The sequence below is a fragment of the Ochotona curzoniae genome, unplaced genomic scaffold, assembly GCF_017591425.1.
Source record: "Ochotona curzoniae isolate NIBS_2020 unplaced genomic scaffold, NIBS_Ocur_1.0 contig_2723, whole genome shotgun sequence".
Classification (NCBI taxonomy): domain Eukaryota; kingdom Metazoa; phylum Chordata; class Mammalia; order Lagomorpha; family Ochotonidae; genus Ochotona; species Ochotona curzoniae.
In genome coordinates this window covers 24,470,179-24,610,148 of record NW_024465573.1, presented here as the reverse complement: position 1 = coordinate 24,610,148, position 139,970 = coordinate 24,470,179, and the positions used below count along the sequence as shown (strand labels likewise).

At 48.5% G+C, this 139,970-nt stretch overlaps 5 protein-coding genes across 10 annotated transcripts; all 5 read left to right on the top strand.

Moving 5' to 3' along the window:
• Window positions 1–18,052: 18,052 nt before the first annotated feature.
• On the top strand, window positions 18,053–27,024 carry MPZL2 (myelin protein zero like 2). Its single transcript, XM_040977038.1, has 6 exons — window positions 18,053–18,196; window positions 19,129–19,298; window positions 19,950–20,160; window positions 23,434–23,581; window positions 24,553–24,628; window positions 26,629–27,024. Exons 1-5 carry the CDS (start codon window positions 18,139–18,141, stop codon window positions 24,614–24,616), a joined length of 651 nt encoding a protein of 216 aa, XP_040832972.1. The 5' UTR covers window positions 18,053–18,138; the 3' UTR covers window positions 24,617–24,628; window positions 26,629–27,024.
• A 2,157-nt stretch (window positions 27,025–29,181) lies between these two features.
• On the top strand, window positions 29,182–56,292 carry MPZL3 (myelin protein zero like 3). Of its 2 annotated transcripts, none has more exons than XM_040977031.1 (6): window positions 29,182–29,282; window positions 41,750–41,880; window positions 45,560–45,770; window positions 47,000–47,165; window positions 49,049–49,112; window positions 53,702–56,292. In XM_040977031.1, exons 1-6 carry the CDS (start codon window positions 29,213–29,215, stop codon window positions 53,726–53,728), a joined length of 669 nt encoding a protein of 222 aa, XP_040832965.1. In that variant the 5' UTR covers window positions 29,182–29,212; the 3' UTR covers window positions 53,729–56,292. The 2 variants fall into 2 exon arrangements, with proteins under 2 accessions (XP_040832965.1, XP_040832964.1); XM_040977030.1 differs by having other exon boundaries at window positions 41,714–41,880.
• A 115-nt stretch (window positions 56,293–56,407) lies between these two features.
• JAML (junction adhesion molecule like) lies at window positions 56,408–83,637 on the top strand. 4 transcript variants are annotated; one of them, XM_040977028.1, is made up of 12 exons: window positions 57,191–57,344; window positions 63,149–63,211; window positions 65,532–65,594; window positions 65,797–65,865; window positions 66,585–66,636; window positions 67,062–67,287; window positions 71,278–71,390; window positions 74,225–74,462; window positions 77,611–77,749; window positions 79,657–79,717; window positions 80,343–80,426; window positions 83,133–83,637. In XM_040977028.1, exons 5-12 carry the CDS (start codon window positions 66,634–66,636, stop codon window positions 83,223–83,225), a joined length of 957 nt encoding a protein of 318 aa, XP_040832962.1. In that variant the 5' UTR covers window positions 57,191–57,344; window positions 63,149–63,211; window positions 65,532–65,594; window positions 65,797–65,865; window positions 66,585–66,633; the 3' UTR covers window positions 83,226–83,637. The 4 variants fall into 4 exon arrangements, with proteins under 4 accessions (XP_040832961.1, XP_040832962.1, XP_040832963.1 ...); XM_040977029.1 differs by lacking the exon at window positions 65,797–65,865; XM_040977027.1 differs by lacking the exons at window positions 57,191–57,344; window positions 65,797–65,865; window positions 66,585–66,636 and adding an exon at window positions 56,408–56,688 and having other exon boundaries at window positions 65,440–65,594.
• A 10,129-nt stretch (window positions 83,638–93,766) lies between these two features.
• SCN2B (sodium voltage-gated channel beta subunit 2) lies at window positions 93,767–102,764 on the top strand. The gene is made up of 4 exons (XM_040977032.1): window positions 93,767–95,005; window positions 100,825–100,991; window positions 101,255–101,465; window positions 102,042–102,764. Exons 1-4 carry the CDS (start codon window positions 94,936–94,938, stop codon window positions 102,239–102,241), a joined length of 648 nt encoding a protein of 215 aa, XP_040832966.1. The 5' UTR covers window positions 93,767–94,935; the 3' UTR covers window positions 102,242–102,764.
• Window positions 102,765–114,779: 12,015 nt separating this feature from the next.
• On the top strand, window positions 114,780–131,751 carry SCN4B (sodium voltage-gated channel beta subunit 4). Of its 2 annotated transcripts, XM_040977033.1 has the most exons (5): window positions 114,780–114,870; window positions 122,872–123,044; window positions 123,856–124,084; window positions 129,678–129,807; window positions 131,658–131,751. In XM_040977033.1, exons 1-5 carry the CDS (start codon window positions 114,810–114,812, stop codon window positions 131,749–131,751), a joined length of 687 nt encoding a protein of 228 aa, XP_040832967.1. In that variant the 5' UTR covers window positions 114,780–114,809. The 2 variants fall into 2 exon arrangements, with proteins under 2 accessions (XP_040832967.1, XP_040832969.1); XM_040977035.1 differs by lacking the exons at window positions 122,872–123,044; window positions 123,856–124,084.
• The last annotated feature ends 8,219 nt before the right edge of the window (window positions 131,752–139,970 follow it).

Here is a 139,970-nt window from a genome sequence, read left to right as displayed (position 1 = left end):
CTGGCTTCGGATTGGCTGAGCACTGGCCGTTGTGCTCACTTGGGGAGTGAATCATCAGATGGAAGATCTTTCTTTCTGTCTCTCCTCCTTTCTGTATATCTGTCTTTACAATAAAAATAAATAAATCTTTTAAAACAACAACAAATTTTTTTTTTAATTTAAAGAGCAGATTTGCAAGAGAGAAGGACAATCAGAGAGAAAGATCTTCCATGCACTAGTTTACTCCCCAAATGACCACAATAGCCAGGAGCTAGGAGCATCCTCGGGCGCTTTCAGGCCTAGGATTAGCCAGTTGAGCCATTGTGCTATCCAATCCCACCAGCTCTCTGACTGTGGCCTTGTCAAGTGCTAATATCTTCCAAGGCTTACTTTCAGATTTTGTGTTTCTTTGAGAGGCACTGATGATCTCTCTTTTCTTCTTGCTCTGTAACTCTTTCAAGTCAAAATAGGCAAATAATAATAATAAAAAAGAAGTTTGACACTTTCAAGAAAACTAATCAGAGTAAAGAAGGAGAGTCGGAGTAATAGTCAATGAAGGAACTGGACAGAAGGATGCTGAAGCCCAGGGCAGGGAAACAGCTTCGCTGAATGAGACTTTCGAGTCAGGTCTTGCCGTGAACCTGTTGGGTAAGCAGTAAGCTCCCCCAAGGCAGGCTGTCTGACAAGCTCAGCTGTCTTCTCCCAGCACATGTGTGCATTCTGAGACAAGTGCCCATCTTAGCTGGGCTTGGGGTCAGTTGGGCAGGCAGCAATGGGAAAGCCGAGGCCCTCTTCACTCAGCGCTTGTAGTTACTCTGTCTGCCCACTAATGACCACCTGCTCCTCACCCGTCTTTACTGGCCCGATCCAGGGAGTGCTTCACACAGCCACTTCTGCTTACCTGTGCTTAAATCCTAACCTGTGTGTTACATTCCTTAAGGATGCCTGTTAGGTTTATTTATTTAAAGACTAGCCTTTTTAGCATCACTGACAAATCTCTGTGGCCTTTGGTTTCATGTTCATTTTAGAATTTCCAGGGGCTGGGCATTGGGTTGCCAGTTAGGATGCTGGCTAAATGCCCACAGAGTGTCTAGGTTTGAGTCCTGACTCTGGCTTCTGACTTCAGCTTTCTGCTAATGCAGACCCTGGGGTGCAGTGGGGATGGCTCAAGTGGAATAATTCCACCATGCGGAAGACCTGGATTAAATTCCTGGCTCTTGGCTTTGGTCCCTAGCTGGTATGAGCATTTGGGAGAAACAAGCAATACTTGAAAGTGCTCTCGCTCTCTCAAATAAATAAGCTTTAACAAATCAAAATAAAGGGAATTTCCATTATATGTTAGAATTTTCCTGACATCATTAGAATTAAGGAAACATCCTTGAACCTAATGGAGACAAAAGACTCTCACCATTATTAATTCCTTTCTGCTGTTTTTGCCTCTTTTTAAAAAAGCAGAGCAGGGATTGGCACCATGGCTTAGTAGGCTAAACCTCTGTTTGCAGTGTTACCATTCCATATGGGCACTGGTTCATGTCTTAGCTGCTCTACTTCTGATCCAGCTCCTTGCTTGTGGCCTGGGAAAGCAGAGGAGAATGGTTCAAGTCCTTGGGCCCCTGCACCCATGTGAGGAACCTGGAAGAAGTTCCTGGCTTTGACCTGGCTCATCTCCAGGTCGTTGCAGCCATTTGGGGAGTGAATCAACAGATGGAAGAGCTCTCTCTCTCTGTCTCTCTTTCCCTCCTGGTTTGCTTCCCAAATGGATGCAGTAGCTAAGACTAGACCAGGCAGAAGCCAACAGCCAGAAATTTCACTTTAGTTTTTCAGGCACAGTGACAGGGAGTTGGATGGGAAAACAAAGCAACCAGGATACAAGCCTTGGCTTCTGCTAAGGAATGCCAACATTGCAAATGCTGGCCTAACTTGCTGTGCTACAGCACCAGGCTGTGTCTCTTACATCTTAAGCCCTGATGCGCCTGGCCAGAGTGTCTCCACCTGCCTGGGCTATCCCTTGTAGGTGGTAGGCACCTGATTATTGGGCAACACCCTGCATGACGACTTACTTTTTGCCTTTGGCTCTTTGAGGAATGAGATCTTTTCATTGTTGATCTTATCATTTTTCATAGTTGGATTTCTCAGGTCAGTGCCTGACACTTGCTCAAAACCATTAAAAGGAAAAAGGAGGAGGAGGAGAAGAATGGGAAGCAAGAGGAAAACAGTGATGAAATTAACTCATGACTTGTCTGAGTTAGACACAGTTTCCACATGTTTCTGCACCAGCCTTTTTTCTTTGGGGAGAGATTTTGAGATGGGGGAGCTTAATGCTGGTTTCATTGATTTTGCTTCCAAAGTTCCAGAAAGGTTACGGCAGTGTTGGGAGAAGTCAAGGCATCCCAGTGAAACAGTGACCTGTGGGTGCGGCTGAGGTTTGACTTCATATGCATCCCTAGAATAGCTAAAACATGAGTCAAGTCCAGTGAGGCTGGCGTTGTGGAATGGTTTGAGACTGGCTCTGGGTTGACCTGTCCATCGATCGGGCCTGCCTTTGAAACTGACTGGTCAGCAGCTAGGGGGCCTGGGTCATACTGCTTCATCTCTGCATCTCAGACTTGGACCCTTTGCGTCTCTCATTTGTGTCTACCACTGGGGCAGACCTTCTCACTCTGCGACACTTGTCTCTCCTTCCTTCATTCTGGGAGGATCCATTCCCTTTGTAACACATACAAGATAGGAGCCATTCCTAGGGAACACACATACACAATGAAGACTTCACCTTTCTGTGTCAACCTTTTCACCTTCAACGTTATCCTTGCCTGTGCTATCCCAGGATTTTTATCTGTCTACATTGGCCACACTGTTAGCACTGGCCTGTGAGAGTGCACAGTGGGTTAGAAGGTAGCACCTGAAACCATTGTAAATAGCTGAATACTCTCCTCCCGTGGCTGACACTGACAGAGGCACTTCTTCCTCTAGGCATACAACACACGAGTGCTTTTCCATCCTCAAGCCAGCAAATAAACCAAAAGCAAAAACCCTTCCTTTCCTGCTCCGCTTTATTTTTATTTTTCTATTTTATAAAAATATATTTATTTTTATTGGAAAGGTAGATTTACAGAGAGAAAAACAGAGAAAGATCTTCTATCTGCAGGCTCGTTCCTCAGACTGCTGCAATGATCAGAGCTGAGTCGATCCAAAGCCAGGACCCAGGGCCTTGAGCCATCATCTGCTGCTTTCTCAGGCCACAAGCAGGGAGCTGGATGGGAAGTGGAGCTGCTACGACATGATCTATGGGACGCTGGTGTTGCAGGTAGAGAATTAGCTTGCTATGCCACCACATCAGCCCCTGTTCCCTATTAGTAAGTTCTTCAAGGAGCTGAATCCCCTAGCTCCCAGCTACCTACTTTACTCCCTGCAAAACAGTTTCAGTGAGACCATTCACTTGACTTTCGGCAATATTTGGTAATTTGCATACGTGTTCATTTTTGAAGTCTTCCAAGACAGCATTTTCTGTGGATGATTTTCCTTTCTCCTTCCCTTTAAGTGGTCACACTTTTTAAAAAATATTTATTTATTGTTATTGCAAAGTCAGATATACAGAGAGGAGGAGAGACAGAGAGGAAGATCTTCTGTCCGATGACTCACTCCCCAAGTGACCACAATGGCAGTACTGAGCCGATCCAAAGCCAGGAGTCAGGAGCTTCTTCTGTGTCTCTCAAGTGAGTATAGGGTCCCGAGGCACTGTGCCATTCTTGGCTGCTTTCCCAGGCCACAAGCAGGGAGCTGGATGGGAAGCGGAGCAGCTGCCAGGATTAGAACCGGCACCCACTGGACCCGGCATGATGGCGTAGTGGTTAAGGTCCTCGCCTTGCACGTGCCGGGATCCCATACGGGTGCTGATTTATGTCCTGACTGCCCTGCTTCCCATCCAGTTCCCTGCCTGTGGCCTGGGAAAGCAGGTGAGTACGGCCTAAAGTCTTGGAACTCTGCACCCACATGGGAGAACTGGAAGAAGCTGCTGGTACCTGGCTTCAAATTGGCTCAGTTCCGGCCATTGTGGCCACTTGGAGAATGAATCAGGGGATGGAAGATCTTCTTCTCTGTATCTCCTTCTCTCTGTATAGATAGGTACACTTTCCAATTTAAAAAAAGTCATAAAGAAAGGATTTATTTGAAAGTCAGTATTACAGAGGGTAGAGAGAGAGAAAGAAAAGAGAGAGAGAAAGAGAGAGAGAGAAAGAGAGAGAGAGAGAGAGAGAGAGAGAGAGAGAGAGAGAAAGAGATCTCCATCTGCTAATTCACTCCCTAAAATAGCCACAATAGCCAGGGATGAGCCAGTCTGAGGCCAGGAGCCAGGAGTTTATTTTTCTTTTCTTTTCTTTTCTTTTCTTTTTGATGTTTACATTGTTGATCAGGGTGGGAAGGGTAGTGGATTAGGGGAAAGTGAGTGAGATCATTATTTCTAAGGGGAGAAACCACACTCATCTCCCAACCACCCCAGTGCCCAGTGATGGGGAACAGCCACCCAATGTCATCCCAGGGTCCCTGAAGTACAGCATGTTCTGAGGGTTCTTCTATTCAAGTGGTTTCAAAGTTCTTACATGCTGTCGATCTTGCGGATCCAAGGATGAGGAAATCCTTCCAAGGTCCATTGGCTGACATAGTCCACCCTAGAGTCCCCATTTGCCCAGAAATTTGCTGTCAAGCTTGACTGGAGTAGTTGACCAACTTGTTCTGTTCTGCACCCTCTGCGATGGTACCAGATGTCCTCTCTAGGTTCCAATGGACTATCAAATCCTCCATGTACATCTGGGTATGCTGTCCACTGCTCTGTCTACTGAGGAGGCCCCGTTCAGTCACACTGGTAGTTGCAATTTGTAGGTCAGATCTACCTCCAGCCTGTCTCTTATAGAAACCAATTGATGCTATAGTCCAACCAACCCAACCCACTGCACCCTGGGTTCTCACATACACCATCATGAGCTTCATCCCAGTCAGAGTGACCTCCAGTAATTCCCACTGGGCAGATCCCGAGCCCTGGTTCCTGTGCCTGCCAGCATGTGCAGTGGACTGGTCTGGTCTGGTCTGTCCCACATCTCGTTCAGCTCTCATGTACATCATAGAGCATTGAAACATGGCTCAACCCCACTGACTCCACCCTCCAGCTCACACTCATGCCGGCGGGTACCACCACCTGCCTAGCCAGGCCTGCCCCCAGTCTTAGTTTGTGCTCACCACTGGGAACTGTAATCAGAGAGGTGCCCACAGTTTCCCTACTGGGCCTACTCCTTACCTGAGATCTTGCACTTTCTAGTGATTCTGCAGTCCAGATCAACAGGACTTGTCCCTAGTTTTAGCACTTGCCAGCCAATGCTGCGGCAAAGCCCGACTAGCCTGCTCTTATTCTGGCTCATGCCTATACCAATAGATACAGTCAGCCAGCCCAGCCTGCCTCTCCCCCAACCCAGTTCACATTCAGGCCTACAGGTGTAGCCCTGCGTGGCCTGGTCTGCCCCCAGTCCCAGTTCTCAAAGCTTACCAGCAGGAGCAGTGATCCAGTAGTGGAGTCGCCATAGATCCTCCTCTGGTCTCGCACCCCCAACCCATGCCCAGGTCTCTTGTATGCTGGGGCTGCTGTGGCCCAGTCTAGTATGGCCCATCTCACTTCAGCATTTGCCAGCAAGTGCTGTAGCCTGGCTCTGCCTGGTCTTCCCCCAGTTTCAGCTCATACTGGCAGGTTTTGCTGCTCAACCTGGCCCAGCCAACCCACAGTCCTGGCTCTAATGTAAACTGCCTGCTGCTGTGGTCCTACCTGGCCTGTCATATACCCTGTCCTATTTATCAGATCTGCCAGTGGGTGTTATGAACTGGCCCAGCCTGGCCTTACCCCCAAGACCTGATCCTCACATATACTGGTGGATACTGTAATCTGGCCTGGCTGCTCGTAGCCTTGGTTTTTGCGCTCACCTGCAGCGTTGCATCCTGACAGAGGAGTTCCCTGAGCTCCTCTATCAAATCTCCTTCCAGGGGCAGATCTTGTGCACACTGGTGGGTCCTTAGCCCAGGGTGACTTAGTCTGCCTCCTGTCCTGGCAGGAACAGTGGCCTTGCCCAACAGGCCCACACCCATTCTTGTTCTTACTGTTGGGTGCTGCAGCCCAGCCACACCTGGTCGACACCCTGACATAGCTATCACGTAGTTCAGTGGGAGTGGAGACCTAGCCCAGCCCATTGTATACAAACCCCAGGAGACTGGGATTTCTTCTGGTTCTCCCACCTGGTTCTAGAAGCCCAATCACTTGGACCATCTACTACTGCCAGGGACAGTAGCAGAGAGTAGGGAGCTGGATCAGAAGTGGAGCAGCCAGAACCCAAACTGACACTCATATGGAATCCTGGCACAACAGATGGTGGCTTAACTTACTGTAACACAGCTCTGGCACCCTGACAAATTCAGGCTAAAGATATAATTGAGGGCCCAGCGCGGTGACTTAGCGGCTAAAGTCCTCGCCTTGAATGCGCCTAGGATCCCATATGGGTACCGATTCTAATCCCGGCAGCTCCATTTCCCATCCAGCTCCTTGCTTGTGACCTAGGAAAGCAGTCAAGGGTGGCCCAAAGCCTTGGGACCCTGCACCCACATGGGAGACCCGGAGGAGGTTCCTGGCTCCTGGCTTTGGATTGGCGCAGCACTGGCCATTGTGGTCACTTGGGGAGTGAATCATCAGATGGAAGATTTTCCTCTCTGTCTCTCCTCCTCTCTGTGTATGTGACTTTCCAATTTAAAAATATATATAATTGATATTTGTGATTCTTGCCATTCTATAAAATAGGAGTGTTACCATGAGCTTAGCAGAGAGGATGGATTCATAAGCAAAGGACTGGAACAAACAGAATTAGGGGACCAAGGTGAGTTGGTCCTTTCTTTACTTTCTTGAATAGGACAGAGAAAGATTGAGGAATGTTTTTTCGTTTCTACAGTCAGAGAGAACAGAGGGGAGTGACTTCCTTATCACACCAGGTGGGTGAATTGGTCCTTTTTGAATGATTGCTACTAATTCACTATTGTTTTGTTTTTTGGAGTCTGGCCCATTACAGAGTTCAGAGTCATTAGGAAGAAGCCAGCATGAAACAGTCCCTTCTGGTTTGGTCTGGTCTATGAACCCAAAACAGTGTCTTGCTTGCCAGGAACTTTGAACAGTACGTTTACAGCTTTTTTTGGAGAGGAGGAGAGACACGTCCCCTCCCCCCCAGATCAGGTCACAAAAGCCAATAACGAAGCCAAAGCTGAACATCACCCACACAAATGACTGGGTGAGGGAGAAGCAGAATCAGGATCAGATCAGCTGCTCAGCAGAGTCAGGCACGGGGCTGCAGGAATGACAAGAAAGAAGGAATGTCTAACAAGTAGGAAGAAAATTCTCGGGTTTCCTGGAAAAGGGGGCGGATGATTCTGATGCAGGGAGCTGCCTTCTTTGTTTTCTTTTGTGTTCTGTTCAGTTGATTGTCATTGATGAGTGTCATCATGTCATCATGGTGCCAGTGGGCATGATTTTCCCCATGGAGATGAAATTACAGTGAGGCTGGAGGTCATGTTGGAAGTCATCTTGCACCTCACCCATTTAAACCAGTTGGCCTGGGAGGAGACCTCTGGCCTTGATCTCTCCTGCTGCTGGAGGGTCAGCCTCCAGGGAACAGTATTGAGTGTCTCTGTACGGTTATCTTATGGGAAGATGTCACAACAACTCAACTTCTGCCCTGTCACCTATGCTAGGACTCTGAAAATTACTCTTCACACCTGCTCTCCTTTACCTCCACTTCCGGTCATGCTCCCGCCCCCGTGTTGTACTGCCCCAGAGCCCTCAATTCCTAAGTTACATTCCCTCTGTTTGCTTTCAGGTGGATTCTTGTCCTAGCTGGGCTGGGAGTAGTGTCTTGCTTCCCCACATTCCTCTGGCCACCTTTCTCCAAACTGCAGCTGAGTGATCCATTTCTTCTTTACTGGGCGTGGCACCTACTCCACTCTATTTCTGGGATCATCTCTCAAATGTCCGCCCCCTCCTGCCTACCTTGTACCTGTCTTCAAAGCTTGACATAATGATAATAACAGCTAAGAATCCGGTATTCACTGAGTGCTTTACATGTGGAGTGAGTTGCTGTCATTGTCTTCTTTGGTCCTCAAAGCCACCCCAGAATAATGCCTTTGTTATCCTGTCTGGGACTCAAAGACCCATAAGACAACCAGAGTCATCATTTCAAACACAAGTCAAATAATTCCACTTCCTGTTTCATAATCACATAGCAAATGTATAATATCACATTTTAACATTGAAATGCATAGTTCAGGGCCTGGTGAGATGGTTCAGTGGCTAAATCCTCCTCTTGCAAACACCAGGATCCCATATGGATGCCCGTTTGTGTCTCGGCTGCTCCACTTCCCATCCAGTTCCCTGCTTGTGGCCTGGGAAAGCAGTTGAGGACAGCTCAAAACCTTGGGACCCTGCACCTGTGTGGGAGACCTGCAAGAAGCTCCTGGCTTCTGGCTTCAGATTGGATCAGCTCCGGTCATTGTAGCTACGTGGGAGTGAATCAGTAGGTGGATGATATTTCTCTCCATCTTGCTCTCTCTTCATAAATTTGATTTGCCTTTCCAGTAAAAATAAATACACAAATCTTAGAGAGAAAGAGAATACTCAGTTTAATGCCATCCACCTCCAGGATTTTTCATCTTCCCAAACTGAAACTTGGCCACTTATCTGAAACCTGCTAACTCAATGGTCTCTGTTTTTCCTCTTTCCAGAACAAGCAACTGCCTTTCCATTTTCTATGGATTGCTCTCTTCTCTGTGGCCCTTATCAGGGGAAACAAATAGCAATTGTCTTTCTGTGTACAGTGTTTTTTTCCTTTTTTTTTTTTTTTAAGGATTTATATATTGAAAAGTTAGAGTTAAACAGAGATAGAAGGGAAGGCAATAAAAGAGCTTTCATCTGCTGATTAGCTCCCCAAATTACTGCAAAGGCCAGGGCTGGGCTTTTGTGGGGTATGAGCGAGATCACGCTCAAGCCTATGGTTTATTAAGGAGTCTTTATTAACCAAGCTTGATGATACAGAGCCCACTAGAAATGAGCAAACGACAAATCCGTGTGGCAATCCAGTCTGAATACAGACTCTGAGACAAACAAGTAGTCATTACCCTGAAATCCATCCGTTAAGCTGAAGACCTATGTCCCAGCTTCCCCAGCAATATAAGTTATCCTAAGAGACATACTGCGAACAACCTGGACACATTTCACTGGCTTTTCTGCCCACATTCCATTATTGTTAGGCCTCACCTCTCCTGGAACTCTTGAAAGTACACAAATTAGAAATACAAAGCATCTTAGCATTGCTATCTTCACTGTCCACCCAAGCAGTGAACAGAGGGTGAGGAATACAGACAGACAGGGGACCTGCTCAGGGACTACCTGCCCTCAGAGAATGTCTGTGGGAGTCCAGAGAACAGATACCAGGAAAGGCCAAGAGTCAGAGTGCCAGAGGAATGGAAGCCTGCGACTAAGAAAGTGAGCCCCTCTTCATCATGGGCATTTATGGGGGCTTGCGAGGGGAGTGGTTATACAGCAATGTAATCCTGCCTCCTCTCAGGTCCCAGGTGGTAATAGGTGGGCAGAAGGGAACACCTAAGTGGTGGTGGGGGAGTGGCTTCCAAGCTCCTGTCCCTGACTGAACTGCCTGCCCACCCTACAACAGGGCAGGATGAAATCAGAAGCTAGGAGCTTTTTCAGAGTCTCTCATGTGTGTGGAGGGACTCAGGTGCCTAGACTATCTTTCTCTGCTTTCCCAGATATATGAGCAGGGAGTTGGATCATAAGTGGAACAGCTGGGACTTGAACTTGTGTCAATATAGGATGCCAGCACTGAAGGTGGAAGCACCATTTGCTATGCCTCAGTGCCAGCCCCAATAGCTTTTTCCGTTTTAGCACAATGTTGTCAAGATTTATCCACATTGCAGTACAGATCAAAGCCTGGAAATAGCATATTGAATATGCATATCCATTTCTATTTTGATGTTTTTCTCATTGTTTGGCTATTGTGAACCAATTGATGGAAGGTCTTTCTCTGCCTCTCCTTTTCTTTGTAAAGCTGCCTTTCAGATACGAATAGTGGCTAAAGTCCTCATCTTGCACAAGCTGCAATCTCAAATGGGTGCCAGTTCTAGTCCCAGAGTCCCCGCTTCCCATCCAGCTCCCTGCTTGTGGCCTGGAAAAGCAGTCGAGGACAGCCCAAAGCTTTGGGACCCTGCACCCGCGTGGGAGACCTGGAGGCGGTTCCTGGCTCCTGGCTCCGGCCGTTGTGGCCACTTGGGGAGTGAATCATCGGATGGAAGATCTTCCTCTCTGTCTCTCCTCCTCTCTATATATCTGACTTGCAATAAAAATAAATACATCTTATATATATATGAAAAAGAAACACAGAATTTCCAGGACTTTAGCCGCTAGGCCACCATGCCGGGTCCGGAAGGTTTTTTTCTTGACTTTGTGTTTTTAATAATATATCCAAATAATCATCTTTGACAGCAGTTTCTTATGGAGGGTATCTTATGGTTACCTGATAACCTAAGAATTTTAAAAATGTTTTAAACTCAGATGCACTAAGTACTTCAAATTTATTCTTACCTTCTGCAGAACAGCTTAGTTTCTTTTTTTATTTTAAAAAAAAAAAACCACTTTGTTATTGCTGGAAAGGCAGATCTACAGAGAGAAGGAAAGACAGAAATGTTGTCCATCTGATGGTTCACCCCCAAAGTGGGCGCAAAAGCTATAACTGACCTGAAGCCAGGAGCTTCTGCCAGGTCTCCCACGTGGTGTCAGAGTCCCACAGCTTTGGGTCATCTTCTGCGGTTTTCCCAGACCACAAGCGGGGAGCCGGATGGGAAGGGAGGCAGTCCATATGGGATCCTGGCACTTGAAAGGGAAGGAGCTGCCAATTGGGCCACTGTACCGGACCCAGCATAGTTTCTTTAACATTATTATATATTTTGGAGGTTAAAATTTCTTGAAAAATCTCTACTGGGTTGGAACACTCCAACAAATCTTTCATTTTCCTCATGCATTCAGCATAAGAGTTTTCTCTAATTTAGTGTTTGGAGTGTTCGGGACCTGTTGGCTGCAAACAGGCACTGGGCCACGTGAGTACTCCCTTCTCCCCTAGTGATGTCTGCCCTGAGAACAGACAGATGCACCAATAAGGTAACATCCACGTGTTCACTCTGATCAGTGCTTTCTGTCTCTGCAGCTAGGTCACATGGCTCAGGATGCGATTCAAGGGGACCTGGGACACTTCTCCCTGCTGGCTCACACCTTTCTTCATCATCAGCATTATCCTTCTATAGTACATATATATATTCACTAGTTTCCAGAAAATTCACTCAACAGTTCTTCAACTTAAAAAAAAAAAAGATTTTTTACTGTATTGTTATTGAAAAGTCAGATATACAAAGAAGAGGAGAGGCAGAGAGATCTGTCTGTTGATTCACTCCCCGAGTGGCTGTGCCAAACTGAAACAAGGAGCCAGGAGCCTCTTCCGGGTCTCCCACACGGGTGCAGGGTCCCAAGGCCTCAGGCTGCCCTTAATTGCTTTCCCAGGGCACAAGTGGATGGGAAGTGGGCTAACTGGGATTAGAACTGGTCCCCATACAAGACCCTGGCACATGCAAGGTGAGGACTTTAGCAGCCAGGCCACTGCGCCAGACCCCAATTTCGTCCTTTCTTTTTAAAAAATATTTATTTATTTTTATTGGAAAGGCAGATATACAGAGAGGAAGAGCGACAGAGAAAGATCTTTCCTGCATTGATTCACTACACAAGTGGACACAATGGCTGGAGCCGAGCTGATCAAAAGCCAGGAGCCTCTTCCAGGTCTCCCATGTAGGTACAGGGTCCCACAGCTTTGGGCCTTGTAAGCAGTCTTGGACTGCTTTCCCAGGCCATAAGCAGGGAGCTGGATGGGAAATGGGACCTCCACAATTAGAATCACCGCCCATATGGGATCCCTGTGCATGCAAGACAAGAACTTTGGCCACTAGGGTACCACACCAGGCCCCCTCATTTTCTTCTACTGTTAGTGCTTAACATTTACAACAAACAACACAATAATTGACAGAATATTAAAATACATTCATTAGTACATTCCTGTTTATTTCTATAATAAATAAACACTATCTATTATGGCCATAACTGTTTCTATAAAACACCTCATTACTGCCTCCATGGTCTTCTTCACAGGCTCGACTGCTCTTGCTGAGCGCTGATGTCCTAGTAATTAGTGCAAGCTTTGTTCGGGGAAAGTATGAGAACACAGACCGCAGCTTGTCAGCCCCACAGGTTGCAGCATGTGAGAGCTGATGAGGCAGCAGTGTAGTGCACCACGCATCGCTATGCGGCAGACCATCATCCCAGTGTCCTCTGTATGGAACAGCTATTTTCCATCATTGTGAATTCAAAGTATAGTGTATTCCTTTAAAGTAAAATGTTCTGGAAAATATGTTCATAAATCCATTTTTTTAAAAAAAGATTCATCCATTTTTATTTGAAAGGCAGAATTACAACAGAAGAGGAGAGAAAAAGAGAGAGAGAGATCTTCCACCCTCTGGTTTAGTCCCCCAAATGGCTACAACATCCAGAGCTGTGCTTGCACGAAGCCAGGAGCTAGAAGCCTCCTCCATGTTTCCCATGTGAGACACAAGCAGAGGTGGGCCGTCTTCCATTGCTTTCTCAGACGCATTAGCAGGGAGCTGGCTGGGTTGACAATGGAGCAGCCAGGACTCAAATTGGCAACCATAAGGGATATTGGTGCTGCAGCTGGAGGCTTAACTGCCTATGCCATAGCATCGCCCTAATGAATTTCTTATATTTCATATCAATTCTATGCTTGATCTTTTGTTCAGCTGAATGTTCAGTAAAAATGACTTTACAGTAAAGTTCATGCCATTTGCTTTTCTCAAAAGAATAGAACTCAAACAACAGAATTTTTATTTTAGAGCTACTGTAAGTGGTATGTTTGCTGCTTAATTTAAGTTTTTTAAGTATTCCTGATATAGGTTGCTGGGATATCATGGGTTAATCAATTAACACTCTATTGGTGTAAATCCCTCTGCCTGCATCCCCCAGATGTGGTACATATGGTTGACGGGGACTTATGGATCCAGGTGCCCTCACTTTTGTGAGAGTCTTCTACGTCCCATCTCTGGACCCCTGTGCGACCCAGCTTCCCTTGACAGTAAAAGGGTTAAGTGTGGAGTCCCTTCCTTAGCAGGTACCTCTCTTCCCTAATTAGGAGAGGAGACCTGCGGCTTTACTGAGAGGCGTGTGAGCTCTGCAGTGACTAGGGAGGGAGGGGAGTACCCCTCCAGTGGTTTTGCTAACTGCTGAGAGCTCAGTCTCAGGCCAAACCTGCTGTGGAGCATCATTTGGAAACAGGAGGCAAGCAGGGGACCAGAGGGAACACACCTACTCTTTTGGCTGGAAGCCCACCTCTCTGTGGGTTCTTTGAAAAGCCCACATGGAACCAGCATATTTCAGAAGGGGCTACTGCAGACTGGAGTTGGTCAGGGCAGACTCCAAGTCCCTTTGTCCTCTGAAGTAGGTATTAAGCCTGGACTTTCAGCCTGGCTTCTGGGTAGGTGCCTGTGAAAAAGCCTGCAGAGTAAGCGGTTTTTATCTCCAGGCTTCCACTCTTTTTTCTCTGTAATGATTCTGGGAAACTCCAAAGTAATTCCATTCTAGGGAGGCTCTTCCAGCACACACACACACGCACACGCACACACAAACTGCTTATCTGTGTATGATAGAGGTACTTGGAACATCCATGCCTTCTCTAACTGTGCCACTGGGTCACTGGTTAGACACCCTCCACTTCACATTTGTCAAGGTCACGTTCTTTAGATGGTGAATGAGGGCACTGGCCATGTGCAGCCAGCCTCTCTTAGGGTCCACCCCTAGTGCCTGTGCCCTAGGTTGGGAGGGAAATGCTGCTGGTTCCTGTGGATACAGCATTCCCATCCCATTGGCTCCAATGGGAAGGCCTCTCTTTCCAGAATTCCTGTCTGTTCTGTGCAACTGAATGTGAAAGTTCCAGCTATGACGGTTTATACACATACTCCTTCTTAACCCCTTTCTCAGACAGAAATATCTTATTCTTCTCCTTTGCCTTTCTAGCCTAGCACATGCAAACATTTATCAGTTATTTAAAAATTGTGTTTATTAGTTTAATTTTATTCGAAAGCAGAGAGAGACAGAGAAACAGACAAGGATCTTCCATCTGCTGGTTCACTCCCCAACTGCTCAAAGCAGCTGGGGCTGGGCCAGGAGCCCCATCCAGTGCTCTCATGTGGACGGCAGGAGCCGAGGCCTTGGCCATCATCTGCTGCCCTTCAGGGGCATTAATAGGGAGCTGGTTTGAAAATGGAGGAGCCTGGACTCGAATCAGGCACTCTAGTGTGGTATGTGGATGTCCCAAGAAACAACTCTAATCAACTGTGCCAAGTACCTGTCCCTTATTACTATTTTTTAGATTTCTGTTTATTTATTTGAAAGGGGTGCGGGGGGGGGGGAGGGAGAGATGGAGATCCCATGCACTGGTTTATTCCCAAAATGCTTGTGATGGTTAGGACTGGGCTGATGCTGGGAGCTGGGAACTCAATCCAGGTCTCTTGTGTGGGTGACAAGGACCCAGCTGTTTGAGCCGTCTCTGCTGCCTTTGAGGGTCTGCATCAGCAGGAAGCTGGAACTGGAGTGGGAATCAAATCCAAGCACTCTAATAAGGTACGTGGGTATCTCAGCTGGCATTTTTTCTTTTTAAAAAAGATTTATTTTATTTTTATTGTAAAGGCAGATATACAGAGAGGAGGAGAGACAGAGAAGAAGATCTTCTGTCCGATGATTCACTCCCCAAGTGGCCGCAACGGCTGGTACTGTGCCGATCTGAAGCCAGGAGCCAGGAACCTCTTCCAGGTCTCCCACATGGGCAGAGTTCCAGGGCTTTGGGCCATCCTCTCCTGTTTTCCCTGGCCACAATCAGGGAGCTGGATGGGAAGTGGAGCTGCCGGGATTAGAACTGGCGCCCATTTGGGATTTTGGCATGTTCAAGACGAGGACTTCAGCTGCTAGGCCACCGCCCCAGCCTCTCAGGTGGCATCTTAAAATAGCAGACCAAATGCTAACCCCCTAAACAAACTTTTAGTAACGTTTTTCTTAGCAGGACATGTAGAATGCTTTTGCCAAGGAGGTTGGGACAGGCAGTTTTTGTACCCTGTGATCAGATGAACTGTCTCTTTCGTCTTTTAAGCTCCCTGTATGTTTTCTCCTGGCCAAGGCCTAGCTTTCCACTAGAAATATTTTAGGGAAATGAGTAGAGGGTTGGGACAGGTAAAACGTTTTAAAAATGATGTAAGTGGTCTGGAGCATTGCCCATTCCTTCCTTGAATCTCTAACTGCAAGTTAGGCTGTGTGCAGGCGCCTCCAGGTTTGATCAAAGTCCGGCTGCTGCCTAATCTCTGGGGGAATTCAGCGGGCAAACACCTCTTTGTAGCGTTTGCCTCCAGGTGCAGGAGTCCCAGCCCCTAACCTCTTTCCTGGCCTCTTTCTTCAGCCAGGGAGGGAAGCTGGGTGAGTAGGAGCCTCTCAGGCTAACTGGAAGGAATTGGGCGTTGCCGGGCGCTGAGCCAGGGATCTGAACCCTGCTGAGCAGGGCAGCTGCGGGCCCCCAGGAGCAGGGCTGGCCGCCAGCTCGCGGGGTTGCTGGCTACCTGGGGAGAGGTTCTCCGGAGGCCCGCGACAACGGGCGGCTTGTTCACTTCGGCTGCCCTCATTCTTCTCCCTCTCTTCATTGTACTCCTCAACTCCCTGTAACTTGACCTCTCACCACGTTCTGCCGTTTGCAGTTTGCTGTCGGCTTCCAATCCCCAGGCTCTCCCTCCTCCTCCTCTGAAACTGCACGAGGTTGAAAGCCAACCGAAAAGGTCAAGTTTGCTGTATTTTTTCCCTCCCTTTCTTTCTCAGGCTCCTGGGGCTGAACTCTAGTGACCTACACAGGAAAGGCCGTCTCCTCGCCCCACAGCCATTTGAAAGGTCTCCAGCCCCTCTGAGTCCAGGTTGCTTGCTGTCCTCTAGAATGAAGCTGTCCACTGCACTGTGTCCCGACGTGCTTGTTCCAAGGCATTCTTGGTGGCACGCACGGGACTCATTTCCATCCCGGGTGGCCTCTGGGGTTCTCTACTCCAACAATGACTTTCTGTTCGTCGCCACCTGTTTTTTGTTTTTTGTTTTTTTTTTTTTTTTTTTTGCTCCATGCCTGTGTCATCTGCCCAATGTGCTTCTGTTTTCCTCCTTTTTCTTCTGTAATCTGCTTCTCTTGGGGGGTGATATTTTTCTTGATGTTTTGTTTTTCACTCCGCCTGTTCCCTGCTTCTCCTCTTGGCAACTTCTGGGTCTCAGGGTTCAGTTAGGAGAGTTCATGAATCAAAGTATCTAATGGCTAATCGGGGAGAAGGGCAAAGCTTTCTCAGCTCGGAGTCACACTGCTGGTCTAACCCCTTCTTAACAGCAAGCGTAGTCCCCGCCCTGCTCCTCCCTTCATTGGCAACAAGTACCCACCCTCTTCGCAGATTCCTGGGAGGCAGCTTTTCTCATTTGAATTTTCATGAGTAATGGCAGACAAAACCCGGTGCACAGTTAATAAAAAAAAAAAAAAATCTTTTCCTGGAGTTTCCTCTACAGGTGTTACTTTGACTTGCACAAAGTCAGGGTTTACTCTTAAGAGCCAGGAAAGTTCTAGTTTTGCCACCTATTGGCTGCTTGCCCCTGGAGGCGGGGCAAGATGGGAAAGGAGGGTTTTTTGCCTTCCCTAGGACACTTTCTCAACATCCAAGCTGATAAAACGGGAACACTTCACTTGAATGCTGTGGAAGTGAAGTCGTCGTCAGGAAGGCAGGTTGTCACGTAGTGGGTAAAGCAGCGGATGCTGGCTTAAGTACTTGGGCTCCTGCCACACGCACAAGAGATCTGGCTGGAGTTCTTGGTTTTGTCCTGGCTCAGCCCTGTCCATTGTGGCCATTTGAGGGTGAACGAAAGCTCTATCTCTGCTCCTCCTCCCTTCTGTGTGACTAATTTTCCAGCAAACAAATAAATATTTACTCCAAGAAATGAAAGAAAGGCATGTTAGACTTTGCACTGAAATGGAGGATGAATGAGTGGGATTCTGTTTTTAAAATTTATTTTTATTTTTTCTATTAATTTTTTTATTAGAAAGATATATAAAGAGGAGAGACAGAGAGGAAGATCTTTCGTCCATTGATTCACTCCCCAAGCAGCTGCAACAGCCAGAGCTGCACCGAATCGAAGCCAGGAGCCAGGAGCTTCCTCCAGGTCTCCCAAGCGGGTGCAGGGTCCCAAGGCTTTGGGCGAGGACTTCAGTCGCTAGGCTACTTTGCCGGGCCACAGGGGATTCTTTATATCCTGCAGAAGTAAGGATTGTGACATGATGAGATTTGACTTGCAAAGTTTGTGTTCAGCTCAGTCTCAGGGAAAGCTACAGTTTAGTCAAGGGGCAGAAATCCTAGCATTACATTCAAGTAAAATCGAGTGTAGCAGGGCTGGGAATTCTGATTGCAAAGGAATTCTGACTCTGAGCTGTCTTGGGTTAGTTTGCCCCCCCCCCCGCCCCCCGGGGGCTATAACCTGGGGCGTGCTAGGTGGTTTCACTTCCCAAGATGCGTAAAGCGTCCTTTAAGAAGGGCGTGTGTGAGCCAAACTCAAAGCAGCCTGGGACATTTCCATCAGGCACCACCTCTTCTGGCTGTTTCCCGAGGCCGTCCAGGGGCCAGAGCACAGTCTGATGAGCTAAAGGCAGAGGTAGGAACTGCTGACTGCTGGATAGAGGGTGAGGGGGAGGGAGGCGCAGGACGCCTGGAGCTCGAGCCCCACCTTTCATTCCTGCACTGAGCCCCGGGCCAGCGGCATGACTCAACGGGCGCTCAGATTCCCATAGGTGAGGGACTCGGCTCTTTCCCCCGCGAGAACGCCGTCCGTGCTTGCTCCCAGAGTGGCCCTGAGTGTGTCGGCGCGCCCCGTCTGCCCGGTCTGGTCTCTGGAGGCCAGCCTGGGTTTCCCTCATGTATGGCAAGAACCCCACGCGCGTGTTTTTGCTACTCCTTGGCTTACAGCTCACAGGTAAGAGCCGCGGGGCTTCGCTCAGCGTTTCTTCCTTCCACCCTGCCTTGTAAAGTGAACGCAAGGTAGGAGTTTGGGAGCTTGAGCCGCAGGTGCAGTTAGTTGGTTTTGGTGGACTCCAGAAGCCCAGGGCGGTGGGGTTTTTTTTGGGGGGGGGGGTAGGGGACAGGGAAGTGAGTGGGAGGCGGAAAGCTTTGGGACAAACAGGTTTAGGTGAGCTCAGGCACTGAGCAGGCTTTCTGATCTCAGGTTACACACTTTTTTTTTTTTTGTGGCCACTCAACTTTCTGCTGCTGGCAGGACTCCGTATGATTTTGGATTTCAGGCTGCGGGTCTTGTCTGGGACTCTTGAGGCATTGGGAAAACCGATCGTTAAAAGCAGAGAGAGAGAGAGAGACTTGCTGTGGTTGTTTCTGAACTGCTCCAACCACACACATTTTAATGTAAATATTACGGCAAAAATGCCTCGTGGCATGGCAGTTCCAGGGGTGCAGGCAGGCATAGGCTGTCTGGAGCTGATCAATTCCATTTCGATAGGAGTCCAGTTACAGCAGGAAATCCACATGACAAGGACCACTTCTGGAAAGCAACCTCCTGAAAGCCATTTTATGCATTATACTTAATGCTTAATCTTAATGCAGAACAACATGGCTAATCAGTGTTTTATTTTTTTTTGCCGGTGTTGGCAGTTTGTTGTACCAGCTTGAAGGTGGTACGGTGATGGTCAGGGCTGGGTGTGGTATTTGTAGTCATGGGATGGAATGGGAGGGTTGAGGCTGAGAATGCGAACTGAGAAGTTGGCCTAAGTTATGGGCAGCGACTCTGGGTGAAGTCAGAATGAGAACCGGCCCACAGTCCACCCTTCCCTGACATGTCGTTTCAAAGCATCTGTGCGAGCTATTCCCAATAACCCTGCTTTCCCTTCACTGCAGCTCACTGGCCTACGGCGGCGGCTGTGGAAATTTACACCTCCCGGGTGCTGGAGGCTGTTAACGGGACTGATGCACGCTTAAAATGCACTTTCTCCAGCTTTGCTCCTGTGGGCGATGCGCTCACGGTGACCTGGAATTTTCGTCCTCAGGATGGAGGACCAGAGCAGTTTGTGAGTAGATGGGAATGTCACTTTCCTGGGGACCCTTGGTTAAGAAAATGCTAAGCCAGTCCATCTCTCTGGCCCTCCCTGTGTTTTCTGTAGCTGTAGGCACAGGGTTCAGCTGGGAAACAATTGTGGATGCAGAGAAAGAGAAGAGAGAGAGAGAGAAAGAGGGAGAGAGAGGGAGAGAGAGACAGAGACTGACAGAGACAGAAATGCCAGGAAGGAGCAGTGGGACTGAAGCCAGGACAGTTGGGTATGTTTTTTCCTTTGCTTTCCCCATCTTATTTATTTTTTAATTATTTTTATTGGAAAGGCAGATCAGATTTTCAGAGAGAAGGAGAGATGGAAAGATCTTCAACAGCTGGAGCTGAGCTGATCTGAACCAGGAGCCAAGAGCTTCCTCCGGGGTCTCCCATGTGGGTGCAGAGTTCCAAGGCTTTTGGCCATCCTCTAGTGCTTTCCCAGCTCACAGGCAGGGAGCTGGGAAGTAGAGCAGCTGGGACAGGAACCAGCACTCAGATGGGATCCTGGGCGCTCTGAGGTTGTGGATTTAGCCATCGAACCATCATACCAGGCCCTGTTCCCCATCCCCCCCCCATCTTAGCCTTCTCACTGCAGGCAGGATAAGCAAGATCTTTTGGCATCTCTCCCTTCTAGGTATTCTACTACCATGTGGATCCTTTCAAGCCCATGAGCGGGCGGTTCAAGGACCGGGTGGCCTGGGACGGGAACCTTGAGCGCTATGATGTTTCCATCTTGCTCTGGAAGCTGCAGTTCGATGATAATGGGACATACACCTGCCAGGTGAAGAACCCACCTGATGTGGATGGGCTGATTGGGGAGATCCGGCTGAGCGTTGTGCACACTGGTAAGTTACATGAGGGGGAAGATGGCTCTGGGAAGTGGTGAGAAGTGACAGATAAAGAGGGACAGTCTTCTGTGATGGTTGGATTGGTAGCAAGGAGGGGCTGGTACTTCAGAGCTGAACTGAAGAGCTTTGGGGGTAAAAAGAGAAAGGCTTTGTTTACTCGAGGAAAAAAAACAGAAAGGCACAAAGGGGTCCAGGGAATCTTTGACAAAAATGCCATTGAAGTTGTGAAAGGCAGAGGAAGTGACATGCTGATAAAAGATGCACAATGGATCTGTTCATTCTCTCAGTTGTTTAAGAAGGCTTATGGAGTACTCGTGGCCAGGAACTGCCCCAACTGCTACACAAGGACTATCTGACTTACTGCTTATACCACTCCAGGAGGCAGATCCCCGAGATGGTAGCCAGTGTGCACTGAGTACCTTCCATGGTTCAGGGGCTGTACATGACACAGTTCATTTCCACTGATAGTGTACGTAGTGCCTTCTGTTTCATCAGGGAGGAAACTGGAACTCATACCCAATCGTTTTTACTCTGAAATTGTGCACTAGCACGTGGCAGTTCCTGCAACCTAGGTCATGAGGCATAAACTGGAACCCTTCTGAAAAACAGATCTCTGAGTCATTGCTACCACTTCACAGCTAGATGTAAAGCTAATGTCCATCCTCTGTGATGTGAGAGCGACATAGCCAGGAGCCTAGTGAGCCTAAAACATAAACATTTCCCAAGTTCTGAATTGTAATGAAAATGATCATAGCACAGCATGGACCCATTTGGATGAACTATTAAATTTTTATAAGAACCCAAGAAATGGATATTGCTATATTCATAACTGAAGATACTGAGACCAAAATTAGTTAGTTACTCTGAATCACACACCTGGTAAATGGGAGAGCTGGTATTTGAAACTACACGTTAACCAGCACATGATGTTATTACCTTCAATATATAAGTCTGTAAAGTGATAAGAGGTCCATGTCCTCTAATTCCTATCGGCAACTTATGGCTTTACATCTACTGTTTCGCTCCTCAAAAGCCCCAGTTAGCCAGGGCTGGGAGCAGGGCCAGAGCAGGAATTGGAGCTGGGAGCCAGGAACACAATCCAGGTTTTCCACATGGGTGGTAGAGCTACAGTCACTTGAATCATCATGGCTGCCTCCTCTCAGGGCCTGCATTATCAGGATACTAGTCAGGACCCAGAGCTGCAGAGTGAACCCAGCTACTCCAGTGTGGGATGTGGAATCTTGTCTGGTTGGCCAAATGCTCTCCCTTCTAGTGCAGTTTAAAACCATCCCCCAAGGCTCTATCAATAAAGAACCGTGTGGCCTTGGAGAAAGGAAGTCATTTGAATACTGCCAGAAGTAATAATGCCCTTGAACCTCAGCATCTTCAATTACAAAATGAACAAGTTGGACAAGAAATACTTAACCACATCAGGGTCACTACTCTTTGAGAATCTAATCAAAGCCCTGAGCCAATTCCCACAAAATGGAGATCAATCAAATTTCTTTTTCTTTCTTTTTAAGAAAAAAGATTGATTTATTTTTTATTTGAAAGGTAGATTTTACAGAAAGGGAGAGGAGAGACAGAGAAAATCTTCGATCCTCTGATCCACCCCCCAAATGGCCACCAAGGCTATAACTGAGCTGTTCCAAATCTGGGAGCTAGGAGCTCTGGGTCTCCCATGTGGGTGCAGGGTCCCCATGGGTTTGGGCCATCTTCTGCTGCTTTTCCAGGCCATAACTAGAGAGACAGATCAGAAGTGGAGCAGCAAGAACACTAGCTGGCACTCAAATGGGATGCTGGCACCATGGGATGGATTAGCTTGATGGCCTAACTCATAAGCCCGATAATATAGAGTTGTGGGCTTGTAGATAACTCTCCTCCCTCACTCTCCGTTAACTCCAGGCCGAAAACCTCTGGGCTAGACATTTATTTTTTATTTATTTTTAAAAAAGATTTATTTATTTTTATTGCAAAGTAAGATATACAGAGGGGAGGAGAGACAGAGAGGAAGATCTTCCATCCGATGGCTCACTCCCCAAGTGACTGCAGTGGCCAGTGCTGTGCTGATCCAAAGTCAGGAGCCAGGAACTTCCTCCAGGTCTCCCACGCGGGTGCAGGGTCCCAAAGCTTTGGGCCATCCTTGACTGCTTTCTCAGGCCACAACACAAGCAAGGAGCTGGATGGGAAGTGGAGTTGCCGGGATTAGAACCGGCGCCCATATGGGATCCCGGGGCATGTTCAAGGTGAGGACTTTAGCCACTAGGCCACCGCGCTGTGCCCTAGACATTCATTTTTTAAAGAAAATATTTATTTTTGATATCAAAGGCGGATTTTACAGAGAGAAAGAGAGACAGAAAAAAAGATCTTATATTTGCTGGTTTTCTCTGCTCTCCAGATGGTTGCACTGGCCAGAGCAGAGCTGTTTTGAAGCCAGGAACTTCTGGGTTTCCTATGAGATTGCAGGGCCCCAAGGCTTTGGGCTGTTCTATGCTGCTTTTCCTAGGCCAGGAAAAGCAGGTTGCTGAATGGGGAGTGGAGCAGCTGGGACATGAACCGGAGCCCATATGGGATACTGGTGTTTGAAGGTGGAGGACTAGCTTGTTGAGCTACAATGCCAGTCCCTGGATTGGTCATTCTTTAAGGTTCTTTCTCGCTCTGAGCACTTACTGAAATTTTAATTAGAAATCAAGATAAAGGACAAGATCAGCATTCCTCAGAGTGTTGTATACAGGAATTCCTGGGTTACTGGATTTAGTTACGGATTCACCACAATGCCTGGAATACAGTAGGTCCTTAATACATCTAAACACATGGCTGACTGCATGACAGAGGTGAGACAGAGTCAGAGAGAAATGGGTTGGTCGGTAGATTTGACTAGGTTAGCAATAAACTTACCCCTTCAGGTAGTCCAACCAGTACTCAGAACTGCAGGTCATCCTAATTCCCTGAGGGACAAGCTCAAACACATCCTGGGTGCCCCTCCCCCTGCCCCAGTGTTTCTCACTCCTGAAGTGTGAGGTGGGCCCTGAGAATTTGTATCCAGTTTTTTTAGGTGAGGCTACAGCTGTCACTCCAAGAACCACACTTGGAAAATCACTCAAATGGGCAATGAGACTTCCCTAATGCTCCTAAGGTTGACAAGGGAGGGTGGTATTTTATCCCTAAAGGAGACAGAAAGGAGGAGCCCACTTCATGACATCTTTAGCTTTCGTCACAGTCAGCTGCACTTTGGAGCCAGACTTGATCCCTGCATGTTTCTCTTCACAGCACGCTTCTCTGAGATGTACTTCCTGGCTCTGGCCATTGGCTCGGCCTGCGGACTGATGATCATCATTGTGATCGGGGTGGTCCTCTTCCAGCATTTCCGGAAAAAACGATGGGCCGAAGAAGCTAATAAAGTGGTGGAGATACACTCGTAAGGCGGGGCAGTTCCGGGAAAAATGTTCTAACACTTTCCTACCATGACTGTTGATACTGGCATTCTGCAAGGGGGCTAAAGAATTGTTGCAAACAGATGTTTTTCCCCTTGAGTAAATCCTGAATTGGAGAATTCCAGATCAGAAGCAGGGTAAATTAGGTTGCGAATAGTGACCCTAGGAAAGGTCTCTTCGTTTCACAAAAGACTTCATCGTAGGATTTTTTTTCCCCCATGTGAGATGTGGTGTTATAAAAACCTGCTTATGTGAAGCTTTTCTAAAATAATCCCTTACTTTTCCAGTGAATCATATGTTTGTAAGAACTACTGGGCTAGACAGGTAACTGTGAATCAGTGTTTAGGAAACTGCTGTGTTGACAGTAGGTGTTCATACTGTCAAATTCAGATAAATTCACATACCGTGGAATTTACCCTCTTAGTATTCCCAAAGTGTGCAACAACTGTTAATTCTGGAGATTTTTAAACCTTCTCTCCACAGGAAGTTCCATATCCTTTAATCCTTACTTTCCTATAAGGATTTACCTATTGTAGACATATCATATTAATGGTAGCATAAAATTTGTGGCCTTTTTCCCCCTTAAAAACTCACTTACTTCTTTAAAATTCATAGTGACACAGAGAGAGAGAGAGAGAGAGAGAAAGAGAGAGAGAGAGAGAGAGAGAGATCTTTTGTGAGCTGGTTCATTCTCCAAAAGCCATAACCACCAGGTCTGAGCCAGGAACTCCACTGGGGTCTCCCGTGAGAAAAATTGAGAAGTCCAAACCCCTGGGTAACGAGAAGTACCACTAATCAGATGGCACTAGGGGTTTAGCTCATAAGAAGCTGGGCTTTGAGCCCAGTTGCATGTAATTCTTTGCAAAATATTGGGCCGGAAGTGCCTTCCATGTAGCATTGGCCACCTTTTTCTTTCTTGTTGAGCAGACAATTGCTTTCTGCTTCTTTGTTACAGAAAAGAAGAGGAAAGGCTCAACCAAGCAAAAAAGGTGTCAGTGTATTTGGAAGATATAGATTAACATTCCTAGAAGGTAAGGTCCACAGACAGCTCCCGATCCAGCTGGGCCAGCTCTCATGTGACTTTCCCAGGTCACTTTGTAAGGTTTACCAGACTGCGCTTGTCCCTATGAAAGCAGAGAAGTTAGGTCAGCAGAGAAAAGTCTTACATTAGTCAATGGGTGCTCTTCCTTGAGAGTTTTTTGTGTAAAGCATTAGGAAGCTAGACTCAACTACCATTAAAATTGAGAGAACTGTTAAAAAATGTTAAAAAAAATGTTAAAAAATTTGAGAGAATTGTAAAGTTACTTGGGTGTTTGGGGTTATATTTACTATCATCATCAATAATTGTTTTTTAATGGAAAGATTAGTACTTAAAAAAGATTTATGTATTTTTATTTAAATAAAATAAGTTACAGGTAGAGAGGGAGAGACAGAAAGTCAGAGAGGTTTTCATCTGCTGTTGCATTCCCCACATGGCCACACTGGTGGAAGCTGGGAGTTAGGAGCTTCTTTTGAGTCTTCCACAGGGGTACAGGAGGCCCAAGGACTTGGGTCATCTACTGCTTTCTGAGGTGCATTAGGGAGCTGTATGGGAAGTAGAGCACCAGGGCTCAAATTGATGCCATATGGGATGCCAGCGCCACGGTAGAGGCTTATGTTGCTATGCATGGTGCTGGCCCTTGGTTTTTAAAATTTATAAGCCAATCCTAACATTAATAGAGTGATTTAGTAGATATGCCTGACAGTCTGAAAGAATATTTGTATGATTTGGAATTGATTTCACTGCCTCCTCTCATTTAGAAATTGAAACTATGAATCTGTGCCCAGTGTGATGGCTCATTGCCTAATCCTTCCCTTGCAAGTGCTGGGATCCCATATGGGTGCTGGTTCATGTCCCAGATGTTCCACTTCTCATCCAACTCCCTGCTTATGGTTTGGGAAAGCAGTAGAGGATGGCCCAAAGCTGTGGGAGACCCAGAAGAAGCGCCTGGCTCCTGGCTTCGGATTAGCTCAATTCTGGCCATTGCAGCTACTTGGGGGAGTGAGCCAGTGGGTGGAAAATATTTCTGTCTTTCCTTCTCTGTAAATCTGACTTTCCAATGGAAAAAAAAAATCTTAAAAAAAAGAAAAATTGCATTCACAGTCTCAGCTCTTCTGTATCTTTGATTTTGCTTAATTTTGTTTAATGGGGGAGGATATGAAATGTTTGTGTGTGAGCCATCATCCAGGTGAACATGCAGGGTACTTAGAAGCAATGGGCCTTATGGCACAGAGGTTTAGTTGTTGCTTGGGACATGCACATCCCATATCCAACTGTAAGTTTTGGTTAGTTTGCTTCTGATTCAATTTCACCAGCACCTGCCAATGATTCCCTGCTTCCCACATAGGAGACTCAGATGTGGAGTTCCGGTTCCAGGCCTCCATCTGGCCCAGATCTTACAGTTGCAGGTATTGGCAGAGTGAACCGGTGAAAGGATTTCTGTGTGACTTTGCCCTTGATATAAATAAGCAAACAAAGTAAAAAAAAAAAATTTGTTGGAGAGGCAGGTTTACACAGAGAGGGAGTGACAGAAAGATTTTTATTCAATGCTTCACTACTCAAATAGCTGCAATATGAGAGCTTAGGTGATCCTAAACCAGGAGCCACGATCTTCTTTCAGGTCTCCCCCATGAGGGCAGGGTCCCAAGGCGGTGGCCTATCTTTCACTGCTTTCCCAGGCCACAAGCAGGAAGCTGGATGAGAAGTGGAGCAGCAGGGACAGGAAGTGAAACCCATGTAGGATGCCAGCACTTGGAGGAGATGGAGGATTACCCAGTTGTGCCAACACACTGGCCCTTTAAGCAAATAAAACTTAAAAACGAACAAATAAGCAAAACAAAAACTTTAGGGAGAACACAAGAAAATTTTTCTTCACAATGGACAACAGATTTAATTATATATGTGTGTGTGTGTATGTGTGTATTCACCATACTAGAGACTACACTCTTCTTAAATAAACTACCCATTTAAAATTTTTGCTTTACATTTTAGGAAGCTGAAGGTTTCCAAGAACAAGATCCCTGGTAGTCCTTAAAGTTAATGGAAACACGGCTTTGGCTTTTCCCTTGTGACATGTTTTCTAACCAGTCCTGCAGCAGAGAACCACCTAGATAAGCAACAGGCGCCTGGAGACGCTCCAGGACTCTTCCTGAACAAACACCACCAGATTCACAAGCCTCACGGAGGAGGTTTTATTTGACTGCAGAGTACACATATTGCTCAAATGCTCAGTAGCTTTTGAAAACTGAGAAGCCACTTTTTTGTTCCTAATCCTGATCCTTCAGGATTATGACTTATGTATCCATTTATTAACAGTCAATCCTAAACTCAAATTGTCAAAACAGCAGCTGGATTTTTATGGTTCACCTTTAATAGGGAACACAACTTTCACTGGATTTCTTTCAACGTCTCAGAACACAACTTTCACTGGATTTCTTTCAACGTCTCAGGCGACAGGTTTTGTTTTTGTTGGTCACTCCAAGGCTTCCAATAGCACGAAGTCCAAGTTACGTAACAATCACACAGAGTTCCGGACAGGATTGTAGCCGGGCAGTGCCACTTGAGGATGACTCATTTGTCTGTCACCTTTTGTCTGTGTTATGGCAAGTAATCAAGAGCAGAGATTCTTTTGTTGACAGAGGTTCACTATGCTTCCCTGCCTTGACTGAGTGATCTACAACAACAGATCCAAGTCTGTGTTCATTCGCACTCTGGAATCATTCGGGAGTCGCACAGAAGGCTTCTGAAGTACTTTATTATGTGCTCAAAAAACTGAGGGTATAAGCTGGTGGTGAAAAAAACCCAACTCCTAAGTGATCATCTTGCACAGTTGTTCACGAAGCTCTAACTGGAAGAGATGACTTACATTCCTTTTTTTTTTTTTTTCTGTATCGAAACTACTTTAATGGAATGAATTTTATTCTTTGTCCCTTTAAATTCTTAGGTAAAGCAGCCTGTCAGTGGGCTAACAAACACTACCATTTACAAAGTGCCTAGTTTCTTTCTAAACTTAAATTACAGCAGCATTTATTTAAAAGATAGAAAATATCTGAAAATTTAAGGGCTTGATCCAGTCTTACAGCTTGGTATTTTCAGTTTTTACTTTTCTTTTTTACTGGCTGGACTGCAGCTGTTATTTCTTATTAATGAACTAGAATTTTCAAATAGATTATCTGTAGTTAAAGGTGCTGGGTCTTGATTTGTCTTCCAATAGTATGCTTTTAAAAAAAAAAATTACATTTTCTAAAATGTGTTACAGATCTGTCTCATTGTCTTTTACCCTGTTTGAAACACTAAAATTTCAATACCCAGCTTTGAAATAGAAGATTAGATTGGAAGTTTGTACTACCTTTGACCTACATTTATTTTTCTTTGCAATTCAACCTTTGAAAATATAACTGGATATTTCTTCAAGCAGGCGGCGTGGATGGTGTTCTGTAAGTGTAATGAAGAAGCACAAACTCATGGAGAGTTTTGCCAGCAACAGATGATACATATCAAGGGATAACATGGCCCTTGTTGTTTAGTGTCTCTTTAAAAGTGTACTTTCATATTGTAATTTATTTTTATTATGCCTTAAACATATGTAAATAAACCTTTAACATAAAGAATTATCAATGACCTATTTGCTTATATACAAACCTTTAAAAATTTATACAGCTGATAACAGCAAACAGATGGTTATATATTTTAGCTTCATTAAAAGTATTGTTACTAGAAACAACCTGGAAGTTAATAAGGGATGGAATTTCACTGAACAAATGAAAGCTAGGGATAGCTGGGAATGCAGTGTAGCACTGTGGCGTAATTTGAGTCTTCTGAAACAAAACAACACAATTTACTCTGTCATTTCTTTATGGAGAAAACTACCAACTTTTAAGTCTACTGAAAGGGAGGGAGATGAAAGCTGACAAGTTATTAAATCTCCCCCACAAAACTGATGCATGCTTTCATTTCCCATCTGGTTTGACTAAACGTAGGGACAATTCCAGAGAACAGATTAATTCAGTACTGAGCAGGGCTCTGTGCCACCCGTACCTCTCTGCAGAGGGATGCTCCACCACCACCACTGAACCCTGGGTGACTTGGCAATGGTAGCTTTAATAAACTCCCAATTCAGGAGGTTCTAATAGATACAGTTTAAAAGGACAGGAGCCAAAGGAATTTCATGTCCATACTGACCACAGGCCTGAAATATGTTTATTGACTGATCTGGTATGATCTTGGTTTGTCTGAACTCTTAAACTGAAGGCAATGTAGTCTGAGTTTCACTAACTCTCAAGAGGCAAACACAAAACACCCAAAGCTCCACACTAGAACCCAAAGAATCAAGATTATTTCGTCCTGCAGAGTTGAATAAACATCAAATTAGATTTTGCAGTCTTAGCTCCCACCTAAAAGGTAATGCCTCGTAGGTGGGGGAAACCAGGTGTGGTCTTGGAGCGACGCCACGTTCCCATGGCAACTACCGGGCGCCATCTTAAGTAGTCCCTTGGCTTCCCGTCACTTCCGGTGTCACCTGGCTGGCTCCCGGGAGCCGTAAACAAGGTGTGCAAACACCTGGCGAGCAGTCGGGATGCAGCAGAGAGGAGCCGCTGGAGCCCGTGGCTGCGCGCTCTGGCCACTGCTGTGCGCGCTGTTCCAGAGTGAGTGCCTCGGCTGGCAATATTCCACTTCCGGTCGGGGGGGCAGTTAAGGGAAGATGGTCGCTTTTCCGGTTCCGGGTAGGGGTGGTCTCAGGCAAGCCCCTGCTTGACGTTGGGGTGCGGGTGGATGGGAGAGGATGGCTGGGCTGTGCTGGCTTCCTCCGCCGCGCTGAGGCGTCGGCGCCCGGAGCCCGACCGCCTCGCGTGCTTTGGCTTGGGGTTGTGGCCACGGCCGAGAGCTCGGGGCGACCACAGCGGGCGCTGCCTTGCGGGGGCGTGTGGCCTCTGGTTTTGGGGTGGAAGCAGCAGCAGGCTCTGCAGGGGTTCGCTGCGCTCTGTGATAAGGGCGATGCTTGTAGTCGATATTAAACTGCAGTTATTGTAGGAGCGGAAATCATGGCTGTTGATAATTTTGATTTTTTGTAAGTGATTTTCAGAGGCTTTGAAAGAAAATGTTCATGGATCAAGAAAAGAATGTGATGTGATTTCATTGTGATAAACATGCTGTTAAGGGAAAAAGTAACCTGTTTAGCATTTTAATGACAAGTAAACAAAATCCGGGAGAAAGGACGTATGAATTCTGTTCAGTTTTCAGTTTTTAAACTAGTACCAGAAATACAGTATTTTCCTGATGACATAATCTTTGACGATTGAATAGGTTTTGCCTTCATGCGATTTTCAAATTGCATACATTTCAATCCAACCTAATTATGTTCATATTTAGGATGCGATCCCCACCCCATCCCCCGGATTTTGCTGGTGCTGTGTCTTCCTGGGAAATCAGATATTAATATAGCATTAAAGTGAATTGTGAGCTTCATGCTATTTCCCTGTTGTGTAATGGGGATTTCTGAAAGGGATCTTAAATATTACACACACAGACTTCAGATGTCCTAAATCTCAACAGGTAGGACTGGGAAATTTCATTTATTTGGTGACTAATATTCATACTCCCAATACACTCCCTGCTCCCTCCCAGCTACTTGCGTTGCAGTATCCAGTTTTTCAGCTTGTTCTTTTTTGCAATATAGTATTTACTCTGGCCTATGTGTCATTCCAAAGGAGAGTTCTCTATCTCACGTACACAACCATGGGAGATGCTGAAATATTGTCCTGTTGAGAAAAAAAAATTCTGAAAGTGGTTTTTTCCCCCTCATTTCCCATTGACGATAATTTTTCCAATCTGGCAGACTGAGTAATTCTATCAAATATTAAAGTTAATTTTATAATGTCTATGTAATTATTGAACAGGTTAATCTTTTGCCTTTTAAAAACTTAGAGAAATATATTTCATATGCCATAATATTTACCCTTCGTATACCATTGTATGCAATCCACCAACTTTAATATTCATAGCTATGAAAGCATTACCACAATACATTCTAGAACATTTTCTTTCATCACCTATAAGAGAAGCCATATAGCCATTCTTGCCTTCCCCAAGTAACTGGGAACTACCAGTGCTCTTCCCATGTCTATTGTTTTTGCTATTCTCTACTTTTCATATAAATGGAATCATATAGTATGTATGTGTTTTTACTAAATTTTACTTAATATGCTTTCAAGTTTCATCCTTTTATTTTTTGGTCTTTGTAAAAATTACCTGGAAGGCAGAGAGGTAGAGATTTTCCATTCCCCAGTTGTCTGTAACAGCTAAGGCTGCACAATCAAAACCCAGAACCAATGCAGGACTCCTTTGTGGGTGACAGGGACCTGCGTTTGGAGCCCTCATCTGCATCCTCCCAGGCTGCACATTATCAGGGAACCTCAGTTGGAAGAAGAGTGGCAGGGGCCTGGACCAGGCAGGGTATGAGAGCATCCTGAGCGGCACCTTAACCACACTGCCCAATATCTGCCCCTGGTATTGCTTCTGAATTTGCTAGGTAATAAACTTTGATTTCATACTAGTATTTACATGTCTTCTTCCGAAAGGACTTTGAAAATTACTAGCTTGTCTGAATTCTCCTTGAGTTATATGTCTCTTCTTGCTATATCAGATGCCTAATTATGTTGAAATGATAGAGTAGGAGTCTTGGATTCTTCACTTTTTAAGATTTTTTATTTAAGTGTGTAATTATGTGAATCAAAGATGGGCAGATTTTTTTAAAAAAAGCTGATTTTTCTATTTTAAAGGATTTATTTATTTGAAAGCCAGAGAGGGGACGACAGAGATTTTCGTTCAGAGATTTTCATTAACTTACCATATGCCTCCCATGGCCGAGACTGGCAATGTGATGCCAGAAGCCAGAAATTTCTTTAGGATCTCTTGCCTGGGTGGCAGGAACTTAGCAGCTTAACTACTTGGACCATCCTCTGCTGCCTTTCCAGGCAAATTAGCAGGAAACTAGATCAAAAGCAGAGAAGCCAGGACTCCAATGTGAATACAGGCATTCCCACTGGGAGCTTAACCTACTGCAGCACAACGTGTGTTCCTGGCAGTTTATATTTTGGAAAATGGAGTATATAACATTTGGAGTATAAAATGAATAATGGAGAAAATGGAGTATAAAACATTTGTTTTGACATGTTCATCTAATTTTTTAAATGTGTAAAATTACTTGTGTTAAATTGTAATTTTGTCTTAGGTTAAATTGTTAATTATGGCTATCTCAGTAGTTTTCACTTGGCAACAGTGTTTTTTGGTTTTGTTCTGTTTTCTACTCGGGTGAAAAGCTAAATAGCTGCAAGGACCTTAGGCCTTGGGTGCAAATTTCTGAATGGATTTCATGTTAGAAAATTGTTTTTCTTGTTCCATCCTTATGAGTGGAAGAGACAAACTAGCATTCATTGATATTTAAAACCTTTTCGTTTCAATATCACCTATCTACGGGAAGGAACACATGTAAAATGTAGAACTCAAATGAATTTTTAGAAATTAAGCAAAACTGAATAACTGACAGCTGAATCGGGTTCTAGAATATTCTTGACATCCTAGAAGCCTTCCTTGCTCTTCCTTCCAGCGTTATCCCACTCCCTCCAGAGGAACCAAACTCCGGATTCAGAGTGTAAATCAGCTTAGTTCACCACAGATCTTCATTGTCTATAACTGCTTTTTAAACTTTTTTTTTTTTTTGGTAAAAATTTAAAAAGCTTTTGCATTAAAAAAATTTATGTGGGGGCAGATGGAAATAGAGATTGTGATAGAAAGAGGCAGAAAAAAGAAAGATAGGGAGAGAATCTATCTGGTGGGCTTCTCTCCAAATGCCCGTGGCAGCTGGGACAGGGTCTGGAGTGCAGTTCAGATCTTACATATTGTGGCAGGAGATGTGGCTTCCATCTCTCAAAGTCAGCTTAGTGGGCAGCTGGTGTCAGGGGCCAGACCTGGTTATAGAACATAGGTTTTCTTACAAGCTAAATGCTTACCCCTTTCACTATGTATTTTTTTTAAAAGATGCATTATTATTTAAAAAATTTCAAATAAATGCACAGAGGGAAAAGGAGAGATAGAGTGAGAAAGATCTTTCATCTGCCAGTTTACTCCTCAAATGGCTGCAATGAGCAGAATTGAGCTGGTATGAAGGCAGAAGCCAGGAGCTTGTTCTGGTCTCTCAAGTACTTAGGCCATCCTCTATTGCCTTCCCAGGTTGTTAGAAGGGAGTTGCCTTAGAAGTGGAGTTACTGGGATTCCAACTGCTGCCCTTATGGGATGCTGGCATCACAGGCTCCTGCCGATATTAATTGTTTAAAAAAAAGATTTATTTATTTTTATTACAAAGTCAGATATACAGAGAGGAGGAGAGACAGAGGAAGATCTTCCATCCGATGATTCACTCCCCAAGTGGTTGCAACAGCCGGTGCTGCGCCAATCTGAAGCCAGGAACCAGGAACCTCCTCCAGGTCTCCCACATGGGTTCAGGGTCCCAAGACTTTGGGCCATCCTCCACTGCTTTCCCAGGACACAAGCAGGGAGCTGGATGGGAAGTGGGGCTGCTGGGATTAGAACCGGCGCCCATATGGGATCCTGGTGCATTCAAGGTGAGGACTTTAGCCGGTAGGCCATCATGCCAGGTCCCAATATTCATTTTTTAAAGACTAGTTTTATTTGTTTGAAAGCCATAGTGACACAGAGAGGGAGAAAGGGATGAAAGTAGGAAGTGGAGAGAACAGGGGGAAAAAGAAAAGGAGGCAGTAGGAATGCGGAAGTTGGGGGGGAAGAGAGAGAGAGACAGAAAGAGAGATACCAGTTATTCATCTGCTCCATCCAGGTCTCCTGCATGTGCGGCTGGGGTCCAAGTACTGGAGCCATCCTCCACTGCTTTCCCAGAAACAGCAGGCAGTGGATCAGAACTGGGGCATCCAGGACTGGAACTGACTCTGGTGTAGGATACTGACGTCACAGGTGGTAGCTTACCCTAATGTGCCTTGTAAGTCTACATTTATGACCTACTTATTTAAATTTTTGGATATCAGTAAAGTGATTTAAAATTTAATATCTTTATGATAAAAAATCTTGCTTATGAATATTGAGGTCAGATATACTGACAAGAGAAGGATTGACACGTAGCTATTATTGTTGATATACTTACTATATTTCAGAAACCAAAAATTCTCAGAACTTATCATTTTGTATTTGATAGTAATTTTGACTTAATTGGATAACGATCACTAAACATCCACATTGTGCTAAGTAAGCTTTGTTTTGTTGAGCGCATGATGTGTTGGAGAAGATGAACAAGTCCAATAATTTGAAAATCGGGTAGTATGAGGGGGACAATAAGATTGGCTCTGTGACATAATGAGTTAAGCCTCTGCCTGCAACACTGGCATCCATTGTGTGTGCTAGTTTGAGTCTCAGATGTCCCATTTTCTGAGCAGTGGTCGTTTGGCAAGTGATCAGTGGATGGGAAATCTCTTTCTTTCACTGTAACTCTGCCTTTCAAACAAATAAATAAATCTTTAAAAAAGAAACAAGTCCAGTAGAAACCAGACATGTAGAGGAGCTGTCCCTGATCTGAGGATTAAGAGAAGACTTCCTCAAGATGTCACTAAAGTTCAATCTTGGACTAAGAGTTAGAGGAAGGGAGTGAGGAAAGGTCTAGACATAGAATGGAGGCAAGACATAACTTTTTTTTGGTAAGATTTAATTTTTATTGGAAAGGCAGATATGCAGACAGGAGGAGAGACAGAAAGATCTTCCATCTATCTAATGGTTCACTCCCTAAGCAGCCATAATGGCTGGAGCTGAGGCAATCCAAAGTCAGGAGCCAGGAGCTTCTTTCAGGTCTCCTACACGGGTGCAGTGTCCCAAAGCTTTGGGCCATCTTCAACTGCTTTCTCAGGCCGCAAGCAGGGAGCTGGGATTAGAACTGGTGCCCATGTGGGATGCTTACGCATTCAAGATAAGGACTTTAGCCGCTATGCTATCCTGCCATGCCCAAGACATAACTTTCCAAGCATACTTTCTGAAAGTCACTTTTATTATGTTAGTTTAAATCATGTGTTGACTCCAAACCTGTCAAGAGGATGGTGTGTATGCAAGAAGTAGTAGTTAACTACATCACTCCCTAATGCAGCATTCAAGTGCTTTCTTTCTGTAGCTTGACATTAGGCGTGGTAGGAGTTGTTTACCACAGAGATTGTAAAACCCAACTTATAAATATGTATCTGGGTTGTTCTGGAGAGAGTGTAAGGAAAATTCTTTGTTTATGAGCAGAACACTGGCTGTAATGATTGATTTGGATACAGAACTGAGCGGAGGATTATTCTTTTTTTTTTTAATATTTATTTTCTATTGGAAAGGCAGATTTACAGAGAGAAGGAGAGAGAGAGAGAGAGAAAAATCTTCTGTCTTCTGGTTCACTCCCCAAGTGGTTGCAATGACTGAAGCTGAGCTGATCTGAAGCCAGGAGCTAGGAGCTTCTTCTGGGTCTTCCACACGGATGCAGGGTCCCAAGGCTTTGGGTCATCCTTGACTGCTTTCCCAAGCCATAAATAGGTAGCAGAATGGGAAGTGGAGCATCCAGGATGCACACTGAAACCCATATAGTAAGGCTAGGGTTTAGCCATTAGGCTACCGTACTGGGCCCACTATACTAGAATTTTTGGTGATTGGTCTCTCACTCTGTGCTTGGTGCCTTCCCCTGAAGGTGCTTGCCTTGAGTAGAGGGAGTAGACGTATAAATTAGGTACATGACCCATGCATTTTGTACTAACCATTATGAGAATATTGAAGACAGAACAGTGGGGCCCGGCGGCGTGGCCTAGCAGCTTAAGTCCTCACCTTGAACGCGCAGGGATCCCACATGGGCGCCAGTTCTAATCCCGGCAGCTCCACTTCCCATCCAGCTTCCTGATTGTGGCCTGGGAAAGCAGTCGAGGATGGCCCAAAGCTTTGGGACCCTGCACCCATGTGGGAGACCCGGAAGAGGTTCCTGGTTCCCGGCTTCGGATCGGCATAGCATTGGCCGTTGCGCTCACTTGGGGAGTGAATCATCAGATGGAAGATCTTCTCTCTCCTCCTCTCTGTATATCTGACTTTCCAACAAATAAATAAATCTTAAAAAAAAAAAAAAAGACAGAACAGTGGTCTGTGTCAGGGAATATAACCCAGCCCAGGAGGCTGATGATTTTAGCTGGGTGTCGAAGTTCTTGGGAATGTGGTATGGGATGGGAGGGCAACCCAGGCACACTGGTAGAGAAATGGCAAAGACATATTCAAAGAGAGGCATGGGGATATGAAAGAACACGGGGCACTTGAGAAACGTCAGGACTCTCTAGGTATAGTGATGGGATGTGCAGGTGGTTGAGTGACAGAACTTTGGAGCCAGATTGTTATACTGGAATTTTATTCCATGGTCTAATAGGGACTTATGGAAGGTTTTTGAATGCAAATGGTACTCATTTTGACAATCATAACTAACATTTCTGGCAAGTTTTTATCTCAGGTGAATATACTAAGCATTTCAGATATATTTTTTTAGTTATGGTGAGTTTTCATAGTGATCCAGTGAGGTAGGTCTTTGTGTTCCCAGTTACCAGATGAAGAAATTGAAACTTAAAGAAGTCAGGAAAATTTGATGCAAGTTCTCACAGCCAGAAAGTGGCTGCATTAAGACTCAAGGCTGAGCCTGGCACGGTAGCTTAGTGGTTAAGGTCCTAGCCTTGAACTGCCAGAATCCCATATGGGCACCAGTTCTAATCCCAGCAGCCCCTCCCCCCATCCAGCTCCCTGATTGTGCCCTGAGAAAGCAATAGAGGATGGCCCAAAGCTTTGGGATCCTGCATCCGTGTGAGAGACTCAGAAGAAATTCCTGGCTCCTGGCTTTGGATCAGCACAGCACTGGCCACTGCGGTCACTTGGGGAGTGAACCATCAGATAGAAGATCTTCCTCTCTGTCTCTCCTCCTCTCTGTATATCTGACTTTGCAATAAAAATAAATAAATCTTAAAAAAAAAGACTCAAACCTAAGGCTAATTCTCAGTCCACATTTTGAATCTTCATGCTATACTTATGTCACAGCATGAAGAAATGAAATGTGGAAGATGGTAGAATGCCATTGTTTTTTTTTTAAGATTTATTTTTATTATTTTTTTTTATTGGAAAGGCGGATATATAGAGAGGAAGATCTTCTGTCCGATGATTCACTCCCCAAGTGAGCGCAACGGCCAATACTATGCTATGCCGATCCGAAGCCAGGAGCCTCTTCCGGGTCTCCCACATGGGTTGCAGGGTCCCAAAGCTTTGGGCTGTTCTCTACTGCTTTCCCGGGCCACAAGCAGGGAGCTGGAAGGGAAGTGGGGCTGCCGGGATAGAACTGGTGCCCATATGGGATCCTGGGCGTGCAAGGCGAGGACCTTAACCACTGTGCCACCGCGCCGGGCCCAATACCATTGGTTTTGACCTTGCAGGTTGTAGGCCTGGCTGTTTCGTGATGACTGAGGACTTTTTTTTTTTTTTTTTTTCCATTTGGGCAGATCAGGATAGATGGGGACTGATGGATGAGGGCTTTCCAGTTAGGGGAGCAGCAGTGCGAAGGCATGGAAGGAATGGTGTGTTTAGCATCGCAGATGCAGAAGGATCTGTGAACAGGCCAGGAGGAGCCCTCACGGTGTAGGATGGCGCAGATGCTTATTACAGTCCTGGTTAATGAGCCCTGTCTTGGCCTTCTCCTCTTGAGAGGAATGTGAGCAAACTGGATGGTTTAGAGGGGAGCAAGATAAATGAATCAGGGCAGGCAGAGGTAAAGGATGTGGAATTGATGACTCACAAGTGTGCCAGGAAAGGCTGAGCGTGTGGGCAGAGCTGAAGAGGTGGCACTGACGTGGCGACGCCATCTCACGTGCACTGAGCATTGATACTGGGTAGGGTAGCATTCAGAGCTGTCTGTGTTCTCATTTACTCCTCACTGTGACCTTCTCAGATAAATACTAGTAGAGATGGAATCACCAGGAGTGCTTCAGGTTTTGGATTTTTTAAAAAATTTTTTTTTACTTTGAAAAATTTGCTTATATATACATACTTTGCTTATGTAAGAGTGGTGGAGAGAGAGGAAGAGAGAGAGATATCTGAAAGGGAGAGAGAGAGAGGTATCTTCCATTTCTGGTTTGGAAGATTGTGAGGCGCAGCAGGGATGGGCAGGTTGCAGCCTAGGAGGAGGCTGAGAAGGGTGGCTGAGAAGGCCGCACCAGAAGGCGGTTTCCTCCTTGGTCAGCAGTCCAGCAGTGACACATGGACCCACCAAAGTTGAAAGGAGCCTATGACACTCCAGAAGGCACATTCCTTAGCCCCTCAAACCCTACCTCCACAGCCCCCTAATGAAACTATCCCTCGTGTCCCCTCGGTGGGACTTCCCTGACCCACTGTCTGTATCAGACCAGTGAACCTTGCCCGGGACCACTCCCAATAAAGCTTGTTTAAAGCTGAACTCTATTCTATGTGGGTTTCTGGTTCGGAAAATGAAGCTTACAAAATATCTTCCATCTCCAAATGCCTGTAACAGTTGGGGCTGGGCCACACCCAAGCCAGGAGCCAGGAGCCAGGAGCCAGGAGCCAGGAGCCAGGAGCCAGGAAATGGCCAAACCAGGAGCGAGGGAGCCAGGATCCAGGAGCTCTATCCAGGTCTCCCACATGGCTACCAGGAGCCCAGATACTTAGGGCAGTCATTTGCTGCCTCCCAGTTATGTTAGCAGAAAGCTGTGTCCGAAGCGTGGATTAGCTAGGACTCAAACAGGTATTCTAATACAAGACACAAAGATCTGCCCCTGCCCCAGTGTGGCTGTATTTTGACTGCAACTTGACACTGGAGATCAGTTGTGGAATTTTCCACTGGTGGTGTCATGTCAATTACAAAAGGTTTTGGATTTTGGAGCTCAGAGATTTTCTGATTAGAGATATTCCACCTCACTGTCATTCCCAGAGGAATGAAGAAGAAAAGGCATTTGCTGTGGCTACAGAGCTGAGGTTTAAAAGTCTGTTTGCTCTGTCACTGCATCATCTTGCCTGTAGCTAGAGGGACTGCTGGGTTTCTTTCTTTCTTTTTTTTTTAAAGATTTATTTTTTATTTTTATTGCAAAGTCAGATATAGGGAGGAGGAGAGACAGAGAGGAATATCCTCTGTCCGATGATTCACTCCACAAGTGACCACAATGGTTGGTGCAGCGCCAATCCAAAGCCAGGAGCCAGGAGCTTCTTCCAGGTCTCCCACATGGATGCAGGGTCCCAAGGCTTTGGGCTGTCCTCGACTGCTTTCCCAAGCCACAATCAGGGAGCTGGATGGAAGGAGGGGCTGCTGGGATTAGAACCAGTGCCCATATGGGTTCCTAATGAGTTCAAGGTGAGGACTTTAACCACTAGGCTATGGCGCTGGGCCCAGGCTTGCTGGCTTTCAAGGTAATATGGGTTTGCTATTTTCTGAAGTCTTGCTCCTCTGTTTGCCTTTGACCCCCAGAAGAATTATGGCTTATTGAAGTAGACAAGGAAGCAGGGAAAGCAGAGTACTGGTGACTCAGTTTTCTAAAACATGACCCCCAAGTGAAGGGTAAATTTGTACTTACTGTTTTCTGAAAGAAGAAAGTAGTGGTGAAAAAAAAATGTACCAATTTTGGGAGCAGCAGAGATAAAGTGTCAAAGTTGGATTGGAGGGCCAGCGCTGTAGCCTAGTGGCTAGGGTCCTTGCCATGCATACATATGCCGGACTCCTGTATGTGTGCCGGTTTGTGTCCCAGCACCCCCACTTCCCATTCAGCTCCCTGATTGTGGCCTGGGAAAGCAGTAGAGAATGGCCCAAAGTCTTGGGACCCTACACCCACTTGGGAGATCTGGAAGAGGCTCCTGGCTCCCGGCTTTGAATCAAGCTCAGCTGCAGCCATTGCAACCACTTGTGGAGTGAACCAGTGTTTGGAAGATCTTCAGTTTCTCTTTCTCTGTGTAAATCTACTTTTCCAATGAAATATATATATGTTTATATATATATATAATATATATATATATATACATGTATATATAATATATTGTTTTTAAGTAAGAATGGTTTGTAGTCCGGTATGGTGGCCTAGTGGCTAAAGTCCTCACCTTGAACATGCTAGGATCCCACATGGGCGCCGGTTCTAATCCCAGTAGCCCGCTTTCCATCCAGTTCCCTTCTTGTGGCCTGTGAGAGCAGTTGAGGACAGCTCAGAGCTTTGGGACCCTGCACCCGCGTGGGAGACCTGGAAGAGCTTCTGGCTCCTGTCTTCGGATTGGTGCAGCTCTGGCCGTTGTGGTCACTTGTAGAGTGAATCATTGGACAGAGGATCTTCCTCTCTGTCTTTCCTCCTCTCTCTGTATATCTTTCAATAAAAATAAATAAATCTTTAACAAAAAAAAAAGAATGGTTTGGAAAGAGAAAGTCTATACAAGAGGTACGTCTAGTCTGTCAGGGCCAACCCCATCTGGACTGCCTACCCTGCATCCTGCATCTGTGTGCCCAAGCTTTGCTACCAATTCTGACTTCCTGCTATTGTGCATGCTAGAAGGCAGTGGTAGAAACTTAAGTAGCTGGGTCTCTGCTATCTGTATGGGAGACTTGTGTAGAGTTTCCAACTCCTGGCTTCCTGCTTAGCCTAAACCTGGCTATTGTGGGCATTTGGGAAGTGAACCAGCAGATGGGAGCGCTGTCTGGCTCTCTGCTTTTCAAATAATAAAACAAAACAAACCTTCATTTTTGTATCGCTCAATGCTTTCAACTGTTCTGTATAACCTTTCTGTGATTTATATATATCCATGTATATATATATAATGTATACATCATATATGTGTATATAATGTATATATTTGAGAGAGAGAGAGAGAGATTGATTTTTGGTCTGGTGGTTCACTCCCCAAATACCTATAACAGCCAGGGTTGTGTTATGCCAAAGCCAGGTGCCTGGAACTCCACTTGGGTCTTCCACATTGTGGCAAGAGCACAGTTACTTGAGACATCAACTATGTCCCAGGCAGGGTGCATTGGCAGGAAGCTGGATTGGGACTCAAACTGGCACAAATACAGGGTAGTGGGATCTCAAGTGGCAGCTAAACTGCTGTGTCAAATACTCCGTTTCTCCCATGATTTACTCCCCCGCCTTTTTTTTTTTTCTTAATGGATACAGATTCATTAACCAACTTTAAGAAAGAGCAATTTTTAAAAACTTCTTTGAAAAGGAGCATTTGCTAGTCATGTATGATCAGTCTGCTGATGATTAAGGCAGTGCTACTGCATGTTATAAGTGTGCTGTCCTTGAGTCACTTAGACCACAAAGGCTGCCATATCCTTGCTCTCTCTGTCTCTCTGTCTCTCTCTGTGTTTCTGGAGGTTATGGAAATGAGTGAGAGATGTGATGTTTTTTTTTAGCAGTAGACCCACTTCTTTGTACTACAAGGTTGTATTTGTAAAAATGCTGATATGACCAGACTTTAAGTTTTTATCTAAGCAACCAGTCTGTGATTTAAGATCACAAAATGAGGGACTGGTGCTGTGATTGATTAGTGGATAAAGCTGCCACTTGTGACATCCACTTTGTATAAGGATATTGATTTGATTCCCAGCTTCTCCACCGCCAATCCAGCTCCCTGTAATGTGCTTGGGAAAGCGGCAAAGGCTGGCCCACATCCTCAGGCCCTGTACCCAAGCAGGAGACCTGGAAGAAGCTCCTGACTTTGGACCAGCTCAGATCCTGTCATTGTGGCCATCTGGGGTGTGAACCAGCGGGTGGAAGATTGCTGTCTCTCCCCTTCTCACTCTATAACTGCCTGTCAAATATTTAAAACTCACAAAGTGATTAAAACACTGTGTTTGATTAGTAGAGATGATAGCTCCTTGCCCCTTGTGGGCTTGCCTGAGGAGATGTTTATTGCTCTGGCTTTTTGACAAGAGTTCAAAAAAAGATCCTTAGCATATCTTTATTGTTGACACATACTCTGCGTATTCCTTCCAAATGAATACATTGTAAGCATTTGGATTTACTTTGACCAGGTGTTTATATCGTCCTTTCCTTGGAGATTAACGCAGATGCCCACGTCCAAGGCTATGTTGGAGAAAAGGTCAAGTTGAGGTGTACCTTCAAGTCAACTTCAGATATCACTGACAAGCTGACCATTGACTGGACGTACCGCCCTCCTGGCAGCAGTCGCACAGAGTCGGTAAGTGCACACCTTCCCTGGAGCTCTTTCAAGTTTGGTGTCTAAATCCTTTCGCGGCCAATCACAGGCACACCTGAGGGCTTCTTGTCTTGGAAACAGAAGATGGGCACCACTCCTGGAGATTTAGTTGGTCGCAGTGTGCTTTTTAGTCTTCCATGTAAGAATCTGCAGATCAGCTATAGGGGGAAAAGAAACTGTCAGAAACTCAGAAGAAATGTGGTCTGATTTTGTTTCCTCATTGTTGTTCCTTTGTGCCTGGTTATTGTGGCTTTGCTGTCAGAGGTGGTGTATTTAAAAGGGCACCTCCAGACAGTTGGGGAGAAAAATTCTGTACGTCTCAGTCACAGACACCCTTTGTCTGAAAGCTGCTCATTTCCTGTGTTACCAAGTTGACTCAGTGGGTGTATCTGTGTGCCTATCTGTAGGTTTATCTTGGCATTTACTCCTGGTGTGTAAATATCTGCATTGATTTATACAGGCACCATTAAAGGAAATGGTAATCTTGGGATACTAGAGGCAATATACTTCCTTCACACATATGAAAACGTGTTTATGGTTCAAATCCCACTGTGGGTGTCTAATTGAAGGTTGCAATACTATATATATATACACACACACACATCTGTATTATAATATAGATGCATAAACATTATATATGTATATATATGTATGTGTATATATATATATATATATTTGTATACATACCCAGCAGGAGTCTTAACTCAAGAAAAATGCTATTCAGTAACGTGAATGTCACAGGTGTATGTAAGAGTGTATTTTCAAAATTATCCTTAAATTTTTTTTTTTTTTGTATTTCCAAATGCTGCTTTATTCAGTTTGTAAGTTTTCTTTCTTTTTTTTAAATTATTTTTTTATTGATTACATTGCATTATGTGACACTGTCTCATAGGCTCTGGGATTTCCCCAACCCTTCCCCACACCCTCCCCAAAATTATCCTTAAATTATCTGTTCTGTTTCCATTATTAAAAGATGTTCTCTTTGATTTTCATGTGTAATCTTTGAATTCTCTTTTTGGAGGCAGTGTTAAAGGCCACACATAGCTTGGAGTTAGGTAGGTGGCTCGAATGGAGGAAGCCAGGTTGTCTTCACAGGTTCTTTTTCTTTAGACATAAATAGTTCTCTTTATTCTGAGCAATAGGGAAACTTTGGCTGGCCTTATTCAGCTCTGTCTTTCTAGCCAAAATAGATCAGAGCAAGCCGTGGGGGAGCTGCTTGGGTTGGAAACCTTACATGCACACATGTTCTTTTTTTTCTTTTTTCGGTGAAGTACTCTGTGAGGCTGGTCAGAAAATCAGCACACTCACCCCAGTTGCAGAGAGGGAGCCCATCACATCATATCACGTGATGTTGTTGTTGCATAATCAGGATTCTCTCAGATTAACCAATTAGCAAATGCTCAGAGATTAGATTGATCTTGAAGAAATATGTTAGGCCTTTTCTTTTTAAAAATATCTGTTACTGTGGGTGCCAGTTCTAATACTGGCAGCCCAGCTTCTCTTCCAGCTCCCTACTTGTGGCCTGGGAAAGCAGTCGAGGAAAGCCCAAAGCCTGGGGACTCTGCACCTGCAAGGGAGACCTGGAAGAGGCTCCTGGCTCCTGGTTCAGATCGGCTCAGCTCTGGCCTATTGCAGCTACTTGGGGAGTGAATCATTGGACGGAAATCTTCCTCTCTGTCTTTCCTCCTTTCTGTGTGTCTGACTTCCCAATAAGAATAAATGAGTCTTAAATATATATATATATTTATATTTGTTGTTATTATTTTTATTTGAAAGGTATATTTTACAGAGAAGGAGAGATGGAGAAGGACTTCCACTCACTGGTTCACTCTCCAAATGGCTACAAAGGCTGAGCTGATCCAAAGCTGGGAGCCAGAAGCCTCTTTTGGGTCTCTCAAGTGCGTGTAGAGTCCCAAGGATTTAGACCATCCTTCACTTTTTTCCCCAGGCCCTAAGCAGAGAGCTGGATCTGAAGTGGAGCAGCTGGGAACATCAACTGGCACCTGAATAGGATGCTGGCACTACAGGGTTGAGGATTGGCCTGCTGTCCTACTGTACTGGCCCCTATGCCTTCTTTTGTCAGTGAATTTCAAACTTTTTCCTATTGACTGATGCCTATAGTCATTGGTGAGCATTGTCTACCTCACTCTTTCCCACTAAAATGCAAATTATAAAAGAGAGGGGCTATGGCTAGGGGGTCCCTTGCTTAATATAATACCTGACACAGGGCAGCTGTGAGCAAAATATTTGTTCCATGAATTCATGAACAAAGGAAGCAATAAGTGATTCAGCAGATTGTTTAGGAAGTTACTCTTCAGAATTGGGAAATTCTATGGTTGCAAAGGCCTGAGTTGGTAAGTGGGAAAGTGAGGAGCAAACAAAGAAAGAGGAAAGGCTTCTATGTTGCATAAGAGATAGAAGTCGTGTTGTGCTGAAGCATTTGCCCAGGCCACCTCCCAACGGTCTTGGATACTTTGGGTGATGATGTGTTTGATCACCAAGTTCAAAGCAGCATAGTTTTAATTGAATACACATTCATTAAGTACTTACTGGGCATCCGACTGACATTTGTTTTAGCTGCCAACGTAGATGACTTGGGGGGAGGGGCTGAATTATATTACACCCTCCTGGCCATTTTGAGAATAAACAAATCTCTCTTGTGTCAATTACTAGTTGTGTTCCTTTGAAACTTCCTTTGTTTTTTTTTTTTTTGTTTTTGATCTTGTTTCCCTTTCTACCTGTTTGGAATAGTTACGCTAGTAATCACATAGTTCAGTGTTGTTATGAGGCCCCAGTGAGGACATGTATGAAAGTCGTTTGCAAGCTGTATAGTGCCACACACACATTAGGTGTTGCCTTAGTTCCTCAAACTTTGACAGTGTTGACATTTTGAGCTGTATCATCTTTGTTGTGGCGGGCTGTCCTAGGCACTATAGGCTGTTTCACAACATCCCTGGCTACCCACTGCACTCCATAAATACATGCAATTATTGGTCAGAAGTAGATAAATACAATTAAATATTTTCAGATGCCTCCAGAAGAATGGAAATTCTGGTCGAGAGTGATTGCTTTAGGACTTTGGGAAGAATTTTTTTGCAGAGACACAAGGATTAGCTTGCTAGGATTCTCTCTCATCAGTTTTTTTTTTTTTTTTAAAGATTTATTTTTATTGGAAACTCAGGTATACAGAGAAGAGGAGAGACAGAGAGAAAGATCTTCATCTGGTGATTCACTCCCCAAGTGGCCACAGCAGCCAGAGCTGAGCCAATCCAAAGCCTCTTCCAGGTCTCCCACGCAGGTGCAGGTTTTGGATCATTCTCTACTGCTTTCCCAGATCACAAGCAGGGAGATGGAAGGGAAGTGGGACTGTCGTGCTTAGAACCAGTGCCCATATGGGATCTTAGGTGTGCAAGGTGAGGACTCTAGCCACTGGACTATCATGCCAGGCCCTCTCATCAGTTTTTTTTTTTTTTTTATGGTCAGTTTTCTTAAATGGTCAGTTATATTTAAAAGCATCTAAAAAACAAAACATAAAACAAAACAAAGTTAGCCCAATTTAAAATAAACCCCATTGTATGAATCTTTTATTTGGGATCTACGCAGCCATATATATTTATTGCATTTTCCAAATTAACTCTCTCCTCTGATGTTGCCTTCCCAGATTTTTCATTACCAGTCTTTCCAGTACCCAACCACAGCTGGCACATTTCGGGATCGTATTTCCTGGGCTGGAAATGTGTACAAAGGGGATGCGTCCATAAGCATAAGCAGCCTCACCCTGAAGGACAATGGCACATTCAGCTGCGCTGTGAAGAACCCCCCAGACGTGCACCACAACATCCCCCAGACGGAGCTCACGGTCACCGAAAGGGGTAAGCTCGCCACCACCAACCTTCTGTGACCACGCTGGTGCCTCTGGGAGACCCTGCCTGGGCCAAGCTACCTTTGGAAGGCACTTGGTCCCTGGGGTCACTGTGTTGGAAAAATGTTTCTGACCTCCTGATACCTCTGTTGGGATGAATTTGTAGATCTTTTGTTATTATTTTTTCAAAGATTTGTCATTTTTATTTGCTAGGCAGAGTTATAGATTGAGAGAGTGAGGGAGAGAAAAAAGAGAAAGACATCTTTCATTCACTGGTCACTCATGAAATAGTCACAATGGATGGAGTTGGGCTGTTCTGATGCCAGGAGCCAGGAGATTCTTCTGGTCTTCCACTGTGGATGTGAGGACCCAACCACTTGGGTCATCCTATGTTGCTTTCCCAGCTACATTAGAAGGGAGCTGGATCAAAAATGGAGCAGTCGAGCCCAGTACAATAACCTAGTGGCTAAATCCTTGCCTTGCTTCCGGTGAGATCGCATATGGATGCTGGTTTGTATGTTGGCTGCCCCATTTCCTATCTGGCTCCCTGTTTGTGGCCTGGGAAAACAGTCGAGGATGGCCCACACCCTTGAGATGCTGCACCACATGGGAGACCTGCAAGAAAATCCTGGCTTCTGGCTTCATATTGGTACAACTCTGGCCATTGGTGGCCACTTGTGGAGTGAGTCAGCGGACAGAAGATCTTTCTGTCTCTCCTCTCAGTATATCTGCGTTTTCAATAATAATTAAAAAAATACATACATATAAATAAAATTTTTAAAAATGGAGCAGCCAGGACTGAAAACTGGTGCCCATATGGGATGCTGACACTGTAGGAGGCAGCTTAACCTACAGTGTCAAAGCGCTGGCCCTTTATTTTGGAAATGGCATTTTCTGTGTGAGTATTGGCCTATTTTTTTTTCTGTGATCCCTATTTGAATTTTAAAGCTTCAGGTGACCACAGGTCTTGTGACTACATGGCTGCCCCTGAGTAAATGGATGGGCATTTCCCTGTGGAGTGGCAGGCATTGCAAGCGGTGGTATAATCTACTGAACAACAATGATGGCCTCCCAGTTTTTATCCTTCATTGTCCTCGTGTATGTATCCTCCCTTTTCCACCATGAGCTTATCCCTTCTGTAACCACAATAAATGTGGGAGCAGAAGTAGACTCCAGCTGATACCCATGGGAAGCAGGTGCACATGTCCTTGTCTTTTCACCTTCTTTTTCCTCCTGCAGGTTTTGGCACGATGCTCTCCTCTGTGGCCCTTCTCTCCATTCTTGTCTTCATTCCCTCAGCAGTGGTGGTGGTCCTGCTGCTGGTGAGAATGAGCCGGAAAGCTGCAGGGCTCAATAAAAGGAGCAAGTCTGGCTATAAGAAATCATCTATTGAGGTGTCTGACGAGTAAGTGTGAGCCCGCTCTGCGGGGAGGGGGTTCACAAATGCCTGTGTCTGCCTCTTTTCTTCCATGCTGACTTCAGTTCCGATGGTGAGATTTCCTTTTGAAGAGAATAGCTGTACACAGAAGTACTGGGAGGAAGCTGCAAGTGACACTTGGGGTTATGAACTTGGAGAGAGAGGGAAGGGTTGATGGTATCACCCCAGTCTCCTGCTTTGGAAATCAGATTGTACAGTGCTATAGTCCCAAGTATGAACTTGGACTTGGCTATGTCATTTTTCAAAGTTGGGAGGAAATCCCAAATCAGTTATTCTCTCACCTTTTGTTTTTGTTTTTTGATCCTGAACTGATGTCCTTTGATAGAAAAATACATGAGCAATGAAAGAAACCTCAAAAATAGCTGTGGAGGACAAAAGCATTTAAATCAGGAGTGCATCCGTGGTCAGCAGATGCTCTGTGGGAGCTAAGTGGTTTGTGGTAGAGCATTTATAAATGTTATGCTGCTGGTGAGCTGCTATGATCTGTGTTTACCCTGAAGACAGATCTACTTAAAAAAAAAAAAAAGAAATAAAAGCAAAGCATAAAAACCCCATTGATTCTACATTGTGTTTATCAGGGGTTCTTAACGTGGCAAGGACGGTTTTTCTCTGAGGGTATCCCAAGCTTTCCTTTTTTGTCTCTCTCTCTCAACTGTTTACAACACACACCCTGGTGCTTTTATGTGTTGGGGTGAGTGTGCTGCACAAGGACTCTGTGGCCCCAGAGAGATGACAAATGCTTAGTCAAGCTGTTTCTAAGCTCACCTTTATGGTCTGACCCTATTGTCATTGTTTTCTGCCACTTTTCCTCATTGACCCCACTATATTCAGGCAAAGTTTTCCTCTTGCCTAGGTTACCCTCCTTTCTCTCTTATTTGCCTGGAAGCACATTCTTACACTTGATCTTTGCCAAAAGGCCAAGAAGTGATCTGGAAGCACATTCTTATCCTGCAAGTCAAACTGAAATGTAGGCTTTCTCTTGAGTGCCCCTGGCACCATCAGGGGGGAGTAGGCACACCCTGTCCTTTGCTGCCACAGCAGTTTGACATTAATGCTACTAAAACATTAACCACATATCCTGTTGTAACATGCTTAAGTTTTGTTTTAGAAGATTTATATGAAAGGTTGAAATGATGGGGCATGGAAGGAAGGATCTTCAATCTGTTGATTCATTCCCCAAATGTCTATAAAAGCACGAGGTGTGGGCTGGCCCAAAGCCAAGATCCAGGTTTTCCATCTGAATCTCCCACATGCATGGCAAGAGCCCAGTTAATTGGGCCAGCAGTCTCTGCTCCCAGGTGCATTAGCAGGTCCCCAGATTGGAAGCACAGAATAGTCAGCACTTGATCCAAGCACTCCTCTGGGATATGGGCATTCTAATGGCTTCATCTGCTGTTGACACACACCTACCTCTGTTTGTTAAGTTTTAACAGGTTTCTCACCTCCATGAGATTGTAAGCTCTCCAAGGGACCATGTTTTGTTTATATCTTTACTTCCAGCACAACACAATTCTTAGATGTTGTTGGTGCTCGGTACATTTCTGAGTGAACAATTATGACTCATCCCTATTTACTGAGCACATACTACCTGCTGGGCACTGCATGGTACATATCTCACATGTATTTATATTTTATTTCTGCCTATGCTTAAAGGATGTGTGATAAGGTGTGCATTTTACAGGTGAAGGAACAGGCTATGAGAGCTTAATAATTTGCCCAGTCACCTAGCTCTTAAGTAGCAAAACCAGAATAAAAAAACCAGGCCTGTCAGTTTCTATACCTGTACTTTGCCATGTACTCCTCTGCTAAACACAGTGATCATTGTGGTTTGTTCTGTCCCCTTACTGTAGCACTGACCAGGAGGAGGATGATGATTGCCTGACAAAGCTTTGTGTCCGCTGTGCTGAGTGCCTGGTAAGTCCATGCTAGTTCTGCTCTGTTGATGTTGCACTTTTCAGCTGACTTAGCAGGCCTTTGCCTCTCTGTGGCAGCAGGAGCTGTGCAGGTAGGACCACACAGGGTATGAACCAGAGTCTTTGCCCAAAGCCTTCTGGTTCCAGGGAATCCCTGAGAGTGGTCACCATAATTTTGTTTTCCATTCTTGTGAGTATGGGCTAGTGTTCTTAGGTTAGGGAGAGGGCTGGGTGAAGCAGTATATGCTTGCAAGAAATCCTGAAAGAATGTCTTGTGCACTGGATTCATCCTAGGACACTTGGGCTGGACTCAGAGCCCCGAATTCTATTTTTCTGCTGAGCCTCAGTGTTTGCCAGGGATTTAGAACAAGAGAACTTTTAGGTAACTTGATGACTTTTCTCAGTAGATTGCCACATGAAAGGCTTAGGTAGGTTGGGATTTCAGTGTCAGAAGGTTGTTATGCCTCCCCTTGAGCATTTCCTGTGATTCAGGCCTGAGTGGCTGTCCTAGAACCCAAGGAGGAGGGCCTCTCTGACATGGGCCAGATGGAAGCAAGCCAACAGCCCTATGACCTCACATGCAATATTCCTGTCTGGGTGGAGGCTAAACTTGAGCCCTATCCTTATTATCAAGTTGAACACTTGGCCAAGTGACCACAACCCAGCACTCATTGCAGAGTTCTTGGTTTCTCTTTCTTCTGTACACCTGGCTGTCCTAAGTAGGAGGGAAACATTGACAGTGCCAGTGGTAAGAACAACACAAAAGTTAATCAATGTTGTATGGTTATTTTCTGTGTTAAAACTAAATAAATGTCTGGGCTTTTTAAAAATTAATTTTATTTATTTATTTTTTAAAGACAGAGTGCCAGAAAGAGGAGAGGCAAAGGCAGAGAGAAATCTTCCCTGGTTGTGCTGGTTCACTTCCTAAAAGGCCACAATTGGCCCATCTTCCACTGCTTTCTAAGGCACATTAGCAGAGAACTGGATGGGAAACAGAGCAGCTGGGACTCAAACCAGAGTTTGGATATGGGATGCCCACATCAACATTATAGGCAACAGCTTAAGTCACTGCACTATAACTCTGCCCCCAATTATCTGCATTTTTATATGAATCATTCAACAGCGATTTGGTCTGACATGTGCTTTGTGCAGTATTGTAGATACTTAGGCACTTTCAGTGAATAAACTGACCTATCTCTCTATATATATCTATAGATCTATAGATCTATCTATCTATCTCCTTAAAGTACTTACTGTTCTTCACCTAGAAAACATCTCATTCTCCAAGATTCTATTGAGATTTCACCTCCTCTTAAATGGAAGAATGAACACTAACAGTACCTTAAAAAATAAAGAAAATATATAGTCAGCATTCTGTATCCATGGGGTTCTCATCTGTGGACTCAACTGAGGATGGAAAATATTTGGAGGAAGGACATATATCTGTACTGAACATGAACAGACTTCCCTGCCTTGCATTATTACCTGAAAAACTTAGCGTAACAACTGTTTGCACACTTGCCATACTATATTAGATACTGTAAGTTATCTATAGATGACTTAAAACAATCAGGAGGATGTACACAGGTCATAGGTAGATTTTAAGCTATTTTATATAAGTATCTAGAGTATGTACAGATTTTGGTATCCGTAAGAGTCCTGGAACCAGTCCCTTATGAATTGACCATGTGGTTTGTTAGGTCATGTGTAACACCAGGAGAAAAAATAAAACGGGAAAGGGGGATGAGATGGCTTCATAGGGATGTGATATTAACTAGGATGATTTAGGGATGCTGCCAAGGAGTTGATATTTAAGTAAATGCCTACAAGAAATGGAAGGCAAGCTGCATGGCTGTTGTGGAGGAGCACTTTAGGCAGGGGAAGTGGCAGGTGCTAGGGTTCTGGCAGTGGCATGATTTGTTTGTACTAGGAAGAGCAGGAAAGTGCAGTGGCTGGGATGCAGAGAGCAAGAGAAAGACTAGTATTTGTTGAAATCAGGATATAATGCAACAGCTGTGTCATATAGAACCTTATATGTAGTTGCAATGACTTGTACTTTTAATGAAATGGAATCCATTAGAGGGTTTGAGAAGAAAGCACTACAAATCAAATTTCAAAATTGTTTTGAAAGTATCACTCTGGCATTTGAGTTAAGGAGCTAGTAAGCTAGTGAGGGACCATGACACAATTAGAGAGCCTCATTAGGAGGCATTATCAGTAATCCAGGTGAGAGAAGCTGGTACAAGTTGGGGCCAGGCTGCTGCTGCTGAAGGCAATAAGTAGTTAATATTCAGATTCTAGTTTGAAGGTTAAGTCAGAAGGATTTATTGATGTTGCATGTCTGTGGGAAAACAAAAGGTATGGAGGATAATTCTAGATTCTTGGTATGAACAACTGAGTAGACTTGCCATTTTCTAATATGTGAAGACTACGGGTAGAACCAGTTTTAGGAGGAAGACTGGGGGTTAGGTTTAGATATAGGGAGTTTGAAATACTTCTTGAACTTTTCTAAGTAGAGATGTGGGAAAAGCAACTGTGGATTGGAGTTCAGTGAAGAAATCTCAACAGGAGATAGAGGCTTAGGCATCACTAACAGAGAAGTTAATAGAGACATTTTCATCAAGGAAGTAAATGTGTACAGAAGGAGAAGAAGTCTAAAGACTAAGTCTGGAGCTCACCTAGGTTCTAGACTGGGGAGAAGAAGAGAAATTATAAAGGAAGTGCTTAAAGGAAATCAAGTAAATGAGAACTGCATGTTGGTTACTGGACGGTTTGGTGATGTGGAGGGTGTTAGTGATCTTGGCTAAAGGAACTTCATTGGAATAGTGGGGATGAAAGACTGCCAGGAGGAGGAGGGTTCGACAGGTTATGAAGAAATGCACCAGAAACAGTGAATAGAAACAACCCTTTCAGATGTTGCTGTGGGTGAATGCAGGGGAATAGGGCAATAGACAGAGGGTGGTATGTGTCAAGATTTTCTTCCCCCCCTTTTTTTTCAAGTTTTATTTATTTTGAAAGTCAGCGTTAGAGGGATACTCATTAGATAGTATCAATGGTCATGGCTGGGCCAGGCCAAAAGCAGGAGCCAGGAACTTCATCTGGGTCTCCCACATGGGTGACAGGGACTCAGGAACTTGTGCTGTCATCCACTGCTTTTCTCAGGCCATTGTCAGGGAGTTGGGTTGTAAGTAGAGCAGCCAGGACATAAACTGGCATCTACAGGGGATGCTGATGTTGGAGATGACAGCTTTACCTGCCATGCCACAGCACTGGCCCCTGCTTTCCTTTTTATGATGGGAGAAATTGAGCAGATTTGAATTCTGTGAGGAATGGCCAGGAGGGAGCGAGGAGGGAGGGTTGCTGGGATAGTGGCAGGATCTGGTGCACAAACGGAGATGTTGGCCTTGGATGGAGGCAGGAAGCATAGGTCCAACTAGGAAAGGCCAACTGGATGGACTCAGTTGCAGGTGGGTGGGTAATTATGATGGGAGCTTATAGAAGTTCCCTGGTGACTGCTTCTCTTTTCCCAGGGATAGCAGAAAGCAAGGCCATTGGCTGACAGTGATGGGAGGAAGTATTGAGGTTTGGGTAAAGGTGACATGGTACAAAATATCATTCAGGGGAAATAGAATGGATTGTCTGGAGATGTTTGTTGTACCAAGGAGCTTTGTTGGTCCACTTGAAGTTAGAAGTAAGTAAGTAATTATTCCTTTTTTGAAAAGATATTTATTTGAAAGGCAGAGTTGGGGTAAGGGGAGATGCAGAGAGAATTTTCTATTTGCTATTGCCCAGATTGCTGCAACAGCCAGGGATGGGTCAGGATGAAGCCAGGAGCCAAGAGTTTCATCTGGACTTCCCTCATGGGTGGCAGGGACCCCAGGAACTTGAGTCATTTTCTCATTTGCTGCTTTCCCCAGCTGTTAGCACAAAGCTGTATTGGAAATGGAGCAGCCAAGACATGAATGCACATCTTTATGGGTTGCTGGTGTCTCAGGCAGAGGCTTTAACTGCACAACAGAGGCTTTAACTACCACAACAGATTCCAATGAATAAGTTTAAATAATCAGAATAATGTTCTTAGTAGCTACTCTTCCAATGAATCCTTACAAAGTGCCAGGTCCTATGCAGTGTTATATATAGTTCTCTTTAATTCTCATTAACAGTTCTATCAAGTGCAGGTGTTTTTGCTGTCCTCGTTTTATAGACAAGGAAACCAACTCTTGGAGAAGTGAAATAACTTTATACAAGATCACACGACCAGTAAGGGTAGAACTCAGCAGTAGAGTGACACCTCAATTCATTTTCTAAACACAAGCCGGCACTTTTTGCTGTAGCCAGGAGCCCTTTCTGGTAGGCTGAAGTTTCACATAACTATTCGCCAAGAAAAAGGAAGCCAGCAAATCAATTAGCCCAATATATGTAGATTATATTTGAGGTCCTGGGACACTTCATGGGAATTTAGGCATGTTGAGTCAGTGGCATTTGACTCTTATTGTCACTTCATGCCATGTTTTATTTGGAGGATAAACGCGTGGACCTTGGCGTTGTGCTGCACCTGCTGCCATTACACTTGCCATTCTCTCCCTGCAGGATTCCGACTATGAGGATACCTATTGAGAAAAGTGTGCGGAAGATAGAGTCACCTAGGAACAGTAACGACCCCATCCCACCGGCAGCTGAGACCTCTCGGAGGAGCAGAACTGACCTGGACAGCAGGGACAAGGATTCGGGAGGTCATCAATGAAGACACAAGGAGCCACTTATTTATTGAAGAAGTATTGTTTTTATATTTATAAACTGTTCAGAAACCCTCAGAAGAAACTCACGACTTCCCTTTCAACAGACTGCTCTCAAATGGAATGAGAAGTCTTCTTTTGGACAAAAGGATGCTTTTTGGTTCAGTGTTTTCTTCTGTTTCTGAAAGCTTGCCACACTGCTGATGCCAAAATAATTGTTCAGCAGCTGTGAATTAGTATATAGCATTGAGGCCTTAGGCTAACAAATCCAGCAATTTTATTTGGAAGACTTGATGCATTAATTCTCATTTCTGAAGAGCTGGGAAGATCTGGAGTGATTGGATTGCTTTTACTTAAAGTGTTGAATAAAGTGTCATTGGTTTACAGTTAAGGCAAGGGGTGGGGAAGATAGAGGAGTTCTGGCTTTGTTTTGTTTTAGGTCTTCTTGGCCCAAGGCAAATTTATTCCTTTATAGCTGACTAATTTGTGGTTTCCTTCTTGATTTCTTTCAATCTAGAAGCCAGAAAAAATCTTGAAAAGAATTTAGTGGGGATGTAAAGAATAGCAGTTTTTTGCACTTAAATCTTTGCCACTTGTATTGTTCTTCAAAATGTTGATTTCTAGAATGTGCTACCAGCTATGAGTGGATAATGATTTGCAAGCAGCTGTCCATTCTCCCACAGCAGTGTATTTCACATGATGATTTACATATTTTCTTTGTTTTGCACAGCACGTGAGGATGTATGTGTGACAATGTTAGGAAGGACTGGTATTATATGCTTAAGTAGGCTTGTGTGAAGGTGTGGTGAGGTTCACTTCTGCATTGGGGGAAGCAAAAGTTGTCTCCTTCCTCATCTTTGTTTTTTCAGCAGGAATTTCCCTCTCCATGGTCTTCCCTCGGTACCTCAAGAAGTTTTCATATTAAAGCATTATATATTGCAAGTGTCATAAAATCACACACACACACACACACACACACACACACACACACACACACACACAGTCAAGATCTCATCTTAAAAATTTGGGTCATCAGATCTGCCTGCAGGAAGTGCCCTGGCCTCCTTTGTTGGTTCACAAAGCAGAGAATCTGATTGGTTGCCTGCTGTGATTTATTTCTGGTCAGCTAAGGACTTAGCAGAGGTAGAGATAGGTCTGGCAGTTGCCAGTTCCAGTGGTTTAAGTGCTACAGTTCTTTGGGTCACTTGTTAAAGATGTGGTTGTCTGTGGCCAATCCAAATGAGACCAATTTTGACACTATAACAGACGAAAGCGAATTGAGCAAGAATAAAGTTGTGGAACCCTTGGAGGGTTGAAGACAGATCTAATTGTGTGGGGAACTTCTTATGGGTCTCACTTCTCTGCAAAAGAGATGATGTTTCCGGAACCCATTCAAAGCCACATCCCATAAAATGGGAAATCTGGTTTGATCTGGGTCTTCCCATAATTGCCTTGCAAGTATGTTATGAAGATGTGCCCAGCAGGGATGTTTGCTGTTTTCAGTAATAGGTGCTTTGTGAATATTTAGACGTAGTGAGTTGAAAAAGTCTCTTCTTTTTGAAATCACTAAGCCATTGAACACTTTGCGGTGAAGGAGTAAATTGGTGATACAATTTACTCCATGGGTTTGTGGTCAAATCCTGGCTGTAGACTGTCGGCGGTTTCCCACTGCACCGCTTGCACTGAGCTTGGGTTACAGCTTTTGTCCTCAAAGGAGCATGAAGCAGTAGGTGTGCACCTGCCTGCCTGAGGGATCACAGAGCAAGTTTGTGTCTCACCTGCTGTTTGAATACCTTCCAAGGTTCAGTTCTCCTTTGTTTTTGTCACTCCATAGACTCTTTTTCGTCACTTGGAGACAAGCTTGTCTAGAAAGGGTCAAAGATTTTCAGTATCTTTCTCTGGTAGCTAATGCCTTTGCTCATGGTTTCGTTCCCTTATGAGTTTTATTTTGCGTTAGTCTCTAAATTCTATTACAAAATGTGAACTTCCAAAGTATGTTGTTTCTCCCATGCTGCTGTGACTTTGGGCCACATGGGGAATCTCCTTAGTTTCCTGCAGCTTCCAGCATGGATACTAGTGCTTTAAAAGGGAAAAGTGCACATCTTTAAAAGAAGAAGAAGAAGAAAGAAAAAGAAAAAGAAAAAAGAAAACCCTGCAGGATAAATTCTGAGTGTGAATGTTCTACTGTCGCTTTTAGTTATGATTCTAGAGGGAGCTCTAAGACGAGTCACAGGACCAAGACTTTAACTGCACAGCTTAAAACCTTGCTGCCCCAAGGGGCAGCCCCGTTCCTTTGCCTTCAGTGTTAGACTGTTAACTGCTGTGTCTCATTGCCTTTTTGGCCTTTGTTTTATAAGAGGGTATGCACTGTTGGGCCATGTGCACAGATACTGTAACTCTTGGTATCTTTACCACAACATAATTAATAAATTTCTTTATGCCTTCCGGCTGCCTTTTGGTGTGCATCTGTGTTTCAGACTTGTCATGTGAAAGAGAGGGGGGTTTTGTGGTTTTCAGCATCAAGCAACCGGCTGTTTGAGCTGTACTCCAGCAAGAACCTACATAACATTGGTGGTCTGCAAGAACCAGCTACTGTGATAAGAACTGATGATGACATTTTTTGAGGAACTTTGCCAACTGAGTGTTAGACTGCTAGTTGCTTGAAGTAGTTCATGGTGGTAGTGTTTGTGCTATGGAAACTAAGGCTCACCAGCTTACCACCTCTTACAAACCACGTGGCACAGGTTTGAAGAACAGGCATCGAACAGCTTTACAAGTGATGTGGGACAACACTGTCTGACGAGATCTAGCCAAGGCTGAAAGAATATTCATTTTGAAGAGGCTAGTTAAACCCCTTCAGGTAAGGAGCCTTGAGTTCTCATTCAGGATGTTGGAGGTCCCCAAGGGCTTCTCCAGGAGAATGACCTGCTGGCTGTCCTCTGCAAACACTGATAGCCCAGGATCAGAGGAAATCTACATTGTCTAGGTGGTGTGGTGTAGGACTGAGCGGGCAACTCTGGAACCAGAGATTGGGTGACTGCACCTCTTGGCTGAAAGAACCTGAGAGGTTGCTGCATTCCTAAATCCAGAGTGAAACATTTTGTGGTTCTTTTAAATCATCTTCCGTTTTCCTGAAGCTGAGCCCTTCCTCAGCAAAGTTGTGCCTAATGCCATCAAGGTCCTCTCCTCAGAGAAATGGGGTAGGGATGGAGGTCTGGCACCTGCAGAAGTCCAGGAGGTGAGGCTCATCCCAGAAAGCTGAGCTGATTGTCTCTGGAGAATGAAAGCATAAGTTGTGGCTGCTGGGCCAGATGAGTGAAAGGAGAAGCTTGATGGGGAGGTTCCTGTTTGTGTGTCTGCAGCAACCTCAGCACGCACGCAATTGATCTGCTCTGAGTCTGACCCTTAGGGCTGGCAGAAATCTCCTCAGTGGGGTGTGGGGACTGCTGTGGCTGGAGACCTCAGCGCACCGCTTCTCCTGGGGGCCTGCATCTTGGGTAAGCTATTGCTGTGCATTTTTCCAGTCATTATTTGAACTTTCTTGGATTTACTTGACAAAGCTTGAGGGTGGAGAGGCCACAATCCCAGAACACTCTGTCTTTGTAGGGCCACTACTCTATGGTGGTCTGGTATGTGCAGTTTGAATTTCCATAATGTCGAGTGACTTACGTTAAGATAATCAGAAAAAGGCGAATGAGGTAAGCTCCTAATAAAAGAGTAAGTGACGGTGATGACAGTGAAGTTTTAGGTTTTAAGTTGCTTGTGGCTACAGGTAGAGCTGTGACTGGCTGTCCTTGAGCTCATGGCAAAATTCCTCTTTCACTGCTCTCCCTGTTGTAGACACGCCAGCATCTAATCTTTAACAGCCAAGAGTGCAAGCCTCCCAAGAGAGTGAGGCTAGCATCCTCACTTCCTTGGCATAATACCAACCTTGGGAAAGACGAGCATGAGATGGTTTAGGTACAGTTCTGTCTGAAGGAGGCAATTGGAGTACCGTCTGATGTCACAGGTACCATTCAAGAGGAGGGTCGCCAGATGTAACCTGCACTGTGTTCCAGAAGTTGTGTGATGCCCAGTGTGCATTAAGGGGTCTTGGGAGGAAAAACAAGAGCACAGTTCTAAGAGATTTATGCCTTAGAGCAGTTATATGAACTTGATCGGGAGGACTTCTAAAAGTTCGTGGAAATTAGAAACCACAGTGGACTTTTGGAAAACTCCTCCGTGTGTAAGGATTTTAATTACTTTCTGCATCTGGGTCTTTTAGCTCCGTTTGCCATGAGCTTCTTGAAGGGTGCTTCTATACTTCAAAGCAACTGAGAACCCCAAGGCTCTATGCGTGGCACTATGAAGCAAGACGAGGGGAACTTAGCCCTGTGGCTGGGTGTGTGATGTGAGTGAGGCAATGCTATGAAGGTGTCTGTTGGCATGGGGTGGACTGTCTCCACTAGCGACAGGCTCTTGACTGAGATGACACTGCTCTCTTATTTTGTCTCATAATATTATGATAATTGAGGGCAGTTTTCATATTCTCTGTCATAGGGTCATTGTCATGAGTTTATCTCATGAAGTTTTATTTTCTATCTTAATTATGTATTCCTCTACAACAATAATAATAATAGCAAAGGGAGATCCCAATGGTTGTAACCCTCCATGGGTGATGAAAGCTCCTTTTTAGGAGTTATCTGTCAAAAGAGCTGTGAACTCAGTCGAGATCTGGTGCATTCAGGGTGGTATGGCTGTAGACCAGAGCTGTGAACTCAGATCAAAATGTTTGGCCAACATATGAGATGACTTGCTATGCTGAATTCTCTCAAGAATATCTATTTACAAGATCTATCTGTGTCTGGAATGAGAAGGAAGCAGATAGAAGCTAAGAAATGAAATGACACTTGTTATTAAGGTGCTTCTGAATGCTTTGGTTGGATGTTTCAAAGCTGTGATTCATTTTATATGTATTTATATGTGAAATTCATATATGTGTGAAATATTTTGTCATATGAAATCATGTGTTACATATATAATTGTATATTTATATATAATTCAGAATTCTCATGTGTGTATACTGTATGTGTGTGCATATAGTTATACATTGCATAATGATAGTTTTGTCACACTGGATTATGGATACAATTGTGGTCCCAATGGATTATTTCACTTCCTGACTTTACAATTGTGTAAGCGCACTCTATCATGGTCACATAGCAACAAAATCACCTAACAACATATTTCTCAGAACATATTCCCCACTGTTAGGCAACAACTGTATCCTTGATGATAGAAATCTCTGAATCTTTTCCAATTGATTAAGAAATTAAAATTTGACTAAAGTCTTGCTGGCAGGTGTTCAAGGTGTTGCAGGCTCAGCTGATGCGTAGTCGTGCAATGCTCCTGGGTGCTTGCTTCTGAGCCAATGTTAGAAGTGCAGTAGACCTGGACAACATAAGACATAAGCTTGTGCTCATGGTGGGGGGGAGGGCATGCTGGACACTGGGGAGCAAGGCTTTACTCAAAAGAGTACATAAATAGAGAATTAGAACTCGGTGATAAATGCCCTAGAGCAAAGATTAGTAGTACTAGTAAGACATACGACCCAAGACAGTTGGTTGTGGAGAAATGTCCCAGGCAAATGACACTCTAACTTGCATCTCAAAGATGAACAACCGTTCATGGGGTGAGGGTGTGGGCAACAGGAGCTGGAATTACACTTAGGGATATTGTTGTTTAAAAAAGTTCAGAGAATCTTCATGGCAAAGCTGATGACTTTCACATCCATGAAGAAGCAAAATACTTCACACCCAGAATGCTTCAGGTTGAATTATGGCCCTGGCACCTGTTCTGTGCAGTCTGTGCCTCAGTTTCCTCATCTGTAAGACTTGAGGCAGAATTGTGGTGTGGATTAAATGAGTGAATGTGGAAAGTGCCCAGTGCCTGGTGTGGGACCTCCGCCAATTTGTTGCATTCTTGTCCTACTGGTTTGTAGTGTGGTGCCCTGTTAAGTAGCAAGATGAGTTGAAGGTCTGATTTCTTAAGGTTAAGAATGAGGTTCAGGGAGGTTGAATGCTTTTCCCAAAGATCAAAGAGTAAGTTCATGAAAGATTTGAACCACAAAGAGAACTTAAAAAGAAAAAAAAAAAGGCGGGGAGGGGGGTGCTTGGCACGATAGCATAGCTGTTAAAGTCCTTACCTTAAACATGCTGGGATCCCACATGGGCGCTGGTTCTAATCCTGGTGGCCCCACTTCCCATCCAGCTCCCTGCTTGTGACCTGGGAAAGCAGTCAAGGACATCCCAATGCTTTGGGACCCTGCGCCCATGGGGGAGACCCAGAGGAAGCTCCTAGCTCCTGACTTCGGATCAGCTCAGCTCTAGTCATTGTGGCCACTTGGGGAGTGAGTCAGCGGACAGAAGATCTTCCTTTTTTTTTTTTTTTTTTTTTTTTTAAAGATTTATTTTTATTATTTTTTATTGGAAAGGCGGATATACAGAGAGGAGAGACAGAGAGGAAGATCTTCCGTCCGATGATTCACTCCCCAAGTGAGCCGCAACGGGCCGATGCTATGCCGGTCCGAAGCCAGGAGCCTCTTCCGGGTCTCCCACGCGGGTGCAGGTTCCCAAAGCTTTGGGCCGTCCTCGACTGCTTTCCCAGGCCACAGGCAGGGAGCTGGAAGGGAAGCGGGGCTGCCGGGATTAGAACCGGCGCCCATATGGGATCCCGGGCGTGCAAGGCGAGGACTTAACCACTTGCGCCATCGCGCCGGGCCCCAGAAGATCTTCCTTTCTGTCTCTCCTTCTCTCTGTATATCTGCCTTTCTAATAAAAATAAGTAAATCTTTTTTTAAAATTCCAATTCAATGCTTTTTCTGCTGAAACCATTGCTTCTTTTTTCATGATTGCTGAGTTCTGATGTTGTGTTTGAATGGCTAGCACTGAAAATGGGTCTCTTCTATCAACCAGATAGTGTGCACATTTCTAAGAATTTGTTTGAAAGTGATTTTGGGTGTGGCACTGAGTGATTCAGGCTTGGGGACTAGCTTCAGAATCTTTTTAGGGTCATTGGTTTCCGCTTGCAACAGGGTGGTAGAGTTGCAGGATGCCTATTGATTTTGGTGTCAGGGTTGCATTGGCAACTACGGGCATTTGTGCAGCATGTGCCCAGCACTCTACAGGTGCTATAGCTTGGGAGTGGAACACAAATACCAGTGAGACACATGGAATCCTGTGCTTGAGACTGTTCAGACTTGAGTCGGTGTTGGTGACAGATAGGCCAATCAGTCATCACTCCTCTGTGCAGATGGCGGAGTATTACCAGAGCTGCTGTCTTCTGGGCAGAGGGAACACCACCAGTTCCCTGGGGGAAGACTCATCCAGGAGGTAGCAAGGGTCTGGATAGGTTGAGCTCAAGTTAAGGAATGCTAGAAAGGAAGCCCTTTATGGCTCCCATCTATGTATGGGTATGTGTGGGGTGAGGTGCTGGACATGAAACATGAATAAGACCATGGCTGTCTGCAGAGAGAGCTGTGTTTTCTTTATCTGTACTTCTGTTTGGGGAAACTTAGTGAAACTCTTGGAATGTCTTCTCAGTGTAGTTGTCATCTACATTATCACAAAGGAGTTCAAAATGGAGACCGGAATGTTTCCCGTGTCCTCTGATTCATCCTTTGCTGTTATGAGTAAGGTGGAAGCTCAGGACCTGAAGTCTTCCCTTGAAGCTGCAGGCTTTTTTCTGCCTGACTCTTTTCTTCTCAAAAAGAGGGTATTCTTCTGGTACTGCTTCCTGGTTTTCAAACCACTGTTGCCTACACTATCCAATGTGATTTTTGCCTTATTATCCCCGTATTGTAGGCAAGGAAAGTGAGATGAGGCAAGCTCAACTGACTTCTGCACAGCTGGCACCTAGGAACTGCCTTAAGCAATTTGCTCCTGATTTTCTGGGTGGAGGATTTTTTTTAAATTAACATACAAATAAGGCATCTTCTGGGTAAAACAAAGAAAAGCAACCACCCTGAATGCCAGACACCCCACAGAGGTGGCCAGGATGATTAGCTTTAAGTGAAGACACCTCTCTTCCTGGTAGATTCTCAGATGGACTCTTCAAGGGGCAGGGTGGTGAGGAGTACAAGGGTCCTGCTTGATACCTGGTTTGGTAGTAGAAAGCCAAGACAGGCTGAGCTGTGACTCCTTGAAGTTCAGGTTCTTCTGTGAAACTGAATAATTTGGCAGGGGTGGTGGGGCATTGTGTGGAAGAGGAAATCCTTTCCCAGGAGTTAGTGCAGGCAATGAAATTGCTACCACAGACAGATTGTGGGCGTTAAAGAAATACTTCTGCCTATACAGAGTGTAATTCTTGCTTCACCTAGTCTATTTCACCTCCAAAAAGTAAAACAAACCAAAACCAAAAACAAAACAAGCTTACTCTGGGTATTTCATAGCACTTCTTTATGTCTCACACTTGGGTTAGTTCCTCGAGCTGGGTTTACATTTCCCCCACTTCCTCAAATGTCTCTTTTCCTAGAGGGTCAGCACATTCTTCATTCAAAGTACTAATTCTAAACATTACTTGGGGCAAAGAGGACAAGTTTGAGCTGGGCACTGGTCATTTTTGGCTTGTGTGGAAGGGTCAGGTTGTGGAATGTTTAGGGTCATCATCTCCAGGACATGATCTAATCATTGCCTTTTTTGTTTCCTCTTGAAAAACAGCTCTCATCTTCCCTCCCTTTAAGGCCAATCTTGTACAGCCCCCAATTGACTGTGCAAACACGGCTGTCTTTTGTTTCATGCGAGCGTAGCGGCTTCTTGCATTTTCTTCTTCATCCATCCATTTGCAACTTCTCCCATTTACAAACTGCAATTGGGCCTGGACCTCATCTTTTTCTTTTCTTTTTAAAGATTCATTTTTTTTTTTATTGGAAAGGCAAATTTATATAGAGAAAGATCTTTCATCCATTGGTTTACTCCCCAAATGGGTACAACAGCCAGAAATGAGCCAATCCAAAGTCAGGAGCTAGGATCCAGGACTTCCTTCCAGATCTCATGCAGGTGCAGGATCCCAAGGTCTTGGGCTATCCTCCACTGCTTTTCCAGACCATAAGCAGGGAACAGGATGGGAAGTGGAGTAGCTGGGACAAGAACTAGTGGTTATATGGGATGTTGGCGTTTGGAAGTGGAAGATTAGTCAACTGAGCCATGATGCTGGCCCCTTTCTTGTTCAATATTGCACCCCATATAAGAATTCACCGTGGGTTGGCTGAATTAGTGGGTTTCTCTGGATATGTTGTTCTGACTTTGTTTTCTTTTGCCTTAAGATTGAGAAGTTGAGAGCAGCATGTTTTGCCCAGTGAAACTCATCCTGATCTCTGTGTCACTGAGTAAGTAGAAACCAAGAAACTGACAAGGGTTTTTCCTAAGTCTCATGCAGTTTTAAAAGTCACGTTTTAAAATATTTTCATCCCCTGGGTTTCTTGAAAATGGAAACCTTAAACCTGGAGCTTCATAGTTTGGTCAAAACAGCTGATCTAGAAGCCAGATCACAAAGCTCTTTCTTGGAAATTGGAGACCTCCTCTGTTTCCATTAGACCTGGGATCCTTTTCTATGTTTCAGAGAAGTTTCTCTATTACATTTTTGTACTTAATATTGCTGTCTTTAAAACCATAGTCCAGTCAGCTCTAAAGCTGAAATCACCAAACACAGGCCTGGAATCCCTTTCGTTGTTGGGTGGCTCCGCCACATCAGCTTCCTAACGCTTCCTCAAATGCACTGAGCTCTTTGCCGATTTCCTATGGTCGGAACCCTCCTACACCTTTTCCAGTCCCCACCCGGGTCTTCCTTCCCACGCAGACTTCCACTTCCACTCCACCTCCTTCTTGGGGCCTGCTCCAGCCTTTCCCTTGTGCAGGCTGAGTCCCCTGTCTGTATCGGTGCTTTGTCAAGGTGCTCAGATCTGTCCTCAGTGTCCCCTGCCACACCTTTCTCCCCAGTCTTCTTTTCAACCCAGGCATGTTGCTCTGTGGGGAGAAGAAATGACTTTGGTACTTCATTCCTGTAGCCTTTTAGTTTTCTCTGTGTCAGCATCTTTTGACCTGCAGAGGGCACCTTAAACACGGACTCAGCGAAGTGCACAATAGGGTTGTCTTTACTGGGATTCCAGGCAGAGAAAGTGTACACACACACACACCATGTATACACGTATATGTTCACACACATCATCTGCATTCACTAGAGATTGTTTTTCGTGGATGCAGGATGGTAACTATGCCAGAGGGCATCAGACCATTTTCTCAGAGGCCTGTGGAGAAGTCTGCAGTGATCACTCTTGTCCCCAAAGAGTCACCCACCCAACCCCTGTGGGTGCTGCCTGGTGACCTCAGGTGCTTTGTACCTCCTTGTGGGACAGTTTGCCTCCTCTGTGGACAGGCTCATTTTGTTTGATGATTTCACTGCTAAGGGTATGATTTGGACCTTAGCTTCTCTTTGCTTTTATTGCTGCTATTATTGCTTTTTAAAAATCACTCATTCTACAAACAGTGTGCTTAATATTACATTAAATTTACTCCTTATCTCTGTAGCCACATGCGGATTTGTTCTGTGCTTCCCCACAGGAAAATTCCATATTGTTAGTTGTTGGAGCTCATTTTTGATTTCTTTCAAAACAACTCCCTCCAAAGGGTTTGGAGTTCATGTTTTCCTTTCCATCCTCCCTACTGGGTGAGCCTGCTGTTGGGCAGGAAGTTCGCTCTCTCCTCTTAGGAAAACAGCTTGGCTGAAAGGACTGGCACAGCATCTGTCCCTTCCCATATGCGTTCACTTGGCTCCCCTTCCTGGGAGCCAGGCGGCTTCTAAATTTGTCTTTCTTGATTCTGTTGTCTCAGTGTGTAGAGCCTGACTGTTGAGAACAGAAATACCAAGGCTAAGATATTTTCTCTGAGTGATTTCTTGCAATTCCTTGAACAACATGAAGCTCCAGAAAGGGAGTAGGTAGTGTGTGGCAACACCCAGAGGTTGAAAAGCCAGGGCTGATGGCAAACCTAGAATGAGTCAGGCTAGGAGAAAACAACTCCGGTGCGAGTTCCAGGGGGAAGCTGTAGTCCATGCTGACCTGCAGCACAGCAGCGTGGACTTTGGTAGCAAATGCAGAGATAGGCTTTTGCTAGAGTATTTAAAAAAAAAAAAAAAAAAAAAGGAGAAAGGAAACCAATGTTTTCCCTGAATTGGCTTTTCAGATAGGGAACCAGTAGGAAACTTAGGAACAAGACACATCTCATTTCCTGTTTGTGGGTATCTAGTTTGATGATCTGAGCAAAGGGGCTCAAGAATTCTGGAAGCAAAGAGGGAAGGGACTCCATGGGAGAAGTGACAGATAACATCTACTGCACTAGGCAGATTGCAGAGCCCTCTGGCCCAAGTCCTATAGGAAACCAGAGGATGTTTCTCTTAGCCTTGGGGCTGCCATGATGGTTGAAGTGGTCTTCAAGTCCTTAGTCCGCGTTGCATCCCTCGGGTGGAGGCTAAAGGTGGTCCAGCACTGAGTGGTGCACACTGATGTTTGTTGTTGAGCATATTTGTCTCAACCATGTGTCTCTTGCATTTGACTCATAGATTGCTGCTGGGGCCTGAGTGATGTGGTTGTGTCCTCTCCTGTGCTGACAGTGCGCATGGGTGATTCAGCTCTGATGGGATGTGTTTTCCAGACCACAGAAGAGAAACCCGTAACCAAGGTGGACTGGACATTCTCCTCCGGAGGGCATGCCAAGGTAATTGGGTGGAGGCCTCACTGTACAGCAGAGGCCCCCTGGCTAGGGGTGTCAGGACAGAGACAGGGAGGGTGAATGCCTGTTAAGGTACCATGACGTGATGGTGCAAAAACTTGGGCTTTGTGGGAGTAGGGTGAGGCGTGGTCATCACTGGGCCTCCCAGATCCATGAAGAGGAAGGTAATGATAGTGCTTAACTCTAGGTTGTTGACGGGATCATAGGAGCCATATGCATGGCATTCTTTTCCTCTGTTATTTGCAAACTGGCACAGGTGAGTGAGGGAGTGGTCCCCACGGTCTAACCAGAGGAATTCTGATTTGGGCATAACTCAGATGTCATCAAGATATCTCTTGGGGAGAGTGGAGGGCAGATTCATCAGTACCCTTCTTCTTTGGGATTGTAGTGGGAGAATCAACCTTCTGTCTTCCGTGGCTGCTTGAAATGCTAAGATTGGCAGGTGCTGCATAGCTGGGCAAGGGTCTTCTCAGGAGCTCTCGAGGGTTAGAGGCAGAAGGAAGCAGAATCTCATCAGAGCCTGTAGAGACAGGGGCATGTCAGGACCCTTTGAGACTTCCTACTAGCAACAAAAACCTAACGTTTGCGAAGGAAGCATTGCTTTGGCGGCTCAGAGTGTGTTCTGTTTATCCCTACACTCCCACTATCACTCAGTTTTGTGCTAATCTTACTCTAGGAGGGATACAGCTCTGGTCTAAGTACAAGTAAGACTTCCCCCAGGGTTTCCCCTCCAGCCTGTCATCGTTTCCTGCCCATGACTCCTTCTTTTGTGGGCAGAAGTGAGAACAGTGGCATCCAGCCTGCCGGGAACACCAGCCCACAGGCCCAGCGCAATTCAGTTATGCATTTGATTGCTGTTGAACTGGCGGGGGAGAGGGTGGGGGCGGGGCATGACAGCCAAGAAGATGGTTTTCAGAAACTCAGTTGGCATACCTAGGGTCATCTTCAGACTGAGTGTTTATATTTCTGTCTCAGGTTGCAAGAAATAAAAAATCAGAACTGAACTTCTCACTTGTCTTTGTAGATGGTGAGTCACTGAGCTTGTTGCCGGATGGATTGTAATTGCTACCTGGGACTTGTTCGTAATTGTGCTGTCTCCACATACTAGGATCTTTTGCTTTTTTTTTTTTTTTTAAGAAACAGATACACATGCAGAAGTAAAGAGAATGAACCTATTGATTTATTCCTAAATCTCCCACCATAGGTGGCAGGCACTCAGTCGCTTGAGCTGTCACCTTCTGCCTCCTAGGGTGTGTGTTAGTAGGGAACTAGAGTCAGGAGTGAAGTCAGACCTGGAATCCAGACACTCCATACGGAAAGCAGGTGTCCCAACCAGTGTGCTAGCTATGAGATCCAACACCCAGTCTAACAAGATCTTTGGAATCCAAACACTCGGGTCTGACAGCTTTTTTTTTTTTTTTTTAATTTCCTCCCACATTGTGTCACTTCCAGGATGAATATGTGCTATACTATTATGCCAACCTCAGCGTGCCAGTGGGGCGCTTCCAGAACCGTGTGCGCTTGGTAGGGGAAATCTTGAACAAGGATGGTTCTCTGCTGCTCCAAGACGTGCAAAAGGCCGACCAGGGAACCTATAACTGTGAGATCCGCCTGGAAAGGGAGAGCACAGTGTTCAAAAAGGCTGTGACACTGCATGTGCTGCCAGAGGAGCCCAAAGGTATGCAGACACTTCCTTAGAGAAGGGCCAGTGCACGGGTATGCCAGAGGCTGGGAAATGCTCTTTCTATGTGCAACAAAATTTCAATGTTTGCAAGTGAAGCATTGCCTTAGTAGTTCAGAGGAGCCACCTGAGGCTTGGAGAGGTGAAGTGACTTGCCAGGGACCCATTTAGTAAACTGCATGACCAGCATGTTCATCCTGACATCTCTGACAAACGAGATCCATGTCCTACCTACTGCATCTTGATACTTGCCAGCAGTTACATACTCTCTCATGCCATGTCTGTGTTTCAGAGCTGTCTTCGTTAGGGATTCAAGGAGCCTGGAACCCCATCCAGGTCTCTCACATGGGTGGTAGGAGCCCAGGTACTTGGGCCATCTTTCTCTGCTTTCCCAGACACATTGTCAGGGGGTTGGATTGGAAGTGGAGCAGCCAGGACTCTAACGTAAGATGCTAATGTGCCCAGCAGCGGCTCTACCTGCTGCACCAGCACACCCACCCTTGTAAATCTCTTTTATAATAAACAAGTGAGATCCAAGGCAACTGATATCTAGTGCTTCTAAAATTGTTTCCCTATATTAATATAAATGATTTTTTGTTTTTATATAAATGAAAAATATTTAAAGAAAAAAAAACCCAGTGGAAAACCACAGAACTGGAGGCATTCTTTAGAAGGTGTTCCTTAGAAGTGTGGGTTGGAGGAATCTGGCCTTGCAGAAGTTTGTAGTTCATTTTGGCAGCTGGAATCTGGGGCTTGTCTGATGCTGACTACTCCCCAGGGCCCTTAGCTGCTCAGCTGTACTGATGAGCACCCTTAGAGCACCTGGCTGTCTCCTTGGTAACGCTCCTCACACCTGCTCCATGTGTTGTCCCTGCTCTCCTGGGTCTCTCTGTTCTTGGTCTCTGATGAACCCTGGCCCGACACCTGGCCCAGAAGAAGCAATCCATAAGCATTTATGAAATGAGTGAAATTCTGGAACTGAATTGGTGTTCCCCACCTTAAACTTGTTTCTTAGAGTCAGAATTGTAGAAGGCGGGTTTTGGCCGCTTTCCTAATTTTTCTTACTTTTATTCCATTGTTATTTCCTCACCCCGCTCCCCCCCCCCAACCCAACCCGCCTTAGTTTCAAAGCTCTGGTTTTCCAGAAGGAAGAAGCAAATCAGATACCCATGTTCCCCCAGGTTTTCTTGTGTTTCCTTTTTCTGCCTTTGGCATTTGACGCTGTATCTGAATGTTTGTCTAGACAAGCACAGCCTACAAGATGCATGCCTTTTCCTGCTTGGAAGAGAGACAGAGCAGTGAACAGGAGGTAGTCCCAAGATGCAAGGAAGCCATGGACACAGGCTGGAGTAGAGTCAGGGGGCAATAGGATGGGCCCAGGGGCTGGTGGGGCATCCTGTATTTGTTTTCACTGCCAGCTCAAAGGAGAGTAAATATAACCTGTGACCATACTGCCTCGTGGCTCCATGGAGAGTGGTTCTGAGGAGCTCATCTCCTTCAGTGTGAAAGCCCCACTTTCAAAGTCATCCGTCCCTTTCTCTGCAAAGCTCACCTTTCAGTATATGCTTTTTTTTTTTTTGTGGTTTGACATCTTTTACACCTTCTATAACTCTGCTTTTCAGAACTACAGAGAAAATAGAAATATTAACCTTCTGTATTTTGCTTTAGGATTAGCCATCCTGCTTACACGAAGGGGTCCAATATAGTGAGGGAGAGAGCTTGGGGTTTATATTGGCACAGGCCTGGGATTGAGCACTGGCTCTCCTTTTATGGGCCAATTGCCTTTGGATTGTCTCCCCTTCCCTCTCACGTGCTTCATCTACCTAGCACCTGCTTTGCATACGGAAAGGCCCAAGACTGTTCTACTGCCATAATTACATTTTAAAAAAGAGTTTAGGAGCCTGGCACAATGGCTCAGCGGCTAAATCCTTGCCTTGTACGTGCTGGGATCCCATGTGGGTGCCGGTTCTAATCCCTGTGGCCCCGCTTCTCATCCATCTCCCTGCTTGTGGCCTGGGAAAGCAGTAGAGAATGGTCCAAAGCTTTGGGACCCTGTACCCACATGGGAGACATGGAGGAGGCTTCTGGCTCCTGGCTTTGGATCGGTTCAGCTCCGGTTGTTGTAGTCATTTGGGAAGTGAACCAGCAGACGGAAGATCTTTCTTTCTATATCTCCTTCTCTCTGTAAAAAAAAAAAATCTGCCTTTCCAATAAAAATAAATAAACCTTAAAAAGAAACAAAACAGACAAACAAACAAGCAAATAAAACTGATGGGCCTCGTGTGGTAGTAGCTAAAATTCTCACCTTGCATGTGCTACAATCCCATATGGGCACTGACTCATGTTCCAGGAGCCCTACTTCCCATCCATCTCCTTGATTGTGGCCTGGGAAAGCGGTAGAGAATGATCCAAAACCTTGGGACCCTGCACCTGTGTGGGAGCCCCAGAAGAAGCTCTTGGCTCCTGGCTTCGGATCAACTCCAAATGGTTCCTGCCATTACAGTCACTTGGGGAGTGAGTCAGCGGAGAGAAGATCTTCCTCTCTGTCTCTTCTCCTCATTGTATATCTGACTTTCCAAAAAGAAAAAAAAAATCTTAAAAAAATCTAACAGTGTTTAGGGGCTGACACATAGTGTGGCAAGCTAATCCTGTGCTTGCAGCACCAACATCCTATATGGGTGCTGGTTCAAGACTTGGCTACTCTACTTTCAACCCTGTTTTCAGCTAATGTGCCTGGGAAGGCAGTGGAGGATGGCTCTGATCCTTGGGTACTTGCATCTGCGTGGGAAACCCAGAAGAAGCTCCTGGCTCCTGGCTTTGCATTGGCTTAGCTCTGGCTGTTGTGGCCACTTTGGGAGTGAACCAGCAGATGAAAGACTTCTGTCTCTCTTCTCTCTCTGTAAAATCTGTCTTCCAAATTAAAATATATGTATTTCTAAAAACCCCACAAAAACAAAGACCCACCAGAGTTTTGGTCGTAACATGCTGATAGAGCCAGGCACCCTCCCTGCCAGCATTCTTTGGAGTGAAGTTTTATTCTTTTCAAAATAATACCCTCCACTGACTTCAGAGTTCCTATTATGTTCTTTCCCTTTCCTCCCATTGTGCTTCTCTCCTGCTGGGCAGGAAGTTGATGTCCTGGTGGAAAGTAGATGGAATGCCAGGTCAATGCAGGCACTTTATCCAGTGTTCTTTTCTGGGAAATCTACTTGGTTAAGACCCAGGCTTGCATCTTGCTGTGGCCCATCCCACCTTACGTTTCCTTATTAACTTCATGGTTGCTCTGTTCCAAGCATCATAGAGAAGTCAGAAGCATCTTTCTGCAAGTCTCCTTGTTGAAGGATCTCTGGGAACAACTTCTGTAGTGAATGTGGGGGTAGGAGATGGGTAGAGAGGAGAGTGCAGCATTGACACAAGGAAAATTGAGACGGAACTCTCTGCTCTCCTGGCCTAATTAGCAAAAAATTCCAGGTCCTGGCTAGTCCTAAGATTGCTTGTGAAAATAATTTTTAGAGTTGAAAAAAATTACTCGTAATTCATTTTGTTTTTCAGTGAGGAAAAGCAGTGGGTTATAAATAAGAGTGAGTTGTAGAATTTTCCACTTCCTGTTGATGCTGAGCAGATGTGGGTAGCTTCAGTGATGAACAGGAAGAGGGGCTTCAGGACTTTTGTGGGGGGGGTGCAAACTTGATGTAGAGTTGCAGCACCTAAAAAGGATTCTGAAAAGGAGGAAAGAGCAAAAGGGATCACAAATATTGTAATCAAAGGTAGTGAGTTAGAGGGCACTCATATTTCTTGGAGGTTTCTTAATGCTTTGAGTGAAGGGCCTCTGGGGTCATCTGGGATCATCTGTGGAAATAATATGAACCCTGTCTGCAGGCAGCCCTGATTTGTTGTGAAGAGTCTTTGAATATTATCGCTTCTAGAAATTCTTGGGCTTCCATAGAGTATATGGTAGATCTGACTTGATTTACTGTTTTGTCCCAGAGCTCACAGTCCAAGTAGGTGATTCGATTCGGATGGGGTGTGTTTTCCAGAGCACAGAAGAAAAACTTGTGACCCAGGTGGATTGGACATTCTCTTCCAGAGAGCGAGCCCAGGTAACGCGGGGGAAGCCTCGCTGAGCAGGAGGGCCTCTGGCTGGTGGTGTGGGGAGGGCTATAAGGTGGTGGTACAAGAGCTTGGGCCTTGCAAAAGGTCATCCTGGGCCTTCTCAGCTGCTTGACTGGGCATCATTTCCTGCTGGGAAACTTGACTCTAGTGATGGAAGAAAAGGAGTAGGAGAAAGAGAAGCAGCTTGCTTTAAGGGTTATCATGGTGCTGCTACAAGATTGAACATGTACAACATCTTGTACCTGACATGGCTGCTATGTTTGGTTACCCCATCCACCTTCCTCTTTTTGGGGAGTCTATGGCAGGCTCAGGGAAGAACTTGGGGAAATCTGACCAGCAAAGCTATGACCCAGACATAGGGAGGATCATACTCTTAGTTTTACTAAATTACTTTCCTGACTTTCCATCTGTGCTCCTTGGCCTCAGGTATGTGATGGGATAACTTTCTTTGTCTTGAAGGAAGTGTCAGGTGGTTTGGTATTGGTGGATCCTGGGAGTGGAACCAGAGTGAAGGCTGGTTCTGCGGAGCTCTGTGCAACAGTGAACAGCAGCTCACCAGACAGTTGGGGTCCCAAGAAGGTGTGCTTATGGGTCAGGCTATGACACAAAGGTCATATTAGTGAAAAGATAAGATGCAAAGTTTGCAAGAGAATTTCACTTTTTAAATGACAACAGATTTCAAATCATCCCTCTAACAAGGTCCTTTGCACTCACTTGATTCCTGTGTTCTAATATGGGTCAGAAAGGGTGGCACACAGTGGAGTTGGGGAATTGCAAGTGGTCCCACCTTCACTCCAGGAGCTCATCGTACAGCCAGGCAATGTTGTCCCTCAAGGGACTATAGCAAAAAAGGGTGTGAGTTGGAGTTCTGAATTTGGGTCACAAGAGATAAGTTGGGGGCCAAGTCTCTCCAAATGTATTTGTGTCTGTATACCTGTTGCTTTTTTTTTTTTTTAATAAAAGCTCACAAAAACCAATAATACACTCTTTTATTAAAAATTCCACTCTGTGTTTGTTCAGACAGTAAGGGTTTTTTTGTCACCTGCTATGTGATGGGAGCTCAAATCCCCTGTTGCCGTGGAGGGAGATGTACAGTGAGATAATGAAGAAGTAGCTGGGTACTGCTTTAAGTCACAGTGGGCGACAGAGAGAGCAAGGCAGGGTTTTGTGGTTGTTATTTTCTACTGGTGGTCAGCAAAGCCTCACCAAGGAGGTGACAATTGAGCAGACACCTGAAGGAAGTGAGGGAGTAAACAGTGTGTGGTTCTGGGGGCTGTGTGTTACAGGGTATGTTCCTGATACAGGGAGTTAGTAAGTGCAAGGGCCCCAGGCACGTGCTCAGGAAGCAATGAGGAGGTCAGTGTGGCTGGAGTGAGTAGATTCTAGCAGACAAAGGAAGAGCAGGTAGAAGATGGAATCAAAAGGGCAGAGGGGGATGGAGCAGCTTATGCATTTATCTATTCTTATTGGAAAGGCAGATTTACATACAGAAAGAGAGACAGGAAGATCTTCCATCCACTGGCTCACTCCCTAAGAAGCCACAATGGCCTGAGCTAACCTGATCTGAAGCCAGGAGCCAGGAGCTTCTTCCAGGTCTCCCACACAGGTGCAGGACCCAAAGGCTTTAGGGCATTTTGTACTGCTTTCCTAGGCCACCGGCAGGGAGCTGGAAGGGAAGTGGAGCACCTGGGACACGAACCAGTGCCCACATGGGATCCTGGTGTATGCAAGATAAGGATTCAGTCACTAGGCTATGGCGGCAGGCCTTGGCTTCATTTCTTTTTAAAGGTTTACTTATTTTTATTGGAAAGTCAGATCAGATTTACAGAGAGGAGAGAAGGAGAAAGAAGAGACAGAAGCATAAAGGAGAGACAGAGAGAAAAGTCTCCTATCTGTTGGTTCATCCCCCAAAATGGCTGCAATGGCCAAAGCTGAGCTCATCTGAAGCCAGGAGCCAGGAATTTCTAGGTCTCCTATGCAAGTGCAGAGGCCCAAGACTTTGGGCCATCCACTACTGCTTTCCCAGGCTACAATTAGGGAGCTGGATGAGAAGCGGAGCAGCTAGGACACCAGCCGGCACCCATATGGAATCCCAGCACTTGCAAGCTGAGGCTTAGCCATTGAACCATTGTGCTGGGCCCTGGCCTCATATTTTTTTAAGAGAGCTGGAAGGAGGGTAGCATGGAAACATTTTGTATAAAGGAGTGTCATGACTTAAATTAACATTTTAAAGGTTCCGCTGCTAAGAAGGGATGGTGGTGGAGAATAAACAGGAAGAGAAGTGAAAAATGCAAGTGAGAGGTGGGGTGGGAGGGGCCAGAATTCTAACAGTGGAAGGATGGGTGGGATTGTAGTTAATTTGGTGGTTAAAGGGATTGGACTCATTTGGGGGGTTGGACATGAACAGTGCATGAAAGAGACGAATTAAGGATGAAAACAAGAGTGTCGAGCAGGCAGCACCATCCTGTATTGAGTTGGACAAAGCATGCAGGAACTGCTTTGAGGAGACAGGAAGAGTTGGGCATTGAAGTACATCTCAGATACTCTTTGGAAACCCTACCTGGAGATGCCATAAAAAGTAAAGGGAGAATAAAAGCAGCGAAAGTTCCTTCCCATCTCTCTGTTGAGGCAGAAACTGCTGGTCCTGTGTCTCAAGTCCATGTGCATGCACACAGGTGTGAGTGTATACAGTGTGCGAACATTCTGCACTCCTGGCAGTAGCCGGGCGCCTTCATGCACTGGAGTCTTGTGAGTCTTGGGTTCTTTGTCCCCTGCCCTGGCCTCAGTCTCATGTTTTTCCTTTTTCTCTTTCCCTTCCCAGGAGGAGACCGTGTTCCGCTATTACCATGAACGCAACATGCCCATGGGGCATTCCCAGAGCTCGGGCCGCTTCTGGAACCGGGTGAATCTGGTGGGGGACATTTCCCGCCGGGACGGCTCCATTGTGCTCCAGGAAGTAAAGGCATCTGATGGAGGGAACTACACCTGCTGTGTCCACCTGGGGAGCCTGGTGTTCCGGAAAACAGTCATGCTGAGTGTGACACGGGAAGAAGCTCAAAGTAGCTAACATTTGTTGGGGGTGTGGGACTGAGGGGCCCCTTAGCTGGCAGACAGAGCAAAACTGTAGGGGCTCTTGACTTGCTCTGCCCCAAGAGTCAGGCTGCTTTTTATTTGGCTCTTTTGGTGCCTGGCTTGCCCCCTCTCTAGCTGTGGCCCTGCTGCTGGACAAGGCAATGTTTAGTGAACTTGAGGCCTTGGCCAGACCAGACCCCACTCCTTGCCAGTGTCATGTACTGATACAAAGACGTAAGAATTTCAACAAGGAAGGACTGAGTTCTTGTCCAAGGTGCTGGTGGGTAGGGACAGAGCCCTGAGCTGGTGATAAATGGCAGGGCACTAGAGCCAACTGGGCAGAGTTCTCTGATTAGAGCTTCTGTATCATGGCCATCACAGTTCTCCACAGCCTGGGAGAATAAAAAGAATCAATGTGTTGACCTAGAGAGGTTGATAAGTGAGGATTAAAGTTAAAGCACAAGCTGGTTGGTCTGGATATGGCCTGTGGACTTTGCCTAGGTCTTTAGGAACTGGCTGGGGTTGGCTGGTGGTTGGATAGGGCACAGAGGATGGGGCATTCTGTGAGATCAAGTCTAGGAAGGGCCCTTCTAGTTGGTAGCTAGGAGGCATGTCTGGAGTGGGCAGGAGGGCAGGTGCAGTTCTTAAGAACCATCCTATCTAGGTGTGCATCTGCCTCACAAGTCTCCCCTTTGCTTCCCAGGGAAAATGCATGTGGGGACAATGGGAAGACCACCCAACTTTCCAGCCCTCCATGTCCACAAACAGAGCGACTATGTCTGATGCTGTTCTTGCTGCAACCCTCTGTCCTGATGTGCAGGGGGGCCTGCCATCCCCCAGCTTCCTGGCCCCTGTGCTGAGGCATCTTGCTCCCCTCTTTCACAGTCTTTCACACCCTAGCTTTCTGTTGACTTCCACCCTTCGGCGTAGCAATTTGTCTAGTTCGTCTTCTTGTTTGTGCCCTTACCAATGAGCTCTCACCTGTATTTCTTTTATTTTTAAAAGCAACTTGCCTAGATATATTTCCCATATCCTATGATTGACTCATTTAAAGTATACCACTCAGTGGTTTTTCCTCTACCGAGAGCTGTGTGCCCAACACTCATCAGAATTAATGATATATTTCTCTCTCTGCATAGCCAAGCACTCTGCACTTAGTGTCTCGCTGTCTCCTCACTGTGCTGTGTCGACTCCTCCTTACACTTCTGCTGTAGCCTGGATCTCTGACGACCCTCATCATCCGTCCTCAGCCTTGTAACCATGGTTGAACTGGACACTACCTCTGTATATACAGATCCTGTGCTGGCCACAACCCTCTTGCAAATGCCAAAATTGGCACACACTCAGGTCTCCTACATAAAATGGTTCAGTGTTTGTACAGAACCGACATAATGCCTTCCCCTATAACTGGAATCATATTTGGATTAGTACAATGCCCAGCACAATGGAAATGTCACATAGTTAGTATTATATGGCATTGTTTGAGGAGAGAAGAATTCTTCACAGGCACAGTTCAATTTTTTTTTTCCTGAAGTATTTTCTATACATGGTTGAATGTACAGATGAGGACCCCCAGGCTGCAGAGTGTATGTGTGTATGTGTGTGTGAAGGTGCCCCAAAAAGCTCATAGATAATAAAAATAAGATAAATACAGGAGGATGATGCTGTGGCACTTTAGATGAAACCACTGCCTACCAGGAGCTTGAAACTCAATCCAGGTCCCCACCTCGCTGCTGCCCCCTACAGTCTGCACTGACAGGAAGCTGGACTCAGGAGCTAGAGCTGGGTGTTGACCTTATGGGTTTGGATTTGGGGCATACGTATCTTAACCGCCAGCTGAATGGCTCACTCCTTGCCAGTTTTTTTGAAGCAACCTCATTTAGCTCAATTCCACCCCAAATTTCCACAGGTTATTCAGATACAATGTGTATAAAACTATCCCTGCTTGCCCTCCCTGCCATCTGGTCCACCTCAGTGGTGCAGCTCAGTGGTGCACCTCTACAGTTGTCTAACTGGAACCTGGGGAGTTGTAGTTGATTCTTCTCTTTCTCATGACCTCTAACCTCAGCTTGCTTCCTATCATTTCCACCACCACTCTTGATGTGTTCTTCCTTGAAGGCCTTCCCTGGCACCTGATTCTGTCTCTGGCTATGTATTGGGCTGTAGGGGTCTGATTTGACTATGCTTTCAATTCCCATTCATTACCTTTTCTTCATGGTGCTATCCATCTAATCACAAACTAGCATGTTTGCATCCCATGGCTTAGAGCCCTTCAGGCCTATTTCCCCACAGCTTGCAGAAACACACTCAACTTCTTGGTGGAGTGATTGAGGTCCTTCCTGATTTGGCTCCTATTATCTCTGCAGCCTAGCTTCCAACTAGCAACCCTCTATGTCCTATTCTTAACGGCTCTGTCCTGAGAAGCCTCCTGACCCGTGCCTAACCTCCCTACTGCCATTCCCTTTATTATCTGTCTCCTGTAGGACTCAGCTTGAAGCTCAACTGGCAGTCTCAAAACACTGGACTTCCTGTTCTCTTGGCCCCTCTGTGCCCCATGCAGACTAGTGACTGATCCCCCAGAGCAGCCTGTGGTTTTCTGCTTCCAGCTTTGTCTCGTTCTTTGGAGGCAGTGGCCACAATTCAACTCAACTAGTGGTGTCGGGAAGGAGGAGAAGGCTGATGCGTTTAGTTAGATGTCCATGAGAGCAGGGTACCATGTGGGTGGAAGGCCTCCAGTGACCATCATGACTACATGGCTCAGATTTGTAGTGTGTATTCAGGTGAAAACATTTCCTTGTTCAGAGAGACAGTATCAGCTCCTAAGAAGCCCAAGATTTTTTTTCCAGGTGATTTGGTAAATCAAAATGTAAAGCAGAATTGTCGATGTTAAAGGCAGTTCCATGATCATTGAGATGGTAGCCTATGCTCCCACTCACCGGAATCTACATTTTGGGGCCAGCAAGGGGGTCAGACTTTGGTCTTCAGTCTAAAGAAGCAGCATCCACAGTGTCCCTGTATAGGGTAGGGTCTGGCTGGCTGTCTCTCCTCCTGACCTGGCTGTTGCTTCTTGGTGTGGGGTATTGTCTCTTTCCTGGGGTGTTGAGATGCTCTCTTTGCTTTTTCTCTTTTTCCAAGCTCTGGTGGTCCCAGGAACGGACAGACCTGAGGTCCTGAGTGGGAATCAGCTGCTGATCTTGGTGGGGATTGTCTGCACCACGATTCTGCTGCTTGCTGTCTTGATATTGATTGTGAAGAAGATTCACTGCAGTAAGAGGTATGGGGCTGTCCTCATTGCTCGGGGTGGAAGGCAGGGCTGTAGGGCTGCTTCTGACCCAACGTGGAAGAGGGACACAGCCCCCTGCCCCCCAGTCCCCACTGTGGTATAATCATGGAAGGGGAGATTTCAAAACGGAATTGTCTTGGTTGTCATATGCCGTGATGTCATCACACGTGACCCCATGGCCCTGTGTGCTGTGCTGCTGAGATGCCACAGGTGTTTCTGCTGCATCTTCACTTACTTTGGTAGGGAACAGAGGGTGCAGGCTCCCTTACAGGGACCCAGGAAGAGGATAATTAAAAGAGATTTGGTTTATACAATTCTGGCAATACCTCTCACTGCTGGAGGGGAATGAGGTTGGAAATCTTCACATGGTATGCCCAGGGCAGAAGCCTTCATCTTTTTTTTCTTTCTACTCATCTTTATTATTTTTTTCCCATTTTTAAATTTAATTTTTGTTTAAATTTAATAGTTAATTAGGGCACAAAGGTTCAAGGGCTACAGGCAAATGGGTAAAACTATCAGAAGCCTTCATCTTGAGCCCAACCAGTGATTTCCTTTAAAGGAACATCTTCTCCCTCTGAGATTCTGTTCCTGCACGAAGGCCCTCGAGGTCCTCAGGGAGTGATGTGAATGTCAGAAGTTCTCCCAGAAATGCCCAGATGCTCTGACACAGTCATTACTCTGTCGCTGGCTGTGGGCAGGTTCGTGTCCCCTGCTTTACCCAATAATTGATGGAAAGGTACCCCGTGAAGACCAAGTAGAGCTGACTTTTGAGTGACCTTGCCCATAGAATGTAGGTTCTACTGGCAGCACTTGTGCTCACTTGGTGTGAGGGCTTGGGTCTTTCTGATTTGGGTTTGGACTTGGTTAGCTTCATCTTTGCTTTGGTCAGTGCTCAGCGCACAGAATCGAGAGCCAGCCTGTCACCTGTCAGCTTGCCATGCCTTTCTGGCCCTCAGCTTCCTTCTACCTGGAGGGCAGTGTTTCCATGCCTGGCAGTTTATTCCAAAGAAGTAGTCAAACTGATATGTGGGTATTTCTGCATTCGCTGATATACTGCACAATCCTGTGCGCAATGACATCGAATGACCCTCAAGGGATAGTAATGTCTAAACTGTGCCATGTGATCTCAGTTGGTAGAGCTCACTTCAGCAGCATGTGTGCTAAGCATGCTTTGTGAGTTTCTTCTGCTCAAGTTCAGAGAGGCTTGGAAGGATAGGGCTGAAATGACCATCGTGATGTGGAGAGGAGTAGGGCTGACCAGGAACTTCAGCTTGCAGCTGGCTGCATATCCCTAAACTGTTGTACAATGATAATATCATTTCAGATTTAAGTATTTTCACTTTGAAACAACAACATCAAAATCTCCTAACTTTAATCCTTTTAAACTGCATAGGTCAACATAGAAACAAGTAAAAAACCTGGCAAATGCTCAAGAGATGAAAGGCCAAGGGCCTGGGTCAGAGGCAGGGGTGCAAGCTCAGCTTGGCTGGGTTGTGTGGGGGCTGTCAGCTCTGCTCCTGTGGGAAAAGCCCGGGCCATGGAGATGTTGTCTTGGCTGGCGTCTGCTGCCCCCTGCTGGCTCACGCTCAGCTTCCTGTCCCAAAGCGGGGGAGATGAACTCTCACACTTCATTCATGTAACCCTATGGCTCCCAGCACAGGCAGAAGTTAGAGGGGTAGCATGGAGCGGAGGCTGTTTCCCAGTCTGAACTCTCTCCAGTATGGCTTCTTGCTTTCCAGTATAATTGCTGCACCTGCCAGCTTCTGGAATGTGCAGAGGGTGGCTCCTCCTCTGGACTGGCGGGGGCGGGGAGTGGGGTGGGGGAGTGTGTCTTAGGCAGGCACCTGTGACTTAGCAGCGGTACCGGTTAATGCCACATGCTTTTCCCCACCTTGCAGTTCAGCAAATTCTACAGCAGTGGTGCAGAGCCTGGAGAACACCAAGAAGGGTGAGCCAGAGGTAAGAGAACTCTTCTGCTGCCCTGCTCTGCATCATGAGAGCAGCTAGAGGCAGCCCCAGCCTGAAGCTCTAAAGCCACTCTCACTCCATCCCCTCAACCCCAGAATCCAGTCTCAGTGGTCTAATGTCTCAGCTTGAAGGCCAGATCCAGGCATGGAGCAGACAGGGACGTCTTGTCCCTGGAATAATCACTTCTGAGGATTGGAGTGCGGTAGAGGTGAGCTGGACCAGCCTGGCTCCAGCAGCAGTGAGCCAAGCAAAGTGTGCTGGACCTGGAGCCGGTGGGGGCGCTACCACTTCCCTGAACTCTACCAGCAGAGCATGGATAAGGATGCAGGGCTTTGCCCTGCCTGCCTCAGGGGGTCCCAAGGCTCTGAGAAAGGGACCTTGGGCAGAATGGTCGGAGCCTGGAATGCTCTCTGGGTATTCCATGTGGGTGGCACAGCCTAGGCACATGGGCCACCTTGTGCTTTCCCAGACACACAAGCAGCGAGCTGGATAGGAAGCAGAGCAGCTGGGACTCCAAACAGAGCTGTTCTAGGGGATACTGGTGACCCGCCATGCCACAATAATGCCCCTTGTTTGCTTGACTTTTAAGAACTTTTGGCCATTTATTCCCCTTTAGAAGCATGTTTACTCCTCCATAGCCACACGGGAAGTGATAGAGGAAGACCAGAGTGGAAGATCAGAAGCCACCTACATGACCATGGTGAGCATGATTTGGGGTCCCAGATGAACTGGGCATGCGGTAGGGGTGCGGGGGCAAAGAAGAGAAGCTGGGAAGGATGTAGCAAACTCTTGGGTGGTGGGCAAGGCTAAGCTGGCCTAGGGGCCTGTTTGCTGGGGGTGGGGATGTTTCTAAGCAGGAGGAAAACCCGAGAAATGGAAGCTCCCCTGGATTAGAGTGGTGATATCCAGCGTGCCATATTCTCAGGGTTCAGGATTAAAAGGTACTGCCAGAGGTCACTGATGGTGTGTTTGTCTCATCAGCACAGCTGTGTGCTGAACAAAACCCAGTACAGCCACTGAGATCAAATCTTTGCAAGCAGGATTCCTCCCAGCCCTTAGAGTTTTAATGCCATGCCTTTACTAAAGCTTCACACAGCCCAACTGCTGTACACGCTGAATTCCATAGGATATGCTATAGTCTGATGGCAGCTTTCCCTTTGCTCAGCCTTATGTGGCTCCCCAGGTGAGTACAGCACCTGGGACAGGCCCCCTTGTGCAGGTCATGCCTGCAGCCAGAGAGGGGCAGTCCTCTCTGTAAACATGTTGTAGGCATTAAGGAGCCGTGTTTGACTGCGTTCAGGAGGCCTCTGTTCCTGTTATAGCGGCACTGGGCACACATGACTGGCAGCTGACTGCAACAGAGGGAGCATGAGAGCCCTGGCCCAGTTTCTCCAAGTACCACATGAGCTGCACTCTGTGTTTGCTGCTGAATAGGCTCCATTCCTCCTCCTTGCCCCCTCCACCTGCTAAGGCCATGTGATGCTGCAGGGACTTGCCCGACCTTAGAGACCTGCCTTGCCGCTGTCCGAGGTGGATGTGAGACAGGAGTGGTCATTGTCCTCACAGCCCACCTTCCTCAGGTGCAATGCTTCCATTGCAACAGCCCCACCTTCGTCTTGAAAGGGACTAAGTCGGGGGAGGGTGACGAGGGGCCTGACCACTAACTCAAAAGGCCCTCAGGGCTGGTTAACTGTTTTTTTTTTTTAAAAAAGATTTATTTATTTTTATTGGAAAGTCAGATATACAGAAAGGAGGAGGAGAGATAGAGAAGATCTTCTGTCTGATGATTCATTTCTCAAGTGGCTGCCAACAGCCAGAGCTGAGCCAATCTGAAACCAGGAACTTCTGAGTCTCCCACACGGGTCTCAAGGCTTTGGGCCGTCCTCAACTGCTTTCTCAGGCCACAAGCAGGGAGCTGCAAGGGAAGCAGGGCTACAAGAATAGAACTGATGCCCATATGGGAGCCTAGCACATGTAAGGTGAGGACTTTACCCACTAGGCTACCGTGCTGGGACTACTGGTTGACTATTTTTTAAATTACTATTAATTTGAGAAGCAGAGAAAGAGAGAGAGGAGGAGCACCCATCTGCTGCTTTACTCCTCAGAGGCCTGCAACAGCTGAAGCTGGACCAGGGTTGGAGCCAGGAGCTGAGGACTCCCATGTGGGTGGCAGGAACCTAAATACTTGAGCCATCAACACTGACCCTTCCCCTGCCCTCCAGGTTCTGCACTGGTGGGGAGCCAGAGTCAGAAACTAGAGCCAGAAATCAACCTTAGCCCTCTGATGTTGAGATGTGGGCATCTTCACAGCTCAGCTCCCTGCCGGCCCCCTTGTTAAGTGATTCTAAAACACTGTGGGGTTTCACAATGAGTCTGGGGGTGAACTCTGCACAGCAGGCAACGTGTTGGAAACCTGCACACAGAAGCATTCTCTGATGGGGAGAAGAAGCCATTTTGATGTTTTCTGTTGTTGGGTTGCCTCAGTTTACTTAAATATACAGTTGTCCTCCTCCTATTCCTCATCTATGGATTTACCCAATCATGGATGGAGAATATGCTTAAAAAATGTGTCTTCGTACTGAGGGCTTGTATTTCCTATTTCCTAAGCAATACCATATAGCAAATATTTACACAGCCTCTGTGATGTATTAGGTATTATAATGAGTGACCTAGAGATGATGCAAAGTGTATGGGAAGCTGTGTAGATTCTAGGTGATCCGTTCATCTTCTGCAAGGGACGAGAGTATCTGCAGAGTGGGTCCTGGAACCCACTACTTCCTGGGTTCCCAGGCATGACTGTGTTAGCCACCTTGCTATTCTCCCCTTGTAAGGCTCTCTGCCCTGTGGGACTGTGTTGTGGCAGAGTGGGTAAAGGTGCTGTCTGTGGCATCAGCATTCGATGGGGGTGCCAGTTTGTGTCCTGGCTGCTCCACTTCCAATCCAGCTCTCTGCTAATGGCCTGGGAAAGCAGTAGAAGATAGCCTAAGCCCTTGGGTCCTGCCACCCGCATGGGAGACCAAAAAGTTCTGGCTCCTGGCTTTGGACTGGCCCAGCCCCAGCCACTGTGGCCATCTGGGGGAGTGAATCAGAGGATAGAGGATCTCTCTGTCTCTGTGCTTTTTAAATAAATGATAAATGCTTTTTAAAAAAAAAAATCATAGGATTTGGAGTTGGATGGACATGGGACCAAACCCTGGCTGGGACTTGGCAGCCACAAGGTTTTGGCGGGTACTTCAGGCTCTCTGCATTCCAGTTTCCAAATCCCGAAATTGGGTGTTGAGGATCTAATGAGATAAGGCAGGGAAAGGTCCATGCCAGGCTGGACCTGTGGGAATGGCAGCTACACTGCTGCCTAGTCGTCTCTTGCAAAGTCATGAGTTTTCTCTTCTCTTCTCTTTCCCCCCAGCACCCAGTGTGGCCCTCACTGAAATCAGATTCGAATAATCCATTGGGGAAGACGTCAGCTGGGGGACTGCCACGGCCACAGCAAACCTTTTGAACCGAAGAGAGAATCCCCTTCCTCCCTCAGCGGCAGAGGAGCTCCTCCAGGGGCCTGTTGCTCTAGACCCTGTCCTGGGAGCTCTCCTCCTGCCTCCTTGCTTGTTCAAAGGACTGGAGATGGAAGGTTTGGAGCCCAGTGCAAAGCTGGACACAGCTCGGGAAGGACGGGCCCCGGGGAGGGGAGAGGACATTGCCATGGCCGTGACCGTGGCTCCTGGCTCTGGGGAACCTGGCTGAACACTGAAAGTAGCTGCAGAAACTGTGATTCTGATCAGATCCTGGGTCTGAGGGATGTTCTTGGGAGATGAGTTACTGGGAGGATTCCCAGAGGAGGCAGGGGTGAGGGGGAGGGGAACCAACCCAAATGATCCCTTTGGTAAATTGTCCCTAAATAAATGTGGTACATGGAACTGTCTAGTCTTATGTCCTAACTGGCAGCTGCCAATCCGCTATGAGGGACTCCTGGGGCAGGTGGAATTCTTAGAGGAGAGCTAGGAGGTCTCAACCCTCCCTGGCTGGGCCACTTACCTGGGACTGGGAGCAGGGAGGAAGTGGGGCAGGAAGCCAGCTCTAGGGTTTAACTCAAAGCTTTTGGTGGTGGTGGCTCCCTGCTGGGTCTCTCCCCAGCTCTTAATTGGGAATTCTGACTGGAGCACAGACTTTTTCCAAAAGGATTTTTTCCCCAAATGATTCCCCTACCAAGTGGATGGCCCCGATTGACCTCCTGATCTGGAAACATGGGGTTCTTGCACTTTATGGTTAGCATCCCAAGGTTTGATAAGTAGGTCTTAAAAAAAGCAAAATCCATTGGTTCTGACTTCCAGCTTCAGGGAACTAGCCTGGACTTTGTCATAGCGAGCCCATGTTAGGAGACTGTGCAGCAGGGTCTCTGAGTTCTGATGTAGTCATAATAGGGGCTGCGTCCCCTGGAACTCCCCAAACATCAGGTGCTGTTGGAGCACACCCACCATTGCCAATTGCCAATCGTCCTGGTTGAGCTGTGGATCAGCGTTGCTAAGTAGCTCCTTTTCACCAAGGGATCTAAATAAGGAGCATGTTTGTTTTGAAGGCAAGGTCTGGCTAGGACACAAGTAAGCAGCAGAAAGGTGGGGAGGAGGTGGTTGGGGGGAGAGTAAGCTGTTTTCTGTCCCAGGGTTCATGGAGAGGAAATGGTTTCATTTTGGGGTTATTAAGTAGCATTTTTTCCTGGGCTAAGGCGCTCCTTCCTGAAATTTCGCATGCAACTGTGAAAGGGGCTTGCAGGATGCAGGATCAGTTGGCTGAGAGGTGATTTTACCTCCTGCTGCTCAGACTTTAGCACTGTTACTGGGATAAAGCTGGACATGAACCAGGCAGCTGGTCCATGTGATCCCCAGAGGGTACCTTGCCCACGGAGGTGTAGTCACTTCCACATCTGAGCTAGATTGACTCACAGTGTTGACTCGGACTCAGCAGTGACTGAGGAGGAGGAAGGGCAGGCTCTTCCTTTTCCAGGACCCATCCTCTTGTCCACCTGTCATGGCTGAGAGCACAAGTCTGCACTGTGAAATACTAACTTGACCAGAAATGAAAATAGCCCTGCCAGGGACCATGGAAAGCACCTGTGTGAGGGGAATTGTGATGCAGTATGGTAAGCCTTTTACTGCCTTTCCAGTAACAACTAAAAACTTAAAAAAAAATAAATACTTGTTTGCTATCTCATATCCTTTACCTGGATGTAGGTGTCTATTCAGCCCGGGAATAAGAAAGCATCATATGTAACAGGGAATGGGTTACAGGGCCAGAAAGTCCTGGTTTAAACCCTGGCTCTGTCTCTTTGACTCTTCAGTATCATGGTTTGCTCACATTCTGAGGCCATCTCTTCTACACAGCGACTCTTCCACTTCGAGTTACTTCCCAACAAACCATAGTAAGTTGAAAATATTCTGGGGCCTGGTACGACAGCCTAATGACTAAAGTCCTCATCTTGCATGTGCCGAGATCCCACGTGGGCACCAGTTCATGTCTTGGCAGCTCCACTTCCCATCCAGCTCCCTGCTTGTGGCCTGAGAAAGCAGTTGAGGATGGCCCAAAGACGTGGGACCCTGCACCCATGTGGGAGACTCAGAAGAAATTCCAGGCTTCTGGGTTCAGATTGGCTGAGCTCCAGCCATTGCGATCATTTGGGGAGTGAATCAATGGATGGACAATCTTTCTCTCTGTATTTCTGACTTTCCAATTAAAAAATAAATAAATCTTTAAAAATATATATTCTAAGGTGAAACACATTTAATCTCCCCAACTCACCAAACATTCTCACTCAGCAAGGCAGTTCGTGGTAGAGTGTGGGTGGCGTCCCCTTGTACGGGAGAGCTGCCTGGGACACAGCTCATGCTCTGCGCAGAGCCATGAGAGCGGGTACCCAATAGTGCTAGCTCCAGAAACAATCAGAGTTCCAAGAAGGGTTTCTACAAGATGCATGCCCTTTTGCATCACCATAAAGTTGCAAAATCCTCAAACTGTCACAAGTTGGGGACCATCCAAATATGAAAAAGAAATTCATTGGATCTTTCTGCAATGATTAAATGAAGCCGTTTATGGAGGATGGTGTCTGCTCTGAGCCCTCCATCCCCCTCCAGTGGTGCCCCCCTCCCCGTTAGCTTTATCTTCCTAACTCTTGCCACTTGGGAACTGGTTCTTTTGTGTCTGTCACCCCAGCCAGTCTGTGCTGTCCAGGTTTAACTAAGCAGTGTGGGGAACAACACCTTCTGTGACTCAGTCCCCTCTCTTGTTAGTTTTGATTTCTATGGATGTGAAGTCCTTTTACTAAAATACTTGGGTTTCCTTTGTGGGAGTGTGGAGAGAGAGAAGGCAAGGAAGAGGGAGAAAGAGAGAAAGCTGAGGCCAGGCAAGGACCTTACATGGCTCTGGGAGGCTCCTGGAAGCTGAGTGTGATGCACCGAAGATCTTTTAGCAAGCAAGTTGAACTGCAGCATTTTTGGTCCCTAGAACACCAGAGGCTACCACACTCAAAAGCTTCCAAAAACACAGACCTTTGCCAATTGAAAGCAGCTCCAAGGACATGGGGTGGGGTCACCATGAATAATGGAGAGCCTCACAGCCGAGAGCCCAGCTACTGGCTCTGCGTACAGCAGCCTGTGCACTGGGGGCCCGTGGGTAAGAGCTTCCTTCAGGGCTGCCGGCCCTTTGATCTCTTATTCCTTGCTGCCACCCACTCACTAGCCCTAGTCCCTATGCACATGTCTCTGGTATGTGCATGTGTCAGCATTGGAATTTGTTTTTACAAACACAAGCTGTGTGTGTGTGTGTGTGTGTGTGTGTGTGTGTGTGTGTGTGATCTGAGTAGGTTGTGCTAACCCTGTGTTAGCTCAGTTTCTTTTCTTTTTAAAAAAGATTTATTTAGTTTTACTGGAAGTCAGATTTACAGAGAGAAGGAGAGACAGAAAGATCTTCCATCCACTTGTTATTTCCCCAAATGGCTGCAACAGCCAGAGATGTATGGTCCCAATGCTTTGTGTTATTCTCCACTGCTTTTCCAGGCTATCAGCAGGAAGCTGGATGGGGAGTGGAGTAGCTGGAACACGAACTGGCACTCATATTGGTGGCTGGCACTTGCAGATTGAGGATTAGCCCATTGAGCCATTGTGCCGGCCCCATTAGCTCGATTTCTTTGCACTGAGGAGATACACAGTCCAAGTTTTCTGCTGACACAGACCTTTCCTTCATCCTCTAGCTGAGCATGCACCAGCCTCTTCAGGGCCCCTGACCTTCTGACCAGCTGCTTTGCAGATGTGATCATCTTCTTCCAGGGAAGAAAGGCAAGTCTCGACCACTTCTGCAAAACCCAGCTCTTGGCCCAGCTCCTGGGCAGCAATCAGAAAGGAACTTGGGGCTTCCTCACAGAGCAAAGCCCCTTGTCATGGCAGAGATGGTGAGAGCAGTGATGGGCCACTGTCCCAGGCACCTGCCTGAATTCCACATCCTATGCTCGTGGCTGTCGGTGTGTGGGGACCATTCACCTGCCCCTCAACAGCTCTCTTTCCTCCCATGTGTACCCTCTGCCCCATCTGTCTGCATCCCTTCTCTCAGAGTGTTCCCTCCTGGGATGCCATATCCCTTGTTGCCTGCTCACATGCAGGTCCTGCTCTGTCCTGCCTGGCTCTTCTCTCATTTCCCCTTTCTCTCACTTTTCTATGTGTCTGTACATTTGATCAGATTTTCTCTTCTGTTGCCTTCTAATTGTTTCATGGGAGAGGGGAATGATGTCTTATTTTCTTCCAGAGATTTTTTTTTTTAAGATTTATCTATTTATTTGAAAGGCAGATTTACTGAGAGATAGGGAAGTGGAGAGAGAGAAAGACCTTCCACACACTAGTTCACTCCCTAGATAGCCGCAGTGGATGGGGCTGCGCCAGGTCTAAGTCAGGTGCCTGGAACTCCATCAGGGTCTACCCTGTGGGTGCAGAAGCCCAGATACTTGGGCCGTTGTCTCCTGCTTTAAAAGCACCCATGTATCCTCCAGTTGGACATGCCTTCTCCAGGCCCCTCCCTATGCTGGAATTAGAGCCCCTTATCCCCCTTCCAGGAATGTATCTTCCAAGACCCGGGGATACAGCTGCTCTCTGTCTCAGTCATTTTTTCTTATGGAATTGTGCTGAGTGTTTGTGAGCTCTTTTCCTTTTAGTGCATTGTTAATAGCCACGAATAAATGCACACAGTCATTAAACTGTGGGATACTCCTCTTAGAAAAGAAAAAGCAGAGCATTTCCTAGAGGATGGAAGAATCTGCTGGACCCCTTCCCAGTCCCATGTCTCCCCACCTCTGTTAAGACTAAGAATGGTCAGGCTGATGTAACAGCCCCTAGTGCAGAGGAGCAATAGATACATGATCATTCTCATTTGCTTAGGAATCAACAGAGGCCCAGCATACAGTCAGAAGGATAAGGTTCCAGAGCTGTCTCTAAGAGCTATAGTTTCAGGACTGGTGCCACGGTGTAGCAAGCTAAGCCTCTACCTACAGTGCTGGCATCCCATGTGGTCACTGGTTCGGGTCCTGGCTGCTCCGTTTCTAATCCAGCTTCCTACTGATGTGTCTAGGAAACCAGAAGAGAATGGCCCAAATTCTTGAGTCCCTACATCCATGTGGAGGAAATAAAGAAAGCTCCAGGCTCTGGACTCTCAGCTTTGGATCAGCCCAGCTCTGGTTGCTGTAGCCATTTGGGAAGTGAACCAGCAGATGGAAGAGCTCTGTGTCTCTCCCTTTCCCTATAACTCTCCCTTTCAAACACAAATATATAAATTTTTAAGAAGTTACAGCTTTGTTGGGGAGGTCCAGAGTATAAATGAATAATGAGGATACTCAGGATCCAAACCAAGCAATGCAAAGCACCCCTTTGTCACCCCCTCCCCCACAGCTGGGCTGACACTCACCATGCTGTGTTGTGAATTCGCACATTGCACCCGCCTGGCTGGAACCTGCAGCCGTGAGCCTGTGTGCCATTCATTTCTGGGGCCCTCACTCCTAACACTGCTGTGTTTAAAAGTAAGGGCCATTGGGTAGATACCAGCATCACACTTTTGTGTGGTTTCACTTTCCATAGTGAGACCGTTCAAGCCCACTGAAACCTTGGCCACACCTTCAAGTGGGTGGTACAAGAATCGTCCAGCCATTTCCTAACTGGTTAAGAGACCACCAATGGGGAACCTTTAACCTATAGGTTCCTGCCCAACAAGGAGGAGTCAGGGAACACTTAGAATCCCAAAACCCTTCTTCAAACCGTTGGAGTCTCTCCCGCTCTCCTTTTTTTGTTTCTAAAATTATTATTTTATTTTGATAATCTTTACATAGTTGATTAAGGCACAAAGGGTCAAGGGCTACAGGAAAGTGGATAAGACCATTGTTTCCACATTCTCTCTCGCTCTTTTTTTTCCTGTATCTGGAGTAAGGGGGAAGATAAAGGGAAAAGCCCCACCCAGCTTCCCACCCATTCCAGGGTCCCTGACGTGAGGTATGCTCCAAGGGTCCTGCTCAAGTAGTTTTGAGATTTTAGTGGTTCTGAATTACTGCCAATCTCACCATTCCAAGCATAGTGAAATCTCTCCAGAATCCACTGATTGACACAGTCCACTTTAGAGTTGCTGTTTGCCTGGTTTTCACTGTCAACACATGGCTGGGGTAGTTGATTGATTTGTTTTGTCCTCTATTGTGGTACCAGGTGTCCTCTGCAGGTTCCGATGGACCGCCGTATCCTTCATGTGCACCTGGATGTGCTGTCCAGTGCCCCGTCTGAGCCTTTGAGGAGGCTCAGCTCTGACACTTGCACTCCATGGTCAGACCATGGAACCTGCACTTCTCTTCATGGTTGGGGTTCTGAGATCAGCAGTTCAGTTTCCCCTTCTCTCCTTTCAAGAGGTACCCCATCTTCTGGATCTCTCCTAAGAGGTGTTTTTCCCTTCCCTCTTTTTGCCATGTTCACCTGGTCACTTCACAAATAAAACTTCTTTGTCTGCAACTGGTTCCTGGCTTTTTATTTCTATATTAAGCTGAGGAAAGAACCCTACAAAGCTTTTCTGGTAAAACCTAGTTTCAGTTACTGCTTGTCAGCCACATTCAGAAACTGTTCAATGGAAAATTCCAGAAACAATAATTCTTGCATTTTCAACGGCATCCTATTTTGGAACAGTGTGATGAGACCTGGGCAAGGATCATCCCTTTGCTCAGTCCAACCATGCTGTCTGCGCTGCCCCTGTGTTTAGCGGGTGGCCAGCTTGGTTATCACACACAGACTGGTGAAGTTTTCGCTCTCACAGTGTTCAGCATTATCCACACTACCTGCATGCTCTTGGGACTCACAGCAGATCCCCTGCAGGTGAGGGACAGAAGCTGTATTTGAGTTTGTGGAACGAGAGTGGATGGATCCATGGGTGAATGTATTGGACTGTGTAAGAACACAGAGAAGAGTAGAAGCTGAGGTGTAGGTGATTCTGGACAGATTTAGGAAGAAAGACTGAGATGGCAAGCAGGCAAGAGGCACAGGGTATTCCTAGATGAGGAGGTGATGTGCAGAGTCAGAGAGATCCAGCCTGGTGGGCTGAGGGCCGAGAAGGGAGACGGCAGGTGAGGGAGATGGATCTCCCCCTGGCAGCTGTTAAACAGCTGCGTGCCCTGTGAACTCAGGCTATCAGCCCGAGGCTCCTTTCTGCTTTACTGTTCTTGTCAGCCCTGGCTCATGGGGTGCGAACTTAATGTGTGTTGCAGGCAGTGTTTCTCACACTTAAACATGCTCAAGAACCCTCTGGAAATGTGATTAAAAATGGAGACAGACTCAACCAATTCAACTGAGTCCCAGCTGCTCCACTTCCAATCCAGCTCCCTGCTAATGTACCTGGGAGAGCAGTGGAAGATAGCCCAAGTGCTTGAGCCCCTGTCACATCCATTGTGGGAAATGTGGGTGGGATTCCTGGCTCGTGGCTTCAGCCTGGTTCAGCCTGGAAGTGAGCCAGCTGAAGTAATATCTCTTTCTCTCTCTGTCACTCTGCCTTTCAAAAAAAAAAAAAAAAAGGAAAAAAAGAAAAGAAAGAAATTAAAAAGTTAAGTAAACCTTGGAGGGTTGGTGGAATTTAGCTCTGGATGCCTTGGGTCTAGGGTGGAGCCAGCCAGTGACTCCATCCAATGAGCATCCGAGGTGACACTGATGATGCTGGCCTGGGGGAGTGGGTGCGGTGAGGTGGGAAACATACTTTGGGAAGTAAGATTTGAAGGCAAAAGTGAACTACAGCTTTCTTTGAATTGTTTGTGACACTGCTTCTCTCAGCAGGGCAGTTAATTAAATGATGTTGAGTCAAATCTCTGTGATCAATGATGCCGGGAAGAAATGCCAAAACCACAGGGCTTCCTCCCAGACAGCCTGTAAGATCCTGGGGCCTCCGATCCTGGGTAGCACAGATTTGAGTTTCTGCTCCCCAAGCATTTATTCAGTCCCAAGAAATGTGTATTTTTATTTACTTGTTTATTTATTGAAAAGGCAAATTTACAGAGAGAAGAAGAGACCCAGAGAAAGATCTTCCATCCACTGGTTCACTTCCCAAGCGGCTGCAATGGCCGGAGCTGAGTTGATGCAAAGCTAGAAGCCAGGAGCCTCTTCCAGGTCTCCCACGCAGGTGCAGGGTCCCAAGGCTTTGGGCCAACTTTCACTGCTTTCTTAGGCCACAAGCAGGGAGCTGGATGGGAATGGCGCAGCCTGGATACGAACCAGCACCTGTAAGGGATCCCGGTGAATGCAAGGTGAGGATTTAGCCACTAGGCTGTCATGCAGGGCCCATGAATGTTTACTTTCTTGGAGGCCCAGGGCACTTTGTGACAGTTCTGGGCATCCCTCATGACTGCCCTAACCTCCATCACCCCTCCCCTCACCTACTAGGTCCCCCTGCCCTCTCTCCTTCCCTACCTGCCAGGACTTCCCTGCTCTCAAAGGCAGTCCCAAGCTTTAGGTACCCCCCACTCTTCACAGCTTAATTCTGGATAGAAGCAGAACTTCTGGATCCCTTTCTTGCCTCAGGTGCTTTCCAAATAGAAGCTTCCGGGCTCACAGGAGGCAGATAAGCAGCTGAACTTCAGTTTCTGGTTCTCTCACAGCATCCTTCCTTGTGTTCAGAAAAAGGAAGAGGCCGGCTATGTCAAACTAAAAATCTCTGGCAGCAAGGCTGGGCGGGGCTGACAAATGTCTGCTGGCAGAGCCTGGTGCTGCAGACAGAGGCCTTGGCAGGGATCTGACAGATCAAGGAGCTGGAGCCAGGGACCCAGCCCCACTGCTGTCAGCTGTCTCTCTGGGTACACCTGTGAGCTACTGACAGGGAGGAGGCCCCAGGGGAGGCAGGGCTGGGGCCCAGCCTCTCTGGACTCTATGCATACAGGCTGCCCCTACTCTCTGCGCCTGAGATTCCTGCCTGTGGACTGTACACTAGGAAGAAAGCTGGCCCAGGCCAGACCCTGGGCAAGTGACAGGCGCTAGCAATGGCATCTGAGCCCAAGTCAGTGTGGAGCCGGCCGCCTCGGGCAGCCCTGCCTTGGCTCTGGTCTTCACAGAGGCCTCAGCCAGCTGTCACCTGCATCCCTATGTCTATTCCCCACTGCCCACAGCATCTAGGCTTGTTCCTGGTTGTGGTTCATTGACATCTGTGGGCCGCTGCTCTAAGTCAGGCCCCCCTGCACCTGCCCCTTAGGATCATCCTGTATGTCACCCTCCCTACACAATCCTGGAGTTAGTTTCATGTTCCCCTCCCTTGGTGACACACAACGTGGGAGGCTGGAAAGCCCCAGCTTCCACAGGACTTCATTCTGAGTCTGGATTTAGCTCTGCCTGAGCTAAGCCCTGGCTTCCTCATTTGCAATACCAAGAAGAATAAGAAGGGCTGGCATTGTGGCATAGGCATATCAGATTAAGCTACCACTTGTAGCGTTGGCACCAGATTTGGGCGAAGGTTCAAGTCTTGGCTACTCCACTTCCAAACTTGCTTTCTACTTATGGTCTGGGAAAGGAGTGATGGATGGCCCAAGTGCTTGGGCCCTGCACCCATGTGGGAGACTTGGAAGAAGCTCCTGACTCCTGGCTTCAGCTTGGCTTAGCCTTAGCCTTTGTGAGTGTTTGGGGAGTGATCCAGACGATGGAAGATCTGTCTCTCCCCTAACTCTGCTTTTCAAATAAAAGGAATACGACTTCTTCAAAAAGATGAAGAACAAAGAGGCTAAAGGCAATCGTCTGTACCAGGGTGCAGATGCAACCAAGAAGCAAGCATTGTAGTGCTGTGGGTTAAGCTACCACCTGCAACGCAGGCATATCATAGTGCGGGTTCCTGTCCTGGCTGCTCTGCTTATGACCCAGCTCCTTACTAACATGTCTGGGAAAGGCAGCAGAAGATGGCACACCTGCCTGGGTTATTGCACTCACATGGGAGCCTTGGGTGGAGTTTCTGGCCTCACCTAGCCACAGCCATTCTGGTCATTTAGGGAGTGAAGACCCAGATGAAAGATTTCTCTCTCTTTGTGTGTAACTTTGCCTTTCAAATAAATAAATAAATAAATCTTAAAAAAAAAAAAAAGAAAAAGACATGTCGACTTCTCAGGCAATGTGGTTGGCTAGGGCGCCTCCTTAGTGCACACAGGCCCTTCCCCATGCTAGGCTCCATCCTGGTCATCTCCCGGAGAGACAGGGGTCACCTTCTCTGCTTAAGGTCACCTTGCTGCTCTTCCCCTAAGTCCTCCTCCTTGTGACTATAGCCTTTCTGTCCTCCTTACACAAAGGAGCATCACCAGTGCGCACAGAGCAAGAGGGAGCTCCAGGAGACCCCTGTCTGCCCCCCATCAGTTACCTTCAACAGAGAAAAACAACAACCAGTCTTGGGTTACCTGCTTCGCTCCCCTCCCCTCCCCCATCCCTGGAGCATTTAAGAGCAAATCCAAATTTACCACCTCACCTATCAACACTCCAAAAAGGAAGTTGGCAACAGGTTATTTTGTAAACATTTTTTTATTTGAAAGGTATACTTATAGAGAGAAGGACACACACACACGCAGAAAGATCTTCCCATCTGCTGGTTCACTCTCTAAACAGCCTCCATGGCTGATGCTGGGCTGGTTTGAATTTTGGAACCAAAAGCTTCTTCCAGGTCTCCCATGTGAATGCAGGAGCCCAAGAACTTGGCCTATGCTCTGCTGCTTTCCCAGATACCTTGGTCAGGAGCTGGGTTGGTAGTGGAGCAGTTGGGATTCGAACCAACATCCATATGAGATATTGCAGGTGGAGGCTCAGCCTGATAAGCTATGACTCCAGTCTTAAGGCTGCTCCTTAAGCTGATGATTTTGTATGTTCTGTGACAGATGTTATAAATACTTAGATGGCCTTGGGCAGCAAAAGAATTTCCCCATGCCTGTGTAAGGATGGTCAAGACCATACCCTCAATATACCACACAGAGCTAACTTCAAGGCTATTCCTGAATAAACTGGACACCCAGGCCAGAGCAGTATCTTCCCACATTGTCCCAGAAATCTCTTTTTCCGGCTGCTTTGGGTGAAGATAGATTTACCAAAGGTTTCTGCTCTTCTGCATGGTCAAGTCTCTTTGGTGTTTGCACACCAGCCTTCTTGGACTGGTTCTGTTTTCCATGGAGATGGGAGAGAAAGAGGAAGTCAATATTTCCTGTAACCCTTACCCCCCAGCTCGTGTCCTGGAACCCTTGCCAAGTGACACGGGAACTATCTCCCCTTTGGCCTTTACTGTGAGGTGTTTTTAAATGACTTCAACCTTACAGTTGAAAGAAATGGATTCCACTAGCAGCTTCCAGAATCCAACATACTTCCCAGTGAAGCAGAGAGGCAGTGCTGGTTCTGGGAACACAAAAGCTCCGGGAACTTGGCTTTTTTCAGAAAGACTGTTTTATGCCCTCCCACTTGCCTTTTGAAATCCACTAACCATAATATTTACTCCATTTCCCCTTTTCTCTCCCTTACACACACCCTCTCTCTCTTTTTAGCAGCAACATAGAAGCCGGCCATATTAGAGAGATGGAAATAAAGCCTCCTTAATGTTGTCTATGTCTTTGAAGTATATCCGTACATTCCTTGTAGCCTCTCACCGTCCCCCCCTCGTGGTCCTTGGCCCCCAATCACCCTCTCCCACAGCCCACCCGACCAGCATCTCAGACTCTGAAAATGCCCAGAGATGCGTGGCTACCTCGCCCTGCCTTCAGCCTCACGGGGCTCGGTCTCTTGTTTTCTCTGGGTAAGTTAGACCCACATCTGCATGCTCCCCGGGGTTCAGACCGGGCAGGGGGCAGGCAAGGAGACCTTACTGACGCTTCTCTCTGTGCCCTTGGGGTGGGTTGGGGGAGGTGCTGGGGAAAAGTGATGGAGTCCACAAGATGCTGGGACCACCTGCTCCCCAGCCCCCTTGGGTCAGGGGAACCAAATGTTGCTCAGAGCTAAAAATGGTTGCACGAGATGATTTTTCTACGGATTTCCCTTAAGCAGACTTGTGTGGGGGCAGGGCAGGGGGCGAATATATATATTGGTAGCTGCTGCAGTGTGGGGTCCGGGCTAGGACATGAGCTTTCAGAAGAAGCTTTTTGGCAAACTGTAACTATTGGAATCTGGTGGACGAGGGTCCCAAGAGACAGTGCGTGTGGGAGAATGGGGAGAGGGGTACAGAGAATTGAGGCTGGGTCTGGCTTCCTGCAAAGCTGTCCCCCTGATTTGTTAAAATATATGTGTGTGTGTGTGTGTGTGTGTAGGTGGGAGGTTGGTCCCAAGGATGGGCTCTAGGTTAGGAGATCTGTAGAAGTAGAAAAAGCAGACAGGAAGGCATCTCTGTTGTGGGCCGGATGGGATGGAAGAAGGGTCAGGTGAAATATTTAAGAACAAAACAAAAATAAAACAAAAGACAGGGGCCATAGACTGAGTGAGGCTGAGGGCCATGGAAACCAAGTCTTAAAACTGCCTGGCCTGGCCATACACACAACCTACGTGGGGGTCCTAAAGTGCTCACTTTCTGCTGGAGCACTCATCGAGTTCCTGGTGGGCTGGAGAGTTCCTTGCAAGCCTGCGTAATGAAGCATTTGCTGCTACACCTGTTCATTGTTGGTTCACCTAGTCAGGTCCATGGGCTGCTCAGGGACACACTGCCCGTAGTAAAGGCTCTCTCTCTCGGCTGTGTGATGTGCTGGGTGCTGGACAAGCATGCTCAACAGAAACAGCCAGCCCAGAGCCCCTGGCTGCCTGCAAGAGAAGGCCTTATTTGCTTTGCTGAATTGACTAGCATTGCAAGGGAAGAGCAAGCAGGCATGTTAAGGAAGCTCTTGCAGGGAAAGAGTTGAATTACAGCCTCTGTGGCCATCACTCTGATGACGACAGACACTTTACTTAGCTCCCTCTGAGCTTCTGATCCAAGTTCCCAGCATAGGAGACCAAAAGCACAGGGCCACTGCCCAGCATGTTTGTGATCTGTTCAGCAGGGGGCTCCACCAAGGTGGGTCACTGCCCGTCTGGCTTCTTCCTCACAGCAGTCGAGGGAGGCGAACGTTGTCCTTGTACTCCTGGTACGGGAAACACAGAGAGGCACAGAGCAGTTGAGTAACTTGCTCAATAAGGCACAGCTAATGCCCAGGGAGCTGAGATTTGAACAGGTGCACGTTCTTGTAAACGTTGTGCTCTTCCGCCCCCACTGTTCAAGATTTGGTACTGCAACAGTGAGAGTACTTGGTTGGAGTTTAGGTCAACAGAGGGGAAATTGGGCAAGTGGCCTGTGCATCAAGAGGCTGGGCTGGAGGAGAGAAAACCTCCCTTGAGAGTTAGAGATTCCTGCAGGAAGGAAGCAGCCTCATGAGAGTCATGCCAAAGAAAAGCATGGAAGGGTGCCGGATGGCCAGGACCAGAGCCCTGGGCTGGGTAAAAAGCATGGAGGAAGAGAAGAGGTGAAGAGAGCTGTGTTGTGGGGGTGTGAGGCAGCTAAATCTTCCACGAACCTGAGTGGGGAAGAATGCAGAAATGGAGACCTTGACCTTGAACTTGAACGGTGCTGTAGTGAAGCATGCCAGTGGTACTTCAAGGCAGAAGGTCATGTGAATGACAGAAGTTTAGCGGTTGTGGTGGCCTTGGTCCTCTAGCACGGAGGGATGCCATGGAAGGCAAGAGAGCAGACAGGGTCAGGGCTGTGCCTGCGGGGTTGTTTGGAGACACGGTGTGTCTGACTGTGCTAACCACAGAAGCATGTGCATGGGTGTGTGGGTGGGGACAGTCTAAACAGGTGGCTGTGTTAGAGTGATGGTCAAGAGCCCTGATGCTGCAGCTGCCTGTCTGGCCACTGCACTCATGGCTGTGTCAGGGGAGGCTTAGAGCAAAACTAAACCAAACCATGGCGGCAGCTGTGTGCTTTGTGACAACGGCAGGAATGGTGACAATAGTGAGGTAGTTAACTGTCCAGTTGTACACCTGCTGGGAGTTGTTGCATCCTCACAACAGCCCCCATGAAGTGGGTCCTGATATCGCTCCCATTTTACAGAGGGGACAATTGAGGTGCCAGAAAGCTAACTGGTAAAAGGTCCTGGAGCCCTGGTCATGTACTACCAAGTCATATGAAAGAGGATGGCAGCTGGCAGGTGAAGAGGCCAGGGTGTAGCTTGACTTGGCTGGCAAAAGCCATGTCCAGGAGCTGGAAATGGGTCTGAAGAGTAACAGGAGCCACCGGAGGCTTGGGGGTGGGGAGCGTGCAGAAAGGGGACTCCCACTCACCTGCACCAGGCACCCTAATTAGTCACTTTTCAACCATGGTGGAAATAAACGCACCTCACGGGTTGTTACCATGGGGTTACAAAGAGGTACACATGGTGAGAATGAATTCGGGGTCCTTGCCAGAGGCAGTGCTGGGTGGATGAGCACCTTTGCAAAAAGAGCCAGGTAGAACCAGGGAGAGATGGGGCCTGAGGAGCGGATGTGCCTGGAGGCGGCTCAGCTCTGGTGATGTTTAGGAGGCAGGAGCAGAAGTCACATCCTGACTGCACCTGTTGGCTGTCGCATCATTTCTGGGAGCTGTGATGAGAGAGCCAGAGACCAGACAGGGTCCCAAGTGGGACAACTGTAAGCAGGGTGGGTTCTCCCGGGTGGAGATTCCTCAGATCGGGACTTCAGGCCAGGCTTCCTGCTGGATGTGATGGGGCTACACCTGCCTTGCAGATGGGAGCAGAACTGTTCCCTGGGAGCCTTGGAGTGGAGGTCTCATTGCCATCTGGCTTTCAGCCTTCTGGAGCCAAGCAGCCTGGGTTCAAACTCAAGCCTCAGCACTTGGCAGCTGTGAACTTGGGCTGCTCAGCATGACTCTGGTACTGCGTGGCCTCACGGGGAAGGCAGCGGGGTAATAGCAGTATGACAGGAAATGGAGAATATAGGCCACTTCACCAGCGCCCAGCACGTTGGCAACAGCATGTGAACGCCATTGTAGCCTGCAGTTCTGGGAGTTCCTGAAGCAGCAGAGTTCGTGAGGCCAGGGTCTTATTTATATTCTGACCGTGAGTGGTGGCTTCTTGTTTCAAAGGACGTCCCCAGCTAGCAGGAAGACCCAGAGCTTCCTAGATTTTACAGAGGTTATGGAATGAAGTGGGAGCCTTGGCATATGTGTGCAGTCTCGTTTGGCTCTTACGCTCCGTGTGGCTGTCTTGTGGCCTCACTGGTAAAATGATGGGGGCTGAATGGGACACCTGCTGAAAGATCTCCCGGCTTTGGCTTACCCTGGCTGTGGGGAACACCGCCCCTCCTGCCCCTTCTCTTTGAGGATGGGACTGGGTCATTGAGCTCTGTGACCACTGGAGGGCACCCGGTTCTGCCCGTTGCTCGCACAGGGGCCTGCCACTGGAGGGGAGGCCGGGTTGCCTGCAGTGCGCCTTTCTGCCCCTCCATTCCTCATTACTCCACCCTCCCACGGCAGGGGGGGTGGGTGGAGCCTGGTTCCTTCAGGATGGGAGGGGTTCGAGTTCTAATCCTGAGTGCTTCCTGACGCTGGGGGCAAGACAGCAGGCTCTACGTTGGTGGTCTGCAGGTATCCCAAAATATTCCATGTCAGGGGCTCTGGAAAATGGCCAGGAAAGGGTATCTAGACAGGCCTGGTGGGGACATGGGGTAAGCTGGGGACAGGCTCCCTCAGCTCCTTTGCCTCAGAGTTCTCCGCCCCCGCAGGGTGGGGGTGATGCTGGCACTCCATTGGGGCACCCCCTTGCTTGTCTGGTGCTGGGCACGAATCTTCAAGAGCAGGTGGGGGCTGGCCCAGCCTCCCCGGTGGCCACTGGGGAGACACACCTGGCACTCATGCCCCGCAGCTGAGACTGCGCCAATCTGGGGCTCTGGGCCAGCAGTTCTGAGCTAGCCCGGTTCTGAAGTCCCACACCTGTCCTCTCCTCCCCTCCCCTTCCTCACAGGCCACTCAGCAGGAGAGGGATCGAGCCAGAAGCATGCTCTAGGCAAACCTCCATCTCTTTATGTCCTTGCTAGCTGCTGCGGGACTGCGGCTTGGGGGCAGGGTGGGGTCGGGGGCAGCGGCTTCTTACTACAAAACAGTAGAAAGGAGACACCTCTGTGGAGTCCATGGGCATCCCAAGGGTGCAGCTGGGAGGGCCAGAGAGACACCCCAGGAAGCCCTCGCTGTTTGTGAGGCAGAGCTTGGCAAAGTTTGCAAAGCACTTGGCCCCCTCTGTGACCTGGAGAGGGAAAGATGGACGCCCAGGCTCTCCCAGCCTGTTGAGGCGCTGTTGGTCTCCTTCATCAGACCCCAAGCTTGAGCTCTTCCGCTTCAGCAGCATCTGTGCTTGTTGACAGCCTCAGGCGGCACTCCCAATCCGAGACTGCCTGTGGTGCCTGTGGGAGAACCCGGGGTGGACCCTGTCCCTCCAGGCATGCCCGCAGACCCTGGTCACCAGCCCTTTGTGTCCCCTCCTCCCTCGGCCTTGCTATAGGACCCCAGGCTTCACTGCTGGCCCAGAGAGAACCTTCTGCTCCTTCACTGCAGATGTGCCAAGTGCATCCAGGCCTTGATGTAGACTCACTGAAAATGGGGTCTCTGTAACAGGTGCATGCCCTGACTGCCAGCATCCCCTGACCTTGCTTTACTTCTCAGGGCTCTTGCCACACACGACATCTGTTTTCCTGATCACCCCCTGTTCCCTCACCAGAATATGAGCTCCCAGCGCAGGGAGCCTGCCTGACCTGTTCAGAGGCAGTGTCACCTACTCGCCCACTCCTGGCCCTGGGGCCTTAACTTCTCTGCAAAGTGAGTGAGTGAACGCTCACCACTGCATGGTGCGGCTTCTCCTTGAGACAAGGGGGTCTTTAAAGAGAGTGTGGGGGGGTGAAAGGCTAGGGGAGGCAGCACCAGGAAGTGCTCATGTAACTCTGAGCATGGCGGCTCTGCTCCCCTAACCACCACTCACTGCAGACTCCACTCTGCTCATGAGCCTCCCTCAGCCCAGCACCTGGGTCTCCTGGCCCAAGTCTGCCACCTCCTAGGACCCTGCAGCCCCTGGATTCCTACCTTGAGTTTTTCTCCACTCCCTCTAACTGCCTGGATGTGCTCCTGATTTCAGGCCTGACTTCTCCAACCCAAACTCTGGGAGCAGGTCCCTCAGCTGGTCCCTCATCCCACTGTCTGTCCTCTCTGCTGCTATCAGGGTCCAGACAAGATGAATGAGGAGCTGGGCTGACCTCCCCCTGCTACTTTGTTCTGGCCTGAGATGGGGAGGGCAAGGCCTTGGCTATCTCCCTCTGCCCTCGGTCTGCCTGCTTCAGGGGCACCTGAAGCTGCAGCCATAGAAGGGATAACACAGCAAAGAAGTGGTAAATATGGAGTGGTCAGGGAAGAGGCGTAGGGTCATCAATTGTCCCTGGCTCCATCTCCTTTCCATCCCAACCTGCTTCTTCCCTCTTCCCCACCAGTTACACCAACATCACATCTGCTACCCTTATGTGCTGTGTTTTCTCCCACCCCATGAGAAAGACAGTGGGCTGGGGCTTGTCCCTCCTTTCCCTCTCTGGGCCCTGAGCAACATATGATTTTTTCCGCAGTGCCCCCGGGGCAGAGCATGGAGGTATCGGTCCCCACAATCCTCAGTGTCCTCAATGGCTCTGATGCCCGCCTCTCCTGCACCTTTAACTCCTGCTACATGGTGAACCACAAGCAGTTCTCTCTGAACTGGACCTACCAGAGCTGCAGTAACTGCTCCGAGGAGATGGTGAGTCCTGCCAGGGATGTAGCAGGGTGGGGAGGAGGTGGGAAACTCCAGCATCGAGCCCACCTGGCCTGCTAGCTGCCTCTATCCTGGACAGCACCCCTACGGCCCTGGGTGTGATGGATGCTGTTTCTCCAGGGGACTTGGCTGCCAGGTGTGTGGCACAGCCTTCCTGGGGGGGAAAGGGTGAGTGGGCAGAGGGTACGGCCCTACTCTCCTTGTGGCTCCTGACCCACCACCGTCAGTATCCCCCTCTCCCCACCCAGTTCCTCCAGTTCCGCATGAAGATCATCAACCTGAAGCTAGAGCGCTTCCAGGACCGTGTGGAGTTCTCAGGCAACCCCAGCAAGTACGATGTGTCAGTGACGCTCAAGAATGTGCAGCTGGATGACCAAGGCACCTACAACTGCTATGTGATGAACCCGCCAGACCGCCACCGTGGCCACGGCAAGATCAGCCTCCGGGTCCTCACAGAAGGTGAGGCTGCGGGGTGGGAGGATGTGTGTGCCATGGGAAGTGTAGGGAGATGGGCAGCTTCTGCTGGGCCGAAAGTCTCCATTCTCTTCCCTGTAACATGCCTCCCTGCCTCTGAGTGCCCTTGTGCTCATACTGATCTAATGATGGCAGTTTTTGTTCATTAGGCGCTTAAACGTCAAGCCTGATGCCCTGTATAGTTCTCTTGTTGCATCTGCAACAGGCAACCTTAGGAGGGGAGGGGCTACCAGACAGGCAGAGTGACTGGGGAGGTGGGTCACTACGGAGGCGGGGACACCTAAATCGGTGACACTTAAAACTCCAGTGGGGATTTGGCTTCCCATCTGCTGGATTTCCAAGTCCATGGCCCCAACATCCTCTACCACATTCAAGATTTGGAGTGGGGGTGCATGGGGAGGCGGCACTGCATGGGCCGGCAGCAGTGCTGTTTATGGAGAGGTGGAGCATCAGGCCCCTCTGTGCTTACTGTTTTGGGAGAGTGTTGGGGAGCAGGGCAGTGGAGGAGCTGCTGCTTCCGGCCCTGGTGCTCAGCGAGTCCTGCTTCATGTCCTCCCCTAGAGCCCCCCGAGCGGGACTCCACAGTGGCAGTGATCGTGGGCGCCTCTGTGGGGGGCTTCCTGGCCGTGGTCATCTTGGTGCTGATGGTGGTCAAGTGTGTGAGGAGGAAAAAAGAGCAGAAGCTGAGCACGGACGACCTGAAGACAGAGGAGGAGGGCAAGACGGATGGCGAGGGCAACGCGGACGAGGGCGCCAAGTAGCAGGCGGCTGGCCTGCATTCCCTCCCCGGGCCCTGACTCCTGCCACTCCCTACCTGGTCCCGTGTCACCCTCCCTGCTCTCTCTGGTTGTGTTTCTCTTGAACTAGGACCTCCTCCTCACCCATGCTGGGGTCTTTCTGGAACTCCTCACTTCTTACCCCTGCCCTGCACCAGGAGTGACTGCCTCTCTTCCATCTGGGAGACCTGCGATGGCATCTGGGAGTGTGGGCCTGGGACAGCAACAGAAGGGGCTGCAACCTGCACCGTAGGAGTGTCCAGAAGACAAACTGGGGCGGGGTGGGAGTAGGTGGGTGAGCCAGGCAAAAGGCCTTGGCGTGGCATGGACATGAACCCTGGTCCAGGGACCTCTGTGTGGCCCTTGTCCCTTCCATTGCCAGTTGCCACTACACTATCCTGCTGCTGCCTGGTTCTCTGGGCGTGCTGGCAAAGTCAGATAGGGCAAAGCAGCTCCATGTGAGGGCTACACCCCTGAGCCCCGGAAGGCTGGGGTCAAGGTCGGAGGATGGGTGGGAGGGTGGGGGGGCTGTTTCTTGGCTGCACTTTCCTGGCTGTCTTCAGGAGGGTCTAGGTGAGTCAGAACCCACAAGAGCCAGAGGGAAGTGCCAGGAGGCCCAGTGCCACCCTGTCCAATCCCCAGTCCATGTCACCTGCACCTCTGTCCCCATTGTTCCTCTTGTGTCTACAGGGAGCCAACCTTCACTGCCATTTACTCACATGTTCCAGCCTCAGAGAGAGCGATGGAAGTGGAAACTGCTGACTCAGAGAGTACAGTGCTAGAAGATGCTCAGAGCTCAGCCCCCTGGCTGAGTCACCCCTACTGCGGATGGGGAGACTGAGGCTCCAGTGGACACCAGCCTGGGGCCCCACCCGACTCTCGGGCTCCTTGGCCTCCAATTGGCCTCAACAGAGCCACAGATTTCTCCAGGGGGAGCAACCTGATGGATGAGGGTGGTGAGGTGAAGCTGGGGCTTGGGGCATAGGCAGCTTACCCGACCCTGGTCCTCCTCCCAGGCACTCAGCACCCCTATTCTGGGTTGGAGAAGCTAGGTGTCTGGGCTGGCAATGAGTCTAGGGACAGGCGATGGAGTCAGGTGTGTGACAGTCTCAGGGACAAAACCCTGCCTCTGCCATCAGCTGGCCAGTTTGGAGAGAAAGAGAAAGAGAGAGTGAGCGAGCAATAACATAGGAGAGCTTGAGCTTAACTCACTCCTACCCCAACAACCATTGATGGAACACCTGCTGTGTGCCAGACCCTGTGCCAGGTGCCAGGGATGCATTCAAAGCCATACATGAGTCGGGGACTGCCAGGACAGCAGGTAGGGACCAACATCCCCCTTTTGGTGCATCTACTTCTATCTCTGCAGCCACAGCTCTAGGGCTAGGGCCAGGGGAGAAAGAAGGGATTCAAGACCCTCGGCCCTGAGGAGGCAGGACAGACAGAGGAGAAGGAAGAGACTGCCAGGACTCGGGCAGAGGCCAGGAAGAGTGGCATCTCACGAGTGGGAGCTGGGCAACTAGCCAGATCGCTGTGGGATGAGGCTAGCCCAGGTCATGGGCTCAGTACCTAACTGCCAACAACACACTGCCAACAGGGGTGGGCAGAGCCGCCAGGCTGACCCGAGCAGGTGGACACTGCCCATTCTTGGAGCCAACCAGCTGGGAGCAGGGAAGTGGGCGGTGGGTGCCTCAGGCTGGCCGAGGGCCCGGTTGATGGGATACCTTTCTCTAGTTTTCAGGGTCCACTGCTTGGCCACTTCCTAAGTGCCCTCCCCCCATCCTAGGGTGAGTGAAAGACTGCATTGATGCTGGGAATTTTCCATTTCCAGGACTCACACATTTTAGAGGCATTATTTGCAAGATTTCCTAAGATTCCTTTTGACATCCCAACTCTCTGTCAAGAAATCCAGGACTTTCTGGGACCTTTTCCTTTTCCGCTCTATCCAAGGGGGGCCCAGAGAAAGCAACGGGTGAACCTATGGATCTCTGGGGCCCCCTGAGCTAATGGGGTATGTCAGGACCCATCGCTGCCCCAGGTGCTCGCCTGCTATGCACGTCCTTCTCTCAGACCCTCCTGCAGAGGTCATGTGCGGCTGCCTCCCCAGCTAGGGCCCAGTGTTGGGCTTCTGTGTGTGGAAGGTGGGACACGGTGGGACACTACCCCCACGGTCCTCTCACTCCCCTGCTCTCCTGCATCTCCCAGCCAGCAAGCTGTGCCTCTTTCTGCTATCCTGGCCCTTAACCCCACCTCTGGCTGCATGCTGACCCCTATGGTGTGGGGCTCCAGGTTGCTGGCTCTCCTTCCTCACCCCTGCCTCTCCTGGGGCTCCTAGGTTCCCCACATCTATCTCTCCTTCCTAATGAAGGGCCACTGTAAAGATAGACAGGCTGGCTAACCCATGGGTTTAGCTTCTAATAACGAAGCACATTCTTTCAGGACCGAAATGCCTCGAGGTGCCTTGGAACTGGCTTTGGCAATAGTTATCAGGACCCTAACTAGGACTTCGCCATGTTTATTTCCAGTAACACAAAGCAAAGTCTGAGCGTGTCCAGACTTTCTGTCTGTGTGTCTCCTTGGGGAGACCGGACTGGCAAATGTCTCCAAGGTCAGGTTAAGCAAGTGTACAGCTGAACACACTGGCCAGGCCCATAAAGATCATCTCAGGCCATATGAATGGCTTGGTGCAGTTGGAACGGGTGCAGAATGGAGACATTTTCCTTTCTGCTTGTGTCTTAAGGATAGGCAGCCCCTGTCTCTCGCTGTGCCTCTTGCTGATGTCTTCCTTTTCTGAATCTTGCTAATGCATTTGTACATAGTCTCTCTATATAAATCTAGATATATTATATATACAAATATGAAACATGTCACGACACCCACCCCAAAAGAGACCTTTGTGGGGGGAGGGTGTGGTCACTTTGCAAGGTTTTGCGTTGATTCACCAAAGGCAAGCAATGAAATGTTCTATATTGCTCTTTGTGCACTTGGAAGGGAAAACCCAACTGCTTATGCACTTTCTGAGTGGAAGCGGTGGTGGCAGGGAGGGGCGGGAAGCTGCAAGGATTGTCTGTGACCTACTGCTGGATGGTCCGCACTTGGCAGTGGTCGGAGCCTCCTCGGCAGCCTGTGTGTGGCTGGGATCTACAGGCTACAATAAACAGGTGTTCTCCCCAGAACACCCCAGGAGTGTTGGTTTTTGTTTTCAGAGGTGTCGTCCAGGATCCAATCAGACAGTGTCACTGACACTGCCAGGTCCCTGTCATCTGAGGACCTCAATGCTCTTTCTTCCCAAGGATCAGAATGTCTTGGTCCCTCTGGCCTGGTGGACAGAAGTTTCATCTCATTGTCTTCCCGGAGTCCTGGGATGATGCACGCTCGGCCATGCAGGGCAGCATGCTTACTTCTGGGGAGGAGTTACTGCTGAGATGAAAACAGCCCTGAGACTCTCACGCTAACTACTGTGTGGATGCTGCCTCTTCTCTGAGGGGTGGGGGCAGACGGGCCATCCTTCTTGCCCACCACTTCCCGCCCCCGCCCCGCCAATTTCCTAGCATTATGTGGTTAGCATTATGTCTGTTTGGCCTGCTCTGCGCTTAGAAGAAGGAACAGGAGACAGCCGAGTGGCGCTTGCCCTCACGTCACTTCACAGTGAAGGAGTCAGGTTGCCTGCTGGAACCTATTTATGGGTTGCTGACTCAGCTCTGAGAAGTTCCCAAGCGAAGGCCACCCCCAGGGCTAGGGGCTCCACTGTCCTAGGCCCACTCTGGTTTTGTCCCCCTGGTCTCCACTCATGTGTCTCATTGCATATCTCTCTAACACACACAGACACACACACACAAACACACACACATACATGCTCACTCACACACTTGCCCAGCAGACTTGCCAATCAAGAGAAGCTCCAACTTGCAGAACAGCCAGGAAATGCTTAAGCAGTGGCTTCCTCCTTTTCTCCTGCTGTCTATCTCCTTCTGTCTGCTCCCTGCTAACTCAGGGACTCTGTGCAGGGGGTGAGAGGTGGTGGTGGCGGGGGCCCTCCAGGGGAATCCTGATTTGGTAGTGCTAATGCCTGCTTGAAGCCAGAAGTCACTGCTCCTCCGGCTGACAATAATGTCTGCGTATTGCAGTTCCCTAGTCCTTCTGAGGGATTCCAGCAAGGCTGCTCTTCAACTTCTCAGGTATGGAAATCAAGGCAGGAAGCACCGGGATCCTGCCTTCTTCCTTCCGGGACAAATACAGACCCTAAGATTCCAGCCAGGCCAGCAGGCCAGCCACCTCTTCCTCACTGGGCTGTCCTCCAAGAACACAGAGGATACGAGCTAGGCCTGGCTGCAGGGAGGTTGGGCTTGGCTTGTCAAGGGAAGGCCCAGTTTGCAGGAGGTCAGATGGTGGCAACTTCAAGTGCATAGTGAGCCTGCCTGATAGGGGATAGGGGCAGAACCAGCTCCTACTGTCCCTGGTGCTGAGAACTGAAGGGGAAACTGAGGCCCCTACGAGAGAAGAGGGCTACCTGCTGGGTCCAGCATGCACACAGGGGCTGGCTCTGTGCTCTCGCTCCAGCCCACACCTTCTGCAGGTGCTCTCTGTTTCCACCCTGCCACTCCACAGATGGTTGAGCTGGAAGAGGCATTCACGCTTCTGTATGTGCTTAGCTAAGGAGGGAAACTGACATGCCCACAGACATGCAGTCGGCTAGCGACTGAGCCACAGCTAGAGCCCTAGCCTTTCCTCCCAGCTGAAGGCCACCCCCAGGCTAACCTGATGTTATACCTGCTTGAAAGGCAATCCACGTCCTTGGGCTGCAGTCCTCAGAGTCCATTCCCTAACTCTGGGACTTGTTCGCCTATGGGCCTCTCCTGGACCATTTGTCTCCATCCCATTTTGCAGATGAAGGAGGTGGCAAGCAAACATTGCAGGTGACAGGAGTCCAGGGCAGGGCCTGGCAGACATGGGACAGGAGGACAAGCCCCGGCTAGGGCTCTGGGCCTTCTCTACTGACCCTCTGGCACTCTGAGCGTCCAGATAACCTTGGGGGCCTTGTCTTCCATGCTTCCTAGACTTTCACCCTGTTACCAGGCCCCATCCCTCTTGGGCACCTGCCTCTGTACCCATGGCCAGGGTGCCAGCCCCCTCTCAGGGGATAAGAGGCCAGTTGGGAGCCATTTCCTGGCATCTCAGCATGGCACATGGGCTCTATGGGAGGTGATTTGGGGTGGCTAACTTTGGATGTTTCCATTCAGGACTCAGGAGATTTTGGGCCAGGAGAGGGAATCTTGGGGGTGGGGTGTGATGGGAACTGATGAACTGGGAGTTGGGGGTGGGTAGGTAGAGGAGTTGGGGCGGTGGACTAGGTGGCAATAACAATTTTGAGCATCCAAGGCATAGGTTAAGAGTAGTCTACCTAAAATTCCTTATGCCAGCGCAGCTGCCTGTGTAACTCAGCTAGGTCACATTCTTTAGAAGCGAGTGGCAAAGGGACTGGAAACTGTTGGCTCCAAGAGCCCAAGGGCCCCTCCTGTGGACAAAAGGGTGGAGGAAGGTGAGTTTATCCAGGAGGGGGATGTGCGTGTGGCACAGCTGTTGGCCAAGGCAGTGGCTGGCTGTGGCCACATAGGAGAGGGATTAGACTTGTCCCATGGCCAAACATTAGGGCTGGCAGGCAGAGGCAGGTATCGATCCAGAGCTAGGCAGAGGGTTGAGTTTCTTGAGGTAATGAGATCCCCGTCCCGGAAGGTATTCAAGCACAGCCTGGAGGTGTGATTCAGAAGATTCATAGGCCAGGGCCCATAAGGTTACCGACAATGGCCCTCAGCAGCGTTCCTTTTAGAACTCAAGTGACGGAAGTGGGATTAACTCTCCAGGCCTGCAGATAAACTCGACCCACGTTAAAGCTAGCTCCTGTGCCTCTGCCAACTGACTCGGCCACCACCTGCTCTGGGTCACCTGTGTACCCGTTCTGTACATCACTGCCCTTGCCTGACATATCACCGGGGGTGGGAATGCCGAGTGGGGCAGGCCCCTGTGTACAGGGAGGAAGAGGCGGGGAGAGGACGAGAATGTTGAGGCCAGATTGTTGTGGGGAGTTTCTACCCAAAGATCAGGCCAGGTCTGACTCACCCTTCTACTCCCTCTCCCTCAAGACAAGTGCAAGTCTCCCACTTTTCTCAGGCCTGTCTCTACCTCCCAGAGCCCTCCCGGCTGTCCTCATAGCATGCTCGGGTGACGTGGAAGGCTGCGCGGCAGGCTACCAGGAAGAACCACTGCTTGTCCGACACTATTGTGTGCAGACACTGGGCTGGGCACTCTGCCTCTGTTCGCTTCCTTCATGCTAGGGACAGCCCCCAAAATGTGCATCCTTCTCGCTCCCCCACCCCACCGCCCTCATTTTCCTTTTCTTTTTCCTTTCCTTTCTTTTCTTTTTACAACTAGGGCTATCCAGATTATAGTCTACTAATGTACAAATGAGGCATAAGAATAGGAAATGGCAGAATGCAAATCCAGGGCTGTCTGAGGCCAATGCCACATTTCAGCCAGGGAAAGGGCTGTGAGCTGGTTCCCTGCAGCCCACAGAGTGAGGGATGGGTTGGGGAGGGTATGGGGAGGGTGTGGAGAGTGACATGGACCCCCTCTAAGGGTACAAAGAGTTAGGGAGCAGAGGTGACCCATCCTACACTGGCATTGCCTGGCCCTTAGCCCCAGGGCCCTGTGTTGCAGCCTCTGCCGCCCTCTTCTGCTGTCCTAGCTCCTCCTCCTGCTGCACCGCCTGGCTGGGTTCCACCCTGGTCCTAGGTCCTAGTCCCTCTCCTTGGCCACTTCTTCAAGTTACTCTGTCCCTTGGAGCAATATGCCTCTTTCCCCTACTTCTCCAACTCCACTCCTCTCACTCCCTCGCCTCCTCTGCTGTCTATACCCCCTCCCTCACTTTGCAACAGTACTCCGACTTCCCCACCGAAAATGTTCCAGAGGGCTGGAACTTTAGATCCCATTTCAGGATCCTGCCGGGTGCTCCACGCCATTTTGTGCTTCCGGCCTTGTCATTCTCAGGTGCCCATCTTCAGGGTCAGGACCCGGCTTAGGGCCACAGGGGCACAAACAGCCTGTTCAGCTGACCAGGTAGCAGGTGGTGGCAGACAACAGGCCTTTCCGTGTATCCAGCCAGCAACCCCCCTTGCCTCCCCCCCACCCAGCCCCTGTCCTGTCTTGATAAGAAAACAGGGGACCTGTGTGCCCTGTAAAGCAGGGAGGCCAACACCGGCTGGGCAGGGTACCTGAGCCCTTTCCCTAGTGGGCTTCAAGCCCCCAACCCATGAGACGCCCAGGACTCACCCCATCTCTGAGCTGCTGCGAGGGACGCACAGGCCTGCTCCTGGGAGAGGGCACACCCCCTCTCTGGCCTGGGACGTCCGATGAGCCTCTCTGGGCAGGAGGCTTCTGTTCCCTCCTCCCTGGGCCCTCCTCCTTCCAATGAGCTCATCTGTCTGGGGCTCCCCATCCCCCTTGGCCAGGGGAGAGAAAGTTTTTTTTTTTTTTTTTTTTTTTTTTTGGCTAGAACCCGGTGGAAGCCAGAAGAGGAAGGCAGCGTTTGGGCAGGGGGAAGTAGCTGGCTGCCTGCCTGCACCCAGAGCCCTTAGAAAGTGGAGATGGCCAAGAAGCCAGCAGCCCTGCCTGGGAATAAGGCTTCTGAAAGAGACTTTGCTTTTTCCCAGCTCGTAGACTCCACATGGGTGCAGGGAGCCAGGCAGGCTCCGGTGGCCGGCCACCAGCTCAGCCAGCCACGTGCCTGCCTGCAGGTCCCCTCTGTGCATGCTGTTGTGGGTTAACCCCCTCTGAACAGAGATGGAAGCTGGGAATGCTCTGAGCGGCAGGGGGTGGGGGTGGGGCAAGTAGGAAGGCCAGTAAACCCTGGGGGCAAGGAAGGAGGGCTCCCAAAGACTGGTGTGGATAGCATCCCTACAACCTCAACCTGAAACCCGCGTGGGAGGACTGGTGGGTGTTTCCATTATGCGGGTGGAGACGCGTGGCTGCAGTCCCATCCGCACCATTTACAACCACAGGGTCACTTTCGGGCCAGGTGAAGAGCTTTTGAGGGGTTTGGGGGAAGGTGGCTCTTGGCGTTATGCTGAGCATCCCAACCTTCCCAGGGAAGCGGGGCGGGGTGGAAAGGGGGAGCACAGGGGAAGTGTTGGAAGAGTCCCTGCAGAGCCAGCCTGGTGTCCTCTGGCTCCAACAGCCGAGTCAGCGCGGGCTGCCGCCAGCCGCTGCACTAAGCTCCATCCTTTACCTGCAATGCCCTAAGAGCAGCGCGAGGGTTTATGGGGGAGGAGGAGGCGGGAGGGGGAGGCGCAGCAAGGGCAATAGGGGAGGCAGGGGGAAGGCGGCTGCCTGCCAGGCCTTTGCTGCTTAGGACGAACTCCTCTCAAAATAGCTCTGGAGACCTCATCAAAGCTCTCTGTTTTCCTTTCTCTCCTACACGGGCTCTTCGGGGGCTTTTTGAGAACCGAGAGTGGAGCAGGAGCCTTCCCACCTACCCTCAGTGGCCCGGGACACCTGCCCCTCACTCCCGTGGCTACTGGCACCTCCTGGAAAACAGGCACCTGCTCTTTTGCCAGGAGGGCAGGGGTGGGAGGGGCCCGCGGAACCAATGTGATCTAGAGAGCTGCTGGACTGGTCTTCAAAGAAGCCTACCCCAGCCTCCACGGAAATACCCTCCTGTCCTTTGAATCTCTGCCCATCTCCTCCGGCCCAAGAAGAGACAATTCTGTGACAGTTCTTTGGCATAGGGTCCAAGCCGTCCCGGCATCCCTGAAAATGTTCTCTTCCAGGTATTTCTAAGCCAGGCCACCCCAGCCCCGAAATGCACATGACCCCGTCACCAGGAGTCAAGCCTGTTGGGGCCACAGCTGAGGACTCTGTCTCAGTCCTTTTCTTCCAGTAGGTAGAGGGAGAGATCCCCTACAAGCTGCTGGTTTCCTCCCACTTGCACTTCACCGAGCGACAGGGGCTTTCTGAGCAGGTGAGCAGGACCCCAATCAGACTGTGTATGTGGGTTAGTGTGTGTGTGTGTGTGTGTGTGTGCAAAAGTGGGAGGCAGAGAACCTTGCCCTTTCCCCCCTTCCCCCCATTCTGGCATGGTCCAGGGGCTGAGCTTGAGGCCGGTGGTCTATCAGTGCAAACATCCTCTAGTCACCAATGTATCTCCCAAACACAGTGTCTGTCCCACTGTAAGGTCTCCCTGTGTTCTTCAAAGGACAGCTGCCAAGTGTGGTGTGACAAACCCTAGGGGGATGGCTCCCAGTCTGGTGCTAACAGGAGCTGCCTGGGAGAGGGGTTTGGGGGAGGCCAGCCTTTCAAGTTCCCAGGCTCTGCAGACACCCCTGCAGCTCCACATCCTGGCCACCCCCTTCTGTGGGTAGGGAGTCACTTTCCCTCCTTTGGCTTCCCTCCTCTCAGTTCAGATCACTGTTCTGTGAGACTGTGAGACTGTGGGGACCCCGACGCCATAGACTAGTGGCTAAAGTCCCCACCTTCCATGTGCTGGGATCCCATATGGATATCCAATTCATATCCTGGCTGTTCCACTTCCCATCCAGCTTCGTGCGTGTAGCCCGGGAAAGCAATGGAGGATTGGCCAAAACCTTGGAACTCTGCACCTGTGTGGGAGACCAGGAAGAAGCTCCTGGCTCCTGGCTTCGGATCGACTCAGTTCTGGCCATTGCGGCCACTTGTGGGGTGAACCAGCAGATGGAAGATCTCCTTCTCTTTGTAAATCTGATCTTCTAATAAAAATAAATTTTTTTTTAAAGAATGTGGTGTGGGAGGCAGCAGGGGACAGGGAACGAGGCTTAGGCTTTGTGGGCCACAGAGAAGTGCTGCATGATCACAAGCTGCTAAGCACTGCTCCGTGCTATGATCTGTCTTCTGAGCCAAGTCCACCTGTGATACTGGCAAGGCCAGGAGCAGGTGCATAAATGACTACAAGTGACCCATGGCGCTGCACACAAGTCATAAACAGAACCAGCCGAGTGTTCACGTGCATTTTGCCTTTGGTCTACTTTCCTTCATGTCGACTCGGAAGACCAGGTCCAAGATAGAATTTCTAGGCCATGATCTTCTCCAATGCTGCAGCGGCAGGGGTCTGCGCTCATGCCTGGAAACAATCCGCCTCTTGGCTGCTTCCTGGAACTCTAGGCGCACGCCTGTACTGTCAGCTCCTGAGAGGACAACCCTGAGCAAGCGGCCTGGCAGCAGTGCCTGAGGAAGGAACTTGGGGGTCCCTGATCTTGGAAGGACAGTCCAGAAGAGGAACAGGCCCCTGGCCACGGTCCTGTGACTCCTTCCTCAGTGAGGAGGGCAGGGCCAGGGGAGGGCCAGTGTGAGCCCAGGGTCGAGGCCATCCCCCAGCACTCACAGACGGTGGAGGACCTTTTTTTCTGCCGTGAATCATTTGGATACTATCACATTATCCATGGGCTGTATAAAATAATCCACTTAAAGAACTCAGCCTCCTATAGCTTGACTGAATTTCAAATCCTGCTTGGGCCTGCCAGACCAAATGATTTCTATATTGTTTTTAAGGTTTATTATTATTATTATTATTATTATTATTATTATTATTATTGGAAAGACAGATATATAGAGGGAAGGCGATACAGAAAGATCTTCTGTTGGCTGGTTCATTCCTCAAGTGGCTGCAATGGCTGCAGCTGAGTCGAAAGCAGGAGCCAGGAGCTTCTTCTAGGTCTCCCACGCAGGTACAAGGACCCAAGGCTTTGGCCCATCCTTACTGCTTTTCCAGGCCACAAGCAAGGAGCTGGAAGAGAAGTAGAGCAGCTCAGATACAAGGAAAGGATTTAGCCACTAGGCTATTGCACTAGGACCTTGACTCAAATTATTTCTGAGGTTGCCTTGGAAAGCCCATGGGCTAGACATGCCCCAACCCTTCTCTAAGCATCCTATAAAGTGAATATCACCATGTTCACCTTGGCACACAGAAAACTGAATCGGGTAGCAGTCAGTGGTAGGACTGCCAGGGTCCCTGAACACAGCCTCTTTTTTGGGAAAGTCAGACATTTAGCATCTCACCTGAAACCTCAGGGGGCTCTCAGGACCACCTGGGAGACCCCAGGTTATGATGGAGGCTGCCTTTGCGTGTGGCCAACAGGGAGCAAGGATGTGTCCCAATTTGAACCAATCCTCAGACAACAGGGAGGAGCTGGGCTACGGGGAAAGTGGGAAAGTGGGTGGTGGAGGGGAAGCACCCCAGAAGGAAAACACTTGTTTATTTTCTTCTGCTTGAAACACACTCAAACACACAGGGAGAGAGACACATACACTTCCATCCACTGCTTCACTCCGGAAATGCCAGCAACAGCCAGGCTTGGGCCAGTGGCAGGGGCCCACTCCTTGCAGCCAGCAGTTGCTGTCTTCCCAGGATGTTTGAAAGAGAAGTCCCCATGCCAACGGAGACTTCTGAGGGAAGTCCCAAGCAGGAATTCTGAGGGCTGTCCCAAGATGTGGTGTCACTCGCTCACCCCTAGTGTGGACTCACTTTGAATTGTAGTCTGGGGAAAAACTGGCAGATTCCTACCATATCGTGAGCCTGGACTCCTGACAGCCTACCCCAAAACGCAGGCAGAAAGAGTCGGCGGGTGGGGAAAGTCTGGGAGCTGAAGAGGGGATAAGTCTAAGGGATGTGCCCTAGCCAGGGGTGCAAAAGTGGGGCGCAGGCCGCAGACCAGACCCGAATTAGTAGCTTCCGGCTTGTCCCCAGGCGGCAGCGGCGATTTCCGAGTTCGTTCTGCAGAAGCCGGTTGGGGCGGGAGTAGGGTGGGGTCGCACTCGGACGCTGGGCTACAGCATTCCCGGGCTGCGCCCCGCACCGGCTGCGGACCTTCACGCGGTGCCCGCCGGTCCCGGGAGAGGTTGTCACCACCTACCCTTGTTCTCCCAAGCAGAACACAACAACCTCCCAACACCCGAAAAGCTCCACCTCTGCTCTCCGCCAAACTCTCCTAATTGGCAGCTCCGTGCCTGAGAGGATGCGGGCGACCGCGGGCCGGCCCCGCAGTGCCACACCGCAGCAGCTTCCTAGCCCGCCTGGTGCGGGGAGTGTGGGCGGGTCCTGCCCAGCTCCTGCAGGGCTCCAAGGAGCCCAAGAGGCTGGGCGCACCGAGTCCGGAGTGTGCAGCGAGCAGGGGCGCCCCGGGCTGGTCCCGCGGCCACCGCCCCTGCTGCGGCTGGAGCGCAGCCAGAGCAGAGGCGCAGGCTCGCTCGCCTCTGCGCGCTCTCGGGCGTCCTCCCCCTGCACCCGGCTCCGCTCCGCCTCCTCCTCTCCGCCAGCCGCGGCTCCAGGCGGCGGGCGAGCGCGCCTCCCCCTCCTCGCTCTCCCTCTCCCTCCCCTCGCTCTCTCCCAGCTAACTTTCCCGAGCCCCGACCGGCGGCGCAGAGCTCCCCCGCAGCCTAGGGGCCGACTGCAGAACGCTGGAGGAGAGCGCGGCTGTGCGGGATAGCCCAGCCCCGCGCCCTCCCGGTGCGCTCCGCAGAGGACAGGACGATGTCCGGGGCTGGGGATCGAGGCAAAGCCCCGGCGAGATGGCTGGGCACTGGGCTTTTGGGTAAGGTGGCCCCAGCTTAGTCTCTTCTCTTGCTCAACGTCCCCCACCTCTCCCCCACCCCCAAACTCCCCGATTCCCGAAAGGGACGTTCGTCAAGAGGGACGCCTTAGACGGGCTGGGCCTTGCAAGGCGACACAGATGGAGCACGGTGGCCACTGTCCTCCCTCCTCCCCAACGATGCGCCTGGCCCAGAGCTGTGTTTGCCGGGGACGGTGCGTGTCCCCGCACCTCCCCCACCCGCTCCAGCCGGCAGTCCTCCGGATTAGTGATTTTTTTTTTTTTTAATTGTCTCTGGTGTCTTCAGCTCCAGGTGTCTGAAGCCGGCACTTGGGGCTGCAGCGTGGGTGCAGAGGGTCAGGCTGGCGGGCTGGAGGGGCGAGGATCTGCTCCGTGAGGGTAGAGGTTGCACAGACACCGCTTGGGGGATGGTGATGGTTTGCACCCCTTCCTGGTGGGCACCTGTGGGGGTGAGGAGCCTTTCTTTCTCTGTTCCCTGCAGCTCCACACTAAACAGTAGTCGGGGTTGGAGGGACTTGGAAGAGCTCCTTTTCTGGACAGGCCTCCTTTCACTTCTACAAATAATCCATGGGAACAATCTGACTGGCCTGCCCCTGGGCTCTCCCATTTTTGGGGTGAATCGGACGATCGAAGGGGACCTGTCCCGAGGTGGCAGAGGGTCCGGAATCTATTTATAATGCACATGATAGCTTTGAGTGCTGGCTCCAGATGACGAGGGCCTGAGATTTATTAATCCAGAATGAAATTTCATCACAAATCATAGCCGGACTTCCATGTGTAAGCTGACCCCATCCCTGGCACCCACACCTCCTCTGTTTATGTCTGTCAGATTGGACTTCCGGCAGCAGCAGCTCCCGGCCTGGGTGAGGCACGTGTGGTGGAGGTGTCTGTGCGGGTGCCCGGGAAGGCAGAAGTCCCTGCTACTACGTAAACCCACGCTGCCTGCAGATCTGTCTAGGGGGACTGCCTACTGGCTGGGGGACAGCATCTTTTTGCTTAGGGGCCATTGCACTATTTGCAATTCTGTGGTGACCTACAAAGACTCTGTGCTGTCCCGTCTCCTGTTGGCACAGATGGCTGCTGCCGGCTCAGAGAGGTGGGCTTCTGAGGCCTGAGGGTCCTCTTCACTGAGTGCATACATGGCCACTCTACATGTGTTCCCTCTCAGCCCAGCTGCAGTCATGCCAGGGGCAAGGGTGCCTGGAGGAACTCAGGGTCATGCAGTTTTTCCCATACTGCATGCCCCGCCTGCCCAAGCTGCCTGGTTGGATGGTGGGTGGCATGTTAGTTCTGGGTTGCGAGAATATTCATAGCATATTCTGGGTGTCTGTGGGCAATGCAAAGGGCTCTGAAAACTGTGCCTGAGTGTGTGTATTGGGGAGCTTATAGCTACAGAGTCGTAATGCCTTTCTCCATGGGCAAGCTATTTCCTGCAAGGACTGGCCAGTAGATCATGTGGGCTCAGAGTCCACGGGGGCAAGTTTGGATGACTCCCTGAGCCACTGTCTGGGAGCCCAGGCCAGAGCAGAGCGACCTGTAGGTGGGGACCCTGTAACCACAGAAGTGGCCTTGCTGGTCCTGTCCCCCTGGCCCCTCTGGCCTGCAGATGGAGCCCAGCCAGGGTGCTCCTTGGGCCTTGCACTGAACTGAAGAGCACACGCATCCCCTCCTTGCTGTCAGTCCATGGGCAGGCATGGCGATGACTGGAGGTGTGTTCTGGGGGCATCACAATGGGCAGGGACTTTGGCAACTCAGAGTGCTGCGAAGGAGGAGGGAGCCATGGTCCAGAGAGGGTACATGGCTGAGACGTGCTCAAATGGGACAAACTCCAGGCTGCTGGGACGCAGTTGTTCCCCGCCTCTCAGCTAATCCAAGGGTGGTGAGGGGGCAGGTCAGTAGAAGTTGAGTTTCGGGTTTGAGAAGGAGTGAGGTTTTCTGGGCTGTGGCATGGGAACATAAGGGCTTAGGGAACCCCAGAGCTGCTGTTTTCAGTTGTGGAGACTGGAGACAAAGTAGTAAACTCCTGGCATGTCTCAAACTGAGCCCAGTGTGAGTTTTTTTTTTTTTTTTTTTAAGCTTTTTATTCCTTTGAAAGGCAGACTTACAAAAAGAAAGGTTGGGGTGGGGGCAGCAGAAGAGAGATCTCCCATCTGCTGGGCTCATTCCCCAAATGACTGAAACAGTCAGGGCTGAGCCAGGCCAAATCCAGAAGCCACAAGCTTCATCTGAGTTTCCCACATGCGAAACAGAGGCCCACACGCTTGGGTCATTCTCTGCTGCTTTTCCACTCACATCATTAGGGAGCTGGATCAGAAGTGGTGTAACCAGGACTCGAACCGGCACCCATATGGGATGCCAGCATTTCAGGCAGTGGCTTAATTTGCTAAGCTACAATGCCACCCTCCCCCACCTCATGTTATTTTTGAAAACCTAATATGATATCCTTTTCTCAGCCTTTTGGCTAAGATCAAGTGTAGTACCAATGAGCAATTTTGAAGGTTGTGTCACTGCCGCTGAGGCTGCTCCCGACTCTTTGCAGAGAATTGGCGATGGAGTGGTGCTACCCACCCCTTTCCATTGTTCCCTGATTTGCTTAATTGCTGAGATCTGTGTTTAATTATCACTTGTAAGGGTGCTGTGTTGTACAACCCTCTCTCCCTTGGTATGTGTTTATTAAGGGCTTGCTTCATGAGGATGCAATTAAGGGGAGGGTGCTCCGTCCCAGGCAGAGGAAGCCAAGTGCCTGGAGGAGAAGGGGAGAGTGGAGGGAGAGGTCGGCTTTGGGTCTAGAAACGATGCTTCCTTTGCTTTCTGAGGCTGTGGTCGGAGCATGCCCGTGGAGGCACCCAGGAGAGAAGATGGGGTCCCCAAGAACTGAGGACCAGCTACCTTCTGGTAGCCTCAAGATACCAGGCAACCTGCAGACCCAGGGAGATAACCACCTGGCCCCAGGGCTGGCCCTCCAGGGGCACTGGGGTGCCTTCACAGGCCATTGTTGGCCCTTTCAGCACACCTGCTCTGTGGCTTGCCAGAGACATAGGCCAGCTATGTGACCTTGTTTGCAAAGCTGTCTTGGTTGAGCCTGTAGAACTGTCTCAGGGGCATGCTGCTACCCAGCAAAGCTCCTGGGGGTAAGCAGGAAGCAGGCGGGTTGCCCAGGGAGAGAAGGAGCTGGAATCTTTCCTTTGATGCTGGGCTCAGGGGCCTTGTGTGGCCCAGCCCTGCCTCCCACAGCCTCCTGGGCCTGTACCCCAGGAGGATTCCTGCTCTGATGCCTTGGCCCACTTTTTTTTTTTAAGATTTATTTATTTTTATTGCAAAGTCAGATACAATGCAGAAAGGAGGAGAGACAGAAAGGAAGATCTTCTGTTTAATGATTCACTCCTCAAGTGTCCACAACGGCTGGTGCTGCGCCGATTTGAAACCAGGAGCCAGGAACTTCCTCCAGGTCTCCCATGCGGGTGCAGGGTCCCAAGGCTTTGGGCCATCCTCGACTGCTTTCCCAGGCCACAAGCAGGGAGCTGGATGGGAAGTGGGACTGCTGGGATTAGAACCGGCGCCCATATGGGATTTTGGCATGTTCAAGGCGAGGACTTTTAACTGCTATGCCACCGTGCCAGGCCCTGGACCCACTTTCTGCATCCTGCTCTAACCTGGGAGCTCTTGGTCTCCTCAAGAGCTCCAGTGTCTGACCCCCAAAATAAAGCTCGGTGGGAGTTCACCGTGAGTGGGCAGCACCCTGCTCACTCCCCTCTACCACCTTGGTTGTGTGCCTGTGGGATAAGGTGATGCTTGGCTGGGTAGAGGTACCAGTCGCCATCAGGCTGTGAATGTTGAATAAGGACCTTGACGTGCACCAGATACTATTTTACTTAAACGAAACTTGAGAATCCTGATTCAGTCCTTCGAGGAGCCCCAGCAGCTGGGAGGATAGCAGAGGGCCGAGGACTTGAGAGAATGGCTCAGAAAATAGCTGCTCAGACAGTGGCTGAGTGGCTTGGGGCTGTTGAGTGAGGAAAGGGGTTTAGGACTGAAGTCCGCATGTTGGAGAACAGGAGGGCGTATATGTCAGCCCCATGATGTCAGGAAGAGGCCCTGCTCCCAACACACACATGCACATATGCACACACACCCATGTACATACACACGCTCATGCACATGTACACATACACATGTGTGCATTGCACATATACACACACCTTGGCTTTGTAAAGAGTTAAGTTTAGGAAAATAAAACTCCCTTTACTCCAGGGAAGTGACCATATGGAAATAACACAGGATACACAGGTGGCAGATAAATCGCTAAGAGAGTGGCCTGGAGGCATATGCAGCTGACACTGGTCACGAAGGGAAGGGAGGGGTGCGCTGGGTCCCTCCAGATCTTTGGGGAGGGACAGCACAGACCTTTTCCCCTTTCCAACAGCACCACAGGGTGCCCCCTCGTAGAAGTGCTTCTTGTGTTTCCCAACATCATGGGGATAGGGAAGACAGCCATGCCAGTCCTGGAGTGGGATATGCTTACTGGACTGGCACCTCTGACTTTTTCAAGGTCAACAGGTAGGGCAGGCCTGACCTTGTACCTGCTGGCCGGTCCTGCCCAGTGTGGTCCTCCTGCTAAAGCAGCCTGCCAGTGTCCCCAGGAGATCAACACCTGCCCTTGCTCTTGCTTCTCTCCGCTGGGGTGGTCTCATGGAGGAGGGCCCTCCTGTGTCTGAGCAGTGCAGACACAGCTGGTGGGACTTCCAGGTTTGCTGCTGGCTGCTGGTTTCTGTTGCCTCCTCCAGGCTCCGGAGGACAGGCTGGTGCATGTCCGAGGGAAGCCACCTGCAGAGGTACACCAGTCAGGCCAGGCCATGCACTGTGCTGTGAGGCTTACACCTGCTCTGGGCCTCTTGCTGGTGTTGCTCCTACGGTCTCAAGCTGTAAGAATTTCCCTTGAATGTGCACATTTGTGCTCCTGGTTATCTCATGCTGGCCAGGACTCCAGAAGCGAGGGCCTGTCTGGCTCCTCTTTCAGTTCACTTGTCATCCTTAGGACTCCCATCACTAGACTGGGGTGCCTTTTCTTTTTTAAAGATTTATTTATTTATTTTTAAAGTTTTTATTGTAAAGTCAGATATGCAATGCAGAAAGGAGGAGAGACAGAGAGGAAGATCTTCTGTCCGGTGATTCATTCCCCAAGTGACCGCAATGGCCAGTGCTGCACCGATCCAAAGCCAGAAGCCAGGAACCTCCCCCAGGATTAGAACCGGTGTCTACATGGGATCCTGGCGCATTCAAGGCAAGGATTTTAGCCACTAGGCCAAGCCGCCGGGCCCTGGGGTGCCTTCTTAAGAACATTGGAGGGGGTCCAGTGCAATAACCTAGTGGCTAAATCCTTGCCTTGCATGCATTGGGATCCCATATAGATGCCAGTTCGTGTCCCAGCTGCCCCACTTCCCATCCAGCTCCCTGCTTGTGGCCTGGGAAAGCAGTCGAGAATGGCCCAAAGCCTTGGGATCCTGCACGTGCATAGGAGACCCAGAAGAAGCTCCTAGCTCCTGATTGGCTTCTGATCAGCTCAGTTCCGGCTGTTGTGGCCACTTGGGGAGTGAACCAGCAGGTGGAAGATCTTTCTCTTTGTCTCTCCTTCTCTCTGTATATCTCCCTTTCCAATAAAGCTAATAAATAAATCTTAAATAAAAAAAGAGCACTGGTGGCCCTGAGGTCTCCGGGAGCTGTCTTTTCCTGAGCACTTGCTCATCCACTGTGCTCTATCTGTCTTTACTTTGCGGGGGCAAGAAGCAAACTGGGGGTCTCCCATCAGAGAACGCCCTCTAGTGCTGGCCCCAGGCTGGCCCTTGTCCTTGTTGCTGTGGGGAGTGGAGTCAGGAGGAGCAGGTTCCTGAATTTTTAGAGATTCATTCATTTATTTTTTTAATGTGAAAAGCAGAGTTGCAGGGAGCGATGAGAGATGAGAGAGAGGTCTTCCATCCGCTGGTTCACTTCCCAAGTGGCTGCGATGGCCAGAGGTTGGCTGACCCAAAGCCAGTAGCCAGAGCTTCTTCTGATCTGCCACGTGGGTTTGAGGTGCCAAGGCTTTGAGCCATCCTCTGCTGCTTTCCCAGGTCATAAGCAGGGAGCTGGATTTGAAGTATAGCAGCTAGCACACAAACTGGTGCTCATGTGGGATGCTGACATTGCAGGCGGAGGATTCGCTTACTACACCATGGTCCCAGTGCCAAAAAACAGGTTCGTTTGGAGAAGTACCATCGATATGGGGGAAAAGCAGACCTCCTTGCCACTTGCGCAATGCCTCCTGTGGTTTCCTTCCGTGTGCAGCCTTTAGCAACTTCATCCTTCAGAGCGGGCTTCTTCATCTGTCCATCAGGAATCATTACGCTAAGTACCTGCTGGGGCCGTTACAAGGATTCATCAGACAGTGCATGTAAAATGCCAGTCCTAGCTAGGATGAAGGCTGAGTCCTAGGCTGGCCATTTCCTGTATGGCCCAGAGTAAATCACGTCACCTCTCTGAACCTTTATCTCTTCATCTGTAGAATGGGAAAGGGGATGCCTACCTTTCGGCATTCTGATTGGAGTTACAAGGGACACAGCCCTAACCCCCCAGTGCCCGGATACATAAAGCGTGGGCCCAGCCCAGAGCAATGCTTCCCACTGCCTGCACCTCTCCCCAGGAACTTCGTGGAAGTTCGGATTTTGCAGCACCAGCATCCCTAATGAGCAGCTGCAGAATCGGAATTCGGAGGCACGTGCAAGCTTGAAAACCAGCCTGTAGATCAACTCTGGACCCACCGCAGCTAACCAAAAATGAGGACTCATTGGGAGAACTTCCTGGTACCCACCAGAGCCTGGGGAACAGATCTGGCTGTTTTAGGATGTGTGGTGTGTTGATGGTTGTGGGGGCAGTATTTTCTTCTTTAAGAGTCTACAAAAGTTTCTTTCTCATTTACCCTGCACGGGTTGGCTAATTTCTCCAGACTCACTTGTTTGGTCTGTAGTATGGAGTGCCGTGTCCGGCTGGTTTACAGGATAGATGTGTGGATGATGGGCCTGGTGCATAGCAAATAAATGTTCAATAGATACCAGTTATCACGGCCATTATCGCCAGTTGCAGGCCACAAGCTGGGATTTCCTAGCTGGGACTAGAGCGAAGGCAGAGGCACTCAGGGGAGAGAGCTCAGAGCAGGGCTGCTGGTCGCCGCTGTCGTGCAGAAAGCACTGCGCAGTGCCCTGCAGCCCCGAAGCCCCGGCTCCTCCCGTGCCCTTGCCAGCCCATGACCTTGAGGCGGTTGGGGTTTCCTTGAGGAATCTGTAGGACCAAGGAGGGCGCGCGGGAGCCGTGCATGGAAGCGCCGCGCCCCAGCTGCAGGGGCCGCGTTGCTGTGCCAGGGAGAGCGCGCGGGCGCGCGGGCCCTTCCTGCAGGAGCCGCGCGGCTGCAGCGGCTCCCGGACTTCGGCGGAGTCGGCAGACGGTCGAGCTCCGTGCGGACCTTCCGATCCCCGTCATCTCTCTGCCGCGCCGCACCCCACCGCAGCTGCTGCTTCCCCTCTGTTGTCGGGGTCCCGCTGCGTGGCCAGGGGATGTCGGGTTCACACAGGATGGCTAATCCCACCCGATGGGGTCCCCCGGAGCACACCCCCGCCCCTGGCCTACCCCCGTCCGCGGCGACGAGGGTCCCCCGGATAATACACGTTGCAGGACTCAGCAGTTCTCCGCTTCTCCAGTCCACAAATCTGCTGTTCTAGGGGACGGCGCGTGCTGTCCTGGGGGACATTGCCAAGGCAGCAGTCGGGACACGCTCGCCCACTGTACCGTTTTGGGGACCGAATCTCCGGGGTGAGGGACTAGCGGGCGCTGCGGGGCGGCCGAGGGGGCCTCTTTTCTTGGGCTGGGGTGACCCCTGGTGGTCATCGCGAGTGCCACAGGGCTCCTCTTGAGGCCACTCTATCTGGAACTAGGGGAGGCTGTTGCCTTGCACAGGTGTCTTCCTGCTCCCTGTGGCCCTGTCGCTCGAGGTATCCGTGGGCAAGGCCACCACCATCTACGCCGTCAACGGCACGGAGATCCTGCTGCCCTGCACCTTCTCCAGCTGCTTTGGCTTCGAGAACCTGCGCTTCTGGTGGACCTACAATGCCAGTGATTCCTACCGGAAGGTGAGCAGGACAGGATGGCCTGCATCTCAGGGCTCCCATCTCAGGCTCAGCCGCCTTCCTTTTGTCATGCTTTGCAGAGGCACTCTGGGCTGGCTAGAGTGGGAGGGAAGCTTGGGTGGTCTTGTAGGATTTGGGGATTTGTTGGAATCTTTAGAGTGCTAGAGTCTTGCTCAATCCCCAAAAGCAGACTTTGTGGAAATAAGTAGTCTGACTTCAGAACCATAGGCGAGAAAGGTCCTTGGACAGTCTTGGGCAGAGTCCAAAAGAGGAAAGACAAGAGAAGAAGATAGGGAAGGGCAGGTGTGCCAGTGGCTGAATGAATTGGTACGTGCAGCTGGGCATCACTGGGCATGTAGCCGGCTAGAGGAGCTGATCTGAGATGAATGTCCCCTGGATATAATTGGGTGTTGGCCTCAGGGGGGACTGCTGGATAGAGCCATGGCACTGTTTCAGCTCTCGGTGGCAGGCCAGCCTTCAGATGGCCAGAGGACAGTAGCCGAGATTGGGTGGGCTGTGACAGTGGGAACTGAGCTGAGCATCTGTAGGAATTCTTCTGCAAAAGGTAGTTCCAGAGACAGTAGTAGGAGCTGTAGGCTCCAGGAACACCTGCCCGAAAGAGAAGGGCCTGGACCCGAGGTGGGCAGAATTCAGGGCAGGTGCAGCCTGCCTGAGGAAGCTCAGGGCAGGAGAATCTGTGGATATGGACTAGGGGCAGGCTCCCAGGGGATGTGTCCTAGCATGAGATCAGGGCCTTAGGTGACCCTGATTCTCTTGCGGATGCCTTCTCTGCCCCATCCGCCTCCCTCCCCAGCTCATTGAAGGACTTGTGAAGAATGAGAAGTCAGACCCCAAGGTGATGCTGAAGGACAATGACCGCATCTCCCTGGAGGGCACCACCAAGGAGAAGATGAACAACATCTCCATCCTGCTGCGCAGCCTGGAGTTCAGTGACACGGGCAAGTACACCTGCCACGTGAAGAACCCCAAGGAGAAGGACTTCCAGCACCAGGCCACCATCTTCCTTCAAGTCGTTGATAAACGTATGCTCAGGGGAAGGCCAGGGAGCTGGGTTTGGGCCGCTAACATGGGGAGATGGGCCCGTGGGTATTTGCTTTCTCTGGACACTTAGGAGTTACTGCTGTTTTATCTAGGGGCTGGGATAATTCAGTTGCAATGCTTACCTGCTGCAGAGTAGCTTGGAAAGTCCTCAGCTTCCCCATCCCCGTGTTCCTACATGTAAGGTGGGAATCCAGCTGCGTTCACCGGGCGGGGGTGGGGTGGTTTGAGAAGCCGCCTGGGAGTGTTTGGTGGCCAGCAAAGCTCCCACTCTCTAGGGCGCTTGTTGCTACTCTTGTGGATTCTATTAGCGAAAGTTGGCTGCATGTCAGCTACTGTATTAACAAGTGCCACAGAGCACACATGGTGTTTGTCCTTCGGGAGTAGCTGACAGGTAAAGTAAGAACTGAAACAGGATACAGCACAGACAACAGGGGTGGAAGAATACACGCTACATCCCCTCTGAGAGGAGAAGGCAGAGATCTTCCATCTGTTGGTTCACTCCCCAAATGTTTCCAGTGGCTGGAACCTGGTTGATTTGAAGCTGCAACGACCAGGGTTGGGCAGGCTGAAGTTAGGAGCCTGAGACTCCATCCGGTGTCCCAGGTGAGTGGCAGGGCCCCCAGGAACTGAGGCCATCCCCCACTGCCATCCTAGGCTCCCTAGCAGAAGTAGAGCTGCCAGGACTCAAACCAGCACTTTGCTTCAGTACCAGATGCCAGCATTACAAGTAGCAGCTTATTAACAGCACTACCACACAGGCCCTGACATTTTGTTTCAGAATCTGGTCCTCCCAGCCACCCTGGCCCACCCCTAGTGTTTATTGGGACTTCCTAAGTTGTCTCCATACTGTCCAGTGGCCAGTGTGAGAATGTTCAGGTCTCAGAGTTGTTCTGTGGCTCTACATCCCTCCTACAGACAGGACCCTGCACAATGTGGCTCGGTCTGAGACACTTCTTAGCCTGCAGCCACCTTTACTCACTGCTTTCCAAACATCTGCCTCCTGGCTTTCGCACAGGGCATGCTCTCCCAATCACACCTTCTCCTTTGCACTCTTTCAGGGTCCTCACTCTGCATCGCTCCCTACACCCTGCCTCCCCTGTTCCATTTGCTTATCCACATTAAGCGCATTCTCATCTATGTCCACCTATGCGTGCTGAGCCCTCAGTATGTGCAATGGGGCCACCTGAGGCAGGTGCTGCTGGCTTCTGCGGATGAGTGATGGCACCGAGGGAGAGGGCTCCACCTCCAAGGGGCTTGGCAAGAGGTCAGGGAGCCAAGGGAAGTGAGAGCGCCGGTGCCATCCACCTTGGCTCTCTTCCCTTCTCCAAGGGCTGGAGCATGCAGCAGTGTGGCAAGGAGCCCACACAGAGTCCTTAAATGAAAACCACACAACAAAATCAACAACAGGAAGAAAAAAAGAAATTAAAAATGCCATGAAGTTAAATGACATGTTACTGAATGACTAATGCGTTGCTGAAGAAATGAAAAAGAAAATCAAGAATTTTCTTGAAGGAAATGATGCTGCTGTCTGATCTGTGGGTCAGTGAAGAATTTAATGAGAAAGTGTTTCAAAGAGACGAAACAAAAAAAATATCAAAATCCATGAGATATGGTTTCCTCTAATCTTTGTTGATGAGATATGTCTCCTGTAGGCAACAAATAGATGTTTTTTTTAATCCAGTCTACTTATCTATGACATTTAATTGATGAGTTTAATCCATTTATATTCAGGGTTAATATGAATGGGTGGTAATTTGGTTCTGTCATGTTAGCAATGGGTTGCTCATTGATTTAGTCTTCTGTTGTTATTTTACTGGGATGTTCTCCACATTTGCCTTTGGTTTTGGTGGATACTATTCCTCTTCTCTGTCAATAGAACATTTTTTAGTATCTTTTGTAGGGCAGGTTTGGAAGAGGCATATTCTTTTAACTTTTTTTTTTTCCTGTGGAAGAATTTTATTTCATTTTCAAAGACAAAGGAAAACTTTGCTGGATACGTTATCCTGGGCCAACAATTTTTTTCTTTTAGAATCTGGAATATGTTGTTCCATTCTCTTCTTGCCTGTAGAGTTTCCTGTGAGAGATCTCCTGTGAATTTAATTGGCATTCCTTTATATGTCAGTTGCTTTTTTTTCACGTGCACATTTGAGGATCTTTTCCTTATGTTCGATTGAAGAGAGCCTGATGATCATGTGTCGTGATAAAGATTGCTTTTGATCAAGCCTGTTGGGAGTTCTGTGCCCCTCCTGGATGTTGTTTCCCAATTCTTTCTCTAGATTAGGGAATTTTTCCTTATTATTTCATTAAATACATTTGTAAACCCAGCTTCTCTTTCTGCACCTTCCGGGACTCCCATTACTCTTACATTTGGCTTTTTAATAGTGTCTTTCAATTGTTGAATACTTTTTTTTTTTTTAGCTTGAGCCAGCTCTGCTTCCAGCTTTTTGTTTGTTTCCCCCTGGTGACAAGAAATATTTTCCAATTCTGATACTCTTTCTTCTGCCTCATTAATTCTATTTTGGAGACTCTCCACTGTACTTTTAGTTTGCTCCACTATATTCTTCATTTCTGATATATCAGCTTTCATTTGATTCATTTCCAGTGTGGCATATTCCTTGAATTCCTTGGATGCCTGTTTTACATGCTTCTTGCTGTTGATAAGAAGCTTTAAAACAAGTGTTTTAAATTCTGTATCCCCCATTTTTCTCAATGTCTTCCTCGGTTAACTCTGAGATTGGCATAGGGTTTTGCTCCTTTGCAGGGGAGTTTTCAGTAATATTCATTGTGCCTTTGTCTCTTCTTTTGTTCTTGGTCGTTGTACTTCTAGTTAGCAGAGTTTTCTCCTGGGGACATATTTCTAAGCTGTGTCACCCACAGGTCTATAATTTGATTTTACTTATTGTGGTTGGTACATAGCTCTTTGTTTGCAGTTACTTGTACCACTCCCTCCAGCAAGTTCTAGGTCTGAGCTCTTATGTTAGACTTCCACCATGGTCTCCATAGCCCCAGCTCCTGATTCACCACTCTCCACATCCTGTGATCCCAGGCTGAGGCTGCACTGTTGTCTGTACAACCTTTGTCCCACTTCTGGTTTGAGCAGTTCACAGGATTAGGGAGACACTAGGAGTCCTATATAGCTATGCTATGCTGTTGGTGGTGGTGCTCTTGCCAGAACCTGTTGGTTGATAGGTCTGGGGGACACATGGACCTATTTATACCTGTACAATGCTGAAATTGGTATTATTTTCCATGTTGGACCAGTGCTGCACTGAGCTCAGTGAGTTTGCTTCCAGCTCAGCACATGTGCAGCTCACCGTTGTTCCTGAAGTCTTAAAGCTTTTGCCACACTGTACAAAATGGTGCTTGGTATGCCACTACTAGAGTTCTTGATCTGCTGGCCATCAGGTCCTATCTTGTGCACAACCTGTAGGATGCCATGCTGTTGCATTTCACACAGCTAGAAATGAGTTCACTCCCAGCTCTATGAATGCGCAGTACTGTCCCATAGCCTTTGTCTCCCTACACAAAATGACACCCAATTCAGCTCTAGGAGGCCCACTGGGCTATGAAATCTACCCTGCTCCTGTACTGCCCATTTGGGACATGATGCTCTGTCTGTGCTCCTGGTCAATCAGACCAGCAGGATGGGCAGTTCTTTGGGTTCACCTCCTGAGCTCCCGGTGAACATCCTTTTCCCCCTTGTTGCTGGCAGAGTTCGGCTGATGGTGCAGTTCAGATCACTGCTTGCTGAATGCTGCTGGGTTATTGGTCACTGCAACACCACAACCATTGTGTCTGCACTTTCCTGTGTCTGTCAGTCTCCAGGTGCCCCTCTGCTGTTGTTCTGTCCTCTCCTATTTCCTGGAATGTGCCCTCTGCTTCACACTGGCTAATATTTCTTCATCTGTTTAAATGTGTCCTTACCCTATCGTGCCATCTTGATTCTCTGTAAATTCTTTTTTTTAAAAAGAAATAATTAATTTTTATTGGAAAGACAGATCAGATTTACAAAGAGAAGGAGGGTCAGAAAGATCTTCCATGCACTGGTTCACTCCCCAAATGTCTGCAATGGACTAAGCTGGGCCAATCTGAAGCCAGGAGCTAGGAACCAGAAGCCTCCTCTCAGTCTCCCACATGGGTGAGGGTCCCAAGACTTTGGGACGTCCTCCATTGCTTTCCCAGACCATTAACAAAGGAGCTGGATGGGAAGTGGAGCAGCTGGGAAACAAACTGGTGGCCATATGGGATCCTTGCACTTGCAAAGTGAGGATTTAGCTATCACATCATTGCACTGAGCCCTAAATCTTTTTGTAAATAGTATTTTTAAAATTTTTATTTGAAAGGTAGATCTACAGAGAGAAGGTGAGACAGAGAGAAAGATCTTCCATTAGGTTTTCACTCTCTGAGTGGCTGCAACAGCTGATTTGAAGCTAGGAACCAGGAAAGTCTTTACAGTCTCCCACATGGGTGTAGAGTCCCAGGACTTTGGGCCATCCTTCACTGCTTTCCCAGGTCATAAGCAGGAAGCTGGATGAAAAGTGGAGTAGCTGGGACATGAGCGGATGCCCATATGGGAAGCTGGCACTTTCAGATGGAGGATTAACCTGTTTGAGCCATGATGGCAACCCTTAGACCATAAAATAAATCTTAAAAAAAATTTATTTGAGAGTGAGAGCCTAGAGATAGGGAGAAAGAGAATGCTGTTCTCTGATGGCTCGTTCCTTCATGTCTGCAATGGCTGGAGTAGGGGTAGGGGCTGAACTGGGGCTAAATACAGGTGCTGACAACTCAATCCTGGTCTCCCACATGGGTAGCAGGACCCAACTACCTGAGCCATTACCACCGACTCTCAAGGCACACATTGGCCGGAAGCTGGAGTCAGGAACTGAACACAGAGTCATAACTGCCAGGCCACATTGCCTGCCCCCTGGAATTTTTCTGAAGTTAGAGTTTTCCATCAGGGTTCTTGGGTTGAATTGGGTAAGAGATTTGAGCAAATAAGAGGAATTGGGGATGTCTCTAAGGGCCTTGATCAGAGCAGCTGGGAAGATGGGATCGTTATCAGTGGAGATGGGGGAGATGGTGGCTATAGCAGGTTCAGAAAGATGTTGGGAAGCTCAGTTTCCAGATGAGGAAGCCGAAGCTGGAGGGCTTCGTGACCTGCCCAACATTACCCTTGAATCAGTGACAGCTGAAATCCAGAATCTCTGACTTGAGTGTTTTCATCCTCTAAGAGGCACCATGGAAATAACTTTTCTTGCACGGGCCATAGAGACTTGGAAAGAAGCAGTGTCGTTCTTATCGGGCAATTTGGGGGTGAAACCACAACTCAAACCTGGGTGGTGTAGGCTCCACTTCTGGTTTGTTCCAGAACTTACCTGTGCGGAGATGGCTGGGGACGGCGAGGGCTTCTGAGGGTTGGTCTTTCGTTAGCCTGAGTGGATGCCTGTTCCTGCTTTCCCTGCTCCATGGTGCAGACCTGGGGAGGGCTGGGGGTGGGGATGGGCGTGCTTTGCCCCAGGTGACTCCTGCTCCATTCCGCTCTCTCCCCTTTGCCCTACTGTGGCCCTGCAGTGGAGGAGGTGGATAACACGGTGACGCTCATCATCCTGGCCGTCGTGGGCGGGGTCATTGGGCTGCTCGTCTTCATCCTGCTGCTCAAGAAGTTCATCGCTTTCATCCTCAAGAAGACCCGGGAGAAGAAGTGAGTAGGTGCCCTGCCGCGCTGGGCTCATGGCCCTCGGCTTGCCTCCTCCTGTCCCTGGCCCCTCCTCCCACACTCTCCGCCTAACCCCACCATTCTCTGGCCTGTCCTTGAGTTCTCCCCCATTCTTTCCTCACTCCTCACACTATCTCCCCGCCCCCCTAAACTTCCTCCCACTTCTTCGCCATCCCAGCATGAATTTACTGGATTTGTTAGGTCCACCGAGTGCATGAGTACAATCCTGTTGCCCTTGCCCCTCCCGTTGGCTCCAATCTGCATCCATCCATTTCTTCCTTTCCATTTGTCACCTGACCTGATCTATCACAAGACACAGACAGATGTGTACAGAGGTTCTTATATGGACACACCCTTTTAGGGAAGGTGGAGCCTTTTAGGGAGATGAATCCTTCGAAGTGAAGTTCACTGGGGCAGGGGTGAGGGAGGGGAAAAGAGACAGGGGAAGGAGGAGACAGAGGGGTGCAAACTCCAGGCCCAGGCTTTATGCAACAGATGTCAGGCTGCATTCTGACAGCAGGTAGTGCATCTTGCAAAGCCAGAGCAGGGAAAGCCATCTGAGGGCTGTGCCCTGAGTAAGACAGGTGAGACGAGCTGGGCTTCCCACAGTGCCTTATGGGAACCACCATGGGTCCACCCACAACAAGGCTGAATGCTTCATTGCTGGGCCTCTGGCAGATGGAGAAAGGATGCAGAGTGCTTGCTGGCCTCCACTACATGCCTGCTGTGGGTCAGGTCCACCCTGGGCATGCGTGTTCCGTACTCATCATGTGCACTTTAACCAAGTAAGGCTCCATGTGTTACATGACTTGCCCAAGGCTACATAGCTGGCAATGGAATTGGGATTTCAACTCTGACTCATTTGGCGTTAAAGCTTAAAACCTTTGCCACCACATCCTGTTGACCCATTGAGCAGATTTGGAGATTGTGCATTCACTCATTCTTCATTCTGGGGGAAAGCTCTGTGTCAGGTGCCATGGGCAATCCTACCTGCCATACCTTGTAGAGGGGTCATGCCAGGGAGAGACATGTTGAAATGGTGCCACAGGGGCTTGGAGGGATTTCCAGGATAATGAGATCTGTGGTGGGTTTTGCAGATGATCTAAGAGGAAGATCTTTCCTGAAGAGGAAGGGTGTATGAATGCAGGCACCCCTGGGAGGGAAGGCGGAGAGGGAGGAGCCTGTCGGAATGAGGAATTAGGGAGAGGAAGAGCAGGAAAAAGTTCCACAGCAGGCTGGGACATTGGAAACAGAGTTTTAGGGACCTGAGTATGCAGGCGGAGATGGACTTCCAGGGCCAACAGGCGTGCTTTCTATGAGCTCTGTCCTTCCAGCCTGGGCACTGGCAGGGCAAGCAGACGTTGGGGCATGTCCAGCTTGGCGTGGTGAGGGCGGGGCCACTCCAAGTGCTGCTTCTGTCCTGACCTGCCAACCTGGAAACCAAACCTCAGCTTGCCCTGCCCCTCCAGGTGGTCATAGCTCCTGGAGGAGGGGTCTGATGGGCCATGGGGGAGGAGACTGACATCTCTGTGTCCTTAACCCCTTTGGGCCTGACCCCAGGATTTATAGCTTGTTCAGACAGTTTGGGGGAGAGTTAAGCCCCCATGAGATTCCTCTGTGGGCCAGACACCCTTCTAAGCGCTCCTGCCCCTGCGTCTGTTTTACATATGGGGAAATGGAGGCACGAAGCACTTAGCTGTTGGTCTCTTGCTCTGTGGAAGGCAGGGGAGAGGGCACAGGGCTGGGTGTGCAGAGTCATGGCAGCCCCTCGTCAAGTCCACCGTTCCCTCTGAGCCCAACATCCCTGTCACTGTGTCCCCTGTCTTCCTCTCCAGGAAGGAGTGCCTGGTGAGTTCCTCCGGGAATGACAACACAGAAAACGGGCTGCCGGGCTCCAAGGCTGAAGAGAAGCCACCCACCAAAGTGTGAGCCCTGCCACAGGCCGGGCGGCCACAGGGAGCCGCGCCTCGTGGGGATGCAGCTGGTCTTTGCGCCCCATCTGTCTGTAGAACCCATGTGCCTGAGACACCCGCTGCTTGGCTCAAACTGTAGTCTTTCTGGACAGGGAGGAACCGGGGTGTGTCCGTCCTGCCCCACCCCTCCCCAGCCAGGGCTGCTCCCCAGGGACGGAGGCTGGGGGTGGGGTGGGGATGCCAAAGAAGGATGAGAAGCAGGGAAAGGAGGGATGGACAGACTGCTGCCCCAATATCTGGGGAGAGGGGGTCTCCTTCCGTCTCCTTGGACTTGGGTTTTCTTCCTAGTTTCCCTGCAAAAGGGGCTGGAGGGATGGTGAGAACTGACCTAGGAGCTAGCCCTGGAGGTGGTGGGAGTAGGCTGGGGCGGGAACTGCAGGAGAGGGATGCCAGTGAGAGAAGAGCCTTGGGTTTGGGGGCGGAGTCTCTGTCTCCTGCGCTGGAGTACCTACCTGCTGCATCCCAGCTCCCTGCTCCAGGTTGCTAAACCCTCCCAGCTCAGATAGCCTTGGCTTATGGGGTCCCTTCCCACCTAGCCTGGCCCCTGTTCTCTGGGTTGCTAAGGGACTCCCAGAGGGGACCTGGAATATTGCTAACATTCTCTGTGGGGACTGAAGCTTCTGAGGAAGGCCCATCCTAGTCCTGCGATGCCGGCAGTCCTCACCTTGGTGTGGCAGGACCATTGCTACCCTGTGGGTGCTCCTCCCTCCCCATAGACAGCAGGTGGTGTCCTCTTGCTTGTGGGGTAGCACCCTGAAACCTGCTGTCTGGTTGGCTTGCTCCTTAGTGCCCCCATCATATCTTCTCTCCTGTCCCTAGGGCTGTTTCTCCACCAGCTCCGGGTCAAGGGGGTCTACCTTTGTCTCAGGGACCCTCTTCTTGGCTGAGGGCCCTTAGCTTTTCCAAGATGCTTTCTGCTCGGCTGGGCCACCCTCTCTTGCACCTGAGGCTTGGCAGGGTGGTTGGTGGTGGAGTGTGGAGAGCAGGAAGAGGCTGCCCACACTTCTCTTCTGTGCTTTCAGGAACCAGTTTGCACATGCTCCTGTGTGGGGCTAGACTGTGCCTTAGTTCCTTTGGGTCCCAGCTCCTACTTCTCCACTCCAGCCTGTAAGACCTGACATCATAGCAGGGCTTGGGGCAGCCCTAGCCAGGGCTCCCAGCATTTTTATCCCTCAAGTCATATGTGTGTGTGTGTGTGTGTGTGTGTGTGTGTGTGTGTGTGTGTGGGCTGTGAGGCTAGAGTTGTGTCACTTGCAGATTCTAGACCAATGACAAGCCTGGAAACTTTTGCCAGGTATTCCTGCAGAGTCTCTGATTGGTGGTGGTGGGGGAGGAGGGATCTGGTGGTATTGAAAGTGGGACATCCTGATGGTTCCCCCTACCACGGTGTGAGTCTGAGACAGACTCCCAAACTCCCCCTGATGCTCTGTTCCCACCCTCCTGTCCTTCTCCATCCAGCCTCCATCGTGGGCTGGGGTCGGCTTTTCTTGGCTTTGGGAGCAGACAGAGGGCTCTCAGCCATTCAGAAGACTTCTTCCAGGAGCCTTTATGCAAAATGTCTTTCTCCCATCTGATATCAATATGGGAAAAGGCAGCTGCACACCTCCTGGCTCCTCTCAACGCCTGGAGGCAGCCAAGACATCGCGGGTGGAGGGCCAGAGGAAGGACAGCGTCCTCCCTTTCCTCTCCCAGGACTCCTGCTGGCTTAGAGGTGGGTCCCAGAGCTTCTGCAGGCTCAGCTTTCCCCATCTAGCGAATGGGTATAATCATACTTACCTACCTCACAGGACTGTTGTGAGGCTTGGGGAGTTTTGCTTAAAAATATATCATTTTGGTTTTTGAAAGGAATCTGGGAAGCCAGGCACTAGGACTGTGGGATTGCTCCAAGTCTGTCCTGTTTTCCTCTCCGTGTCTCATCTCCACTATGTGCTCTCTCCATCACTCTCCCTTGACAATCATTCAGTCTTTGTAACATTGGGATGTGAGGCTTCAAGCTTCCTACTTGGTGGTTTGCACCAGAGGAGCCTGAGGCTGTCAGAGGCATCCCTTTTGGTTGCCTCAAGGCCTGGAGGCACCACTGGCCCTTAGTGGTTGGGGATCTAAGAGTGCTAAACCCCAAAGAGTCGTCCTATCTTTGCACTAACCTGAGCCGCACGGAGAAACACCAACATGGATTTGCACTGACAGTAACATCTGTCAGAGACCTATTGCTCAGAGTTCCCTACCCTTGACCTCCAAATAGGATGCTGGCATTCCAGGCCTTGGTTCCTCCTGGTGTGGGAATGGAGCTGAAGGCAGCCAGTGTGAACTTGGGATGTCAGAGAGGCCTTGGAGGGGGGTGGTAGGGCTCAGGCCATGTCCAGAAATGGGCTGAGAGGAAGTGGTGTGTGCAACAGGTGGGCTGTGCGTGATGGAAAAGATTCTGGTCATGTCAAGAGCCTTCCAGCTGACCTAAATGAGCCTGATGGGGCCCTGGAAACTGAGAAAAAAGACCAAGAGGAAGGCCAGCCAGGCTTCTGATTCTGTTACTCAGTGACTCCATCTTGTCATGACGGACACCTGCCATTGAAGGGCTGGTGGGCGGAATGCCAGGACGGAGGACGGGCGGTGCGGTGGGAATCCTACAGCTTGCTTTCCTTCACTTTGTCCCAGGTTGGAGTTCCTGCCCTCTCCGCCCCCTTCCCCCATTATGCAGTGCTTCCAACTATCTTATGCATGGTTTATGCCTCTGGCTTGGATGACAACCCATAGTCAGCTTCCCTCTAGAACTATAGCTCAGACTGCAGCAATGGCCTCGGGAGGCACCTGGGGAGGCATAGATGAGCACCCTCTCAGCACTGACTTGTGTTCATGCACAGAATGGAGGTGGCCGAATAGTTGTGCCTCAACAACATGTTTTGCATTATAGAATTGTATCTAGCTTTGCCTGGAATGAAATAAAAATTATGTTTACTATGTTGGGCTTTGGAGGTTTTCATTCGTGCCTGATTAAGAGTTGGCTTTTGTTTTCTTTTTTTTATAAAAAATATTTTTATTTGAAAGGCAGAGAGAAGGACACGCACGCATGCACACACACACACACACACACACACACACACACACACACACACACACACACACACATACACGGAGAGAGAATCTAGCCACTTGGTTCATTCTCCAAATGGCTGCAACAGCCAGAACTGGGTCGATTCAAAGCCAGGAGCCAAGATCTTTTTCTGGGTCTCCAACATGGGTACGGGGGCCAAGCACTTGGGTCTTCCTTTGTTGCTTTCCAAGGACATTAGCTAGATCAAAAGTGGAAAAGCTGGGACTCCAACCTGTGCCCATATGAAATGCTGGCACCATAGGCAGAGGCTTACCTTGATACACCATAGTGCTGGCCTGTAGTTTTATTTCTTGTCAGCTGTGATGTCTAAAACATGACTTACCTTGGTGCAGGGACACATGAAAAATGCCCAGTGTCTGGCATATGCAATAGGCATTCAGGTTCTTTAGCTTCAGTTCTCTGGAGAATTGGAAAAGTGGCATTTGATGACCAGAATCATTGCCAGGGCCATCCTTGAGCTGATGAACATGGTCATGGTTCCGTTGTCACCAAATGATTTCATACCCCTTCCTATATGGGCACCAGTTCTAGTCCCAGCTGCGCCATTTCCGATCCAGCTCCCTATTTATGGACTGGAGAAGGCAGTGGAAGATGACTCAAGTGTTTGGGACCCTGCACCCATGTGGGAGACAGAAAAAGCTCCTGACTCCTGGCTTCAGATTGGCTCAACTCCGATTATTGTGGCCATTTAGGGAGTTAACCAGCAGATGGATAATTTCTCTCTGTCTATCCTTCTTTCTGTAAATCTGCCTTTCAAATAAAAGCAAACATCTTAAAAAAACTTCATTAAGAGTTTGATTTCTGTATATTTTTATATCTTTTTAATGTTTAGCAGTCTATAGCCCAATGTTCTGGGTATGTCTCCTATATTTTAAATTTTCTATCTGTATATATTAGTTGGTAAGTTTAACATTTATTCTGATTATTGATGCTTTTAAAAAATAATTCTACTTTGCATATTCTAGTTTTTTCACTTTTCAATGTTTTTTCTTCTGCTTGTCTTCTTTTGAGTTGCTTGATTTTTTGTTTGTGTCAATCTAATTCTTTTTTTTAAAAAATAATCTTTCCATAGTTGATTAGGGAACAAAGGGTCAAGGGTTACAGGAGAGTGGGTAAGACCATTGTTTCCACATTTTTTGTGTGTGTGTATTGGGGTAAGGAGGAAGATAAAGGGAAAAGACCCATCCAACCTCCCACCCCATCACAGGGTCCCCGACATGGGGCATGCTCCGAGGGCACTGCTCAAGTGGTTTTGATAGCGTAACAGTTCTAAATTGCTGCCAATCTCACCATTCCAAGCATGGTGAAATCTCTCCAGAGAATTCACTAGCTGACACAGTCCACCTGTTGTGGTACCAGGTGTCCTCCGTAGGCTTCGATGGACCACCATTTCCTTCATGTGCACACTACTGTTCCATCTGAGCCTCTGAGGAAGCTCAGCTTGAAACATGCACTCCATGGTAAATCATGAAACCTGCAATTCTCTTCATGTTTGGGGTTCTAAGATCAGCAGTTCAGTTGGAGGAATCCGCAAAGAAACTTTGTCTGAGGTGATCCCAGTCCTGATTCTTGTGTGTGAATGCTAGTAGAGGGTCTGGAACAGTCTGTTGCCCCAATCAGCTTATGCCTATGCTGGTGGTTGCAATTACTGGGTAAGTTTTGTCTCCAGCCCTGTGTTTTACACAAATCAATGGGTGGGTGTTGCAGTCTAGCCCAATCTTGCCCACCATATACCCCATCTTTGCGTAAACCAGTGGGAGCTGCGGCCTAGTTGGGGCGACTCCCCATAACCCTCACCAGGCCTGACCCTACCCTGGTTCCCATGCTTGCCAGTATGTACAGCAGATTTGTCTAGTTTGTCCCACATCCCATCCAGCTCTCCTACACATCAATGGGCATTGAAGCCTAGTTCAGCCCAACCAGCCCTACTTTCCAGCCCACACACACTCTGGTGGGTGCTGTTCTGTCTAGCCATCCTTGTCCTAGACCTGGTTTTCATGCTCTCCAGTAGGAGTGGTAAGCCAAGAGGGATTATTTCCCTTGTGGGCCACTTCTGGATCATGCACTCTCAAGGTGGTTCTGCGGTTTAACTTGACAGAATTAGCCCCCAGTGCCAGCCTCTGCCATCTGATGCTGTGGCAAAGCCCAACCAACCCTCACCCTCTAGATTTATGCTTGTACCAGTAGGAACAATCAGCCCAGCCTGGCTTTTCCCTGCTCTAGCTCACATGAGGCCCACAGGTGTTGTAGCCCTGCCTGATCTGGTCTGCCCTCATCCCAACTCACACTTTCCAGTGGGAGTGGTGGTCAGCAACGGCTGGTACTGTGTCAATCCAAAGCCAGGAGCCAGGAGCTCTTCTGAGTCTCCCACATGGCAACAGGGTCCCAAGGCTTTGGGTCATCCTCCACTGCTTTCTCAGGCCACAAGCAGGGAGTGGATGGGAAGTGGGGCTATCAGGAATAAAACCAGCGCCCATGTGGAATCCTGGCATGTGTGAGGTGAAGACTTTAGCTGCTAGGTTACTACACTGGGCCCAGTAGTTATCTTTTTTGATTACATAATTTATGGTACACACATTTATTGTAGTAAATTTCAATTTTTTGGGCCTGGCGTGGTGGCGCAATGGTTAAGGTCCTCGCCTTGCACGCCCGGGATCCCATATGGGCGCCGGTTCTAATCCTGGCAGCCCTGCTTCCCGTCCAGATCCCTGCCTGTGGTCCGGGAAAGCAGTCAAGGACGGCCCAAAGCTTTGGGACCCTGTACCCGCGTGGGAGACCTGGAAGAGGCTCCTGGCTTCGGATCGGCATAGTATCGGCTGTTGCGCTCACTTAGGGAGTGAATCATCGGATGGAAGATCTTCCTCTCTGTCTCTCCTCTCTGTATATCCGCCTTTCCAATAAAAATAAAATAAATCTTAAGAAAAAAATTTCAATTTTTGTCATTTTGAAAACATATTTATTTTTGACAGTTTGTATGATTCATAATTCTGATTGTATTTCCATAATGTTATCATGTTCACCTTACACAATTTTTGATTTATTTTTATTGGAAAGTCAGATTTACAGAGAAAAAGAGAGACAGAGAGAAAGATCTTCCATCCACTGGTTCACTCCCCAAGTGGCTGCAATGGCCAGAGCTGAGCTGATCCGAAGCCAGGAGCCAGGAGGTTTTTCCAGGTCTCCCATGTAGGTGCAGGGTCCCAAGACCTTGGATTGTCCTTAACTGCTTTCTCAGACCACAGGCAATGAGCTGGATGGGAAATGGAGTATCTGGGATATGAACCGGCACCCATATGAGATCCTGACATGTGCAAGGCAAGGACTTTAGCGTTAGGCTACAGCATGGGGCCCTAAAACTTATTTTTAAAGATTTATTTGTTTGAAAGGCAAAGTTACACACACACGAATCTCTTATACCTGGTTGTTCACTCCCCAAATGGCCACAATGGCCAGGACAGGCCAAGCAAAATCTAGGATCTTGGAACTCCATCCAGGTCTCTCCTACCTGAATAGTAGTGGTTCACGTCTTTGGACCATCTTCCACTGCTTCTCAAGGTGCCGTAGCAGGGAACTGGATTGGAAAAAGGGCATAAAACAAATGCCCAAACAGGATGCTGGCATCATGGGCTATGGCTTAACTTTCTGTGCCACAATGCTTGCCCAAGACACAATGCCCCTGTTCCCAACTTTGCAGCTGTTGGAGTCTGCTGTCAGTCTCGTGCTGCATCTGTGATATTGTGAGTAGGCTTGGTTTTCTCTCTGCCTGTTTTCCAGTTTCTTTTAATCTTTGGTGTCCTGAAATTTCACTATAATGTACCTAGTGTGGATTTATTCTGTTTTCTCTGCTATAGGCATATATTGTATATCTGTGGATTTGTCGTTATAGTCAGTTCTGTTGTATTCTCAGCTATTTGCACATTGTCTCTACTCTTCTGCTCTGGGGCTCTGGATAGATGTTAACATTCTGGTCTTTATTGCTCATAGCCTTCATCTCCTTATCTTTTCTGCTGTATACTTTGTAAATGTTTTTATCTTACAGTTCATTCATTCTCTTAATTGTGTCTTTGACATTATTTATCCTATCTGCTTGGCTTTTCATTTAAATGAATATTTATTTCTAATAACTCTTTTTTCCAACTATACTTGATTATTAAAACATCAGTTAAAAAGATGTATTTGATAGGTAGATATGAGAGAGAGATGGGGAGATGGAGAGAGATCATCCATCCACTGATTGACTGCCCAGATGAACACAGTGGCTGGAGCTGGGCCAGGCCAAGACCAGGAGCCTGGAACTCCTCCTGGATCTCTCATGTGGATGCGTGGCTCACACACTCAAGCTCTCTTCCACTGCTTTCTGCTGACAAATGGATTGGTAAGCAGAATGTGGTCTGAACCATGGAATATGAATGAGGTTGGACACATGCTACAACACTATGAGCCCTGAAGGCACTATGCTAAGCAAAATGACCCAGACAGGGAAGAAAAATCATGTATGAATCCTCTTATGTGAAGGGTAAGTCAAATTCAAATATACAGAGGGATCCAATTCACTGAGACAGAAAGCAGAGTGATGTTTAACGGGCATAGAGTTTCAGTTTTACAGTGTGAACCAGGTCTGGAGTTGGAGGGGGATCGTCATGGTACTGAGCTGGACACTTCAAGTGGGGAGGGTGGCAATTTCTATGTGATGTCTGTTTTACCACAAAAGCAATCTTTAAATTGTATCGCTGGTATGTGGGTAGTTTCTGGCTGAAATTCCGTAGTCAGATACTCATGTTCAACACATGGGTCTGTAACCTCAGGCAGGGTGCTGAATCTCACTGTGCCCTAGTTTTCTTTTCCAGGTCTGTGTGTGTGCTACACGATGAGATACGTGGACAGCATCTGGTGCACAGTGATACTCCAAGTTAGTTTTTACTGCCCTCACCTGACCTTTCTGACATCTGAAGTGTTTGGGGTCTAGAATTAGTAGTTTCCCATTTAACAAGGTGTTTCCTTTTGTAATGTCTTCCCTGAGCTGGGACGATGAACTCACATTCAGAGGTTCTTGGGAAGCTGTAAGA

Coding starts and splice junctions, on each gene's coding strand:
- MPZL2 (XM_040977038.1), top strand. CDS start 18,139: ATGTATGGCAAGAACCCCACGCGCGTGTTTTTGCTACTCCTTGGCTTA. Junction 18,197..19,128: donor CCTTGGCTTACAGCTCACAG/GTAAGAGCCGCG, acceptor CCTTCACTGCAG/CTCACTGGCCTACGGCGGCG. Junction 20,161..23,433: donor GCTGAGCGTTGTGCACACTG/GTAAGTTACATG, acceptor TTCTCTTCACAG/CACGCTTCTCTGAGATGTAC.
- MPZL3 (XM_040977030.1), top strand. CDS start 29,213: ATGCAGCAGAGAGGAGCCGCTGGAGCCCGTGGCTGCGCGCTCTGGCCA. Junction 29,283..41,713: donor GCTGTGCGCGCTGTTCCAGA/GTGAGTGCCTCG, acceptor TACTTTGACCAG/GTGTTTATATCGTCCTTTCC. Junction 49,113..53,701: donor TCCGCTGTGCTGAGTGCCTG/GTAAGTCCATGC, acceptor CTCTCCCTGCAG/GATTCCGACTATGAGGATAC.
- JAML (XM_040977027.1), top strand. CDS start 63,169: ATGTTTTGCCCAGTGAAACTCATCCTGATCTCTGTGTCACTGA. Junction 65,595..67,061: donor CCTCCGGAGGGCATGCCAAG/GTAATTGGGTGG, acceptor TGTCACTTCCAG/GATGAATATGTGCTATACTA. Junction 71,391..74,224: donor CTTCCAGAGAGCGAGCCCAG/GTAACGCGGGGG, acceptor TTCCCTTCCCAG/GAGGAGACCGTGTTCCGCTA.
- SCN2B (XM_040977032.1), top strand. CDS start 94,936: ATGCCCAGAGATGCGTGGCTACCTCGCCCTGCCTTCAGCCTCACGGGG. Junction 95,006..100,824: donor CGGTCTCTTGTTTTCTCTGG/GTAAGTTAGACC, acceptor TTTTTTCCGCAG/TGCCCCCGGGGCAGAGCATG. Junction 100,992..101,254: donor GTAACTGCTCCGAGGAGATG/GTGAGTCCTGCC, acceptor CTCCCCACCCAG/TTCCTCCAGTTCCGCATGAA.
- SCN4B (XM_040977033.1), top strand. CDS start 114,810: ATGTCCGGGGCTGGGGATCGAGGCAAAGCCCCGGCGAGATGGCTGGGC. Junction 114,871..122,871: donor GCTGGGCACTGGGCTTTTGG/GTAAGGTGGCCC, acceptor TGCCTTGCACAG/GTGTCTTCCTGCTCCCTGTG. Junction 124,085..129,677: donor CCTTCAAGTCGTTGATAAAC/GTATGCTCAGGG, acceptor GTGGCCCTGCAG/TGGAGGAGGTGGATAACACG.